The 144,179-nt window shown below is 39.1% G+C and overlaps 1 protein-coding gene across 1 annotated transcript; it reads left to right on the top strand.

The window, feature by feature from the left end:
- Positions 1–25,219: 25,219 nt before the first annotated feature.
- MEI4 (meiotic double-stranded break formation protein 4) lies at positions 25,220–105,976 on the top strand. The gene is made up of 6 exons (XM_086631975.1): positions 25,220–25,694; positions 26,438–26,569; positions 30,466–30,714; positions 45,613–46,172; positions 66,243–66,374; positions 105,725–105,976. The coding sequence occupies exons 1-6, from the start codon at positions 25,220–25,222 to the stop codon at positions 105,974–105,976; spliced, it is 1,800 nt and encodes a 599-aa protein (XP_086488101.1).
- Positions 105,977–144,179: the final 38,203 nt, after the last annotated feature.

Raw genomic sequence — 144,179 nt, 5'->3', positions numbered from 1 at the left:
AAAACGTACTTTACAATGAGATACTACTGTATTGGGTCTGACTGAGATGGAGTTAATTTTCCCCATAGCAGCCCTCATAGCTCTGTGTATTGGTAGCTAGAAGGGTGTCGATAACACACCAGCATTTTGGCTACTGCTGAGCACTGCTCGAACAACATCAAGGCTATCTCTCCAACATTCCCCCACCTCACTCAGTAGAGTGGGGTTGGGCAAGAGCTTGGGAAGGGACACAGCCAGGACAGCTGACCCAAACTGACCAAAGAGATATTCTGTACCATATGATGCCTGCTTAGCAACAAAAGCTAGGAGAAGGGAGGGGGGCAGGGGGGAGGAATTAGTTATTATGATGTTTGTCTTCTGGAGCAACCACCACAGTTACTGAAGCCTTGCTTCCCGGGAAGTGGCTGGACATCGCATGCTGGTGGGAAATAGAGAATAAATCTTTTGGTTTTCCTTTGCTTCTGTGCATGGCCTTTGCTTTTGCTTTGTTAAATGGCCTTTATCTTGACACACAAGTTTTTTTTCCATCTTATATTCTCTCCCCCTCATCCTGCTGAGGAGGGGAGCAATACAGTGGCTTGGTGGGCACCTGGCGTCCAGTCAAGGTCAACCAACCCATCACAGCCACCAAATATTTTTAACATCTTTCAGAATCAAAGGTGCATTTACCTTTATAATTTTTGTAACAACATAGCTTTTGTGTTATTTACAACTGGGGTATTGGAGCGTCAGCTACTAAGCAGAGAACTGCTCAACTTTTTTCTCTCTTAGAAACTGTTAGGGGATCATTCAATATATTCTGACCAAAAAGTAACATCTAATCACCATGCACTTTAGCTTCTAAGTGATCCTAGAAATTAAAAACCGACACTACTTTTATCGTATGGAGAACAATAATGAAGAAGATGGAGAAATTTCCAATGCACAAGTTTTCTCTGTGAGTTTTGTGGAGACTCAAAACTATTTTAAGATCTTCTTACTTCATTGTTTTAAACTAAAAATACAAATCCACATTTTTGTCATTTTTTCTATTTAGTTTGAGCTGTTTTAGTCACCTAACAATCCATTGTTCACGATTTTCTGATATTAATAACCCAATATTTCTTTTCAAGGATTTGCTTTGAAAACTTGCTGTCTAAGCCCTTGTAAAAGTCTGGTTTGAGGTGCATTAATGATTTTATAGTGAAAGACCTGTCAGATTTTCAATTATAAAGTTTTATTTTCAAGGACATTTACATCATCTTTGAATTCCTTCAGGGACATTTGAATGATCCTTTTAAGGTTTCCTATATTTGACAGGATTTTGCAAGGTTTCTGTGAGCTACTTAGATTTTCACAGGAGCTTTCTTAGCCCTGTGGTGCAAGCTTACTGCATACAACTCATGAAACTGTAATTTAGGCATAGCAAATCAGTATGGGATGACATTTGACACAGTACTCAGTTGCAATTTTTTAAAGTTACAAATAGTGTGGTATCTTTGTTTGGGATTTCTCTTAGAAAAACATAAATAGTCTGTAAATACTCTGTCCTGCAAATGTGCAGAGAATTTAGGATAATGGAACAGTGGTTGGGACACATGTTAAAACCCATTCTATTTAATTTATAATCATAGAATCATAGAATCATAGAATGGTTAGGGCTGGAAGGGACCTTCAAAGGTCATCTAGTCCAACCCCCCTGCAACAAACAGGGATATCTCCAACTAGATCAGGTTGCTCAGGGCCTCGTCCAACCTGGCCTTGAATGTCTCCAGGGATGGAGCATCCACCACCTCTCTGGGCAACCTGTTCCAGTGTTCTACCACTCTCATGGTAAAAATTTTTTTCCTAATATCCAATCTGAATCTACCTCCCTCTATTTTAAAACCATTACCCCTTGTCCTATCACAACAGGCCCTCCTGAACAGCCTCTCCCCATCTTTCTTGTAGGCCCCCTTGAGGTACTGGAAGACCGCTATAAGGTCACCCCGGAGCCTCCTCTTCTCCAGGCTGAACAGCCGCAACTCTTTCAGCCTGTCCTCATAGGAAAGGTGCTCCAGCCCTGTTATCATCTTCGTGGCCCTCCTCTGGACCCTCTCCAGCTGGTCCATGTCCTTCTTGTGTTGGGGGCTCCAGAACTGGACGCAGTACTCCAGGTGAGGTCTCATGAGGGCAGAGTAGAGGGGGAGAATCACCTCTCTCGACCTGCTGGCCACGCTCCTCTTGATGCAGCCCAAGATGCGGTTGGCCTTCTGGGCCGCAAGAGCACACTGCCGGCTCATATTGAGCTTCTCGTCCACCAGTACTCCCAAGTCCTTCTCCTCAGGGCTGCTCTCGATCCATTCACCACCCAGTCTGTATTTGTGCCTGGGATTGCCACGACCCAGATGTAGGACCTTGCACTTGGCCTGGTTGAACTTCATGAGGTTGGCACGGGCCCACCTCTCCGGCCTGTCGAGGTCCCTCTGGATGGCATCCCTCCCTTCCAGCGTGTCGACGGCACCACACAGCTTGGTGTCATCAGCGAACTTGCTGAGGGTGCACTCCATGCCACTGTCCACGTCACCGACAAAGATGTTAAAGAGGGCCGGGCCCAACACGGACCCCTGAGGGACGCCACTCAATTTATGCAAGCACCTAGTTTTTGAAAACTGAGTTAACATCTCTGTTGCATCGGTTGTCTTTGGAAAATATAACTAGTGATGTTCTATATGGCCACAGAATGACTTACAGCTGTTATTTCACCAAAGGAGAACAAACCACTGTGTAATTTCAACCCATTGAAATAAGTCCTTCAGGAAAAGAGTGAAGTAAGGCCCTGTAAAATTTAGACTAAAGCTAATGAGCTTTGAGGGAAACATAACTGGAAAAGAGCCACTTTTGAGACAGAAAGGCAATTTAGTGGACCAGCTTCCTATTGATGCCTCCAAATTCTTTGTTGCTTCAAGTTCTCTGTCAGCTTTGCTAAACTCCTCCCTTATGCTTTATTGAAGACCATTTCTTCATCTTAGTACCTAAATTTAAAGGGGTTTGCTATTTTCTCCTATTGACCTATTTCAACTGCTAATAGAGTGTCTAACAGCTAACAGGTGACCTACTTCTTACGGAAGATTAGCTGAAGTCATCTTGAATATGATCACTAACACTCACTGAAAGGAGGTCTGGTTAAAAACCATTACCTAGAATAGTAAATACTATCTGTATAATTTGCATTTTTGCTTTGAACGTAACAGATAAGAAAACCTAATGGACAATCTTGGAAACAAACAAATATGCATTGAAGAAGGCTAAACAAATGAACAATTATGAAAGCAGTTAGGTTAAACAGAGTTGGCAAGACTTCTAAGTTAGTTGCTGTCATGGGTTAGGCTGAGTCCGGCAACCAAACCCACGCAGCTCTCCCAGTCCAGTAAAATGGAGAGGAGAGAAAAATGTAATAAAAGAGCTGAGGATCGAGACAGGAACAGAGGAACACCCACCAACCACGGTCCCGGGCAAAAGAGGCTTTTTCTTAATGCAAAACTATTTATTAACAGCTACCTACAAAAAGAGAAAAGCACACAAAAACGGTTACTTGAGAGAATAACAAGAAAACAAGGCCAGGTCTTAAAAACAACACCACTCCCCCCCCCCTTTGCTTCTTCTTCCCGGCTCTACCTCCTCCCCCCAGCGGCGCAGGGGGCAGGGAATGGGGGAGTGCAGGTCAGTTCATTCCAAGTTGTTACTGCCGCTTCTCTTAAAGGAAAAGGAGTCCTTACACCATTGTCCCTTGCTCCAGTGGATCCCCTACTCACGGCGAAAGCGTGAATCCTACCCGCTGGGGGGCAAATCCTTACCCCATCGGATTTGCCCCAAGTGCGGGCTTTACCAGTCCTGGACCTTTAAGGAGCCGTAGCCACTCGCTCTGGCGTGGGTCATCAACAAACTTTAAATGTGCTCCAGCGTGGGTCGTCATACCGACCTTAAATGCGTCTCCGTACAGACTTTAAATGCATAAATGTGTAAATGTGAAATGCGTAAATGTGTCTCTACCTGTGCCCATGATTCACAATAGTCTCAGGCTCAGGCATCTCTTCCTGACGTGGGTCATCCACTGGTTGCGAGTGGGTCTCTGCTTGCTCCACCGAGGACTGTTTGCAAAGGGGCTGCTGGCAAGGGGGACTCAGCCGCGGCACACGTTGTTCCGTTCCATCTTCACTGACCTCTTATCTGTGTGGCCGTTTCTCTTAGATTTCAGTCCTTTCTGGGTGAACTCGGTCCGGTGGGCACCCCGGCAGCGGGGCTCTCCCCGAGTTCCCCAAGCGGCTCCGCCGCCGCCATCCTCGACGGAGCGGGCCCGGCCCGGCCCGGCCCAGGCCGCCGGCCCGGCCGGGAGCCGGGAGCGGGGGCCGTGCCCCCCTCTCGTCTCCTTGCTCCTGGGCACCGGCACCCCTTTCCGGTTCCTTTGTCCGACGTAAATAGGGCAATTCGCAGAGGCGCCGATTGGCTCAAGCCCCGAGGGGGACGGGAGTCCGGTGTGATGGGCAGCTTCTGCCACCCGGACCTCCCCCCCCCACTTCAAACCATAACAGTTGCTAATTAATGTCTTTGTTAACCACATAGGTCAAATAGGATAACTGACTTTATTAGATAGGGTGCTAGTAAATAGGACAAGAGACAAAATTTTAATTTCTCATTTTGTGGTTGATTCCCTGTGTCACTCGGTTCAATAAAATTTAAGCAATGGCACTTTCTTACCACAAAGATGCTGAGGAAAATAGACGGATGCTCAGCTATGGCAGTACTGAAGTCTATGAGCTGAAACAACACACAGTGGAGAAAACAGATGCCAGCAAACAATGTCTAAATAATACTCTAACAGCCTTCCCCACTGCTGCTGTAGGAGAGACAAAGTGGGCTAGATGGACCCTTGGTTTCACCCACTGCGGCATTTCTTATGTTTTCAACCGATGTGTGCTTCCATCCTTGGTGTTACTTGCTTCTGGACTTGCCAGATAGGGAGACCCAGGTGAAATCATATTGACTGACAGTCTAAGGAGCTGTCTGTGGGACATTGGGATCATCTCTTTGGCTCAGTATCGACTTTAAACTGAACTAAACTCCCACAACATTCAGATAGTCTATCTGGTCTGTTTTCCACAAATAAAATAAAAGTAGTGAGGACAAGCTGGCCTTCATGAATATTGGCAGAACAATTTCTAGCCCTGAAAACAAGTGTAGAAGTAATTACTTCTGAGGAAGAGAGGGATTCTTAGCACATGAAGAAACATCTGTGGTAACACAGGTTTCTTTGAACTTTGACAGTACTTCAAAAACTCTGAGCAGTCTGAAGCAGTTAATGTATTATTCCTCAAAGACTTTTAATAGCAAGGAATAGTGTTCTGAGTGCTATCTAAACAAACATTTCAAATGAGGAAACAAAGAGGAAAACATCTTTTTTTACTTTTTATAGCATCTCACTTGCAATGGCCATAATTATGATTGAGAAGTTATTTCTATTATGACATTTAGAGGTTTAAGAACATGATCTGTTGTGCTAATATTGCTCATGTTTGCTCACTACCCAAATATGAATTATTATGAAAGTGTAGTAAAAATCCAGTTTTGGCTGGTTCTCAGTTATGGAATTTGAGCACACAGACTTCTGCATAATTTGAAAAACGTTTAGGTTGCCCTTTTACACTCCAATTCACGTAACTTTTAGCTTGACATATACCTGCCTTTGGCATGTTTGAAGAAATCTGTTTTTGAAATAATCAAGTTATGCATCTTAAAATGCCTAACTCAATCACAACTGTGCCACATTGCATATTTATTAAAGGCCACATTTTCCCTTGAGAGAAATACGTGTATATCTGCATGACTCTCAATGAAGTCATGCACATACCTGTTTGTGGAATATGGCAATAAAGCATAAATAAAATAGTAGATTTGGAGAAGGAATGAAAATTATAAAAGCTATTGGACATTAACTCCCCTCCAAATGCAAGGTGCACAAGAATACAAGAGGATTATCTCCATAAATACATTTCCTGGTTCAATTTCACCTTAGGTACTCACAGATGAGTGCAGAGCAAAACTTCTGATTAAACTTCAGTTTAACTTTCTTACAGGCCTTAAGGAAATTATATATATAGCACATATATCAAGTATCACATGCACTCCACAGAACTCACATTTCTTTATGCTCAGATATGAATTATCCAAGTAACCTACATAAGAATTTTACTCTGCTGACTTGCTGCTTTTTCTTTCATTGTTCCTCAAATTCTCAAGACCTTGAGTTACACAACCAATCAAGTTTATAGTAAAGAGCAACCAAATGTTACAGGTGAAATGAAAAACTGTGCCTTGATTTTACACATTAAAACTGAAAAATCAAATAGTGAATTATTTCAACAAAAGTCTAGAATTTAGTCAGAGCTAAAGTAAATATAATTTAGTTAGTTAGAACTGAATTTAGTTCATTTTATGAACGATACTTAAACAGTAGTTTTCATGGATTTAAATGAAGCGTACTTCCCACTAATGAGGGTTTTAGTGATGTTGTAAGTCATGACAATTCGGTCTAGTTCCAAAATTACACATATCATAAAATTCAGGTTCACCTTCATTGCAGCCAATTGTTTTCTTAACAATTACACAGTTGGCAATCTTGTTAGTTTTTTTTAAATTTTCTTCCTATGCTTTCTACTCATTCAGCAGAAACATGATTAAAGACAGCACACACATTTTGGCAGATGGGTGATTGCCTCTTAAATCCTCCTATGGAATGGATATTTGTGGAGACTTATGGGCATGTGCAATTTTCTCCCCTTAAAATATGCACAGCCCAGCCTTTGTGGTTCTAATCCATGGCCTGAGACCCACGTACGGGCCTTCAGATTTCTGGACAGCGGCATCAGGAAATAACTTGTACAGATTTTATTTGAATTTGAAATTGTGTCACTTGAGTCACGTCATGCGAGTTTTAAATGGCATCTTCAGTTCTACCTACTGATGCTCACATTCGTATATCACCGCTATTTTATTTCAGGCATAGGAACCACGGTAATGTGACCCTCTCATGCTGTAAGCAGATGCTCTTCTTTGCAGCAACAGCCCAGCTGCTGGAAGAAAGGATTTAGGTCAGGTCCACTGCCTTTCCCTGATGGGCTCCAGGAGCCCCAGGAAGCACAGGATAAGGGTTTCAAAGCAGATATAGTATTGATTGCAGCTCCCTTGATCTATTAAAATTATGTTCAACCTTTCAGCCGTAAAGCTCAGTAACCACTGAACTAGGACATATGATGGGATTTTTTCTGAGGGAAGGATAGTTGCCTGTGGAGGAGACAAAGTGTTTTGTCTTTGGAAGCCAATTGCTATAGTTGAAACATATTAATCAGATAACAAAAAATTACTTTCTCTGCCTCTTTACCACAACCTGTTTCATTTCCTCATTTGTATCTAGCTATGTGTCTGTCTGTCTGTCTACCTATTTATCCGTGTAAATGTGTATATATGTATTTATGTGTGTATACCTCTATACATGGCCTATTCTATTTACACTACATATTGCACTAGAAATTCATTTTATTAGACTGAAATACTCAAGGTTTTCTGAGGAGTGTTTTTTCTTTCTCCGATCTCCTTTCTGTAGTTGCTAGATACAAGAAATTCTAGGCTTCAAGAATCTACATTTTTAATAATTAAACCTGAAGCCTACATTTCACACCAGGAAAAATGAATGAATTAATGGTTTAAGCTTGTTAGACAAGTGGGACACATTTACAATTAGAGCAAACTGACAAAACTCCTTTTAAGTGAATGAAACGATGACAATTTACATGGCTGAGCAGATGGTCCTCCCTCGCCCACCTACAAGAGCAGTACAGTACAGTTCTTTCGAAGGGAGAAGTTACTCTAATTTTGAAGACTAAACCGGACTTAGTCCATAAGCACAGGTCTGTTAATCACTAGTTATGTGTGTGCCCGTGTGCAAGTGGGTGTGCGCAAACAACAGAGGCTTCCACAACATGAGAAAATGTCTATATTGTCCTTTGTGGACAGAAGGAGGAAGAGTACTTTGGTGCCTGTTCAGTCGGTGTGGATTTCCTAACACACAGGGCTCCCTTGTGCTTGACACCAGCTGTGTGGCTCAGCTGGACTGATATAGCAGTAGGAGACTTCTCAGCACTACTATCAAGGATCCTGAGAAGAATGAAACTGACAACGGCAGGCGCCAAGCGAGGAGCTTCCGGAGAGAGTCAAAATTCTTACCCATGTGTAAGACTGCCAGACTGTATGCAGTTTCCTTCAGTGTAGATCAGAGCATTTATGCCCACATACAGGTCACAGCCTCCAAAACCTCTCCTGATTTTAGGTCTGGAACAGTCAAATTTTTACAAAATACAGATAGTAGCTACATTAACCAGTTTCTGCCCAGTAACTCAGTGGCCAGAGCGCTCACCTGCAATGTGGCACATACTCTACTCACTTCTGGGTTGGTGTTCAAGTCCACCTCTCTCACCTTGCAGCCCTATTCACCAGATTATAGGCTATCTTCAGGTGGTCAGGGAGATGGTAGGGACAGAGCCCTCTGTTTTGCTTTTGGCTTGGTTTAGTTCAGTCTGAAGGAACTTCCGGAGCTTGTCTAGTCAGTCCTATGTCCCACTTCAAGTAGGACTATCACCAAGACTGACATTGCTATTACAGCTCTTCCATCAAAGGAATGAATCCTTGGCCAATACGGCACATTACATGGTATTATATATGATCCCCCACATAAAGGTAATTTGCTTTCTCACCTGAAAATAGAGTGAATTCCAGTTCTCACTGCAGAAAAATACACATTACCTGGAGCAGTGATCAAAACTGGAGCCCTCATCTTCCTGCCAGGTAATTGCTCTTTCACCACATTAAAGCTCCCCGTAGCCTAAAGAATATTTAATTCTATCCAAAGCAGAGCATTTCTGGCAAAAGGATTTGAGACAAATCTCTTGTAGACCACCACTGTGATTGCTGAGTGCCATGCTCCTGCAGGAAAGAAGGTGCAAATTCCCCCCAGAAGAAAGGAATTGACTCTGAATCCTTCAAGCTCTGAACAGTAAGTTAGTTACTGGCTAGACAGTGAGAGGCTAGGAGCACTAGCATAACCACTGCGTCTTGAGCAGGTCAGCATCCGGCATATTTTTGTGTGAAGTATGATGAAGTGATTACGTTCTAAGGGGTGAAACTCCTTTCGTCAAAACTTATGCCAGATCCATTCGAGTCAACAGAAAGAGATGGAAATTGTAACCCATGATTCGGCTGACACCCAACGTTTGCACAGGGGAATGTCAATCAAAATGCCTCAGGATTAAATCAGAGTAATGTGGACATTTTAAAGCACTCCATTTTTTATATTATGAGGCAGTTAAGGAGGACCGCTCAGACGTTCTTTGATTCTAGCCCCATGTGTAGAAGTGTAATCTGAATTTTGTAAATCCTAAGCTATTTGATAGCAATTACCTCTTACTCTCTAGCTTTTTTATAAACTTCAAAAGGAAAACTTTGTGGAATTACAATTAAAGTATTAAATTAAATGAAAACTCTTTTCATATCTCCTTACTTTAATTTTTCTTTCTTCCCATGTCTGTTGTCCTATATAGGAAAAATGGACAAAAAGCTCTCACAACAGCATTTTGTTAGTCTTAGATCAATGATGAAATGTAAATGCAGAAAATTGCCTGCTATATTGTCACATTCATTTTTAAACATCTCTACACAGAAGTATGACCATCATTCTGATTACTTGCTAATGGGCTTTTACCCTTTTTTTTTGGTGGTGTGGGAATCTTTTAGTATTGATTTCCAGATGGTGAAATTCTTTGAGGGAAAGGTTTTCTCTTTCTTTAGTATATACTGTACAGAAAAGAATGGAACCTGCTGTCATTACCTTTATGTAAGTGATAACATTTAAATAAAGCACTGTAAAGCACCTATTCATAAGAGAGCATACTGACATAACTGATGGTACGTTGCCTCTTAATGGTAGCAAGTTTCGTTTGTTTCCCTGTTCTCCTCATATTATGTCTAACTTTTTATATTGCTTTTGTAGAACGAGGTTTTCATTGTATCAGATGCTGAAGTGTTATCTTTTTTTTCCTGATGGTAATGCTTTATTTCTGAACAGTAAGAAAGAAGTCATTGCATAACTCCCTGAAAATCCTAAATCAGATGATTTGTTTAGAATTGCAGATTATGGTAAAAGGGACTACTTGAGCCATATTTCTGTCATCAGAATTACATATAAAAGAGAGCCATCTCAAACACATTATAATCCAGATTGAAAAGAGCATGATGTTGAGTAATGAAGAATCATGACGCCAAAATTTGTATTTTTAATTAAATATAGCATTGTAACGCTCAAATGAAGGCTCAAATGAGAAGACACTGATGTTCCTGCTCATGATTTTCACACGCTCTTCTCAAGATGGTGTATCTATCTCTTCCCCACATCAGCTAAACAAAATTTCAAACTACAACAGTTGAGACAGCATATTCACATGTGTCTTTGGACACTTCCAGCTCCCAGGTAAATTGAGATGCGTTAAAATACAAAGATGTCTGATGAATCCTGACAGATTGTAGCTCTCCAAATGAAAAGCTATTCTTTCATGTTTGCTCAAATTGTTGTTGATACTGTAGACATTCAGTAAGAGCAGGGCCTGCATGTCTGACAGTAATGTAATCCATTTACTTTTAACAACTGATTGAAGCCTGCGTTTTTGGAGTTTGTTCTCAGTTGACCACTGACTTATCTGTAATTATTCAGCATGCAGATTGGTTAAATACTGAGAATTCATGACCTCTAATGTGATTAAACAACTGCACTGCTTTTATGTTTAATTATTAATAAAAGCAGCTAATTATTTTGTATGACCTTTTGCCACAAATATATCTTTTGACAGTTCTTCAGATCAAAAGGCATCTTCAGAAACAGAGAGCAAAAGAATTTATCTGCAACTAGTAGAATCAGCTTCCTTGATGATCTACAAACTGCTTATTTCAAACCAAAGATTGATTTTACTGTTGGTTCACTTGAGATTACATACAGTGCTAATCATCCCACATTTGAATATCAAAATGGGAAATGTATCTTATTTTTTATTTATTGACTATAACATTTATTTGCATATGTGCACGAATGCATGTGCACACACACACATTGTTCATTTATGAAAAAGTAATGTCAGATTATGTAATCACTAGGAATATTGAGTGTATAAAGTTAATAAAAGTTCCATACGTTATTTTTAAGTGTTCTTCAACAGAACAGCATCACACATCTCAGTGAATCTGTGTTCATTGTGTCCAGATTTGTCTGCTTTTGGATGAACAAAAAAGTCCTTAGAGATGCTCTGTTAATGGAGGCGGAGGGGAAATAATCTTTTATTCCACCCTGAAAATACTGAGATGCTTCAATCCACTTTAAAGGCAAATCTGAAAACTAAAAAGGCGTACCTTGGCTAGTATTCTGAAAGCTGCATACAATAAGCATGTAAGTTTAAGACACGTTCTTTTTAAGTACTACTAGGTCCAAATCATAAAAAGAGGGGGCTGTGCATCTAAAACTAAATTTATGCAGCTTATAGATGTTTACGTATAAAACAATCAGTGAAAAACATCCCGCCAGGCAGCTGTTGAGTGGTAGAAGGTCTCAGGACTGTTAGGTGCCTCTTAGTAAGCCCACAATTGCGAGTAGGACTGGTACTCTCACAAAAAGCAGAGCCACTTTCTTTTTTAGAACAGTAATAGTTGCCTCTGCCTAATTCTGCTTTTTAGAATTTTCAGCTCTCTGTATATAAATCCCAAGTTTGCAGGTGAAAGCATGGATGTATCTGAATCTTTTCAGTTGAAAAGATTATGTTCCGATCTGCATAATGACTGTCCACTTTGCAAAGCATCTGCATCACTTACATGCATAAAAGATACACAGAAAATGATAAACAAAGTGTAGATGCTGATATGTCACGGTAATAAAAGGCTGGAGAATGTTTTGCTATTTTTTCCCTTGGGTTTTACTGAAAAATAAGTAGTGCTGTCAGCATGAAAATAGTCTCTAAATTATTCAGTCTAATTTACTTTTATAATTTGAAGTCTAAAATGAAAGTTGCAATGTGTTAACAGTTTTCTGTAGTTGGGATGGTAAATTTATTTTTCAAATTAAAAAAAAATAAGTACATTAGCTCAGAAGTCTACCACTATGTATATTGATAAAAAAGGTGGGTTTTTTTTTAATAGATTAATTGAATGTATTAAAAGTAAAGCTGTTTAGATTATCCAAGAACAAGAAATGGGGATGAGAATTTTAAAAGTATATTTTGTTCATCACATCTGAATACTTCTGTGTTTAGAAAGATCAATCCCCCTCTACTTAAGAACTCGATGCATTGTGATAAGCCTAACTGCACCTAATGCATTTGACTTCATTACCAATATTTTACCTCTCGTCTTGTCCTCCCTCCTCACTGGGCTCAACTGAGGAGATTCCATTTCTGGCTAAGAAGTCTTAACACAGCCTTTTCAGCACAGTTTGTGTAAAGAATATAATTTTACATACAAAAATAATTTCTTAACTGGTGAGCTTTGATCACTGTTTCAGCTAAAAGGCAGCTTCTTTTTCCAGTGTACTGTTAAAGACATACTAAAGTTTCACGATCTCATTGCTCTCACTTGAACACAAGAAAGGTTAAAAGAGACCTAGATTAACCAACAAAATAGCTCAAGAGACCTTCACACAACTTATAGCCGTGAAAACACTGCGGATTTGAGACCGTACATAGATCAGCGTGGAAGCATGGGAGGGTCCTTTCAGGTGACTGAGGCGATGGTGAGCTCCGTCACCCTGACCCTCAGCAGGCTGCATGGACAGCAAGTCAGCACAGGGGCCTTCAGACACCTCTTACAGGGCTCCTCTGCTTCTCCTTCCCTCACCTTCCCGGCTAAGGTGGCCTTTGCCTTTGCAGCACGGCAGCCTTCGTCCTTCCCTCTCATCCCTCAACCTGTCCAAGCCCCACGAGTGGGAGGAAAGGCCCACGGCATGAGCCAGCAGTCTCTGGCGAGACCCGCAGGGAACACCTGTATGTGGCCGGGATAACCACGGGCAGGACGAACAGGCTGGTGCCGAAGGACACCCACCCAAGTGCCCGGCGGCGGAGGGACTGGCAGGGCCCCGCCGCGGCGCTCAGCCCGCGTCCCGCCCACCCGGCCAGACCCTTCTCTCCCGGCCGCCGCCCGCTACCCCTCGCCATGGAGCCGGGGAGCGGCCCCCGCGGCGGGGCTGCCGCTGCAGGTGGGTGGCGGCCCGAGGCCGTCAGCGCTTCGCGGGGGCCTGGGCTTCCCCGCGGCCGGGGAGGCGGTAAGGGAGGCCGGGTGAGGGCTCCGGGCGGCGGGCAGCGGCCTGAGGAGGTGCCCCTGCCCCGCCGCCATCGCGGCGGCCTCCGCCGGCCGCGGCTGCCGCTCCGTTTGGGCGCGTCCTTCTGGGTGAACCCCGCGTCGTGGGGCGGCGGCGCGGGGGTTGCCTGGGTCGGCGGAGGTGGATCCGGTGAGGGAAGCGAGCGCTTTCCCGGGGCCGCCTCCCTGGGCCCGGCCGCCGCGGAGGAGTCTCCTGGGGGCAGCGGGAGGGAGGCCTCGGGCGGGCAGTGTCCGGTGCGTCGGGAGTGGTTTCACAGAATCACAGAATGTTAGGGATTGGAAGGGACCTCAAAGGATCATCTAGTCCAATCCCCCTGCCGGAGCAAGACCACCTAGATCAGATCACACAAGAACGCGTCCAGGCAGGTTTTGAACATCTCCAGAGAAGGAGACTTCACAACCTCTCTGGGCAGCCAGTGTTCTGTTACCCTTACTGGGAAGAAGTTCTTCCTCATGTTTAAGCGGAACCTCCTATGTTCCAGCTTATATCCATTTCCCCTTGTCCTATCATTAGATGCCAGTGAGAAGAGCTTGGCTCCATCCTCATGACAGTCACCCTTTACATATTTATAAACATTAATGAGGTCCCCCCTCAGTCTCCTCCAAGCTAAAGAGCCCCAGCTCTCAGCCTTTCCTCATAAGTGAGATGCTCCACTCCCTTAATCATCTTTGTGACCCTGCACTGGACTCTCTCAAGCAGTTCCTTGTCCTTCTTGAACTGAGGGACCCAGAACTGGACACAATATTCCAGATGCGGCCTCACCAGAGCAGAGTAGAGGGGGAGAAGGAGAAATTTCCTGAATAAAGGCTCGGTGTAATTGATTTATCTGGAAGGAAATGTCAGCCTTTGTATGAAAGTTGCACCTCTTACTTTTTATTGTTAGTGAAGAAGATGATAAGCTATGAATGACTTTTGTCGACATGTATTCAGAGTCTTGATCTTCTTTTCTAATATGCTACAAATCTGAAGTTTTTTTCTTGCTTATTTCATCCAGGTCACGACTAAAAATGCTGTGTTGTTGCTAAGTTGTATTGGATGGATGCTGAAATGCAATTAGTGTTGTCAGTGCTCTGCTTGATAAAACAAAGTTCCGTTAAATATGCCGATACAATACAAAAGAATTATCAAGGAATTATCGATATTTTTACCTGAAACTGATTATTACTAATGTCAATGAATTTAAATGATTGTTTCTGATCACCCCGTCCTTAGGAGTTTAGAAATCATAGTGCTCAGTCTCCTAGGCTTTTGTCAGTGACCAAGTAGCAGTTAATTTCTTTTATTTCCCGTTTGTTTTCTTCATTTGAATAAACTAGTCATTGAGCTGGATTAAAGTGTAAAAAATACTTTTCAATGGACTTGGCTGCCAATGCTTGACAAGTCACTTTCATAGTCCATTGCCTTTTACAGCTTTCAGTGCTTCATAGACTAATATTCAGGCACTACGTATTTAATTGTGGTTATAGTTATGTTAGTATCTATAGTGTGTGTGTATATATATATATATGAAAGACTTTGTTTTTCATTGCGTACTGTATAGAGTACTAGATTCCTAGTGTTTCTGCTATTCTCTCTTTTCCTTGTCTTGTGTTACAAACATTTACTTTCTTTTGAACAATCTTATCTTTCACTCTGCCAGTATAAAATTTGTGTAAGAAAACAAAGAACAAGGTTTCTAAAATACAGCAGATGCTTTCTGATAACTTACCTGAAGGAAACCTGTGCCCTGAAAGATACTGATCTTGTAGATCATAAAACTTATGGAAATAGAACTATTCAGGTGAAGGCTGAAAATGTGAGATTAAAAAGGAAAAGTATGGTGGTATTTGAGTTGATGTATTTTAACATGAGAAGAGATGCAAAATAATCCCTGTATAATCCTCCAACTGTTCATGATTGCCTTTTTTTGAACTCTGCTTTGAAATTCTGCATTCAAGAAGTAATGCAGTCATTGCAGTAGGTAAAACTTAGGAGATACGGCTGCTTTCTTTTTGTAACTTGGTGGGTTATTTTCCGCAGTCCAACTGTAAATTTATACTTTATGTAATTAAATATTATTAGCACATGTGAAACTTTGTAAATGACTAAGGGTCTTACTTTCATGGTCTATCTCATAAAGCTGTAATGAAAAGTATATCCTTAATTTCTAAACCAAATGGATTTACACCCAGCCGATAAAGTGACTGCAGTTTTGTTTTGGTAGGGGAAGAAATCTGTACCAACATAAGAATAGATAAATTTACACCATTGATTTATGTTTTAATTTCTGAACAGCAGGCATTATAGAATAAATTCCCTTTTGTGCAAATATGTGCAAGTCTAGTACTGAGAATAGTAAAGGAAAACATGGTAGTGGTAACAGTACTGTGTGCCAGATTCATTAGATATTGTTAAATGACATAGCAAAAAAAACCTCAGCTATTGGAGAAAAAAGTGCGAAAGGAAGAATTCACAGCTTGTAGGAGAACATAAACATAATTTTAAATGATCAGAGATATCAGACTTACATTAGAGTGTTTTACTTGGTGTATTCTAATGGGAATAGAGCAGAAGTGAATCCTTTTATCTCTTTAAGGCTCCTATGGTGCATAAGCTTCCCTTGCTGTCAGTACTTTGTAACATTTCTGTAAGAAGATTGACAGAGTTGAACTCTTGAGTGACTTGGGGTTCTTGTATGTTAAATCTGATATGGTATTTCTCTTCTAGACATGTCACTACAACAGCATGTTAGAAAAAAGACAGTTAAAAAAACCTGTCAAGTGACTCTTCAGAAAGCGAAATGCCAGAAAAGTCCAAATCTGGAAAGAGTTAATCTAAGCATATAGTTACGGGAGTACTGATATAATTATTGTATCTTAAATTGGGAGTTTATACATTTTCAAATGGGAGAAAATAATTTCCTCATGTGATCTTGCTGAAAAGTGAGGCAGAGTAACTTTGTGAGGTGCCAAATTGATTGTTTTCTGCTAATTTAATTATGGGTATACTCGATGCTTCCCATGTGTTTTACTTCGTACCTGTATGCTATTATGTTTGTGCTTGGACAACGTTTAAGTGTTCACAAGGTTATGCTCACAAAATTTTTCCATGATTTTTGGATTTTCTTCTAGAAAGCTTGGTGTTTTTTTTTTTTTTCAGAGATACTCAAAAGATCTAGGATTCTAAACTTCTTTTAAAAGGTGCTTATTTTAGCCTTGCAAAATTTCTCGTCTTAGTTCAGCGCTTAGGTAGTTTTTTGAAGGTCTCAGCTTCAGCTGCTTGTGGTTCACCAACTCATCTCACCGAAGTTGGCTGTCCACAATACATATATGTGCATCTGATCTGGTCATCTTAACTCTCTTCGTAGTCTGGGGAGGGAAACAAGTGTTTCTGGGTCATGACTTAACTTCATCACAAAGCAGATGTACAAATCACTTGGCTTATTTTTAACATTAGAAATCTCCATTTCTGCCTATTGATCCTAAAGGAAGTCAGCTAGCTCAACTGTAGCCTTCTAAACTGAAGATTTCTGTAATTAAGAGCATATAAATCCTACCTTTATAATGTTACTGAAATCCTGAGAGATTCTGCTTGTGTATGTTCTTCAGTGCTAGAATTGGGGAATGTTAAAAAGCTCTAAAATATTTTTTCAATTCATTCATGTTACTTGGTTTTGGAGAATTTATATGACTTGATATTAGAAGCTAAAATTATTTAAAAGTTAAATTGTTTGAAGAAATCAATCACATTACATTTTAATCAAGTTTCTTTGTGCTTTTGACATAATGTATTTTAAGTCTTTATTATTTTCAGTATCCTTTTAGCATCTTGAGTCCGTTAAAAAAAATACTGGAGGTATTGTTTAGGCTTGTGGTAGTAAACCCAAGTTTTTCCATCAGTGAGTATGTCCACATTACATATCTTTGTGTATTATGAGTGTAGGTTGTTTAAACATGACACCGTGGAGTAGCCTTGGTTTAATATACATTTTTTACAATACAAGCTGCTTAATTGGAACACAAGGTGTGCTTTAGTTCGTCTTCATTATGCAGCAGTCCCATTATCATTATTTATTATATACACGAAAGACAGTGTTATGTTAGGCATACCAATTAAATCAAGTTTATTTTATTGTTGCTTAATGTTATGGCCTTATGTGTCTGCAGCTCAGCCCAGTTCTGCTAGAGCACTCGCAGCGCTTTGTGCTCTGTTTTGTGCTCTGTTATAGTGAGTCAATTACCTTGGTTGCTATTGTATAATGCACGATGAGGTTACAAAGAGGTGGGTAATTTTTTCACTGGTGTGTAACTGACAGACTTGTTAAAGTAAAAATCATGGCAACAAAATCGTTTTTCCTATTATGTTTATGCCTTTAAAGACAAACCGTACACTCAAATCTAGAAAGAAAACATTTTTTTGGACATTTGTTACATACTATTATTTAGGACTGTCTGAAGATTTTAGCCGTGTAGTGGTGGTGAATGGCAATTTGTTTCTGTCCTGACAAATCCTTTTGTATGTCCCATCAATTTCAAAAGTTAAGAAGACTAAGCCCTTGAATGGCCTTGAATGGAGGTTAAATTGAGTTACAGTCTATTTTGTGTCTTACTCTATTAATTTTTAAAATGTTCAATCTTAGATGATAATGATCTGAATAGCAAATAAATGTCCTTTTGTAACCAATAAAGTTTTGTCTATGACATTTGCAGAAGTTTCTTCCGTTATTAGCCATGAATCTCATGGGCAAACTTAGAGATCATGCCTAAAGTGTGCAAGCCTGTGACATAAATATTACTCAAATGTTGAATTATTTCAGACAAGTTTAGGTTTTGGTTTTATTTTGAGGTGCCTTATAATTTTAAATTGCAGTATAACTTAGCCTCCTTCCCTCCATCACTCTGTGACTTCCCCTTTTTCAAGGTCAGTTAGAAAACTGTATGTAGCACTCAGAAAGGTAAATTATCAAAAATTACTCGCCTCCCTTATCCATAAACACCCCTGAAATACTTCTTAAAAGCTCTAGAGTGGAGGCTTCACCTGTGCAAAATTCATCCCTTGATGGCTGGGTGCGGCACACGCTACTGTCCCTCTGGGTGGAGGAACCCAGAGCTGGGTGAGAGAGACGGACGGACGGACACGGGCCCAGGAGCTGGGGGAGGCTTGTCTCAAGATCTCTGTTTTTTTTCCTCAGGGAGCAGTCCATTTTGGTCTGACTGCAGTCTTAACTCTACCCCTTTCCAGGTTAATCCTGTTTGGGAGGCTGATTCCTCTAGTTCATGTGTACTACTGCAAAGAATAATAAAGAGATCATCCCTGCACTTCTGTTAAAGACAGAAAATTATTTTTATCCCTGTCAGCCTCTTGTTGACACTAATGCAATTCTGGCATGAGGTAGAAAAACCCACATAGCATCCAGGAGTATTTCTTTTTCCTCTTGAGGTATGTGCAGCAGTGAAGGCAGCTGCTGTGCATTCAGGGGCTGGGCTGTTCAGTTGTGTGTAGTTAACAGTGGAAAAAGAAACAGTGAAGAGGTTAGAGGCGGAACAGCATCTTCTGACAGCTAAGAGAGTGCTAGGGGAGGAAGAGATGCTTTTGTGCCAGTAGTGGGCTCGGGGAATTGTCTTTGTTGAAGATGTCACATGTTGGACCTCAGCTTCCAGACTTTGACAAAATACTATCAGTATGAAAGTGGGGACCACTAAGTAGAAACTGCATAAACAGCACTTTTATGGGCTTGTGGGTTTTTTGGAAATAGATTTTATAACTTGTTAAAATGACTTCAATGAATGGTTCAAGTTTAGATACAAGTTTTATGGCTTTAATGTATGTTTTTAGTTTTTTAATATCAATGAATGATTTGAATTGTTCAGTTTTTTTAAACAATAATGTGAAACCTTTGACCTTTGGAGTGGAGTTAAATATAAGAAGTTTCCAAGTGAGAAGAGAACGAACTAAAAAGGTGATAATATGAAAATAGTGTGGTTTTTTTTTTCTAATTATTGGGAATTATTTCCTCTCCACGTGTTGCAGACAGTGTCAAAACCAAGGTGAGACTTACCAGAAAGGTATCTTGTTGTAGTTGATGGTGTAATATGAGCTGCTGCATCAAATGCAGTTGCAAACCAGCTGGACTGGCAGGTTGGTGGAGTAGGGCAGTGTTTATGAATCAGATTTACTCTGGTTCTTTCTGTTTATGTCTAAAGTCCTCAAAGGATCTTACACCACCTCTTAGTTCCCCTTGGTTATCTAACACAGAGCTGTACAGGACACTTGATGACTTCTTTTGTAGTTTTTTCAACAACTGAATGATTATTCAGCAGCCTCCCACAGCTAGGACCTCGGCAGAACTGTGAGTCCTCAGTACCCTCTCCCTGCATGAGAGTTGGAAGGCTGGAGAGAGTCAGGGGGTCTCTCTTTCTTGTGTTGGAAATCTGGAGAGCCAGTCCTGTTTGACAGCGATTTTAGCCGATCCTGTCCTCTGAGCACACTTCCAGTGTCAGACTATGGATTGAGGGGTCTGCGTAGGAAATTTGTCACCGGACAGTGTCTGTTGTTAGGGTGCTGCACTCTGCTTCTAGCAGACCTTGCGAGGGGTTACTGATTCCCTTAACACTGAGTAAACGCACAAATGGAGCTTTGTTAGCAAGTAGTTATTCTTGCTGAGTAGCTTGGGTGCCAGATGTGTTTTGGTGGATAATTTTTCATCCTTCCAGTTGGTGTCAGACATAGTTTTGGCATTAGCCGCTAGGGTTAGACTGGTGACTTCTTGCTGCTCTTGTCCTGGTACTCTTCCCAATCAAGGAAAATTTCTGGTTTAGTTCTAAACCTTTTTTCTACCTAACCATCGGTGTCATTTGTGTGCTGATATGAGCAAAAATATTATTGATAAAACTCTTGTAGCTGCCAATATGCTTTTAGTGGGATGCATTCGCATTTGGTGGTCTTCAGTGCAGCACTTCCTGGGAGCAACAGATTGCTGTGCAATTTTTGCTAATGCACAGTTGGCCAGCATCCCGTATTTCTAACAATGTCATCCAGTGTCTTATTTTCTAGGAGATTTTTTACAGTGGTTTCTGAGAGAGTAGTTGTCCCTTTAGGGAAGTGTGAAAAGCTTGAATCAACTCTTACAACTCATTCTTTTTGTTCCACAAACTTCTCTTCTCATGATCATAAAAGAAGAAAAGAGAAGAGAGATGGTGGTAGTGACAGTAACAGAAAGGAGGTGAGAGGGCTGTATATTCTCTATAAAATCTTTATGAAATCCACTGTTCCTGTGCATACATGCAGTTATATCACCATTAATTATGTGGTTTTAAACAGGAGATTTTCAGATTTCGACAGAATTTCTTCTCCAAAAACTGCTTTGTGTCTTGTTCCTAAGAACCGACTTGGTGATCTGTGCTGCTTTTTTTTTTTTTTTTTTTTTTAAACAGCATCTCTACAAGTAATTATTCCAGAAAAGGAGTGATTCTTTTTCTGCAGAGTAAGAGCACCTCATTAAACTCATTCACTGTAAGGCACTACTACTGTAGAAGTGAGTCTGTACAAGATGTTAAAGAGAAAAAAGCCTCCCTCAAAATCCACATTTCATTACTTAACTGTATGTCCTAGGTGTTAAGGTGGAATGCTATTTAAGGTTTTTACTGATTGTGAATTAAGGGAAAATTAGGTAAGATACCATGGTTTATGTGATTTATTAGAGATACATCTCCTTTAGGAAACAGCATTTTGGCATGTTGAGGGTGAAAGTACCTTTTGCTTATCTGTGTTGTATTATTAGCACGTGCAGTAAGGTTTTTGCTCTGCTTAAAATGTGTTAGTCCCCTTTAAAACAAAACAGGAAAGTAACTCTCTTTGGTAATAAGTGGTGAAAAAATACTGCTACAGTAGCATTTCACATTTCTAAATTTCCTTGAGCTGCAGAAATTCAGTCTGAACTATTCCTATTTCAGTTCCTTGTAATACTTGTCTACTTACCAGTTTATTTTTATTGGGGATTTTTTTTACTCTAAATCACTTGATTTAGAGTTGTGGGCTGAGATGTGTAAAGTGCATAGTGGTAAAGTATCAGTGGTCAAACAATTAACTTTGACTTTTCTTAGTAATACTATGTCATGTGAGTAGAAATAAACAGAACATGATAGAAAAGAAGGTATCGATGGCGACTCTCTAATGCTAAAAACACCTGAACATTCGTAAAAAGGTGAAATTAGATACCATCTCCTGACCCATTCTGAAATGTTGGTCCTTCTGCAACTTCTGTCAATGTAATTTAAAGGAAAATGCTAGTACTGACAAAGCATGTTAAAAAGCACAAAGCAAATCTTTAGTTGTCCTTTTTGAGGAGGTGAATCAGAAAACTTTTGCAAAGTAGTCTCTGGAGATATCAAAACGATCAACCAGCAGTGAAAGCCATTTGTGGGAAAATGACTGAAATCGATGGGGAATGGGAGAACATTGTTCCTTAGAATTCAGCTAATATTAGAGCAGCTCTGACATGAAACACAGCTGCTACTCCCAGGAACGAACAAGGCCTCAATATCCTTGAGATGGGGAGGAGAGTGATACGAAGGTATCATGGCTCATCCCTGTTATCGGGGACAAGAAACAACAAACAAGGCCCACGCAATACCCTTGAAATGGGGAGTAGAGTGACACGGAGGTATCACGGCTCATCCCTGTTATCAGGGATGAGAGGCGCCTGGTAAAGATAACCATAAAAATGCCATCGAGGAAGTGAACCACAACCGCTGTCTCAGCAGTGATGGCGAAATTGCGCCCTTCAGCTACTAAATCACACCCCCACCCGTCTCTGAGCTGCGACCACCCCTTAAACGAGCAATTTACACCATTTCTAATTAGTGAACACCCCTCAGGAGAGAAATTTACACCAATCCTAATAAAAGTTGTGTATGACTAGAGTCACTCGAGCTCCACCTAAAAGATACGAAAAGGTATAAAAATGGCAGCAAACAAAGGGGATGTTAGGGAGAAGCCCCCCCATCGGAACGTCTGGGATCAGTCGACGGGCTGAACCTCTCTTCTCCCCCCCATAGGGACGCCTATTGGGTAAGAACTCTGAGTTATGCGCACTTACTTAATTACTTACTGACATCTTGCTAGCTATTTAGTATTATCACTGATCAGTAATCGTTTTGTATTATCACTGCAGTATTTCAATTAAAGTTGTTTTTGTAGTCAGTCACTATCACCGGCTATCCTCGAACCTGTATTCTGTCACAAATAAAATATATATGCATGTTTCCGGAAACTTTTGAATTATTATAAGGAGCTGGCCCATAGTACTACTAGTGACGATCCCTAATAAGTGGGCGAATCACCCTCCCATTCACTGAGCTGCCAAGGGAAGGCAAGGGAAGTCGGACCCAAGGGTCTCGCCTGACTTGGGAGCTGATAGACTGGTCTTTTGACCTCAAAACGTGACAGTAAAATTGGCGTCATGGACAGGATAGCCATGGATAAACTGCTACAAAAACATAAATGCGCCCCTTCCCCAGCTGGGAAAGAGTGGGCTCAGAAACATTGGAGAGATGAGGAGAAAATAATAGAACGCATTGAACAATGCCAGGCTGAACAGCGATTTAAAATAGGGAAAGGAAAAAGTGGAAAGGGAGTCATCTGTGCTGTGCTTGGAGCCTGTTTGTCTTGCGCACAACAGGAAGCTAAAGATTCTTCGGCCCCCTCTAAACAGATTGCCAATGTAGAATACGATACCATGAAATCAGAAAACGAGGTACTAAAATCATCATTGGCTTTCGAGAGGGAGACGAAAGAAAAACTGGAAAACCAAATTGGTGAACTTAAAACCGAATTGGACTATACTAAAACTCTGATGAGAGTAGAAAATGATCACTTTAGATCAGAAGTGGACCACCTTAAATCAGAAGTGGACCACCTCAAAACTCTGCTCGCTGAAGCACAGCGCAGAGAGAGAGAGTTGCTGGATAAACAGTCCTCTGTTTCGGTCAGACACATCAGTAAATCAGCACAGTATACAGATGCTGAGAATTGGGACGGGGACATCTGGAGTGATAGCGAGGATGACGAATTCACGGAGACCCCCGATCCCAACTCTCAACCACTTCCTTTAAAACCAATAATTAAGACCGAAACTTACGTTGACAACAATGAAACTCACACTAAAATGCGAACAGCACCCTGGTCCCCTACTGAGTTAACGAAATTACAAGAGAAATACTCTAGACGCCCGGGTGAGTCAGAAACTGAATATGTGTGTCGAGTCTCCCTTACCGGGGGAGATCGAATTTTATTAAGTGAGGGGGAGGCAGAAGGATACTGGGGCTCTGGCGTATTTCTAACCACTACACCTGGAGATCATGTCTACTCTTTAACTGCACGAGCGGCACACTGGGCAGGAGGTATAGATCCTCGAGAGAGAGGCGATCCGCTAACAATTACCACTAAAGGGTTCTCAGATTTGGCCTCGTCGGTGCAAAAGGCAGCATGTATACAAGCAATATATAACAGAGATCTGGCAATGAAATCCCCAATGTCGGCTCCCATTGATCCAATACGATTGGGACCCCTAATTCGCGGTCTCCCTGATGGCCTGAAAGCATATGTAGTGGCCATACAGGACCGTTTACAAGTCAGCACTGAAAGAAATGCAAATTCACGGCGCAGACAACAGCCAACTCCTGTAATGACCTGGAATGAAATTGTACAGGATGTAATCAATTATGGGCGCCGAATAGGCTGGGTCAATACGACCCCAGAGAAACCTGCAGATCGTGTGCGAGGAGTCCACCAACTTACTACCCCAAATGCTAAATTTGAGAAAAAATTCCAAAATAATAGAGACCGATTTCATTTGTGGAGCCAAGCTCGGAAGTTAGGAGTGCCTCAGCATTTACTGCGAGGCATGAGCATGGAGGATCTCCGCAAATTAGTTCAATCTCTAACTGCGGCAAGAAATAGTGATAGCAGCAAAAGACAACCGCACGATAAGCCTCCACCCCAAAATATACGCGCTCCTTCTGCACCGCAACAAGACCTAATTGATCTATCAGAATCCCAGCCAAAAAACATGTATCCCCGGGGAGGACAATGAGCCACCCTCTCCGGCAGATACTAGTTACACAATGGCTCAATAACAATCTCTCTGACCCAATCATATCTATTCCAATTGGACTGAGAAAAATTTATGCAGATTTCCTCGTTGATACAGGCGCTCAAATGTCTGTAATAACTGAGGAAACAGCCGAGGATTTAAACATAAAGCCCAGCCGCCGCAAAGTTAAAGTTGTAGGAATTGGAGGAGTTGTAAACGAGTGGCCGACAGCCAACGTAACTTTATGGCTGCCGGGGGAGGAGAAATTAACCCATGCTAAGGTACTAGTCGGGGCTGCCAACATTAACATTTTAGGCTTTGATCTCTTATATGGAAGGACATGGAAATTACCTGATGGCTCGTTGTGGAGCTTTGCAGGACGAAGTGACAAGAATCAGGCGCAGGTCAGCTCTGACTTTGTAAGCCTGAAACTGTTAGAAGTGTCTATTCCCCTGCCTCCATCCCGAGTCACAAACACAAAACAATACCCTTTGCCAGCTGCAGTGCAGGCAGGGATTGACGGGGTGGTAAAAGATCTAGAGGAGCGAGGTATAATTACACGCACTCACTCACCCTATAATTCTCCAGTTTGGCCAGTTAAAAAGCCAAACGGGCAGTGGAGACTCACTATTGATTACAGGCAGTTAAATGCTAACACTGCACCTTTAACAGCAGCTGTACCAAACATTGCAGAATTAGTAACCCAAATTCAAGGGGCAGCTCATGCCTGAATGGCAGCTTTAGATGTAAAAGACATGTTTTTCATGATCCCTCTGGAAGAAAGAGATAAAGCCCAATTTGCTTTCACTTGGAAGGGAACACAGTATACTTTTAACAGACTGCCTCAAGGATATAAACATTCTCCTACTATTGCACATAATGCATTAGCAAAAGTTTTAACAAAGATTCCTATCCCTCCAAGCGTCACTGTTTATCAGTACATTGATGATATACTGATTGGAGGTGAGGACCCAGAAGCAGTCAAGCGGACAATGGATGTCATAAAAGAAAAGTTAACAGCTTTGGGCCTGGAAACACCCCCATCTAAATGTCAGGGGCCAGCCCAAGAGGCCAAATTCCTGGGAGTCTGGTGGATCAAAGGAGCTGCCTCTGTTCCCACAGACACCCTGGAAAAAATAGAGCATGGACAAAACCCTTCCAACAAAAAGGAGTTACAACAAGTCCTAGGAACTTTAAGTTACTGGCGTAAACGCATCCCCAAGTTTTCCATTGTTGCTCGTCCCTTGTATGATTTGCTCAAAAAAGGCAGATCATGGGACTGGACCAACCAGCATGGAGATGCATTAGAGGTCCTGATAAAAGGACTGAGATTATTTCAACAACTCGGTCTCATCCACCTGATGGATCCTATCTGTGTAGAATGAGAGTTCAGTGAACATGGTTCCCATTGCCACAAAGACCCGTTGTCTCTAGTGCAAGCAGAGAAGTGGGTAGCCACAAAGGCACACCACTACCTGCTGGCATTGCTCAGAACATTTTAACTACATTTGCCGGTTGTATTAGCAACCGAGCGCGTGTTTTTCTTTTTCTTTTACAGGTACTTTGAATGATCTGCACGTGAACAAGTAGATACACCTACACAAACATTGACTGTATACAAGGCATCTAAATATCATAGATTCTGAAGTATTGATGAACAAACTAGTCACCACAATCAGTGACTTGAATAAATTGGAGCATCCTTTATGATTTTCCCTATTGGCTTTGGGAACTAATCAATAGTTTTATAAGGGAAGGTGAAGAAGGTACCTTACCCACTGAAATTAGAAAAGTGATTTGGGACAATGCAATTGACTTTGAAAGAAAATTTCAATCTTGGTGGTACTTAGTAAATTTCACTTATGACTCCACCACCAACACAGCCACAGCTTTCGTACTGACTATATACAATGCTTCAGTATTCACAGTACACCCCATCATTGCATTAGGATTGAATCACAACGGAACCATACTCTATGCTCTAGAGCATAGAGCATGGGCCCGGAAAAATGGAAACAAATGGCAAACAATTGATATTGACACATGTATTGTGCGAGAACAACAAGGATTCATTTGTGAAGGTAATACCATCCAGGCCCAAGACACCTGTCTTGACACAGAACAGAATATCTGTCATTTTGAAATCCGTCCCAATGAAAGCACCGAGACAATACTCATATATATCAGCAAGGGCTGTGTGTGCCTTAGATCTTTGTGTAATTCCGTATCAGTCGACAATGTTGTTGTAGATATGAAAAACTACTCAAATCTTTGTGTGTGTAATTTTGTTGAAATTGTAGGATGCGATTTTACCTACTCAGCACCAGTCATATCTTCTTAATTGCTGCAAGCAAATCTCGCCCTAATTCGGGAACTGTCACCAGTGCCTATTGGAATGAATCTTACCTTGATGAGAAAGCTACTACAACACCAGGATCTAAAGGAACTGCTGACGCGAGTCCAGGACAATGGTAAAAGAACTCTAATTACCATACATCATGACACCGATGCAATACACCGTGTCCTGGAACGGGTTAAAAGAGATGCAGAACACCGATGGTGGGATACCCTCTTTGGATGGTCACCCACTGCTACAGGAGTTCTCGACAGAATGCTGCACCCTGTTGTTGTTCTTTTAGTCCTGATTATGTTTTGTTTTGTTCTACTGGCAGTGGTGTACGTGAGAATTTGGACAATGATGAAGAGCTTAACCTATTTAGAATCCATATCTAGTGCGCATAACACAGTTAATGTCCCACACACTATGGGCATCCCCAAACCTATTTAGGCATTGTGAAACTCGAGTGACTATAGTCACGGGGTGGATTATGTGGGAAAATGACTGAAATCGATGGGGAATGGGAGAACATTGTTCCTTAGAATTCAGCTAATATTAGAGCAGCTCTGACATGAAACACAGCTGCTACTCCGAGGAACGAACAAGGCCTCAATATCCTTGAGATGGGGAGGAGAGTGATACGAAGGTATCATGGCTCATCCCTGTTATCGGGGACAAGAAACAACAAACAAGGCCCACGCAATACCCTTGAAATGGGGAGTAGAGTGGTACGGAGGTATCACGGCTCATCCCTGTTATCAGGGATGAGAGGCGCCTGGTAAAGATAACCATAAAAATGCCATTGAGGGAAGTGAATCACAACCGCTGTCTCAGCAGTGATGGCGAAATTGTGCCCTTCAGCTACTAAATCACACCCCCACCCATCTCTGAGCTGCGACCACCCATCAAACGAGCAATTTACACCAATCCTAATTAGTGAACACCCCTCACGAGAGAAATTTACACCAATCCTAATAAAAGTTGTGTATGACTAGAGTCACTCGAGCTCCACCTAAAAGATACAAAAAGGTATAAAAATGGCAGCAAACAAAGGGGATGTTAGGGAGAAGCCCCCCCATCGGAACGTCTGGGATCAGTCGACGGGCTGAACCTCTCTTCTCCCCCCATAGGGACGCCTATTGGGTAAGAACACTGAGTTATGCGCACTTACTTAATTACTTACTGACATCTTGCTAGCTATTTAATATTATCACTGATCAGTAATCGTTTTATATTATCACTGCAGTATTTCAATTAAAGTTGTTTTTGTAGTCAGTCACCATCACCGGCTATCCTCGAACCTGTATTCTGTCACAAATAAAATATATATATGCATGTTTCTGGAAACTTTTGAATTATTATAAGGAGCTGGCCCATAGTACTACTAGTGACGACCCCTAATAAGTGGGCGAATCACCCTCCCATTCACTGAGCTGCCAAGGGAAGGCAGGGGGAGTCGGACCCAAGGGTCTCGCCTGACATGGGAGCTGGTATACTGGCCAAATTACCTCCTGTTCGCCTATTAGTGACGGATCCCACGATAAGCCAGACGAATCACCCTCCAACTCACTGAGCTGCCAAGAGAGGGCAGGGGGAGTCGGACCCAAGGGTCTCACCTGACTTAGGAGCTGATAGACTGGTCTTTTGACCTCAAAACGTGACACCATTTGTAAGACATTATTCTGCCTGCTTTAATTTGTGGCTTTGCTCTGCAAAGGAGCTTTGTAAGAATGACGCTTGGCAGACACTGTTTGAGCAGTATCTGGATGAAACTTCTTATTAAGAAGACGAGATAATCTGGGGAGCACCTTTCAGGTTCAAAGCCAATGATTTTGGATACCTTACTGTTACTACTTACTCTTTTTTCAGTGTGGTTCCATGTGTTTCATCTTATTCACAGCTTTGAAGGCAGTTCAATTACTTGCATGGTTCTGTATTTGTAAAACATTTCCTTTGATGTATAAGGCAAACAAGAGCCTTACATTAGTTTGTCATCCCGCAGAGATGCAGATCTTTTGAGGCTGAGAGAATTAACTTCCGCTTTTTCACTAGAATTCTTAGATATGAATGGAAAAGTTGTGTGTAATAGATTTTTACAAGTAAGAAATTTTGCAAAAAGTATCGTTTATGTAGTGCCTAACTACTTTAAGCAGTGGGTATAGAAGGTATAGTTCGGTTTCTAAGGTCTTACTCACTCATTAGCTTTAAGAATGCTTTGGTGGCTTAGACTAGGTGGTTTTGCCTTGAGATAGGGCAGGAATGTAGTGCTTTAAGTGGAGAACAGTAGCATAAAACATCGCTGCAGGTAGATAGGTGCCAAGGAATTTTTGCAATCTTATCCCTTGTGCTCTGTGCATTTCAAAGTGTAACTGACTGGTGTGTCTGACTGGACAGCATGCAAGGAATGAACAGGAATTGTTTGTGCATTTCAGAAGTCTTTGAAAGGTGAAAGAAATATTTAAAAGTCAGCTCTTTCTGTGAGTACCCCTGATGGATAAATAGCTATGTGATGATTTGTGACTTACTGTCCAAAATTGAGGAGAACCAAAAGAAGAAATCAGCTTAGTGATAGCAGGTGATCTGAGGAAAGGATGGGATGACATAAAATACCTTATTAAAGCCTGTGCTGTGACTGTTTCAGAGATACAACTTATAGTTTTTACCTTGCAGTTTTCTTGGATAACGAGAAAAATAGCATTATGAGCAATTTTTAGATGTCAAGGCCAAGATGAAAATGTAGGAAGTGATTTTTTTTTTTTTTTTTAATTATTCTGGAAATAATGTGTTTTCAAGTGAAAAAAATATAGTGAACTATGGAATTAAGAAAAAAATAACTTTGCTAATTAGATAGGCTGGATATTATTAATTTTTAATTTCATTTTTTCTTTTTCTGTTCCTAGGTCCTGTGCTGTTGCCCATGATATATTCCTCTAGATAAAACTTTTATTTTTCTGATGCTTATAATGCCTTTTGCCCCGTCCTCATTGTTTGTAACAGAGCTGATAAAAACTTGTTTTCTTCACTTATCTTACTAGCCACTTGCATGGCTTTGAAGCTGTCTGCATAGACCTTTATGCAGGCTTGAGGCTTAATGTAGTCTTAGAACTGCAGGTGTAGCAATACCAGATGTCCAAAACAGACACTAACAACAAACTCAGTAGTTTTATCTATTCTTCACTGGGAGTTTTTGGTATACTCTCAAGAAAGTGTATATATTGTGTTTAAGCTAAGTGTAAATAACGCCATATGCTTTCTTCAGTCATGAGTGTAGGAATTTTTTTTTGATGGGGAGGTTGTGTGTCAGTTTTCATCTTTGTTTTAGTGACGATAACATTTGCATTTAAAATTTTGATAGAATAATCCTATTTGAAGTGCTTGCTAGTTCCACAATTATTTCCAAACACTGCCTGAATTTTATCGTTATAGCTGGAGTGCAGCTCATGTATGTTTTGTTCTCACACTGTGCACAGATGCTTATATTTCTACTCTTTTTCTTGATGATTTAGGAATACACTAGAAATAAAATAATTGGTCTCAGTGTTGAAGAGTTTTCAAAGCCAGGAAAATACTGTTCATAATTTGTTTAGTTAGAGTCATAGTGAAGTTATTTTTTTGTTTTCTGTTTTTCTAATGTAATAGAAATCCAACGTGGAAGAGAAAATCAAGCTTGGTATTTGAAAATATCAAAACTAGCATTGGCTTTTGCAATTATCCACTCAAAACCATCAGGGAAGAGTTGCAAAGAATATACTGAGCACCTTGCCAAAACTGTATCTGAAAAAGATTTTAGATGGAAATCGAAAGTTGAAGCGCTGGAAGCTGAAGTTCTTAGATTACGTCAGGAACTACTTTTGAACAAGATCTGTCCAAGATTCTGCTTGGAAAATGGTAAGTTTCTGAAATAATTTCTGACTATGTTGCAGTAGCAAGGAAACAAACAGCTTTCATGTTGCCTGCACCATTTCTTGTACGTAGATACGAGAGTTTTCAGTGTACAGCTTTCTATTTTTCACAAAGCCCTGAAGTAGTAGAACACAATTCATTTGTAATGTGTTGGAGCTTGAGAATTTGATGCTTGCTCAGAACTTATATTTTTAACCTTCAGAATCAATATGTATCATACAGAATAATTCCAGCCAAATTGTCAATACAAAGTGTTACTCTCTAACCTCAGAGTTAGTAAAACCTTACTAGTTTGTAAGACTATTGATGTACCCTTTTTACATTTGGAACACGTCTTAAAAACATATTGTGTATTTTTTTACCACTTTAAAGATGCTTAAGATCAGAAGCTAAGCCTAATGTGTTGAAAGCATGAACCCCTAATATGTATACTGGGAAGGTTGGTCAGGCAAAGGACTATATGTCTGCCATCTCTGTTAATGTATTTAGACTGTGAATACTGTGAATGTTTATTATGACCTTTGATGAGATATTTTGAGTCTGATATTGTAGGATTCAGGAAAGCTGTTAGTTAAAGAATATGAAGAGGGTGGGGGGGTTGGCAGGGAAGCTCCAACAGCACTATTTCCCGGACTTGTGCGTGTGGAGTGAGGCATTCTCACTCTGAGAGATTAATGGCACAGAATGAGCCTGGAAATCAGGCAGTGGAGGATGTCTTCAGACTCTGGCGAGATATTCCCCCGGGAGATGGAGGTCAAAATGCTCTGCGCTGAAGGAGTGAGACAGTTCACTGTTGAGGGAATCTCTAAAATCAAAATGTCTAGCTAGTTGCTTTATGACTTGATATTTTTAGAAGGTTCTCTGATAGAAAACTTGATGAGACTTTACTGGAATGCTTTTGTACTGAAACGGTAGCTTCTTTATTGCTGTGTGAAAATATTTCTAGATTCTAACTTTGAGAGCAGGCATGTATTAGACTTTAGCTTGGAGCTCTAATTATTTTTTATTATTATTATAGACTTTTCTCTCTAGAAATGTGATTTAATGACTGTTCATACATAGTTATCGTTTATGTGTCTGTTCTCTGCTACCTATTCCAAACACAAAGTTAATTTAGAAGTAAAAGTAACTTTCAAGCTGCAGTTTGCAACAGGTGTCTTAATGTTTTAAAGAACTGATTGCATACGATGCATATGATCAGGAGAGATTTATTGACATCTGATATTTGGAGAGAGTATTCTAATTGTGGATTAAGCAGAACGTATCGAACACTAGAAATGAAATCAATTAATCTTCAACTTCTGTGTTCCAAGTCTAACTTTTTAAAGATTCTTTACTCCAAGCTATTGGACTGAACAATACTTACATCTCACTTGCCAAAGTAAGGTCTTCTAGTTGCAAGACAGGCAGAGGAAAGCACCTGTACTTGGCAAATAACGTCTCTTCCAAAGGATGTGAAGTTTGTTCACAGACCTAAAATGTGTTAAATCTTGAATAATTTTAGATGTCTACAGCTGCACTAAATTTTCTGTGCTTTCTTCATTATCTGTACAGGGAAATAGCATGCTTGCTCTACAGTTTATGGTTTACTTGACCTGTTGTGGTATTGACTAATATGGATGTAGTGAATTGTCTGCAAAAGACATCCCTCTCCCTTCTGCTAGCAATAGGCTGACTGAGTTAGAAGAAGTCCCATGATTCCTAAATCACTTCAGTAAGCTGCAATTCATAGTCAGCAGCCTGTTCAAACATACCTTGGGTAGCTGACCAAGTCTCAGTTTTCAGTGAAGCCAAATGTTAACTTCAGTCTATGTTTAGCTAATGGAATCATAAGTAGTAGAGATGAGTATGTGGTATCTGTAATCCTTCTATATTCTTTCAGTTTCTCAGAGGTACAAAATCAACACCCTACTAATTGGGAGGATTAATGTGTAGCTGCTTTTCCCTTCAAATGTTTGTTTATGATTTGACTGTTGATAAACTTGTTGGCCAGAAAACCTTTTGACTTTTGAAATATCTGTGGGAGTTCACATCAGTTCCACCTGCATCACATGCTGTCCAAGAGGAGTAGGACATAGTCTTCCCCTTCAGTTTCTCTGAACCCCTTGAGTGTAAGAGAGCAGAAATATGTGGAAAATCTGAACGGTATCATAATTTCTAATTCTTCAAACAGGTTTTCCTTAACATTGAAAGGATGCTTTCAAGCTTTTGGAGTCTAACTTTGAGACAGCCATTTTTTTGTGATATTTCTCTCTTTTGACTGTATCTGGAGTTTTGGGTTTGTCAAATACTCAGTCTCTTGCTTTTGAGCAAATAAAGTTTGTGTCGTGGCTGATCCAGCAACTAAAACTCACACAGTCTCTCCTTCTCCAGTAAAGTGGAGAGGAGAAAAATATAATAAAGGGACTGAGAGCTGAGACAAGAACAGAAGGAGCACCCACCAACCATGGTTCCGGGCAAAACAGACTTGGCTTTCTTAAAAGCAAAACAATTTATTAATGGTTACTTAAAAGGACAAAGGGAAACAAAACCGCTTACTTGAGAGGATAAAAAGAAACAAAGCCAGATCTTAAAACCGACACCTTCCTTCCCCCCCCCCCCCCCTTTCCTTTTCCTCCTGGCTCTGCCCCCTCCCCCCAGCGGCGCAGGGGGCAGGGACTGGGGGAGTGCAGGTCAGTTCATTCCGTGCTGTTACTGCTGCTTCTTTCTTAAAGGAGGAGGAGTCCTTACACCCTTTTCTTCTGCTCCAGTGGATCCCCTACTCACGAGGAAAAATCCACAAACTTCTCCAGCGTGAGTCCAGCCCACAGGAAACAATCCTTCCCCATGGATTGCCCCAGTGTGGGCTTTACCACAGTCTCAGATTCTTAGGGAGTTGTAGCCACTCGCTCTGGTGTGGGTTGTCACACAGACTCCAGATGCCTCTCTACCTTGTCGTGCGTCCCAACACGGCAGGCTCAGGCATCTTCTCTCCACGGGCTGAGAGTGGGTCTCTACTCCACCGAGGCCGTCCTGGTTGCAGGGGGGCCGCCTGCCATCTCGCCACCAGCTGCAGGGGAAACTCAGCTCTGGCATACCTCCAACCGCTCCATCCTCACTGACCTGGTGTCGATGCGGCTGTTTCTCTCAGATCTCAGTCCTCTCCGGGTGAACTCAGCCCAGTGGGCACCCCGGGAGTGGGGTGCTCCCCGAGTTCCCCAGCTAGCTTTGCTGCCGCCATCCTCAGTGGGCGGCGCTGGCCCGATGCAGGCAGCTGCCCGGCCAGGAGCCAGGGAGTGGGGGCAGTGCCCTCCTCCCTTCTCTCCTTGCTCCTGGGCAAAGCACCTTTTCCGGTTCCTTTGTCTCGAGTTAAATAGGGCAATTTGCAAAGGCACTGATTGGCTCAACCCCGAGGGGAATGGGAGTCCGATCTGGTGGCCAGAACCAAGTCTAACCTGGTTCCAAAACCAGGGAGGTCACAGGGAGCAAAGCCCCTCTCCTGCCACCAGAACCCCCACCCCCATAAAACCATGACAGTTTGTTACTGATACCTGACAGGATATCCGTTGGTGAGACCTGTGCACTCTTCTGGTGATCCAATTGATGATGTATATTAATAGCAGAACACCTGTGGTTGACATTTAAAGGAAGACAGTAGAGGCAAAGGCTACCTGAAATAGGGGCCACTCTACAATTGACATGATCTGCTTTGGGAGAAAAAATTTCCTCTCTCATATATTGTACCAGTTTTGAAATTTTTCAAGCCCATGGGGATTAGAAGGTAAAGATTGGCTACTGCTGAGATAGAAGGGCTCAAGGAGCTCGAATCTAAGTTGAGAGGAAAAGTGGTATAAGTGGTGTTTCATCCTGTTCACCTGAAGGCTATTATAGATCCATCACGCCATTGTTATGGTTTGTTGTTGATGGTATGTTACCTAAGTTTGCTACCTATTGTCACACCAAAGTTCTCTTTAGGGCCAGGGATGACTGGGCTTGTTCTTAGGGCCAAGTAATATACAGATATCATGGATCCTTTTCCTCTTCCTCTCATTTCTTCAGCCTTGTTTCTGAAGTTGATGTTCTGCCTAAAACAATGCAATCTCTTAAAAGAATTCAAACTCTCAGCTTTTCTTTAACTTTCTTGTGTTCCACTTAAAATTCTATAGATGCAAGAATACCAGGATGTCACAAAATCCAGCACCAGAAAACCTCATGCAGTAAGGATCAGACACTCCGTTTGTGTCTGCTGCTGCCTATTGGGAGCTGAAGAGTTCGAGTCCTTCTACCAAGGTTCACTTTGCAGCTGTATCTTCCCTGCTCTGCTTTCTGAGTGTGAGAGCTTTCCTCTCCCACCTGCTGTTTGTAATAATAATAGTAGGTCTTTCAGAGGCTTCAGGAATGATTAGAGACTGCCCATGGAGTTTTATTTCCCTGATGTGAGAAATTTGTGAGCTCTTTGAAGCTATGATGCCCGTTTTCCTAATCCATGTCAAGTTGCACACAGTATGGATGCACAAGCGTATGAAGGAAAAAGAACAAAGTATCCATTTTTAAAGATATGCTATCCAAATTATTTTTGTCCCACTTGACTAGTTCTTTGTCCTCAAAGACCCTAAAAAAGTTGAGGGTTCCTTGCTGAGGAGAAGCACAGGTAAACTGTTTGGTAGTATGGATTGTTACTGTTTAATGTGCTGTTTATAAAGTTGCTGTCGTCTATATTCACTGATGATGCTGTATCTGGAAGTTCCTTATTTGACTTAATGTCCAGCTGTCTTTCTAATACAAGGACACTGGTGTTCCTTTTACATGGTGGTGCTTTTGGCTGTACATCAGCCATCTGAGGAGGAGGAGGAGAAGCATATCTTTTTGTAACTGCCTGTTCATTATTTTTCACCTTGCCAATATTGTCCTGACAACTATGCCCCTGAGTAGAAAAAAAATCAAATTTCATATTAATCAAAGTTTCTTGCCTTTCTTTGATTCAGAATGAGATTTCACAGAGAGGAAGAGAGAAACTCATTGGTGTTATTCCAAGACTAAGAATAGAAGATATTTGAGCATTCTGTCACTTTGCTTTGGAGCTATATGAAAAGACAAAGCATTTTACAAAGCATTGATGAATTGACAGATTCATAGATTGAAGCACCTGTCCTCTAAGACAAATTCCTTAGCTGTTATCAGCTCATCAAATCAACAATCATATTGTTTCTTGGCAGCCTCTGTTAAAGAGATCTAAAAAGCCTGCAGCTGTTACTCCAACCTAAGAAGGCATAAATGCAATACTCTACTCTTTTTTGCCAGGCATGTATTTTAGGAATGACAATTTAGAGGATGGATGTTTATTGCCTCGGTTGCTTTAGACTGATACTCTTGAAGGGTTCCAAATCAGTTATCCAGAGTACATTTTTAGCAAAACTTGTATTGAGTATGTATTCTCTCTTCCTTAGCATCACCTTCAATCTTGGTTCATCTTATTCCTTTCTTACACAGTGGATAGGAATTTACCGAACTGTTTGCTTCTCTAATTAAAAAAAAAATAAAATCAGATTCTTTACCCCCCCTTTTTTAGAATTAGTTTATTCTTCCTTTTATAGGTCATTTACAATAAAACTTCATCTGCCATGCCCTGAAGTTGCCTCCTGTGTTCTTATCCTCCGCAGTAGCATATGGCTGCCAGCCCACCCTACCGTAATGTGTCTGTGTGTTTAGGGAAATGCTGAACTCTGAGTCAGAATGTGATTAACATGAATGTCTGTTTTTTTTTAACTGTGTCCTGAGGCTGTGATTGACTTTTTAGGATACTGTCCCCTAAATTCTGCTTCCTGTGTCAAGACACTTGAAGCAGCTTATATCTCTTTAGGGAATAAGAGCCAGCAACAAAAAGAATTTTGTATCTCCTGCTTCGCTCCTTAATTTAGTGCATTTCTTGAGGCATTTAGTTGTATATGTGAAAAAAGGAAGCGATTTCCTTTGTAGATTAGTATGCATGAAGATACTTCAGTCTCCTTTCTTCTTGCTGGAAGCTTAAACTTGCTGCTAAAGCAGAAACATATAGAATTGGAACCAAGCATCTCATCAGCTGAAGTAAAACTGATTATGAACAATACACAACTCTGATTTACCAGCAGCCTTGTTTTGGGCCACAAAATTCAGCCACCTCTTCCCTTTCCACTTCCCTGTAAGTCATGGCTTGGGTGTTTCTTGTTCAGTAGGGAAAGGAAGAAACTCTGTGTGCTCAGCTTAAAGCCCCAGCATTTCCTTGGTAGGCAAAAGAGGAATCAGATAAGTCCTGCTTTGATGAGAGCAGGAAGAGTGATAGCCAGTCAAAATATTTTCTGAATAATTTGATTTCAAACCTCTGAAAGGGCAAAACTTTCCACTGTGACTTAAATCGTGATGTTTCCTCTGCCTGCTTACGTTAAAAAGAGCGGTGGGAGAAGATAATTGATAATAGATTATGTTTTTCTAAGCTCATTTTCAAAGAGACACCATTCAGATACATTCAGAAAGATCAGACCAAAACATATGCAGATTTCTCAGTGAATATGTTATCTGGAGTCTTATAAAGGAATCTTCCTCCTTATTGGAGGGAGCAGCAGTCCAAATCAGACTGAATAATAACATTAAGAACATATTAGTCTATTAGGAGAAATTACTTCCCTCCCTAGAAGGTGTGAAATGTTTACAGCTGCCGTGAATAGGACTTAGCAAAGATTTTAGTTCCTATGGCATGGTAGTAAGGTAGAGGAATGTAGACTAGACTTTGCAAGTTATCATGCTATGTTTATGTAAAAGCTGTTTCTTCAGGTCAGTATGTTTAAATGAGCTGCTGTTACAGATTGCTGTGTCCTGTCACCACTTTTTCCCCTTTGGTATTTGGCATGAAGCAAAGAATGCAAAAGAACAACAGTTTCAGAGGAATTGTTAGTCTCTGTGGGGTATCTTTGGCTGCTTTCTTTTTCTAGCTTCATTTTTCCAAGGTGAGAGGATTCCCCATTGGGCAGCAGTCAACACTTAGTTTGATGTTGCCATGGAAAACAGATCTGATTATTTTTGTCTGATGCTTCGAGATGCGATGTTTCTGCAGGAAGAGATTCTTTCTCCCTCTCTCTTCTCCCCCTGCCCACAAAAAAGTGGCCTTCTCTCCATACAGATCTGTAAATACAGCCCAGTCTAAGTGTCATCTCAACTTTTTCTCTAAGGCATGACAGTGTCAGACAGACAGTACTTCAAAAATGAACTGTCGTTTGACATCTTAAGTGTACTGGTGTACTTCCATGCTTCCACCAGTGGTACTAATGCAAGTAGGCAGCATTGCAAGTAATTTCTCACAGCCTAAAAAGTGTTTTATTTTTGAGAATTGAGAACAGATATGTGAGATGACAAAAAATGGAGTTAAAATGTATTTAGCACAGATTTATGGGAATATGGCTCTTGGAATATGATGATGAGATAAATCTGTTCCCCGTAATTGTAGTGACACAATGGGGAACTTTATGAAAGCTGAGGCCTTTCCATGATAATTAAATAAGTTAATTTGCAATCTGGAAAAAGCACCAGCTGGAGTGTAATGATTCATTGACATCTCAGAGTACTGCGCCTTCCATTTATAACAGGTCTGTTTTGGTTGTGGAAACTTTCTCCCTTTGAAAGCCAATGCTGTCCGTATTGTTAGATGGCATTGCTACAGCTGTTCTAAGCACATACTTGGGTCAAAGGGACCCAAGAAGCATCCTTTTCTTTCCAGTTTTCAGTCTAAGGAACCCTTCAGAGGCAAAAACAACCTAATTGTCCCAGCAAGAGAAAGGGTTTGTTATTATTTTAATTTCCTGTATAGTTCCTGTATAGTTCCTGGTTGACTACCAGCTTGATATGAGCCAGCAGTGTGCCCAGGTGGCCAAAAAGGCCAATGGGATACTGGCGTGTATCAAGAATAGTGTGACCAGCAGGAGCAGGGAAGTGATCCTGCCCCTGTACTCGGCACTGGTGAGGCCGCACCTGGAATATTGTGTCCAGTTTTGGGCCCCTCGCTTTAAGAGAGATATTGAGCTCCTGGAACGAGTCCAAAGAAGGGCAACTAAACTGGTCAAGGGGCTGGAAAATAAAACTTATGAGGAGCAGCTGAGGGAGTTGGGGCTGTTTCATAGAATCATAGAATCATAGAATCGTTAGGGCTGGAAGGGACCTTCAAAGGTCATCTAGTCCAACCCCCCTGCAAGGAACAGGGATATCTCCAACTAGATCAGGTTGCTCAGGGCCTCATCCAACCGGGCCTTGAACGTCTCCAGGGATGGAGCATCCACCACCTCTCTGGGCAACCTGTTCCAGTGTTCTACAACTCTCATGGTAAAAAATTTTTTCCTAATATCCAACCTGAATCTACCTCCCTCTATTTTAAAACCATTACCCCTTGTCCTATCACAACTGGCCCTCCTGAACAGCCTCTCCCCATCTTTCTTGTAGGCCCCCTTGAGGTACTGGAAGACCGCTATAAGGTCACCCCGGAGCCTCCTCTTCTCCAGGCTGAACAGCCCCAACTCTTTCAGCCTGTCCTCATAGGAAAGGTGCTCCAGCCCTCTTATCATCTTCGTGGCTCTCCTCTGGACCCTCTCCAACTGGTCCATGTCCTTCTTATGTTGGGGACTCCAGAACTGGACGCAATACTCCAAGTGAGGTCTCACGAGGGCAGAGTAGAGGGGGAGAATCACCTCCCTTGACCTGCTGGCCACGCTCCTCTTAATGCAGCCCAGGATGCGGTTGGCCTTCTGGGCCACAGAGCACATTGCCGGCTCATATTGAGCTTCTCGTCCACCAGTACTCCCAAGTCCTTCTCCTCAGGGCTGCTCACAATCCATTCTCCGCCCAGTCTGTATTTGTGCCTGGGATTGCCATGACCCAGATGTAGGACCTTGCACTTGGCCTGGTTAAACTTCATGAGGTTGGTACGGGCCCACCTCTCCAGCCTGTCAAGGTCCTGTTTAGCCTGGAGAAGAGGAGGCTGAGGGGAGACCTGATTACAGCCTGCAAATACTTGAGAAAAGACGGTGGGGAGGTGGGTAAGGGCTCTTTACATTAGTGTTGGGTGATAGAACAAGAGGAAATGGGTATAAGCTTAGTCAGGGGAGATTCAGGTTGGATGTTAGGGAGTATTTCTTCTCTGAAAGGGTTGTCAGCCACTGGAATAGGCTGCCCAGGGAGCAGCCTATGGATGTGTTTAAGAATAGGGTGGATGATCTACTTGAGGATATGGTTTAATGGGGATTAGGGATGGTTGGACTCGATGATCTCTAAGGTCTTTTCCAACCTAGAAATCTATGAATCTATGAATCTATGATAAGATGCATAGTGATTTTTTAGGAATAAGGTTCATAAAAGCAAGTGGGATTCATAGTTTAGTGTAGATTCACTTCCTTTCTTCTGCATAACAGAATGATAGCATTGGGAGGAACTGAATATGTATGGTAAAAACTATTTAAGAAGTGTGGCCATGGCAATTAGGATCCTCTTGCCTGTAAGTCTACTGTGGGAAGCTAAGGACCAGTCAAATTTTTCTCTGGAAATACAGAATCACAGAATGGTTGAGGTTGGAAGGGACCACTGGAGATCATCTTGTCCAGCCCCCTTGTCAAGCAGGGCCACCTAGAGCCAGTTGTGCAAGACCATGTCCAGACAGCTTCTGTGTATCTCTAAGAATGGAGATTCCACAACCTCTTTGGGCAACCTTAACCTAATTCAAACTTAGATTTCAGTTTCTTAAGCAGATCTTTGTGGGCTTCTGGGTGTATAAACATGAAAGCCAAACATTTGTACCATGTTGTATTCAAGGAAAGAGACGTTTTTAGCAATGCACACCCTAGCTGATTTGTGAGGGAGTCGAGCTCATTTTAGTCTTCAACTCATTACAATTGCACTCAGATCATTGCTGTCAGCATTGACTGATACTTCTTGTCCCTTAGCAAAGCTCAGTTTGGTTGAAGATGCAAAGCATTTTTAATAAAACATAGTACTTCCAGTTCAGTACTACCAGTTCAGGCAAGGAGTCTTCATAGGTAACATTAATTCACTTAATATCTTGAAATATCCCCTATCTAGCTTTAAACTCAAATTTCAGTCATCTCATTGATATGGTCCATATTGTAAAGCATATGTTAGATCTTTTGTCATGAAAACTGCTTGATGAGCATTAACTGACCCAAGTCTGTGTGTTCATCACCTGATCATCAATCCTGCTGTATCTTTGCTGCAAGTATTCTTTGACTTGAACTGCAAAAGATTTGTGCTGTCTTCTACAGAAATCCCCTAAAAATGAAAGTTTATGTCCTCAAAGTCCTTCTTAGTTCTTACTGAATTCTGAATATTTAGATGTTTTATATAAACAAAATCCCTAATAAATTGAAGTGTATGCTTCTAAGCCTTACAAGAAACATTTAAATCCTGGTGTTGCACAATTAATTTGAGAATTTTAGATACTCAGTCCTATATTCATTTCTGTGATATTATTCCGAAATGAGACAAAGTATGTCAGCATGAAATGCCTTAGCTTTAAACAAGAAAATTTTCCTTTTCCAAGCTGGTTATAAAAAACATGGAAATGCAGAAGCACAGTGTGGGATACACAGCTTCTAAAATTTCTTCATTTGGAGAATCCTGAAAGCTTTTTGTTTGGTTGTTTGTTTTTTTTTTTTTGGTTATTATTTCAAAATGTTTGAATATGTGAGGTAATATTTCTTTGCATTGATATATACAGAAGTTTGGCTTGGCTCCAGATCAGGGCAACAATGGTGGGCTAAACACATAGAAGTTTATGAGGGAGGAGAGACATATTTTTTCTCAACCAGCCAGCTTGGTTAGTAATGAAAACAGCAGAATAGAGATGGGTGAGGAAAAGATAAAGGAAGCAGTTAATATGTGTGAGGAGATTTGACTTTTTTTTTTTTTTTTTTTAAGAAGAGAATAAATTTGATTCATCGTTCATGGAAATTGCACTTGTAACACACCAATCAATGAAGATCAAATGAAGAATAACGAAGTGTCCTGAAAAATGTAGAAGTGAAGTGAACGCAATAGGGAAAAAATATTAATAATTTCACATATAGTTTTATTTCCTTTTAGAAATTATTGACTGAACATCTACTTGGAAAGCAGAGTGCAGTATCATCAAAGACGTTTCTAAGATTGTCTCATTTTTAATTGTCCTTTTTTTTTTTTTTCAGAGGGGGAACTGATCCAGTCAATTGTAACTGAGTTTTAAGAGAGCTTTACATGTCTAACATCATTGTTTTTGATTTTCAAGTGATAATCCGTGCATGTGCTCACAAAGTGAGAGAATATAAACAATGCCTAATGCTTGAAACTGAAGTAATTCTTTCTTTGCAGAATTCTATTCATCTCTGTTTCTTACATGTGCCCATTTTCTGTTCTACAATCCCTTTTGATGATGTAACTGCAGGTATATTAATTTTTTCAAAATACTTGAAGGCCATTTTATGATTCCACAGCAATTTCATCAATTGAGGACTCTTCTTCAGTTTTTAAATTTTGAACTACATACAGTACGTAGCCTTCCTCAGACTGTATGATCTGGACAGTCAGTAGCTCAGATACCTGAGAAAGCATCTTCCACCACCCCTGCTCCCTCTATATGGATGTCACAAATGCTGCCTCTCTCCAATGCTCCGCGTTGGGTAGGACCAGGGGCTGGGTCATTCTCTTGTCTCTTCATAGCTCTGAGAATCCTAATGACCATACTGCTGGCAACAGGCACTCAGGAGACAAAAAGTGTGTATCTGTCCTGATAATGCAGCTGGCTCCTTCTTCTCCCTTTTTTTTTGTCCCTGAACTGCGTTTTGGTGTCTGTATTAAGCTGGCTATTCAGAAGTGACAGAATTCACCTGGGAGATGGGGTGGACTTCGGTGTTTGCCAGACTGCTTCCTCAGAACTAGCTGAAGACACCACACTCTCTAATCGTAAGACTTACTGGCATCTGAGTCCCCTGATAAAAGCCTCTTGTGTTCTATGGTCCCACAGCAGTGCGTGCATTTGACTTCTCATGCTACACAGAAGTGCCTGGAAACCTTCCTTATATACGATACACAGTATGCAAGTCACTGCCTTGTCCCTTGAACAGCTGCTGGTTTTGAGCCTGGACACTTTCTGCAGTCAGTGGTGGATACATGTAGAGGGATGTCAGTTCTTCAGCCTTTGCACCCCAAGGCTGTTCTCGTCACCTTATCTTGCTTTGTTTGGAGAGCACACAATTCTGATTTTCAGCTCAAGATCTTAATGTAGTAAGGAGCTAAAGTCCTAAATAGAAATTAAGAGTTTAAATATTTCCTGAATCTGATGTGACATATTTAAGGAGGCTGTAAAATTCCTCATGACCAGCTATTTCATTAGCTATATAATGGCATTGTAAAATCTTGTGGTTAGTTTATCATGCACACTAAATTTTCATAGTTCTTGTTCCAGTATATTTATAGTCAAATGTTCTTGAAATTACTGTTTAAAGATTATTGTTAGTGTGAGGCAGGCTCAATGCTGTGTCCTTTTTTTTTCTTTTTTTTTTTTTTTGTACCTGATAAACACATGGTGTGAACATCAAGACTGCTTTCTCATTTATATAGTAGGTAAGTACAAAGTGATTAGTTTACCTTCTTTCAAGAAGTAAATGATAAACTGTTTCAAGACATTTTGAGGGAAATAATGAGTATTTCCCGGTGGGTGATTAATTTTTTTTAAAGATAACTTTCACCTCCTCCCCAAATGACTAGAACATATAAATAACTGAACATTTTTAAAGCATTTTGTACTAGTCATTGAACTGGAAATATGCTGCTATTGGGGACTTACTATAACAGGGCTTTCTGCAAGCTAATCATGGAACAGGAGTTTGATATCTCAGTGAGTAGGAACCAAAGTGTAAATGGGGCATTGTCTCCTACTGGTATGAGTGTTTCATTGAATATGTTCTCTCTTGTATTTGAGGACAGTCTTGAATTTGGTTCCTATGGATATTTCTGTATTACTCTCTTCTCTTTTTCTTCTCTTCTCCTTTCTTTCACCTCTGCTATTTTTTTTCTTTCAACAAGCGAATCAGCAAACATATCTATATTTTTTTTGCACATAGTTGTGGCTTCACTTCTTTTGACTCCTAACACTACGTCTTCATGAGCAATTTTCATTTTGCCCCGTGAGATTAAGAACAGGTACAAAATACCCACATAGTGAAACTTACAGTAGGTGGATTCCCTAGAAGGGCTTATTTGCCTTAAACAACACCAAAAACAACTTTTTTTTTTTCTTCTGCATTGTCTTTTGCTCAAAACCCTAGGGAGAGAAGACATGAAAGACTGATGTCTGTTTTTGTTCATCATACTGTGGGAAGTGCGCTTTGCTTCTGTGCTTGCTTTCCAACTTTGGGTACGCAGGGCATTTGGGAACAGTGTTAATATATACAATGCTAGGCTGGCCTTACAAACCTTGATTTTTCTACCTCCTGGAGATGTCGGTTGATTTCCCTACAGTTAGCCCTTTCATTGTGAGTCAGTTGGTACCAATCCTGTTCACTTTTGAGTACATCTGAATGTTAAAAGCATGAAACTTGATAATAAATAAATAAACCACATTTCCAGTTTTGATCTCAGTAGTAGTACCCTCATTGGATGATCTGGTACATTTTCAGAGACTGAAGTAATGATCACAATTCAATTTGAAACTGTATATGTAATTCAATTTGTGTAAACTTTTTTGAGTAGTGTTTTGTTAGTAGGCAAGATACTGTAGAGTGCTGCCTAGTGATGTTTTCTGTGCTAAAAATGCTGGTTTTAACTTGCCATGAAATATAACATTTATTTCTCGTCAGGCCAAACCATCTATAAAATCTCTTTATTCCTTTAAGAATACAAACACAGAGGGGTATGGTATTGCTTTGGATCCTTGTGGAAAATATGAACAGTATATGCATGTTTTTTAAGAGTGAGCAGAGAAGCAGTTTGTGGGTTCTAGCCTTGCCTTGTGGCACTGGGATGTTTACGTGTATTGGTCTTCCACTTCACTGCTCTAATGTCTCTTGCTTGTTTTGACTGTAATCTTTTGGTGTAGGTAGTGTGTAGCTTAGAGGGAGTCTGTTGTCACCTAGTACTGAGTTTGTGCCCAGAGGCACTGACTTAAGTGTGCCTAATGTGTGAAATAGGATGAAAGAGATTCTACAATGGTGTACGAAAATAATGTAGTAGTGTGAATGCAGTGCATACATTCTGTAATGTAGTTTATGTGTCTTTAAAGAAGACGGTGTGAGATAGGTGGTGACTGGAGAAATTTTTGATTCTGAATGTTTTTCTTTGTTAAATAATAAAAAACTCAAGTGTAATGTTTGGTTCAACTTTGGCTCTGTTAGAACTCCTTACCTGACCTGAGGAGAAAGCGTACATGTAAAGGAGATCTTATTTGATGTAGTGATAGTAACAGACCTTCACTGTCTTTTAAAAGCAGTCTGAGGTATTGAGAATGTTTGGGGGGCCAGAAATCTACATACATTTCCTTCCCTGGGAATCAATGGGAGTAAAATGTCCACTTAAATTGTTCATGTGATGTCCACTTAAATTACATAGGTGAAAACTTAAAACCATCAGGAATTTTAAACTCAAAATTACTGTTTATATTACTATAAGCATAAAACATCTTGTTGGCAAATAAACACTACCTTCTGAAAGTGATGATAATTTAAAAAATGTCACCTTTTTCCACAACTGAATTCCAGCCATGGGAAGTTCTTGGGGAGCAAACATACATATGTATTATGTGATTTTTGCGTGGAAATAAAAGGAGAAAGGATATACGACACTTTTCATAAGCATGATTTAAGTATTACTTACACAAACGTAACTTTCACATTTGTGTTTCAGGAAAACCAGATGCCTCTACTGAGACTCTTCTGGATCAGGAATGTGTAAACCCCATGAGTTTCTCAAGCCAGCTAGAAGACTCTGGATGTGATGTCTCTAATGACTATGCATTCGATTCTTTAGGCATAGCTTCTGATTTTCACCTATCTGAGCGTAATGCCAACACTTCTAAATGTTGGTTGGAAAGAGCTCCTCCATTGAATCTTTGCTGTTCTAGCAAGGAGGAACCTCTGACAGCTCCAGTGCAGTTTTTGCAAAATCTGCTTGAAATAAGAAAACTGTCAGAAGGAGGAATTCTTCAAGCAGACTTCACAGAGCTTGAGAATGATTCTTTCACTGTGTGCAATTCAGTGTCTCAGTTGCTCGATGGACTGACTGTTTTTTACAAGAGTCCTAAATTTCCAGTTTCGAATTTTCTTACTGAAGCGGTTTGTGTTTTGATCAGTTTAATAACTGATACTAAATTATCTAATCATGTTTTGAAGAAGTGTTTCAAGAAGCTGGAAGAGTTTAAGAAAAATCTTATTCAGATTATTTTAAGAAACAGCAGCGTGAATAGGGTAAGTTTAAAACATCTTTCATCTTTCCCGCACTATTTCAGTATACTGTAATATTCTCCTGTTTTGATACACTTTTAAAAATATTAGTTTGTCTTATTATATTTTGAAGAGTACTTCTCAGAGATTTTTGTGATAATTTTTTTTTATGTGTGTGATGTGGACAAAAAATGCTCTAAAGTATTTGAAAAAGTTCTTGCCTATGCATACAAGTTCTTCTAGTCCATTCCAGAGTATAGGTCTTCTAAAAACTGTTAAAAGGGAGATTAAAACAACTTTATAGAAAATATGAGAGAAACACATTGTTTCTCTTGCTATATGAAGGTGTAGTGTAGATATTCACAAAGTAATGACTATACAATTTTTTTAATTCTTTCTTGTGCACCTAGATTAAATACATTGGTTTGCTTCAGATCTCTCTTACTCTCCAAACATTTGCAAATTCGTGTCTTAAAAATAAATCAGCAAATGAGTAAAGAATTTAGAAATAGCATGTCCCTGGCACAAACAGCAAATAGTTCTGAGCTGCGTTTTGTCTGTATTCATCATTTTGCATTGTTCTATGCATCATCTTGTTAGTTTCCTCATTCAACTGAAATATCCCTAGTCTGTCTTTACAAGACTTCCCATAAGTAATGAATTCTATTGTCTGTTTTAGGATTTTTAGTTTTCATTCTGTCTCTTGGAGTAACTTGGGAGAGACATGATGGTGGAATTGTTTGAGGCTTAGACATATCAGTTTAGTGTCCACATGTATATGACTATACTACCGTTATAGTAAGTGAAGGTCGTATCCCTGTAATCCACGGAGCCTAAAGAATGCTGACCAGGTACTAGGTCTCTGTTTTAGAATGATCTTTAAGACATCTGCTACACCTGTAGACAGATGCACCCATTTGTTTTAATTTAAAATGAATCCTGTTTACTGTGTATTAAGTATTTACCCCAGAATGTAAATATCAAACAAATATTATTATCAAGCTGATATGCCCGTATTTTGGTTAGAAAGCATTCAGAAGGAAATATTCATATACTGAAGCTTTCCCAGGACTAGAGCCTTGTGTCTCTAATACCAGAGTGCTTTCTATTTCAAGTTCGCCATGGTGTGATACTTAGTTTTTAATTAGAGGTGTCCCTGGTCAGTGTTTTGAAAGGATATGAGCTTAGATAGTATTTATATGGTATCAGGAATAGAGTCATGAAAGTATGACTCATTTTATTTTATTTTATTTTATTTTATTTTATTTTATTTTATTTTATTTTATTTTATTTTATTTTATTATTATTATTATTTATTTTATTTTATTTATTTTATTTTATTTTATTTTATTTTATTTTATTTTGTATGTGATTACGGGATACGGAACAAAGAACTTGAGCAGGCATTCATTAAGGACTTCTTCATAGTTGATGATGTCCAGTGTTTCCACCTGTTCCTCTCCTCTACCTGAATGGGAAGTTAATAATTAATTAAAATAATGCTAATTACAGGAGAGCAACCAAGAGGTTATCCAGAGAGAGATTACTGTTGATTGGAGGAACCTGGCAAAGCTTAAGTAAGAGGTGTCACATCTTAAATGAGAGAAAATATCCTGATAGATCAGGGATGTTTCAAGTCTGCAAACTGCTTTTATAATTCATTTGAGAAGGGTGAAGTATGTCCACATAATTTGCAAGGCACATCTTTTCTCTGAGTAACTCCACTGAAACAGATGGCTTTTTATGAGATGTTTTATATCTTGCTTCCACCAAAATTTTGACTTAACTGTCATTCCTATCGGCAACCATTCAATCAGACCGATTCGAAGAGTTCAAAAATTGTATAAACCAATTATTAAGGGATAATTGTGGTAGTTTCCAGATTTCTAGGGAAAAAATGTAGTAATTGCAATGTTTATAAAGATTTATTGAAAAATCCTTTTTAGAGGTTTGGTTTTCTTTAAAATGAGTTGAATATGAAAATGAATATGTAGAATTCAGAATTAGTAGTTGAAGTTGTATAACTAATTCTTAATGTGCTGTGTACTAGATATCTCCCCGGGACACTTTATGCTTCAGTTTAATCATCACTGTTTACTCAAGTAGTGATTGAAATATCAAGATTATAGGTTTAAAATAAAATTACCATTAATTACAAGGCTGTCATCCAAAAAGAGTGACGAACTGCATGCATTTTGGTTCCAGGAGGATGCTTAAATCCCTCCAGTATAAAAACATTAGGAATTTTGTTGTATCTAACCTTACTAACTGTCAAAAAGCATTTCTACAGACTGCCACCAATGCAGCTCTAGTATTTGACACAACTTTCCCTTTGCCATCCTCACCTATAAAACTGTCAGGAGCTGTCAAGGAAGACAAAGGGCTTTGAGAAATACCTTCAAAAAGTGAACAAAGAGAGAAATGGCTGTGGATTGCACTTAATGCCTCATCTTCAAAAGCAATCACAGCGTTTTGCAGAGCAAATGAAATAACTTAAAAAAGCTTTGAGAATTGGAAAAGAGATCATTATCTCTGCATTACAGGTAAAGGAAGAAAAACAGCAGCAGAATTACTTGCTGTAACTGTTGAGTCCTATTGTTTGAGATGTTTCTAATTATAAAGCACTGGAAGCTATAGGAACCAGCAAAGACATGCACTCAGAGCTTTTCTCTCTGGATTCAGTTGCCTAAAGCTGTGCTGTTTGGATAGAATTTTTGACCTGAAACTCCAAATTGAATGAGTATCAAAAGGAAAAAAAAAAATCTATCATTTAAGAGATGAGGTAAAATAAAAGGAAATATTACTTAAAATATAAAATCATTTAAATCAAAGAACTACAGATAAAAGTAACCTCTTGAATTTCCTTTTTAAATTTTTCTCCTCTCCCTCTATGTTTGGAGACCAGCTTGTAAGTCTGCACATAGCTGTCAGACTCACAATCTTTTGGAAGTAGCCTTCTGAAAATATTTGGAAGGAGCCTCAAGTCACAGCTGCTAAGGGTGAAGCATGAATGCTCTGAGGTTAAAGCATCTGCTCAAAGGCCTGGCTCTGCACCTTCTTCTACTGGCATGGTGTTGCATCCCTGTATGGCTGCCACAGAAAAGCTTCTGAGGATCCTGTGTCTAATTCTGGTACAGATGAGCTGTTGCTCTCAGGTAGCAAAATCTGTGATAGTCGCTGCTGATCTATGGAGCAAGCACTTTGCTTCTCACCAATTTTTGAGTCCTCAGCACTGAGACTTTCGGAGGTTTGTATGGGTGTGTTGCTGTTGGTGCATTGCCCTCTGGTGTGCAAATTGCTCTTTCCTGTTGAGTCACTCTGCTGTCCGCAGAGCCACTGTCCTATTTATGCAGGTTCTTTGCAGGTCCTGCTTTCAAGCAGACAGAATTGTATTATAAGAAAACTCTGCTTCAGTTTGTGGGGCTGCTGGCTCTACTTTTGAAATGGACTGTTCTCTATTACCTGGCAAAATATGGGAAAACATTTCCATGGAAAACTTCCATGGGAGCTATGGCATGTAATTACAGCTCCGGTGGAGTAGAAACTTTGTCTCTTCTTCAGAAAGGAAGCACAGGATTTTTTTCCTTAATCCTTTGGGGTTTGACAACAGCTGTCTCCATCCTCCTCCACAGGGCCGTAGTGAATGTGCATCTCTCCTGCTCCTAGATGCAACACTTGCTCACTGGCTCTGAGATGTACCTGTTCTGTTGAGGGTTGTCTCTGTTGTCCCTGTGTTGGAACAAGGGACTGTTTCTTCTGTATCAGGAGAATGCAACAGTTGGGAGGCACTGGGGATTCTCAACTCTGTGCTGTTCAGAATAGCATGTGTGTTTTTTAAGTTTCTGGTGAAAGTTTTGCACACCTCGTTGCAGTAGGGCACTTCAGAGAGGACGCTAAATTCTTTTTACATGGGCAGCATCCTGGAGCCTGCCTCAAAGCCTTCTGTAGTGAGCTTGGGCTGGCAGTAGTTTCATACTATGTAGGTATAAGTATGTCCTTCCTTACAGATATATGGAAGAAATTTTTTACAATGAGGGTGGTGAAACACTGGAACATGTTGCCCAGAGAAGTTGTGGCTGCCCCATCCCTGGAGGTGTTCAATGACAGATTGGATGAGACTTTGAGCAACCTGATCTAGTGGAAGGTGTCCCTGTCCATGACAGGGAGGTTGGAACTAGATGATCTTTGAGGTCCCTTCCAACCTGAACCATTCTATGTTTTTATAATTCATAGTATTCAGGATTAGCTTTAGAAGTCAAATCCCTGTAACAGAAATTAAGTTACTTCATACATGTCTTATTTACATCTCTTGTATGTACAGCTGTGTAAAACTTTAAAACAATTATTGTTAAGGAATTCAGAGTCTTATTTGTTACTTTGGAGACAGAAGAACACCACTTTTACATCTGGCTTCTTTCAGTGCAGCTCAGCTGTATTCAAAGCTGTCATGACCAAACACAGTCACAGGGTGCTCCATTACCTAGGATTTATGTGATGTGATCCCTAGTGCTGTCACACTAGTTTATCAACGTTGTTGACAGAAGTTCAGTGCACTGGTTGTATTTCTTTTAGGTGCAGCTGATGCTGTAATTTGGAGCATGGCTAATGCATCCACTATGTGCCAGAAGATCCTGGCCTTCACCCTGGGTTCTATATAGAGACCTGCATCTGTTTCTTGGACCTCTTGTTTAAAGGAGTTAATCAAACCACTAAAATAGAAGACAATGGTACATTGCCCTCAGGATTCTACCGTAAAGTTAAGCTGTGTAGGGTTCTCAGAAGAGACTGCTTTCTGGTGCCTTGTTCCTATTCAACAGGTTATGTGCTGTTTCCTTCTTATATTTGTAACTCTTGTCCCCTTTGGAAGTTGGCTACCTCATCTTTAGGGTAGTTGTTTTGAAGTTGTTTTGTGGTTACAGTATCTGAATGGATACTGAGATAAGAACATAGTCTCTAGGAACTTTTCTTATCCTATTTGAGACTTTACTGCCTGTTTTCATTTTTCTCTCTCATGTTCCATCTAAAAGTATGTAGAATTTTGCAAGTGCTCAAATATTACTGTTGATATATTTTGCAGAAAAGCAAATGCAAGAATTCTGAGTAGTAGTTTAATGCCTTTACCAGATGTTTGTGTGAGAAAGGGTTCACAAATTTTTCATGAAAATAACAAGTTGAAGTAGGGTACAGTGAAAAGCAGAAAGAGAAGTGTTTGAATCTCATTGGAAATTATATAGTGAAATGTATGGAATTGTGCTTGTGCAATTGAAAAAGTACACGTTAATCAGAACTATGGTTTTGAATCTTATCTAGGATACAATTTTTATGATTCATTAATGACTGAAATTGCCTGGAAGAGAGGAATCATAAATTTATTCTGATGGTTTTAATACATGCAACAATATGTATTTAATACATGCTCCAACTGGTTGTGGGTGACAATAAATTCTCCCAGCTGTGTATAGTTTGCGATATCTTTTGTCAGCAACTGCCAGGACACTACTTAACTCATCAGTTTAAAAGACTTTTGCCTGTTCAGAAGCAGATAAGATTTAAAAATAGTTATTCATGTCACTGGTGGTTCCCAAGTATAAAACTAGTGGGCTTCAGTCTTCCTAAATTAATTGAGTCCCAAAGGGAACGTCATGGCTCTTGAGACATGGTGCATTTTCATCAGCCAAAGAATTTTGCTTGTCTAGCAGAAGAGCAGTTCATTCATATGAATACTAAAATGTGTTGCCAGGATTATATGGTCTAGTAAGAGTCAATGTTTGAATCTCTTGATTGTTGAATTAAATTTTCTCAGCAATCTGTTGTCCTATGTAGAGAGCTATTTAAGTCAAATGGTAATCAAAATCCATTGTCCTGTAAATCACTACAGTCTAAAGCAATCACCAAACTGACTGACTCTCATTTACTTCAGTAAAGTGTATCATAGGAGTAACTAGACAGGAATGAATGAAAGAAAATTTTGTCTGCCTCTTAGACTTTTGTTCGCCTTCCCTCCTCAGCCAGCCTCAGCTGATACACATCATGCACTAAAGCTGCAATTATTGAAGAGTTACAGGATGAAATTAGCAGGATTTTTATTTTTTTTTTACCATTAGGGCAAAAAAATTTTTTTTTCATGGTTTCCAACCTGCCTGTAATGCTGTTTTGTCAGGACCATCTCTTTTCCTAGTAGCTAATACTGTCATTGCCTGTTTTTATCCAAGTAATTAACTAGTATTCAGGGTATTACAGATTATTTCCACTAGGAGGAGAAAAAAGGGATGAAATAGGCCTTTTCTGTTCTCTTGATTTACAAATAGAATGTATAGGGGCCCTTAACACAATACAGAAAGTTCTTGGTTTTGTTGAATGTGGTAGGAAATACATATCAAAAGCTGTTTGTTTCTGTCCTCTGCCCCCAGTCTCTCTCCAGTGAATGCTTTCTGTCAAAGCTCTCTTAACTTCCTGTAGCATCGCATTAGCAGTCTCATTTTGCTTCTTTGTCATCTCTGTTATTTGCTGCTGAGACTGTGTGGAACAGTAACATCAAAGCCCATCCCTCACTCCTTCACTTATCATGCCTGTGTAAAAGCATTTGGATTCTATCTAGGCTGCCTTTTCTGTTACTCTAGCCATGTTATTGAAGAAAAGGACCTAAAATTGATGTATTTTTTTTTTTGTCTCAGGTGTACCGTAGCAGGTGGTCAATCAAAAGGATGATATGACCACCATAGCTCCATCACATCATTACTTATCCCAGCTCTTTAGTTCCATTCTGGTCACAGAGGGAGGACTGGGGCTGTTCGTGCTATAAGGATTGTCTGTCTCTTCACAGAAAAATTCAGTTTGTTGCTTTAAATAGAGATGGTGGCTTGTTTTTTTTTTTCTCTTGAAGGAAAATTACCTCTTACATCCTGTAGTTTTTGAAGGTGCCTGTATATCCCAAGGGGATTTTGGTAGTAGTCCTCAACTATTGCTTAAAATGTGCATGCATACTTTAATAATGAGAATCTCGGGATTTCTCTTTCTTTTTTGCCTGTTTAACTTTTCTCATAGCTTAAATTTGTCATGCTTCTCTAGGAAATATTTTTGTGTGTCCAAATAGGGTGTCTGTTTGTGTTAGAGCGATAGGATAGAAATGAAAAGTAAGCTCTGTAGACCCTGTTATCTACAGCCAGTTACAAAGACAGTTGAGTATTCCATGCCTAACTTCTTAGTGCTCAACTCCTGCAGTGAAATCCACAATGCTAAACAAGGTACCTCTGTTCTTCCTAGGTGTGCATGCCAGATACTTGACATCTTTAAGTGGTATTCAAAGTAGCTGACACATTGTAGGCAGAGGAAAGAAGAGTGAAGGATTGGGAAATAAATGTCTGAAATCCATTTTCGTTTGCAGGGACTGTCTGTAATTGTAGACAGTTAAATGAGACATTGATTTACATTCCTGAATTTCTTTAAGGATTACCAGCTCACTCTTTAGTTTAAAAACCTAAAAGCTAAAGAATACTTGTTTTCTGTAATTTATCCAGTGACTTTTTCTAAGCAGTCCTCAGATTAACATTTTGAATCCATAACTCTTCTGCTCTGACTGAGCTCACACTTGTTGCTTAGTGTCTTCTGCATTGTCGTGGTTTAGGCCGCTCCGGCAACTAAACTCCACGCAGCTGGTCTCCCACTCCAGTAAAATGGAGAGGAGAAAAATATAATAAAAGGACTGAGGGTTGAGACAAGAACAGAGGGAGCACCCACCAACCATGGTCCTGGGCAAAATAGACTCAGCTCTCTTAAAGCAAAACTATTTATTAACAGTTACTTAAAGAATAAAGACAAGCAAACCCAGTTACTTAAAAGGATAAAAAGAAAACAAGGCCAGATCTTAAAATCAACACCTCTCCACCCCCCCTTCCTTTTCTTCCCGGCTCTACCTCCTCCCCTCAGCGGCGCACGGGGGCAGGGAATGGGGGAGTGCAGGTCAGTTCATTCCATGCTGTTGCTGCTGCTTCTCCTAAAGGAGAAGGAGTCCTTACACCATTGTCCCTTGCTCCAGTGGATCCCCTACTCACAAGGAAAAATCCAAACACTTCTCCAGCGTGAGTCCTACCCACAGAATGCAATCCTTCCCCATCAGATTGCTCCGGTGCGGGCTTTACCACAGTCTCGGATTCTTAGGGAGTTGTTGCCACTTGCTCTGGTCTGGGTTGTCATACAGACTTTAGATGCGTAAATGCGCCTCAACCTGTGCCCATGATTCACAATAGTCTCAGGCTCAGGCATCTCCTCTGAACAAAACACCTCCCCATCGACGGGGATTGTCCCACGGACTCTAGATGCGTACCGTACTCAGGCTCTGGCATCTCTTCCCGATGTGGGTTTTCCACGGGCTGCGAGTGGGTCTCTGCTCCCCCGAGGACCGCCTTTAACTGCGAGGGGGAGCACTCACCATCTCATCGCTGGTTGCAAGGGGAAACTTAGCTCTGGGGCACCTCATCCCGTTCCATCTTCACTGACCTGGTGTCGGTGTGACTGTTTCTCTCAGATCTCAGTCCTCTCTGGGTGAACTCGGCCCGGTGGGCACCCTGGGAGCGGGGCTTTCCCCGAGTTCCCCAAGCGGCTCCGCCGTGGCCATCCTCAGCGGGTGGCACCGGCCCAGCCCGGGCCGCTGCCTGGCCGGGCGCTGGGAGCGGGGGCAGCGCCCCCCTCCCTTCTCCTCGCTCCTGGGCAAAGGCACACCTTTCCGGTTCCTTTGTCCCAACGTAAATAGGGCAATTCGCAGAGGTGCTGATTGGCTCAAGCCCTGAGGGGGATGGGAGTCCGGTTCTGATGGGCAGCTCCTGCCACCAGAACCTCCCCCCCCCATCAAACCATGACATGCATCCATTAAGATGGCTTGGCAACTCAGCATCAGCAGGCAGATGGGCAGTTCTGCACTCTAGGCTTCTGATCAGGACTGGTTAAGGAGGAATGAAGACTAATACAAATTTTAATCTCTCAGACAGGGAGGACTTTGTATCTAGAGCTGCTTCATCATAGGTAATAGAATACTTACAGTAGGTATTTAAAAAATGGGCAGCAGTAACATCAGAGTTGTCTGAGTGGCAGCTGTTGTGAATGCTGTTTAACTCAATTGATACGGTCTTCCTGTTGACAATATTTACTGAATCCAGCCTCTTGAATGAATTGGATATTTAGATGGCTAATTCATGAATCCCAAGAAGATGCAGACGTTCTTGATCTCTGCCAAGATAGCATTGCTTAAAGGAAATTTATTAGTGAAAATCTTGATGCCAGCAGGATCCCAAGTGTCTTCGCTAGTTAGCTGGATTTCTTTGTACATCACTTTCTTGTACTTAGTCTTCAGATGAACTGACTGACTTGGGTGTTTGCATGCCCTCAAGGAAAGCGTTACCTTTTCTGTAAAGGTGACTGAGGTGACGTGATATAAGCAAGATACCTGGTTGTAGTGTATGGAAATGGATATTGCCATTTTGAGGTAGACACTAAATTAAACATGACAGTGATTTGCAGCCCTGAATTCCTCCAAGGACATCCAGGTTGTGCTTAAGTTTTGGGTTGGAGATTTTTGTTTGTTTGTTGTTTGTGTTTGTTTTTTAAAAAAAAAAAACGACCACAGAAACACAACAGGGTCTGTTATATGTATTTTATCCAATCAACTAGGTGTTGTTGTTTTATATATATTATCCAACTCAAGGGAATGTAAGGTGCTCAAAATAGGAACGACAAGATAAGTCTTTATCTTATGAAACTGAGATAAAAAGTGAAATAAGTTTAAAATGACTTAGAAATTGTATTATTGTAACAGTATAATATCTAATATAGCATGAACTATGTTTGAAAGTGAAGGTTAAGAGAAAGTTACCAGGGTAGCAGTTTGTCTTGATAACATACAAAGCTTTATAACAAAGTTAAAAGAAAAGAATAATTAAAGATTTAGAGATAAATTATATAAAATGAAACATGAGTTTACCAGAGGTAAATTGTGGCAGAGCAACGTCAGAGCATTCTTTGGAAAATAAACCATGTTTACAGATGGGAGATTTGGTAGCTTTTATCTGTCTGGTGTTCAATACAGGCTCTTTAGGAAGGATAGGCAGAGAAGAGGAGGAGAGGTTGCCCTCTATGTCAAAGACCAGCTGGAGTGCATGGAGCTGCGCCTGGGGACAGATGAGGAGCCAACTGAGAGCTTATGGGTCAGGATTAAAAGGAGGGCAGGGACGGGGGACATAGTAGTGAGCATCTGCTACAGACCACCTGACCAGGAGGACCAAGTGGATGAGGCCCTCTACAGACAGATAGGAGCAGCCTGACCTTCACGAGCCCTTGTCCTCATGGGGGACTTCAACCACCCCGATATCTGTTGGAAGGACAACACAGCAGGGCATAGACAATCCAGGAGGTTCCTGGAACGTATGGATGATAACTTCCTTCTCCAAGTGGTAGAGGAACCAATGAGGAGAGGTGCTTTGCTGGACCTCGTTCTCATCAACAAAGAAGGGCTGGTGGGGAACATGACGCTCAAGGGCAGCCTTGGCTGCAGTGATCGTGAAGTGGTGGAATTCAACATTCTTAGGGAAGCAAGGAGGGTGCACAGCAGGCTCACTACCCTGGATTTCAGGAGAGCAGACGTCGGCCTCTTCAGGGATCTCCTTGGTAGAGTACAATGGGATGAAGCCCTGGGGGGAAGAGGGGCCCAAGAAAGCTGGTTAATATTCAAGGATCACCTCCTCCAAGCTCAGGAGCGGTGCATCCCAACAAAGAGAAAGTCAGGAGGCCTGCATGGATAAACAAGGAGCTCCTGGACCAACACAGACAGAAAAAGAAGGCCTACAGAGGTGGAAACAAGGACAGGTAGCTTGGGAAAAATACAGAGCAATTGTCCAAACAACCAGAGATAGGTTAGGAAAGCTAAAGCCCTGATAGAGTTAAATCTGGCCAGGGACATCAAGGGCAACAAGAAAAACTTCTATAGATATGTCACTGATAGAAAGAAATCTAGGGAAAATGTAGGCCCTCTCCGGAAGGAAACGAGGGACTTGACCACCCAGGATATGGAGAAGGCTGAGATTCTCAATGACTTCTTTGCCTCAGTCTTCACTGGTGAGAGCTCCAGCTGCACAGTCCAAGTCACAGAAGGCAAAGGCAGGGACTGGGAGAATGAAGAACCGCCCACTGTAGGAGAAGATCAGGTTTGAGACCATCTAAAGAACCTGAAGGTGGACAAGTCCATGGGATCTGATGAGGTGCATCCGCGGGTCCTGAGGGAACTGGCAGATGAAGTTGCAAAGCCACTATCCATCATATTTCAGAAGTCGTGGCAATCTGGTGAAGTTCCCACCAACTGGAAAAGGGGAAATATAGCCCCCATCTTTAAAAAGGGAAAAAAGGAAGACTCAGGGAACTACAGGCCAGTCAGTCTCACCTCCGTGCCTGGCAAGATCATGGAGCAGATCCTCCTGGCGACTATGCTAAGGCACATGGAAGATTAGGAGATGATTGGTGACAGCCAGCATGGCTTTACTAAGGGCAAATCCTGCCTAATTTGGTGACCTATGATGAGGTGACAGCATTGATGGATAAGGGAAGAGCAACTGACATCATCTACCTGGACTTGTCCAAAGCATTTGATGCTGTCCTGTCGCTCACCAGCCTGGGCTGCAGCACCAGGGACGCTGTTGCATCCTCCGCAGCCAGGAGGAAATGGCCTGCCTCTTGTGAGCAGGATAGGTACCTTGAGTTGAGTAGTAATTAGTAGTAGTTCATTATCTCAACTCAGTCCAGCTGGATAAGAATGATTAGTGCCATAATTCCCCCTTTTTGTTTTACCGTTTTTTGTTTTCACAAAGGCTTTATGGGTGAGCAGAGACCCGGCCCATTCATCCAACTTCAGCACGCTTCCCTCCGGCGAATACCACGTCGGGGCTTGCGGCTTTACCTTCTTCTCCGAAGGACTCTTGCTCGAGCTCCCGGCTCCGGCGCTGGCTCCGGCTCTTTTGGCTCGGGCTCCTTAGGCTCAGGCTCTCGGCTCGGCGAGGGAGTCGGGGCTTCCCAGGGCTTTCCAGGGTCTCATCGATGTATCACGTTGGGGTCACCAGTTGTCGCTCACCAGCCTGGGCTGCGGCACCAGGGACGCTGTTGCATCCTCCGCAGCCAGGAGGAAATGGCCTGCCTCTTGTGGGTAGGATAGGTACCTTGAGTTGAGTAGTAATTAGTAGTAGTTCATTATCTCAACTCAGTCCAGCTGGATAAGAATGATTAGTGCCATACTGTCCCACATGACATCCTTGTCTCTAAACTGGAAAGACATGGTTTTGATGGATGGACCACTCGGTGGATAAGGAATTGGCTGGATGGTCGCACTCAAAGAATTGTGGTCAATGGTTCAATGTCCAAGTGGAGGCCAGTGACGAGTGGTGTTCCTCAGAGGTCAGTACTGGGGCCAGTGCTATTTAACATCTTTGTTGGAGACATGGACAGTGGGATAGAGTGCACCCTCAGCAAGTTTGCAGATGACACCAAGTTGTGTGATGTTGTGGACAGGCTGGAGGGAAGGGATGCCATCCAGAGGGACCTTGATAGGCTTGAGAGGTGGGCCTGTGAGAACCTCATGAAGTTCAACAAACCCAGGTGCAAGGTCCTGCACCTGCGTTGGGGCAATCCCAAGCATAAGTACAGGCTGGACCGAGAATGGATTGAGAGCAGCCCTGAGGAAAACGATTTGGGAGTGCTGGTTGATGAGAAACTCAACATGAGCCGGCAATGTGCGCTTGCAGCCCAGAAAGCCAACTGTATCCTGGGCTGCATCCAAAGGAGCATGGCCAGCAGGTCAAGGGAGGTGATTTCTGCCCCTCTGCTCTCGTGACACCCCACCTGGAATACTGCATTCAGCTCTGGAGTCCCCAACACAAGAAGGACATGGAGCTGCTGGAACGAGTCCAGAGGAAGGTGTGAAGATGATCTGAGGGCTGGAGCACAACTCCTCTGAAGACAGGCTGAGAGAGTTGGGGCTGTTCAGCCTGAAGAAGAGAAGGCTCCAGGGTGATGTTATTGCAGCCTTCCAGTACTTAAAGGGGGCCTACAGGAAAGCTGGAGAGGGACTATTTCCAAGGGAATGTACTGACAGGACAAGGGGCAATGGCTTTAAACTGAAAGAGGGGAGATTTAGATTAGATCTAAGGAAGAAATTTTTCACTCAGGGGGTGGTGAGGCACTGGAACAGGTTGCCCAGAGAAGTTGTAGATGCCCCATCCCTGGAAGTGTTGAAGGCCAGGTTGGATGAGGCTTTGGGCAACCTGGTGTAGTGGAAGGTGTCCCTGCCCATGGCAGGGGAATTGGAACTAGATGATCTTTGAGATCCCTTCCAACCCTAACCATTCTATGATTCTATGATTCTGGAACTTATACTAGAAAAATAATAATGAAACTGAAAAAGATGTTCTTTAATGCTTTAACCTTTTGTAACTGGATAAGAAAACAGCTAGAGAAGTGGCGGCAAGTTGTGCTGTGTACTGGGTGTTTATACTTGACCGGAAGAGGGGAAAGGTTTGTGTATGTCAGTCGATCGGAGGACATACTATATAAGGGTAGTCCAGTCTCTGCAGATGCACTGGGTCTGGTCTGAGTCTGTCCTCCTTACTTCAGCAGTAACAGCATTCCCTTTGCAGGAAAGAAGAGGGTAGACACCTAGGAGATAGTCTGGAAAGTTTGCTTCTGCCAGAGAGCTTCGTGGTGTTAAGAAGCAGTAAGGGAGGCGGGGAATAGGAAGGTGGCTGCAAGTACATCTCTCCTTCACAGTGGTTTGTGTGGTCTCTCATCTCTCCCTCTCCTTGCTGATGTGACAGCAGCAGCCAACTTGGCTTAGTTTAGCCTGTGGACAGGAGCAAGCAGATGCACTAATTCCTGCCTGTTTCACTAGGGAACTGGTATTGGGTTGGATAAAAACATATATGGAGCCAGAGGCACCCTACTGATCAGTGAATCAAAGAGTGCCTCAGGCAGCTGTGAAGAAATAAACCTAAGAAAGATATTTTCAATCCATGAGTGGAAAAAATTGCGCCTTCACACTCCCAGTCTTCCAACCCTAACCATTCTGTGATTCCATGACATGGAAGCTTCATGATGAGCCAGGATGACTGGGAGGAGTTCATGTGGTGTACTTCTTTGGAGATCTTTCCTCCTCACTCCGCAAATTCAACGAAGTTTGTCTTAAGCCAGTAGGTTGCACATTTCTTTCAGTGAGTACCATGATACCTACTGCTGGCATTTCTGACTTTTCCAGCATCATTCACCAAAGTGTTCTTGTTTTCCAAATACTTAGTAGACTGACTGCAGGTTATTTGTTTTTCCTTCTCCATCCTCTTCATAGCATGCAGGTGCTATATTACAGTAATTCTTTCCCAGATATTGAAATATCTTGGTTAAATTTCTTTTTTTTTCTTTTTCTGAATATTTTCTTTAAAAAAAATGAAAAATTGTTCATCCCTTTTTCCATTTTACTTTTGTTTTTCTAAATAGTTTTGGAGCAGACAGTCGAACATGTTGCAAATAGACCTGCCTTTGTTATGTCACACTGTCAGAATGTTTTTCAGCTATAGCTCTACAAAAAAGTACCGAAATACTGTAATATAAAAGGCAGCTTGCAGCAGTGAAGCTAACTGATGGTCCTAGCAGAGAACATCAGGTTTAGAAGAGTGGAGAGAAGCATGAGCAAAATTATGAAGGGGTAAAGGTAGAGCAAGGGCTTGAGATGAGACTTGCAGAGCAAAGAATTGGAATAATATGAATCAAATCCCAAGATTTGAAGATAAGAGAAATAGTGCAGCATAAACAGGAGGAGAGATAAATGACAACCATTGAATTAACAAAGGAAAGAAAATAACAGTAGGATAAGAAAAGGGTACCAAGGCTCTCGGTATTAAAGTGAAACTTTTTTATTGAGTTGACATTGAGTTAGGAGTGGAAGTCAGGTTGGACTTAATGGGCAAAGGTGATGTGAATTCAAAGGTAAAAATACTGTTTTGTTTTTAACACCTCACAGTTTGAAGATACCTGTAGTAATTATTTGCCTTAGTCCTGTATTGCCAAGTATGCCAGTCGCTTGGGAAAGAGAGCTGTTACTTGGCATGAAAGCTGTTAACGGCTGAAACAGAAACTAAGGTGCAGTTTTTATAGTTACAGGGTGTAGTCAGTCACACAACTCATAAAGGAATTAAACTCACAGGTTTTGGATAACCGTTATTAACAAAAAGCATAACATATTCTGATAAATGAACTCTAAACAAATAATTCATAAGTAAAGATTTTTATCCTGGTTTCCTGGGGAAACAAGGCTCATAAGAGTGTGCTGTTTGTTTTGTTCATCAGTCTTTTCCTCTAGTAGTAAATTTGGAAACTGATTACCAGTTTGAAATCACTTGAAAGGAAGCGGAAGGTCAAAAATACCTTCCAATAGACTTTAAAATCAGTGGCTGGGTGGAGGAGAGACCAAATTGGTATGCTTGAGGCAATCGGCAAGCAGAACATTGACATTATATATTCATTTTGGTGTCAGCCAGATTGACAATCCGTACATCCTTCCCAGCTACTGGCACAACATTGCTCCCTCTTGCTCTGCATCCTGAGGAACACGGGAAGAGAGCAGAAACCAGGGTGTGGAGGAGGGTTGGGGACAGGTGATGCAGCTCCTGAGCAGTGAACCAGGCTCTGTTATTTTCTTGTTTCCGATCGTAAGTTTTTTACAATCTAATTGCATTGGGTTTGTGTGGTGGGTTTTTGGTAGCAAAATAGGGGCTACAGGGATGGCTCCCGTGAGAAGACGCTAGACACTTCCCTAGCTCCAAGTCAGACCCACCTCTGGCCAGGGCCAAGCTGATCTGTGCCTCTGTGAACGACATATTTGTGACGGGACAAAGAAACCTGCGCCGTGCGGGACCTGCGGTGGAGAGAGGGGGAAGGCACGGCCAGCTGTTTGCAATGGGCCGCTCCCCCCTCCCCTGCCTGGCGGGGGGGTGGCAGCCATGGCTTGGAGTGGCTGGGAGTGCTGCGAAGCTTCCCACTCCTGGAGCGCCCACTGGGTGGAATTCATCCTGCCGGGACCACTAGAGTCCATTGGGTCTGACACGGCTGCAGCAGAGAGAGGAGTGAGATGTGAGAGAAACAATGCTGCAGTTGCCAAGGTCAGGGAAGAGGGAAGGGGAGAAGGCACTCTAGGTGCCAGAGCTGAGATTCCGTGGGAAGCCCGTGCTGGAGCAGTCTGGTGAAGGAGGCTTTGAGCAACCTGATCTAGTGGAAGATGTCCCTGCCCATGGCAGAGGGTTGGAACTAGATGATCTTCAAGGTCCTTTCCAGCCCAAACCATTCTATGATTCTATAACTACACTCTGCGGAGAGATCTATGCTGCAGCAGTTTGTGAAGAATTGCAGCCTATGGGAAGGACTCACGTCGGAGAACTTTGTGGAGAGCTGTCTCCCATGGGAAGGGTCCCCACACTCAAGCAGAGAAAGAGTGTGAGGACTCCTCCCCCTGAGGAGGTAGGAGTGGCAGAAACAACGTGTGATGAACTGACCGCAATCCCCCTCCATTCCCATTTTTCCTGTGCTGCTGGCAGGTAGGAGGTGAGAAAATCGGGAGTGAAGTTAAGCCTGAGAAGAAGGGTGGGAGTGGGGGAAGGTGTTTTTAAGATTTGAGTTTTTTTCTCATGATCCGACTCTGATTTGATTGGTAACGCATTAAATTGATTTTTCCCCAAGTCGAGTCTGTTTTGCCTATGACAGTAATTGGTGAATGATCCCTCCCTGTCCTTGTCTCTTGAGCCTTTTGTTATATCTTCTCCCCATCCCACTGGGAGGGATAGTTGCCAGCTGGGCTAAACCATGACACTGATTTTTCTGACTGCTTTTACCTGAAAATCCCTGAAGAGCATAGGTTTATTTCATCTATACCATTAGGCAAGCCCAAGGGATTAAAAGATTTCTGTTCCTTTTTTTGTGTTTGATAGATTTGAGAGCTGAAGGTTTGCTTTTATCTTTAATGAAACTGCATGCTATTTGAACTATTATCAGTTTGAATGTTTCCAGAGTTTAATTAGCAATGCATGAGCATTGCTCTGAAGGTCTTCTGTTCACTATTTACAGATTTTTTGCGTATATGCTATAAATTTGTTCTGTATGCATTAAAGTTTTTGAGTGTTATTTTAACCTTAATTCTTTGTTGTCTCCTTATTTTCTTAAAATGTACTGAGAGATCCACCAAAGTAACAATACTAAATCCATACTCTAAATCCACCTCTAAATCAGTTAGCAGGTGAAATTATTCAGTGGCATCAGTACCTACATCTCAAGTACCATCATTGCAAAATCCCTGTTTATTTCCCTTAGTAGAGTCTCAGGCTTTAAATCTGAAGATCTCCTGTTATGTAGTCCTACAAAATTCCAACTAGAAAGTGGTAACTCTTGCCAAAACAGAAGAGGTACAGAAATTTTGTGAAAGATTCTATTTTAATTAAAACTCAGCTGCCAGCATTAATAATTATAAAAAAATAATATTTTTCATTGTTTCACTATCTGCCTAAAAATCTTGTAATCAAATAGAAGAGGGCTTAAAAAAACAACAATCATAATTGTCTGTAAATATATACATTTAGTGTGTTCTTTGGGAGAGGTAGCATTGAAAAACTACTCTGGATTGTCTAGTTCACTTGCTTGCCAAAGGCAAATTATCAAGTATACTCAGTGTTACCCTCTGAAAATACAGAACTATAAAATATGTATCCATCCTTAATTTATCAAAAGAAGTAAAAATGACTGGTGACTTTAATGAAAAATGTGCTATTTTTTAGCATTATTTAAACCTCGGGTAATTATTTGAAGCAGTTGTTGTACCCTTCTTTTGGAACATGGGTGCTGTCAAGGCAGAAGTGTCCAGATGTTGCAAATTTTGTTTCTGTCGTACGGTTTTAGTAGATACTGTAGAAAATCTTTCAAAACTGTAAATGTCTAAATTATTTTTAGGAAGAAGAGTCATTGTTTTTGTTTGGAAGGGAGTACATTTCTAGTATATGGGAGTCTGATTTGAATTCATATATCCTCAAAGCACATGTAGTTGCTTGCATTACATTAACCTTTCATATAATTTTAATTGTTCAAAAACCTGTTTTTTATCTCAGTTTCATTCACATTTCATCTTTATACTTTTATGAATGACTTTAATCTCACAGATTTGGAAAGCTATATGTCTACAATTTATGAATTCTCTTTAATGTAAGGAGTTTACTTTGTATCTCTGACTGCAGATTTGATTCTGAACATAAGACTTGTCTGTCTTTCATAGTTTTCTTTTTATAATTGTTTTGGGATTACATGCTAAAGTGAGATGATTAACAGCAAAGATTTATTAAAGTTTGATTGTTATGACTGTGAATAGGAGAGTGTCTCATTATGGGCAGATGAGAACCAAGCTGATCAGACTCCTCAGCTGTAAGGGGCTGGTAAACAGGCGTTGCATCAACTGTCAGCTCAGTTTGACCATCTGATCAGGCAGACAAGCAGTAACTGTAAATAGGAAGCTGCCTAATTAACGGTTTTTACAGCGAAAGTTTTCAGTCCACCTCGCTGTCCACCTACCTCACCCTCACCCAAAATTGTGTCAGTAACTATTTTACAGGAGAGTGTTGAAAACCACGGTAAAGTCAAGGTAGATGATACTCAGCTGCTTTCCCCTCATCCACTCAGCCAATCATCTCACTGTAGGTGGCTATCAGGGTTCAGTTCAGTTTCCTTTTAATAAATCCATGCTGACTACTACTGGATTGCCTTCCTGACTATTGTGTTTGGAAATGATTTCAGGGAGGATTCATCCTATGCAAACATGTAAATGCTGGGCAAGTATTTTTATCCATATATAGAATCATAGAATGGTTTGGGTTGGAAGGGACCTCAAAGATCATCTAGTTCCAGCTCCCCTGCCATGGGCAGGGACACCCTCCACTACACCAGATTGCTCAAAGTCTCATCCAACCTGGCCTTGAACACTTCCAGGGATGGGGCATCCACAGCTTCTCTGGGCAACCTGTTCCAGTGCCTCAACACCCTCAGAGGGAAGAATTTCTCCCTTAGATCTAACCTCTTTCAGTTTAAAGCCATTGCCCTTTGTCCTATCACTAAACGCCCTTGCAAAAAGTCCTTCTCCAGCTTTCTTGTAGGCCCCCTTCAGGTACTGGAAGGCTGCAATAAGATCTCCCTGGAGCCTTCTCCAGGCTGAACAGCCCCAACTCTCTCAGCCTTAATATGTATTACTTTTTTATTTGAAAGAACTCCAATACATTTATATATATAGAAATAGTAATTTCTTCTAGTAGCGTTTTACAAAATAATGTCGTGTTTGCTTTGTAGAGTAGTATGTATCTTTACAGAATATCTGTACACGTCCATTTCAGGGAACGAAGAAAACAATTTTTATTTTTAATAGAAATGACTATGAATAAACAAAAATAAAAATTACTAATGTAATTCTTATGTAAGTTCACATCACTCCTCTTGTGGTTCAGGAGAAGTGCCTTGACTACAGCAATATGAAAGTGGATTGTTTGAATTTGAAAAAAGTAGTGTATCGTCTACCAGTTAGCATTTAATCAAGTTTATTTCTGGTAACTCTATTGACAGAAAACTCCAGTATAGCTCTTAGCTTGCACATGTGTTTGAATTTCAAAGAATTCTTTTGTTCATTTGTCTACCTGTGACAAACAGAATTACTGTATGTGCAGGGTAGTCACCAACTTTCTATGACAGCAGATGGGCGTGATGACAACTAGTGCTGAAAAGCTGCCTCCTGGGGAATTCACGCTTTTGGAGGAGTTTGTTCATATGACAGTTTCCTGTAGTGCTAACCTTTGGAGAAAGGAGAGTTTCTAGGTAATGGATGTGGATTTCTCATAGGTCTCATATGTATGTAGAGTTTTAAACTCTCTAAAACTTTGACTTTTTTTTCTTTAAAATTGTAGTATGTAAATCTTGTTTCTATTTAAGGTAGTTGTTTGGGGTAAAAAGACAAGAGATGTATTTTGAAAGGTTACAATTACTGTTACTTCTCTTTAGTTTCAGGCACAGCATGCTGTATCACACACGCTGGTTTTGCTAGGAAGGAACAACATACTAAGAAAGACTTTAATATCTCTTCTACTATCAGAAGTACGTCAGTTTGCTGAACAGCTGTTGCAAGCTCACCAGGTACTATCATCTTGTGTTTTTGGAGAAGGGCCGAAGCGTGGTGTTGGGGAATGTTTTGTCTGCATCTGTTTGCTTCATAAAATGTAATAAACGAATCGTTCTGTAGAATATGCAGGTTTAAGATCCTGGAAGATGCTAGCACCTAACAGTAAATTCAAAAAAAGAGATAGAAAGTAAAAGAAAATTTCCTTATGGACAAAATTAAAATTACCAGGCTATATAATAAATAGACTGTATAGCTTTTAAGATCATGCTATATAATTTGGAAAATACTTGAAATAACTAGTTGAAACATTTATTGCAATGTGTAAATCGTTGACTATGCAGGCAATACAACCTAGGTATCCAGGCTAGACCCACAAAGAATTATGTCTATCTCTAGCTTGTGTAAAACTGAAAAGAAAGTTGCATTATTTTATTTCAGAATTAGATTTTGTGTTTCACATTATACTATTAATTTTCATGATGCAAAAGTTACCCAACACTTAAAATTTTAATTAGTTTGTTGCAATGAGTAGGAGATGAAGAATAGAATAGAATGGGGATAATGTTTTTGGTAAAATTTGTTCTTAGGTTAAATTTTTTTCCAGTGAACTATAGCGTTTAAAAAAAAGAGAGAGAGACAGTAATGGATGTTCCTTTAACATTTGGAGAATAGACGTATGAAATAAATTCAGTTTTCATAGATTTTTCATGTATTTGTGTGTGGTGGTATTTATTTAATGCAAACTGTTCAGTTTCACTTGGGATTATGACTTGATTGTATGCTCTTCTAGAAGGCTCAATAATAACGAGAAAACATGACGCTTTTTGTTTGGTGGCAAATAGAGTTATTGATATATATACATGTAGAATATCATAGATATATCTCATGGTGGTCCAGTTTAAGTGTTGCTCAAGCAGTCTTAACTTTATTCGTTTTCTCTCTAGGATATTATATGGAGTAAGCTCTGACTTCCGAAGAGGGAACTTGTAATTTCCAACCCAAATTTCTAGTATACTTGAATTATATTCTGAAAAGGCTTTGGAAAGGCCAGCTTTGAAAGAATTAAACAGTGAGCTGTGTCTTATTTCAAGTCACTAGTAGCATACCAGAGTTATTGATGGCAGCCAAAAGCAAATGAACTTTAAACAAATGTAAGGACAGGGAAGTGTGTAATGAAAAAAAAAAAAAGTATTGGTTTTCAAGTTTAGACAAGTTGTGCATTTTTAACATTATTAAATCTCACCTGATTAACAGAAGTAGTCATCCCACCTTTCAGCAGAGTTTTAGCCAGTGGCAACACAGAACTCTCCAGTGCTCCACACTGGTGGAAAGCTTACATTGAGCATTGCACTTTGCTGAGTTAGTTACTGTGGTACTTCTTAACCCTGCCCATACTGTAGTTATTTTAAGTATTGCTTTCATATTTGGTACATAGAATTTATTTCTAAGAGTTTCTAAAAGAAACTCCTCTTTGGCTTTTTCTGTTGGAAAAAAGCATATGTTTGATTTTGAAATCTTGTAGTTGAGAAAATGAATTTAAGTTAGTATCTTGTTCTTTTAAATGTAAAAGATTCTCTTCAGCTACACAAGTGATTCTGATTTTTCTAATGGCAAATTATTTTATTACTGGCAGTGTAATTTCTTTATTTATAGGAATATAGTGGAAGATTTGATTTATATATAAATATAGAGAAGTTGGTAATGTAATACCTGAGCAATTCTTATATTGTAGCTGGTATAATAAATTGCTTAAATGCCAGTCTCATGAGAGTGGCTTGATACCCCTACCCCTAGTTGATGGTGCAGCAGTTTTCCTTTTTTTTTTTTTTTTTTTAAAAATCTGTGAAAGCCATCACCTTGCTTGATTCCTCTCTGCCCCCGCTTTCCCCAACCCACCCTGTGCCCTCTCCTCCATCATGAAACTGAAACCTTTTAATTGTACTTCCTGGAGCAACTGAAGAAAGTTGTATTAGCACTGAAGGGAAGGTGCCTGGGGAGAGGGAGACATTTTCATAGAATCATAGAATGGTTAGGGCTGGAAGGGACCTCAAAGATCATCTAGTTCCAACCCCCCTGCCATGAGCAGGGAACCCTCCACTACACCACGTTCTTCAAAGCCTCATCCAGCCTGGCCTTGAACACTTCCAGGGATGGGGCATCTACAACTTCTCTGGGTAACCTGTTCCAGTGCCTCACCACCCCCTGAGTGAAAAATTTCTTTCTTATATCCAATCTAAATCTGCCCTCTTTCAGTTTAAATCCATTGCCCCTTGTCCTATCACTACATGTCCTTGTAAAAAGTCCCTCTCCAGCTTTCCTGTAGGCCCCCTTTAAGTACTGGAAGGCTGCAATAAGATCACCCCGGAGCCTTCTCTTCTCCAGGCTGATCAGCCCCAACTCTCTCAGCCTGTCTTCATAGCAGAGGTGCTCCAGCCCTCAGATCATCTTTGTGGCCCTCCTCTGGACTCGCTTCAGCAGCTCCATGTCCTTCTTGTGTTGGGACAGACATTTCCAGGACATTAGACATTTCCGTTCCATTTCCATTGGACATTTCCAGGGGGACAGAGACATGTACTTATTTATTGAAAAACAAAAATAAAGCGGATTTTGATCTTGTAAATTTATTCTCCTTCTTCATACTTAGTATATGTGGATTGAAATTAAAGACAGTAAAATGCATTTGTTTCTTGACCTTTTCAGCTTCAGGACCAAATCCTTTTTCAGGTGATGTCTTTGCTACCTGCAGCCTTCCGTCTGTCTCATTTTAATTACCTTGCTTTTGTGCTTGCTAGAAATCTTAGCCATTATCAGTCCGCAATACCAATTTTCAGACTTTCTACTATTAGAGCCTTGAAATGCCTCTCACCTTTACAAGTGTGGAAATGTATGATGATTATTGTACAACAGGAAACATAGAAAGATTTTCTGACAAAACACTTAATAAGAATCCCTTTCATCCTTTCTTTTTTAAACAATCCTTTCTGTTCACCTAGAGAAATAATTTAAATCTCTCATATTCAAGAATTTAGAGTCATGTTTACATAAGGAGAATTCTGTGCTCTGCTTCTGCTTCCTCCCACTAAATTGTCAGTCTGCCTTCTGCTACTGAAATGTGGTAGACTTATTTTTTTTTTTTTAAACTGATACAGTAATTTATTTATTTATATTTTACTCATCCAGCATTATAAGTGTTTCTTGGAAGATTAATGCATCTTGATCAAACAACAAACTGTGGCCTGGAATAGGAGTTTCATATAATCTTACCAAAGTTATGGGGCTGTCTTTTGGGTCCTTTTAAAACACTTTGCATTTAAGTGACCATCAGGAGAATGAGTGAGCTTCAGGCACTTAGGTTGAGACTCCAGTGAATAATTTTATGATGACAAAGTAGTTTTGAAACGTTGACCCCTCAACACAGTTTTGGAATTTTTCTGGCAATAGCAGAAGGTTCAAGATGGCTGAATTTGAAGCTGCAGGAGCTGTGTGTCTATCTGTAGCTGGCAATTTGTAGAACTATAAAACTTTGAAAAGCTGAAGTTCATGTAGGGAAAGTAACTAAAGTTCTGATTAGCTTTGCTTGCTGTGTGAAGTCAATGTTTTAAAGTTTATGCATTCTCGCGTTTACTCCAAATAGATCTTTTGTGTTCATTTGTTCATATGTGCGCTTGCTGCCCAGAAAGCCAACCGTATCCTGGGCTGCATCCAAAGAAGCGTGGCCAGCAGGTCGAGGGAGGTGATTTCTGCCTCTCTACTCTGCTCTCATGAGACCCCACCTGGAATACTGCATTCAGCTCTGGAGTCCCCAGCACAAGGACATGGAGCTGCTGAAGCGAGTCCAGAGGAGGGCCACGAAGATGATCCGAGGGCTGGAGCACCTCTGCTATGAAGACAGGCTGAGAGAGTTGGGGCTGTTCAGCCTGGAGAAGAGAAGGCTCCAGGGTGATGTTATTGCAGCCTTCCAGTACTTAAAGGGGGCCTACAGAAAAGCTGGAGAGGGACATTTTACAAAGGCATAGAATCATAGAATCATAGAATCGTTAGGGCTGGAAGGGACCTTCAAAGGTCATCTAGTCCAAGATCTAGTCCATCCTATCACTAGCATGTAGTGATAAGACAAGGATTATGGCTTTAAACTGAAAGAGGGGAGATTTAGATTAGATATAAGGAAGAAATTCTTCCCTCTGAGGGTGGTGAGGCACTGGAACAGGTTACCCAGAGAAGTTGTGGCTGCCCTATCCCTGAAAGTGTTCAAGGCCAGGTTGGATGAGGCTTTGAGGAACGTGGTGTAGTGGAGAGTTTCTTTGCCCATGGCAGGGGAGTTGGAACTAGATGATCTTTGAGGTCCCTTCCAGCCCTAACCATTCTATGATTTACAAACCCTTATATGTTCTGTATGTGATAATTATTTCTGGAAATACTGCTTAACAAAAACGCTTCTACTTATCGCAATAGGTCACTAAACTGTAGTATTTCTGACAGCCGGATTTACAGAGCTGCTTGTGAATGCTTCCGACTTTGTGTAGCATCGGTTTTGGTAGGCATGATTCTAAAAAGGGTTAAAATATTTTTTTCTTGTTTTATAATCAAAACTAACAATACACTTATCAGTTTGAAATATACCGATTGATAGCTTGAAAAAAAACCTTCTTCTTAAATGCTGAAATTAGGATTTGCAGAAGGATAATACTTTACATAATCAAACTTCATTAGCTGACAAGTATGCTAATCCTGTTTTGTTACTTAAGCAAAACTGCTGTTAATTACAAAGGCGTTTCATGTCTTCTACTTAAGACAATCAAATTAGGAACTCTGGATTTCAGTTATGATTGAAAGTGTGCAAATACCTGTTTTGTTGTTTGTTTCTTTTTTTGTTGCTATTGGCAGATAGGAGAAATAAAGAAATCCTCTGAGGCATGTATTCAGGTTAGCTTGCAATTAACTTTTAAACATTTTGTGAAAAACAGAAATTGAAAAAATAGCTTATTCGTCCAAGCAAATTTCTGTGCTTTATTTTTGTATAATTATGATTTATTTGTTTTAAGTTGAAGATGTTTTCCGACACTGACTTGGATTGAAAACAAAATTCCTTTTAATTTTTCTTAATGAATCATCTAGATATCTCAACATTTTTATTTTAACTTCCTTATTAAGATGTGAGCTAAGCTACAAATAATTTGTAAAATGATTGCATTCCAGAATATACAGGTTTATATTCAATCATTTCCTCAATAGGAAGTGTGCTCAGCTCAGATTATGTAAGTTTGTGGATATGTTCTTTGATAAATATTGAAAAATTTTCACTTTAAATTCTAACTGGTTTTAGTGAGTTTCTATCTGTATTCTCGTGGAACAAGCTTATGAGTCTATGACCCACAGTTTTGAAGAGCTATCTATGCCCCTAGCATTACAAATTAAAAAAATAGGTTGACTGTAGGAGAGTGTATCTAATAAACTACACCAGAAAAGTACAGAGATTACTCTGCATATTATTTTATTGTTACCTAATTGGCTAAATCCATTAATCTTAGAATATGACAAATTAATGTGAAGTATATGAATAATAGAAATTTTTTAATATTTTTGACCAATTTTCCCACATGTTAACAGAAAATAGAAGTAACTAAGGAGCATATAAAGCGGTGTAGTTATCCTGAGTTTTCCCCCAGTTAAAGTGAATTTTATGGTAGTAAACTCTCAAACAAAGTAGTAGTTTGTTTTAACTCATTTAAGTATTTCATCATGGGCTTAAAGTGAAGCTCCTACTTCAGTGCTTTGCTGATATCAGGGCACTGACTTCTAGGCAAAAGCATATTAATATAAACTCAATTCTATCCCTTAATTTTTCTTTATGTTGGATATGTAGTTTTCATTTTTAGCTGTAATAGGAACCTTTCATGCTTCATAAATATGGTTTATAAGAATACAGTAACTGAGCCTTATCTTCCTATGGAATAGAAATCTTCTGATCCCCAATTGGATTCCTACTGCAGAGGAGATACAATTTTAAGATACTAAGATTTCAGAATGATACTGTGGAAGATGGATTATTTTTCAAATGTTGAGCTCCTCACCATGGTAGCGGATCTTCCTTTATGATAACTGTTTCAAAGACAGAGGACAAGAAATGGTTCGCTGCCCATTTCCAGCCCCCTAGGTGTTAATTCCAAGAACTCTGAAAATTAAAAACCAGAAAATAGATTTAAAATTGAAAAAGGAAGACATACTGTGATGTTTTGGAAAGCCCTGTTAGTTGATAATTGCTGATACAGGGCTTGTCTAGCATTGCATTTTTATATCACATAATTTTCTGTACGCTATTTTTCCATTTTTAAAACTTTAAAATATTTATATCACAAAAACTGTGCACTGAATAGTTTGGGTTTTTTTAAAATCAAAACACCAAGTTATATGTAATTCTTCTTGTTATATGTAAGCATGAAGTCCAAGTCCAAATATGGGTGCTAACTTTTCTCCTGAAATGAATGGTGCAGTTAGACTTTGACACAGGATACAGGGTGGGATTCATCCTGTTTAATTTAGGTGTATATAGTAGACACTGCTGTCTGCTTCTCATAGAAGTCAACCAAGCAGCTAAGGTTAACTAAAAAAATTGCCAGTGTGAAGATAGATGGTCGTGCAGGGCTTTGTTGAATGTTACGTAAATCGTTGAGAATTGGGCTCATTACAAGAGACTAGCTTTGACTCAAATGAGCCAGAGGAGTTAGGCATACAATGGGATTTGTCTCACTAACTTCAGATTTCCATGATATTTCCATCTGATTTGCTTACTTAAGTTTTCCTTCATAGCCAAGGAGGGAAAGAGGCATTTCTTGTCCAACCTATTTTGGATGTACCTAATTATGGTAATTGGCTCTAGCATTGTCTGCTTCTCTTTTCTGGCTATGAGGAAGGAAATGTAAGTTAATCAGCTGAAATGTAGATATTTATGTTGTCTCTAAAGTTAAGGGAGGAAAATCCCATCATACCTCTCTGAAGATCTCTTTTGGATGACCTGGACCAGAGCTGTTATGCAAGGAAAAGCCTGATCCTAAAGAACTGTTGTAACAGGTAGTCATGCGAAGTGTACTTCTGTCTGAAGTAAACTTATTAGATGTTTGAACAAGTTATATTTCAATTAGGATGATTAATAAGTTAACTTAGTTCCCAGGTATTCAAATTCTTCAAGTGTACACATCATTGGAAGAGATTGATGATGAACTAGGGTGCAGGATACGTATAGCAGAGCTTGTAAGATGCATTCAACTATGTGTTTGGTGTATATGCCCCTAAATAGGAAGCTCTGTTAAACTAACAGTCTATGCAGACAATGTATTTAGGAAGAAGAACAAGGAGGAGCAAGGAGACAGTGTGATTTTGAGCATTTTCTGAGATTTTTGTTGCCATTCAGCACTGCGTAGCAAACAGTCATGTCACTGAAATGCCATGCTAATGACAGCAGATCTATGTGGAAGTGAATGAAGGGCTGAAATATTCCTGTGACTGGAAAGCTGTTTTTTTCTAGTAGGCCTGCAAATTAGAGTCATTGTGAATGTCAAGATGGACTAGCTCAGTTGGTAATCAATCCATCGGGGAAAATGGAGTTTGCCTGGAGCTGTGTTCAGCTAGATAACGGAATGGTTTGAAGTGCTAAGAACTGAGCTATTAATGTCAGGGCTTGTCTTCATAAGCCTTTCTTCATGCAGCTATTCTATATCCAGTAGATTCTCTGGGCAGGTATCGTACCCACCACATGCTTTATTGTGAATGCCAGTGTGTCTGATGTGATGTAGAGAATTCTTCATCAGAAAAGCTCCTTTTTCCAAGAAGTCTACTTCATTTATGCAATATGCCGAATCTCTTCAGCCATAAGTTTATATACGTTGTAATAGAGCTTTTATATGGGTTAGAAAAAAAGCTATACTATTTTTCCCAAAGATGGTAGAAAATAGCTAATATGATTAGTTAGAAAAAAATAGCTGAGAATATTATGCAACTAGAAAAACAAAATGCTTTTTGCATTTAGCAAGTCCGTTGTTGTTCGAGGTACTAAAATGGCTATCCAGCATATTTGAGTTTTTGACTTTTACTAATGCATCAGATTACTAACGCTTCACCCAGGTAAAAGAAAAGAGATTGATGTTGTGTAGACCTGGTGGAAATAATTGAACTCGCATCTGGACATCTGTTCATCCTTTTTAAGATGTCATTTCTTTCCTTATGCTGGTAAACACAGATTGTAACATATTTCAAAATGTGAGTGGTTAAAGATGCTGCAAAATAGTGCTCTGGGTAAATGTAGGATTACTTTTTATTTCACGTGACTGCTGATGCTACTGATAACAAAGGAAGTAACAGCTGGATAGAATAATCAGTGGATCTGCATCTTGTTTCATAGATGTATACCTAGTTTGGAGATAGAGACTCGTGAGATCATAAATCTCTCCCCTGAAAGACAGGAGTGAAAGAGTCAGTCGAGACTCAGTGTATGTTGGAAGAGTGCCATGCAGCTTTGAGCTATATACCTGCTTTTGCTGCATATGTCGTCCTCTATTACAGATTAGATTTTAAGATGCATATGTGTCAGACAGAATGGAAAATGACAAATGGTTCATGCGATTTCTCTCTTCCCTCTCATACTACCATCAAATGGTAGCGCTAAGGAGAAAGAAATTTAGAAGAATTCTTAAAGAGCTAGGAGGTAGCAGGGCTTTGACTGCACTTAGGTGCTTGGCAAAATTGAGGATGATGTGTAATCAGAAAACCTCAGGTGTGTTTGGGAATAGAAGCAGCAAATATCGATTACTTGAGGAGAGCTCTGTATTATTGTCGACTAGACAATATTACTCTTAATGTTGGTGAATCATCTCATTCATAGAAACATAATACCAGAAAAGGAAAAATGATTAATTACAGAGATCGGAATATATCATACCTCAATAAGTAAATAATTACTATTCCTGGAAATCTCAAATTGTACACAAAATCCAGACTTTAAAAACAAACAAACAAAAAAATAACATGATTATAAATTAAAATTACCTATTTGATACAGTAAAAAAAAAAGTGCAATGAAAGCTTATCTGGTTGATGCTGCTTTTGCTTCCTTCTCCTCAGTGTTTATTCTGTCCTTTTCCTATTCCTTTCTTTACTGCTCAATTAATCCTTTTGCATGCTTGAAAGCAGAATATGAATAAGAAAGAAGCACCTCACTTTTGTGGCATAAGTGATGTATCCGCTAGTCTGGAAGACCATTTGATTATTACTTAGTCTGTGTCTCCAAACAGGAGTTTTAATGCTGCTGTTAACCTCCTTTCCTCATGGAGCATTCTTGCTTACTGACAGTGATTTGCAAAATGGAATGATGTTACAGAAAATTAAGCACCGCTTCCTTAAGGCTTTTGGATATTGGAATTGTCTATGTGAATTAGCGTATACACCATATGTGCTCTTAAAAGTTCTATTTACAGGCAAGGTAACATTTTGTTACAGATTTACCTTCTGACTTTATTTTTTCTTTTGGAGAATTGTTTAAAGTCTTCATTACAATGTACTTTTAACACAGCTTCCCTAGATTTTTTTCGGGATACAATATGAATGCACAGCTCTTGTGTCAGTGGCTTTGCAGTTTATTTGCTGTGTTAGTATTTTGTATTGCCATGAAATGGGAAAGGGAAGCATTGTAGCCCTAGAATTTTTAACTAGAAATTACTGATATAATGGATTTTTGTTTGGAAGAGTAATTACATTGATAATTAAAACTGTCTTTAAATTAAAGAGCCTATAGTATATACTATATATATAGTAATATAGATTTGGGATTATAAACTATGGAATGATAGTGGATACTACTGAATTCATCGCTTCATCTTTCTTTTACAGGACACATTAATATCTTTGGATTTCTTAGCTTTGTGCACACTTGCCTCTCTCTAAACATGTGAGACAGTCCTGTACATAATGACTTAGAACATCAGCTTGCCCCTTTGGGACCTCATTTATTGGTTTGGGGTTTTTTGCTAAAAATACCTTTGAAGCTGTGTTTATCTACTATAGAGCTTATGCATAACCATGACTACTTTAAATCACAATACCAGGAAGATTAACTGATGTTTGTTCAGTGCTTTCTGAAATGTTAAAGTGCTTTTAAAAACTCATTATGCGGCTCACTGTGAGATGTTATAACCAGTAAGCACGTGCACAGTGGCATGTCTTCTGCAGTATGCTGTGGTATGCCATCAAGCATAGAAAAACTGCTTCTGTTCTTTGCATGGGTTTTTTTGATGAGCAACGGTTTTGGTTTACGTTCTGCTTGTGCTTGGATTGAACTCTGGGTTTTCAAGGGACCATATGGTTTAGCTTAGGTTGTTATTTGGGAGGGATGGCTGTAGTGTGTCTAGAGTTAGGTTTAGGCTTAGAACAGGATTTAGGTTCAGGATGGCAAAATAAGATCCTCACCACAGAGGGAAACGCCTTGAAAAGTCTTGCTTTGTGTAAGATTTGACAAAATGTACGAATTGAGAAGTGAACTTATTAATGCCTTTGGGACTCGTAGGGGCTTTGGAGATACAGGAATGGGATGTTGGGCTGGGTTTGTGCAAAGGGAGAAAGGGAGCAACAGCTGAGTGTGTTTTAGATCTGAGTGTTCGTGACATTAGTTGCTTGATTGATGTTAAGATAGAGAGCAAGGCTTAGATGGCCAAGATTTGTGCAGCAGAGGATGCTTTGCTCAAGTTGGAGGTATTTCGGAGAGAGAAGTTGAAATATGCTTGGGCAGGATATGATTTATATGGCTTGATTAGATTTGGGATTAAGATATTGTTGGTGGCAGTCTTGGACTTGGATGAAATACATGTTGGGCTGAACTGCAGTTGTTAACACAGTGTGCTCACACACATACAGTCACAGAATAATTTGTAGCAGCACAATCTGTATTGCATATCTTCTAGAATGATTTCTTTCCTGATGAAGTATACATTTGAAATGCATGTAGCACTAACAGTACAGAATTAAAGCTAGTTTTAGGAAACAGCGGTCTTGGATCCACTCCAGTTTAACTTCCTATTATATAAGAATGGTTTATTTTCACTTGATTACAGTAACAAGGAGAGAAATAAATGGAGTCAAATACATAGAGCAAGAAAATGAGGAAGATAGGAGAAAAAAATTATGTGTTTGCATTTGTCTTTTTTTTTGTAAATGATTGCATCCCAGGCTGCATGACTACAGTGCAGCCTTTGAAGATTTAGCTTGCATGTTTTGAATTTCCTGGCATCTGTCAGTCCCTGAATTGAGTTTACAAAGCACAATTAAACGTCTAGGTGTATTATCTTGAAACAAGATAGTGTTGGCTCTATTTCATCCTTATAATTAATTCTTTCATTAAAAGTTACTCCTAGTCTCGGAGTTTTCAGCATATTAAACTTCTAGCTGAAGCTGCTGTTTTAAAGAGCTCTGTTTCGTGTAGTGTTATCATTTAATCAAAGCTATTTTACTAAGCCTAGCTACTACATTTAATACAGAATACTACAGGGAATTGTGTATGATAAATATGAGAGGCAATGTGGTAATAGAGATAAAAATCTGAGTAGTAGTTCTTCCTATAGGAATACATTATAAACAGAGCTTAGTTTAGGTTAAGTTTTTCAGTTACTCATTTTGAGTTCTTCCTACACAATTTGATTATGTGAACTATAATTCAATCCTGTTGACTAACTGAAACAGAATGAATTCACTGAATGATCGTAGAATTACAGAATGGATAAGGTTGGAAACAACCTCTGGAGATGATCTAGTACAACCACCCTGCTCAAAGTAGGCTCAGCTAGAGCAGGTTGTTCAAGGCTGTGTCTAACCAAGTTTTGAATTTTTCCAGGCCTCTCTGGGCAGCCTGTTCCAGTGTTCATCACTTTATCACAGAAAAAAATTGTTTCTTATGTTTAAATGGAATTTCCTGTATTTCAGTTTTTGCCCATTGACTACTGTCCTGTCACTGAATACCAGTGAGAAGAGTCTGACTCTGTGTTCCTTATGCCCCACCCCACCAGGTATTTATACACATTGATGAGAACCCCGTTAAGCCTTCTTTTCTCCAGGTGGAACAGTTCCAGCTCTTTCTGTCTCTCCTTGTATGTTTTTGTCCCTTCATCATCTTTGTAACTCTTCACTGGTCCCACTCCAGTATATCCTGGTCCCCTTTGTGCTGAGGAGCCCAGAACTGGACACAGCACTCCAGGTGTGTCTCAACAGTGCTGATCAGATGAGAGGGATCACTTCCCTCACCTTGCTGGCAACACTTCCCCTCATGCAGCCCAGGACACAGTTGGCCACCTTTGCCACAAGGACACAGTGTTGGCTCACGTTCAACTTCTTGGCTGCCAGGGCCCCCAGGTTTTTGGGGGCCAGCTTCTCCAGCCTGTCCAGGTCCCTCTGAATGATAGCACAACTCTCTAGTGCGTCCATCACTCCTCCTGCTTTTGTGTCTTCTCCGAACTTCCTGAGATACAAAAGTCCCGCTGTCCTGGTCATTCATGAAGATGTTCAACAGTACTGGTGCCAGTGTCAACATCTGGGGTGCACCACTAGTGAATGTCTTCTAGAAAACCTTTGTGTCTACCTAAGAAGGTGAAACAGAGGCTGGGATCTGTTCTGGAGGACAGCACATTACCCACTAAGTTAGTCCTGAGTCTTCCAGGGCTAAAAGATATTTCAGAGGGACCTTAAATAACAGCTAGAACAAAGTATATTCAAGTATATTCCATATCTTTACTGTTGTTTTTTTTATTATTATTATTTTAATGAAGGAAACAGAGAAGCTAATGTGTTGCTTTCCTAAAAACTATTTGTTATAATTTAGAACTTGTCTGATTTTAAGAAGAGTCTTGAATAACTTGAGTGAGCAAGAGAGCAAAATTATTTCTCTATAAGCCTTAGCACTTGGATCTTTTAGGAGCTGTTTTGTTTTTCATTAGGATATGTAGATTAGTTGAGAAGCTAGCAGCTTAAATTGTAAGCTTGACAAACCTTCTTTGTGTCCACTCGTGTCAGACAGCGTACATTTTTTTTCTGCTTCTAGTGAAGGTATACTCCTGCTGTTTTAGCAATGCACAAGAAATGGGGAAACCACCAAGGATTACTGGGAACTCGTATTACATCTAGAGCAGTGCTTGCCACTAGCAAGTGTCATCAACATGGTGGTTCCTTCACTGTGATTAATTCTGTGTCCATCCAGATATCTTGAATTCTCATTGGTCATTTCTGTCTTGTACCATTGTATTACTGCTCAGTCATTGATGTTATCACACCTTCTTTCCAGTCACCTAAACCCCATCACAGTTATCTTCCTTTTTCTTCTGTCAGCCCTGGTTGCACACCAATCCTTGTCTGTCTTCCATAGACTCTTGGCTCCAAAGTAGTCAGGAGGAGGTAGCACTAGAGGTCTGGGGCTAAAGAGAAAAAGGAGCTTTTAAGCTTGAAAAGGCTTTCTTATTAAAATAAGAAGTAATTCTAGATATTGACTAAGGTTTTTCTCAAAAGTAAATGGTATAGGATTCTATTTGGTATTTACAAAATGGATAGCAGAATCAGAGTAGTAAGTCAGATAAATGCTGTATGCTAGAAAGATGTTATTGTACCATCTGCTGAAAACAGAATAAATTTTCAGGTATAACATGTGAAAAGAATACTTTTCTCTCTCAGTAACAAGACAAAAGAAACAACTCACACTACAAAATTTACCCACACTGTAGATTAGGTTAATGATAGTGTTTTCTATCAGAAGAGCTTGTTTTCATTTTGTAAATTTTTGGCAAATGTTAACCATTCAGACTGAAACTTTTTTCTATAGATGTCTGTCTCAGGCCATTTTTGTATGTGCTTTTTACTTTGTTTCTGTTTCTGTGAGTGCATGCTACAAGTTTAAAGAGGAAAGCATAAGTGTCCACAGCTTTCGCAGAAGCCAGTATGCACTTTGCTTTGAACTCATGCACTACAGCGTAATGGCAGGCACTGTAAAATCGGTCCTAGTCAGCCAAGATTGGCGTTAGCAGCTACTTGAGTATTTAAAAGATTCTTTCCTAAAAGTACAAAAGCATTACCTCTCTAGAAGCAGTTGTGAAGTTAAAGTAATATTTGTGGTATGTGTGCAATTCTAGCAATGATTGTCATTTAAAAAAAAAAAGAGTTAATTTTATATTCAGAGCAGAGACTGAATGCTACACATTTTATGCCTATGCATATAACAAGGACAGAAAAAGTACTGAATAGTATTTCTTCTAATTGAGCATCATCCATCCTCTGTAGTAACAGAGGCAAGTATCATTGTAAAAAAAGAAAAAAACCACACAAAACCAAACCACAAGCAAACAGCCAAACAGTTAGTGATCATGTAATTAAAACTGTAGGCATAAGAGAGTGAAATTAGGCTCACAGTGTCATTATATTGGTTTAAAATTGCCATTCGTAATAAAAAACAGGTAGCTAGTAGTACATTAAGAAACTATATAAAATAAATGAGAGAATTAATATGCAACATTAAAGAACATAGTCTGAATCATAGACCTTAACTTCCTCAATGTTTCATGATTCTGCTAATGAGTTCTTTGACCAGCCTTTGAAATAGGTCCTGCTAGTTCATTCTACACGGAGATTGCTCAAGAATCACTCATCTCTACCTAACTTAAAGGAAGGTATGCCTTGATTAGTGTCTGAGTTTAATAAATTAGTAGTTTATACCTATGTTTTCTATCTTTAACATAGGAGCATTGAGTTTGTGGGTTTTTTATGATAGTTTTCCATGATCACAGAGTCTTAAAATTAATTAATTATCATGTGAAAGACAGCTCCTTCTAAACTATGCCTGTCTGTGTTTTTTGAGTGTAGATACCATTGCAGAAAAAGTAGAGGAAGTTAACTTCCAGGGAAAGTGCAAACCTACTGAGGCTTTCTTTATGCATGAATTAATTCTAAGGAAAAGGGAGAGAGTTTCTGCTCACATAGTGGTTTTAGAAGAGGCACATGGAGATTAGTCTGCTTCCATAATTCTCTTTTTTTATGTAATATTATTGTGTTATTTGGTCTATGGTATTACTAGTCACCCTTTAAAGTGTAACTTTTGAAATTATGGAAGACTGACTAATATTTTTCTCAAAATTAATCTACTTTCCATACAGTGTTGTTAAATAGGCCAAACCGTAAAAGGTGCTTTATGATGAGGAGTGTAGAATGTTGCCCAACATTCATTACAATTGTGTTAGTATATAACTAGGCAAGTTATGATCCAAAGAACCAGTTGATTAAAATGTCAAATATGAGTTTCCATAAAATAATATAGAAAAGAGAGGTCTGAGGGGAAAGAGCGGTTGTAATACTCATCAAGAACGTGAAAAGTTGCTACACAAGGAGTAGTCCTTTTAACTTCTGGAGTGAACAAGAAGAAACGTACTTGGTGATTAAGATTAGATATCAAGCTTCTTTTACTGAAGGTCTTCAAGTATGTTCATGATCAGCATCTTTTGGGAGTGACCTAAGTATATTCGAACATGTCTCAGGGTGAAGATTGGGACTAGAACACTTGAGGACCCTTTCAACCATAAATTTGGACTCTGCACTCCTATTTGTCTGTTATCACTGTTAATTATGGCCAAAATTTGAATCAGCTGGAAGGGAGGGGGAAGGAGGCAAAACTCCACTGCGGATTTCCTCTGCTCCTAAATTTTAGGAGAAATTGAAGTACTATTCTAATTAAATGTGCAGCTCCTAGTTTTGAGGAGGGTTAGTATAATGAAGATTTAATAATTAATGCTATTGGGTCAGGAAAGAGGTTTTACAGAAAATTTGCAAAATTTGACTCACTTTAGAAAATTACTAACATGTCCCACAATTAGGATTTCAAAGTGCGGGAGGTTAAAACTCTCTTCTTCAGGCAGTAATAAAAATTCAGGATGTAGATTAGATGTATCCTGGCAGGGATTTTAAACACGTGATTTTTGTGCAGAAGTGACTGATTTGCGTCAGAGGAAGCCTCTTGGGGTTTTCGTGTTTGGAGTCCTGTGAATTCTGTATTTCTCAGGCAGATTACTTCTGATGTTCCTGCTCATATTCAGTATTCACTGTAACACCTGTGTAAATATATTTTATCTATAGAGATGGAGAAAATGCTAATTTTAAGAGAGGTCTTGGAAACTGGGAGAAAAATGTAGCTGAAGACTGGACTGCAGCCTTGACTGAGACCTTACAGAGTTGTCCTCAGTTACAGTGATGCTATATGTACGTATAAGGATCTGAATAATGAGTAGCTTACAGCTGTGTTCACTTGAATAGCGTTTCAAATAATATGTACTGTTCTGGGTTGGTTTATGCTAATGACAAAATTAATAATATTCAAGAGCCTTTTTGCTCATTTTAAAATATTTCTATTTATCATAAGAGCTGTTCTTCAAAATGTATTTTAGCATACATTTCAATTTCAGAACATATGTCTTAACTTCCTTGCAAACAATTTTAAATGCATTTGAAAGTTAAATTATATTATTGATTAATGGATTCTGAGGTCAGAGGGAGTAATTTAGTCCAATCTCCTTTCTATACTGGCAATAGATTTTTCCAGAAGCTGAATTTAAGAATGTGTTATTAGTACATCTAATCTGAAAGCTGCTATTGATTCTTTTCATTGCTTACAATTATTATTCTCCTTATTCTGTAATAATAACTTATGAGTTTTGGCTTTCTCTGTAAGAATTTTATTCCCTTGAATTAAGTAATAGTTAAAAAACCCAACAAAATACACAACAAAAACCCCCACTCTGATTAAGATTGATAGAATATGCTGAAATAGTATTACATCCGCATGAAGTTATATAGTACTATATATATAAAGCTATATAGTAAGCTAGATAAATTATGAATGAAGTATAAGCAGTTGTCTAAACAATTAGTTTTATGTTGAATGAACTTGAGTCAATAGTATTACCTAAATACCGATTTGTTTTGTTACTTATTATGTATTAAAATATTTATTTGAGGAAGAAATCCAGTTGGAGGAAACAAAATTTTTATTAGAACTAATTTGAAAGAAGCATTACAAATGCTTAGAATATTTTAGCGTTTTCAGTATCAGTTAAAATAGTTGGGAATGATCCAGTCCTGGCTATGTTGTATTTTAATCACATTCTGTATGCTGCTAGTCCTGTTAATTCAAAAGTTAAAGACCAGATCCAGAGCCTGTTGAAATCACTCGAGGAATCCATTTTTCGGTCAAATTGCATCAAACATTCGGAATTATAATATAATAGCATTATACAGTTGCTGAGTTCAGGTACTTTTAAAATAAAAGAATAATTGTTTAAAACAAAAGTTGAGAATTTGTTTATGTAAGTATAATTGAGTTTCCTTTTATCTAGGAATTTATAATTTTTTCTTCTACTTCACATAACCCTTACTTTGAATCAGTAATTTTTATTGTGACCCTACAAAAGGCATGATTTAATCATTTTTTGTTGTTTATGAAACATAAACTCTTAAATAATGCAACCTGCACTAACCAGTGATGCTTACCTTGATTGTCTCTCCTAACTGATGCTCTGTAACAGGATTCTCTAGATCTGTCTCCTTATTCACAGGGTGTACCATGTTTAGCAAACCTGAAGTACTGTATTTGCATTTTCAAACTTCTTACCAGTCACTTCTGTTATGATTCCTGTAAGAACAAAACAGTTGCAGTAATACATATTCAGTAACAAATGGAAATGTCTAGCTTAAAGAGAGAAGAACAAACCTCAATAGTGTAAGCTGTGTGTACTAGTTTCTGATTGTTTTCATGTCATCCACATTTTCTTTCTCTTCTTCCTCTTATTTGCACAGTTTTAAGTGGCAGCGTTAAGATATTCAAAGAAGAAACTGAGTGGAGATTTTGAGGCAATATCAGGGTACAGAAAATAAGGCATTTGAGATTGCTCTAGCATTTCGGTCTTATTTCTTAACAGAGTCGAAACGGGGAAGAAATATTATGTGTTTAACGCAAACCCCCAAAAGATATAGCCCAAATGAGCTGTATTAAACATAGCAAAGATGAAAAACACGTAGCATAGTTGCCATGGCAAAGCTTTTCTTCTTTCTGGTGACAGGCAAAGCATCTGGGAAGGCTCTTGCTTTTCCATATGACTTTGGTACCCCTTCAGCCTCAGGTCCTGTGGGGTAGCACCCCAGACAGCGTGCCGCCAAGCCTGCAAGTAGCAGTTCTCCCTTTAGAGCCAAAGGACAACTTGCTGACTCAGCACTTCTGCACATTTTTTGGTCACCCTGAGGTGCTTGCTGATTGATTCTTCTCCTGAAAAGTGAGGGCAGAGGAACCAAAGGAGGGCATTTTAAACACCCTTGCTGACAGCCTGAAAGACACTTTACTGTAACTGTTGCAGGTATGAGAAATTCTATGAGAATAGCAGATAGCGTACAACATTGCTTTTAGCTCTGCGTACAACACCACCACCAGCCCTCCACCCAGAAGATCTCAATTTTTCATTTGTTGCATCGTCTTTAAAGATGCATTCCTCATGCTTGTTTCTTTCTTCTAATAAGCAGTGCAGTATTAGGAAAGAAGATGACTGGATAGTGTGGTTTTTTTTCCTCCTCAGTCAGTACCAGTATACAGATCTGAATTCACTGTGAGTAGCTGAGGGTGGTTTATGTGTGCAGAAGTGATGGCTCCCAATGAATTTCTGCACACGCAGGAACTGGTATAACGTCAACATGGCAAATTTTATTGTAACCTGTGCACAAGGCACTGATACTTCTTTTTATTGCATTTGACATGGCAGAAGACAGTTTTCTAGAATTTTGCTCACAAAGGTGAGATGCCTGATAATTGATCAGTAATATCTTTTTTATAAATATCAGTCTGTGCTAAGTTCAAATTCCAAAGAAGATTTAAAAAAAAAATAATACAAAGCTAGAAGTCTAAAAGACCAACTTATTTCTAAGGAAGCTGTTTCCTTCAGTAAAGTCTAAGGAGAGTTGAGATTTGCAGTCAAATGCATCATGTGAAAGTTAACAAGATTTTCAAGAATTTTTAGCTATCCATGTAGTTATAAAACTAGGTTGACAGTGCAGTCTATGGATTTTTTTTATAATTATGTTGAAATTGAGGCATATTGATTTAATTGCCCTTGAGGTACACTAAGGGTCTGCAGGAGTAGTACAGGAGCAATGAACAGTTCTCTTACCAGATTATAACTGTTTCTATCATTGGCAAATGAAAAACCTTTTTCTTTTTTTCTTTTTTTTATTTTCAGAAGCCTGAATAATTTTCAGATTTGCAACTGAAAAACAAACTCAAATATAGGCATCCAGTTGCAATTGACGTATTTCTAACAAGACCTTCAGGGCTTTGTTGCAGTAGGGAAATACTAGCAATTAATGTGAAATCTAGTAAGTGCACGTCTGTCTGCTAAGTTAATAAATAAAACATAGATAGGTTTTATTAGCTGCCAATTGTATCCAGGAACACAAGCAATGAACCGTGATACTTAAAATAAATTAGCATCTTACAAATATTATTTGAGAAATAATTATAGTCCCTGAAATGATTAGCCATAATAATAAGTTTTACTTTTCTACTTCTTCATACTATTTTAAAATTAATTAACTATATAAAAGTAAGCTATGATTTTGTGATTTAATCAAATATCTGCTAGTGCCAAGATCTTGCTGGGGTAGAAGAAAGGTCACTTTGATGCTCCTTATTTGCAGTGCAAACCACAAAATACTATGTTTGTATTGAACATAACACTTTTTGCACAGAAAACTTTGAATTTTTGTAATATCCAGTGTCAACACAGGGAACAGAACAGTTAATTCATAACTGTACTAAGACAGACCCCACTGCCTTTTTGGCAAATGCAATATCCTGTTGAAATAGATCTTCCAAGCAGTGATACACATACATATTTGATGTTCTAATGTGTGACTTGACAAAAATTCATTGTGAGAAATACTACAAAGGGGCTCTGGAAAGAACTTGAGAGTGTCTCTTAATAAAGTGGTAGGCTGCTGCAGATGATGTTTCATATCCCTTCTTTTCCAGTTCTGTCCACCATATCATACGGAATAGAAATGTCCTTTTCTTCTTCCACTTCAGAATTGGAGGAGAAACCACTCTTGACTATTTCTGGTGGTTTTTGGGTTTTTTTGGTATAACTACTTAAAATTTTCTGACTTACATTTAATGGGGTCACTTTTTAGGGTTTTTTCTGTGGTTTTGTTTTTATTCCTAACACGCTTTATAGTTCTTACTTCTGGGTTTGGTTTTGGGTTGGGTTTTTTATTTTGTTTAGGTGTTTTTGTTTTTTTTTTAACTGTACTTCATATTGATATTGTGTGATCCTTTTAGCTTCTCTCATCAGTTACTTGCATTATAAATTTTTACTTTACCTTCAGTGCTAATCATTAATTGCCTCCTCTTTTATTTCCTACATATAGATTATTTAATGTTTTATCAGTGCTTTCACATTTTCTTTTAATGGGTTCATTTTTATGTCAGCATACTTTGTAATGTTGATACTTGGAAAATTCAGCTGAAATACTGGCAGCTTGAAAGGAAAAATAGTAAATTCCACAGTTTATCATCTTTAAGATAAAGCTATATGTCTCTTTGAAAGATGATTGAATTCGTTCTGGGAAAAACGATGTGATGTTTTCCTTGAACTTTCAGATCAAGCAGTGTGGTCTTTGTGGTCCCTTCTAGATTTAAAATTGAAGGCTAGGAGAAAACATCATACTACTTTATTAAATATTTTCCAATACATGATCACCAAGAACTATTTTCAAAAAGAGGCAGAATTACTACTCTGCTTTTGTCTATGTTTCTTTGCTGTAAGAACTTTAAGTCAAAATATTTGTTCTGAAAAATACGAGCTTGTTTATTTAGTTTGTTTTTACATGCTCTTCCCCTCCCTTCAAGGGCAGTTGTGCTGTAGATATGCCACTGAATTATCCATTAATTTCATAAATTTGAAATTAGGAAGGGTAAAGTAACCATGTCATGAGATGCGAGAACAACAGCGGCAAAGAGAAAAACCTTTGAGAATTGATTTCTGAGCAAAGCAGCAGCGAAGGAGGACTTTTTTGGATTGTTTTTATGGACTGTGTAGAATTTCAGCCTTCTGCGGTCTATTACACACACAGAAAAGACAAATAATAATGCCTGTCACAAACTTGAGGAAATGCTACACGTAATATACAAAAAGGACTATCTAGTTATAAATTCTAACATAACTGATTTCTTATCATCTTACTGTTGCTCCTGATTCTTAATTTGTGTGCCTGCATGTAGTTAATATTTGAGACTGAGTGATAGAAGTGATTTTCTAGTTAGGGTGTACTTCTCAGAGTGGGCTAGTCACTGTCACTGTGCTTTTGGCTTTTTGCTGTCAGCCAAGTTTTGCTGCCTTTCTCACAGCTTTTTGCAACTTAGTCAGCTTTGCATTTTTAATGATTGTTGCCTGTCATTTCGCTGCACAATTTGCTCTAAGGCTGTTGATCTTCCTAGTTTCATGACGTGTCAGTTTTATTTGACTACATTTAATGCTAAACTGCTATTGGTCTTATTTTTATTAAATATTTATATTTTTATCTTGTGTGTTTCTTGACTTCAATAAACAACAGAAATTCTTTTTACTGTAAGACAGTGCTATATCACAGAGGGACATAACTGAAAAAACACCACAGTGCTTAAACTTGTATGTGCCTAGTTCCCAGTGTGAAATTTTTGGTAAGCTCCTGGTATAGTGCTGGGAGAGAGGGGAATATTTCAGAATAGCCTTGACAGCAGTAGATGCAATGAGTGGGAGACAGCTATTCTAAGAATTAGGAAAGTTAAAGAAATTGATGTTTCTTAATTTTTTTTTCTCTGTGCTGCTCACCTGTAGGGTTGCAGTTTAATAAACCCAAAGTTTTTCTTAGTTGATGCACCTGAATCTTTTATTTCAAGTCAGAAATGAGAAGGAAGAGATTTGCGTATGTCCTTTTAAATGAAGTCAATATGTACCGATGCTTCTGATGTCCTGTTTTCTTAGAGAATTATTTTCTTAGGAAATGATAGAAATATGCAGCTTAATCAGTGATTTAGACTAACAGATTGTGCTGCTCTTCACAGCTTACTAAATTCTCTACCATACTACTTGAAATACCAGTTATATAATACTCACATTTGATTAACAAGCACAGCAAAACGCATCTGGGACTAAACAGAGAATGTAAAATTCAGAGAAAACACTTGTTTCTTGCGTCACTTGCCACAACACTTGGACAACATACAAGTAAAGCAGCACAGGACAACTCTTGTCTGACACATTACATTTTTCAGTCTTGCTAACTCACGATTTCACATCAAAACTACTATTACTTATTACCTTTATGCTAATCTTCTTGTAGATCATTCATATTTGTATTGCATTTACATCTCTTTCCTTTTATTTACTTACATAGGCTGTTAACATTCAGAGTTCCTTCTGAAAGTGGGCTATCAAATTTGCATTAGTCTTGCAGGCATCTGTGTCAGTATGTTCGAATGGTGTTACTATCCTGCTGCATCTTCCTAAAGCAATTCAGAACCCTGTTGTCTGTCTGTGTAGTGAATACTGCAGCTACTGGCATAATCGCTGTACTTGAATTAGTTAACTTTTTCAAAAGCAAAGACAAAAGAAATACTTTCACACTTGCGCAAAGTCAAAATGAACCTAAAAACGTACCTGTGTTCCTGCAAAATTATTCCCACTAGTCAGTGACTGTCTTCTCAAAGGCTTGCAATATAAATGCAAGGGGAGCATTCCAAAAGAACAAGTAATTGACTGCTATTCAAAACTGCTTACAAACATGAATATTATAAAAACCAGTAGAATGGCAATTACAGTCTGTGTAGAATATTAATGTGCTACTTTGCATGAAGTGGGCCTTTGTTATGAGTTCATTTTATAGGTGAGCCAGTGTAGATTGTTTTCAATATGAAATACAGTATCATAGAATGTGACATGCAGTGGTATTAATAAAATCTTGTTGCACATATTGCCATCTCTTAATATGCAATTAAGCACAGTTTTAAATCCTAAGATAAATCATACTGCATGCAAGAACAGCAAATTAAAAACCGCTCCGAGTATTTTGTCATTACTCTTTCATCAGTTACTGTAGCAAGGTGGTGGTTGCTATTGTAGATCTAAATTTTGAAGATTGCAGTTAGTGTAATTTTTACTCATAACTGTAATGAATGATTATTTTATTTAACCCTTCAGAGTGAGTTCTTTAATTTCATATCATGTACCAAGTACAGAAAATTGGTTCTTAGCTTTTATTTCCATGCAGAGCAACTGTTCTAAAATATTACTAGGATTATGAGATAAACTGGTAGAGATATAGATGCTGAATTGTAGCAAACTTGGTCATGTGATAATGTCTTCTCAGAAAATATGTAACAGAATGCAAGGGGTTTGGATAAAACCAACAGATTTAGAGACTTGAAAAGTCATCTATTCTGAGAGAAAAAAAGATTATGATTTAAAGACGAAACAAATGAGGATTACAAGAGAAGAGTATAAACCAGTGTATAATATAAAGAAGATAAACTGAATATTTTTCTGTTCTTTTTCATTATGAAAGAACTAGATGGCATTGAAATTTGGAGGTAAAAAAAAAACTTTAATCTGAGAAAGAGACACCTTTGTTCAAAGGTCATATGTAGTATATTTTCTTTCCCAATCTTCAGATCCTACATGAGAACTTTATAGCTGCTTTCGCTATGTGAATATTCCATGAAAATTCTTCTCATATGAGCTAATTCTCTGTAATCTTTTTTTTCTTCTCTGCTTTACCTTTTATTTTTGGACTATTGTTATGTTTCTAAGGCAGTAATTTTCAGCCAATACTTCATGCTTCTCTGAGGATCCACATCTAACGGATCCTAAAGGGTGAGTAAGAAGAGTAGATTCAAGAAGCATTGTGCTTCTAACCTTTATCTTATTCTTGGAAAATGTTGTTAGAACATGCTGCAATTTATACAAGAAGTCCTAAGCATGCTAAAGAATTCAAAACTCGAAATTGCTCCTTGAAAACCCCCACTTAGTGTTTCTGAATGTTTCCAAAGTTGTTTGTATTTTTCAGAAGGAAAATGGGTGCCTGTTGGCAAGGATGGGAAGACCAGATATGAGTGGAATAACTATTTCCTTGTCATAGTAGTCTCCCACCTTCAAATGCATGGTTACTTTTAGGAACAATGCATGTGGATTACTTCCATAAAAATATTTTAAGTGCTGCCCACCTGATCTGTTAAGCTTTTTTTCTGGTACAAATGTAAGAAGCAGCATTGGTTCAGGAAGAATGTTCTATTCTCCTTATTATTACAATCCTGCTAATAGTTGAATACATTTCATCTTTTTTGCTGCTGTACACTTTTACTTGACAATAAGGTTGTATCTTAAGTCAGGCAGTATGAACAAATAGAGCTATGAAATTAAAAAGGTTTTTGCCAAACTATGACAATTTCCAACTTAATTCTTCAGGATAAAGGAAGTCAAAGTCTTTCAATTCTTATTGACCGGAGGATTGAGAACCGAAAAAAACATTAAATGAACCATAGTTCCACATGGTGATAATCCCATCTTCTCCATCTCCAGTAGGGAATATAAAATTCACAGTATTAAGGAAGAGAGATCGACCTCTGACAAAACTAAATGAGAAATTTTTAAGAGTTAACAGACTGGAAAGCTTAGAAGCTTTTCTAAATCAATGGCTGTGTGTTGGTATAGTATAGGAGAACCTGAATTTGATTTAAATGAGTTAAGTTTGGTAGCAGAAACAGTCACAGCACGAGTTCCTTGTTGGCTAATTTGCTGTCATCAGGGAAACTTGAAGGAATGTATTGCATGGCTACCTTAAAGCCATTAAAATGTAGCAGTAGTCTCTTTCTGATTTGTTCACAGTCTGCAGATTGCTGTATTGTTGCAGAAGTTTTCCCTCTGCTATAGCATACATATTCTCGACAAGAATTCTGATAGCGTTGGAATGTACAAAAGCTCAGATTCAGGATAGTGACTTTCTTCTAATAAAGTAAGCTTGAGCATGAAAATAGGAGGTTTTCTTTATATTGCAGCTGGTGTCTTTTACTGGTTAGTAATATTATGATTACTGTGCCAGGTAGGCTAGACCTTCTAATGACTAGAAATTTGATAGGAATCAGTTACAGCATAACAAAGATGATCTGTGCACCTTAATTTTGATATGATTTGATTTTGTTTCTTCTCTCTTCTTTTAATGAGTCAATCCTTAATGATTTCCTGTCCTATTTTTGTTAATATATTCCCTGTAGTCATCTGAAATCATTTTGAAGAGCTAGGTGGCCTGTGTATTTAGTATGATTTGTTAATGTGATCTTTTAATCTCTTTCACAGTGGTTTTAATCCTGCCTAATAAATTAAGCAATTATTTTAAATTGCATTAAATTTACAGAGTTATATTTATTTGAAGCAGCAAAGAGGAAAGAAGAATGCTATTGTGTTACTAAAGGCACTTAAAGAAGCATGACTACGTCCTTGTATGGATTGCCTACTGGTGATTATTAAATAGAGTTAGTTGATTGTAAATAGCTTTGTGTGTAAAGTGAAGTAGCAGACATTTTGAATTATTATATCTGGTCCACCGTTAGGAAGACGCTTTATTTCTTGTTCCAGACCATTAAATTTTTAAAAAATCTATCTCAAACTGAAGCCTAGTTATCCTTTTGAAAGGCTAGTCATCCTCTGAAATATTGGAATTTTTCTAGTCTTTTCAGGACAAATTTTTAATAAATACCATGCTATAGCTAATGTTGCTTACTGATTGCTCAGTAAATCTGACATTAACATTGCATTTCGCCTACTGTGTGCTCATTTAGTAATTGGCAAGTACTGTGGCACCTGCAAGAAGGAACAAAATCGTCTCTGAGAATCTGCTTTGAATGCCAGTTACCTACGGCGCTGCTGCTTGTTTTACACAAAAGGTCATGTGCTATCTTAATGGTGGTGAGGATTAGGGACTGTTTTCTGTAACCTTCTTGAAACTGTATTAAGCTCTGAAATTGTTTAGGTGAGTACCATATTCTGATTGCATTTTTAAACTGTTCTTTCTATAGAAGCAGCATGCAGTGTTTTAAATAGTGCTAATTATTCTAGTAGTCCAATCTCCTTCAAAACAACCATAGTTTTGAAGTGAATGTAAAGAGATTTGTATCTTTTTCTTCAGATTTCATTATTTTCTACTCTTTTTTAATTTTTTCCCCCAACACTGTGTTCTTGTGGGAAGTTCAATCAAATAAAAAAAAATAATTCTTTGTTCTGATTCAGAATTCATAGACATTAAGAGCAAAAGAGTTTGTGGTGATTGATGAAATACAGCCTCCTGTGTATTTCAGATTCATGTGGTTCCACTTATGGCCCAGAACATGGTCATGCCCGTGGGACACTTTTTCTTACCTTCTCTTTTGCTGAGATGAGGAAGGGAAAAAATAGAGGAGAGACAAAAGGATGGAGATGTGGATACAGCAGGGAAGGGAATGGCAGGACAGGTTGTAGTTGCTAAAGAAGACTGGGGAGAGGTTTTCAGATGTAATTCGCCTGATATTGTGGCTGGTTCAGGCCATTAGAGGACATCATGACCTTGGCTGAAAGGTAGACTTGAACTCTTTTTCTACAAAATTCAGTTCACCAGGTGCAAGTGTGTTCTTGACTTCCAGTGGTGTCACAGACTGAGACACCATTCTATTGCTGCAGTTACTTATGTTATTCTCTGGCTGTTTTTTTGTTTGGTTGGTTTTTTTTTTTGATACCATGACATTTCTTTTATGCAGCTGTCATACCATGTTCAAATGAATGACAATCTGTTTCTGGAAACTTTAGCTTACTAACTGTTATCAGCATCCCATATGGGCCCCTACAGGTACATTTATGTCTCCGTTCTGTAACAGGTCCACTAGAAACCTCAGTCATTTGCCTAAAACACTATCTTTTCGGTTTCTCAATGCAAATGCTGTTTAATTGGGCTTTGTTCAGGTCTTTTGTGACTTTGAACATGCTTTGAGCTCCAGTTGGGCTGCTGTTCCTATTCTTGAATTGGTGCTTCTACTTCCAGCCCTAACCATTCTATGATTCTATGATTCTATGACTGCTTTAAACTTAAATGCTTTAAGCTTCTGTGATATCTTCATGGTTTGGATGCACTAGCCTCTTTTTGGGGGACTCAGTGCAACAGAGCGCACTTCTGGTCATTTTTAGCTTTATTCTTCTTAGGTCTTTGACTTTAGCACAGCCAATTGACAAAATGATCTGTACTTTTGCTGAAGTGCTCAGCTCTTAGATAATCCAATTCAACGGCGGAACATTATCCTTCAAACAGATTCTATGAAGGTTAAATAAGTCTATACCTCTCCATTACTTGTCAATTCTGTGTAGTCTTACTGAGCTATGTTGAAGCTTTGGCATAAGAAATGATACCAAAGAGTGAAAAATCACATGCTTCTCTTGCCATATGTAAATCTTCCTAAATTTTCTTAAGCTTTCTTCCAGGTCATTTCAAATCCTGGCATTCCCAGATTCATAATTCCTTGATGGCATCCTGCTAGCACAAGTAATGTGCTAGTAAATGATTGTGTGCCTGCTGAAAATGGTGGTGCTATACATTCAAATTTTGGCTTAACTTTGCACTCTCCAGAATCTTTTCCATTACTTAAGGCCAGTTGTGCCATTGCCAACTGACACATTTAAGATTTTCAGAACAATCTGTATGACAGGTTCAGCCATGCACATGCTGTGACTTGCATAGCAGAGAACTTTCCCCAAACTACCTTGAATGGAGTCAAGCTATTCTAGATTTAGATATAGGAAGCCCTTGAAGTTGAGTTGGCTTGATATGACCTCATCTATTTCACTGAATAATAATTATAATTATAATAATAATAATCAGACTACAGCAGTTTCTTCAATAATTTTTCCATTATTTGTTTCAGATGATCTCATAACTTTTAGAATTATAAGCATTTTCCTGTACATAATCCTTCCTGTATATTTTTTACATTCTTTTCTGCTTCAAAAATGGAAAGAAAAACTAGTTGGCTTCTGATGGTCAGTTTACAGTTTAATCCCTTTTGAATTTGCTTTGCTTTCTTGTGTTCTGTCAGGATTCTGCAATTTTCACACAAGCTGTAGAATATTTCGGTTTCAAAAGGATCTTTCTAAATGTAACTGTCTCAAGAGTTACTCCTGGCATGCTGAATTTTGGAAGGCCAATCTTGAACTGCCTATCACTGCTTTCCAGCACTGGTTACACTGTGACATTCACAAGTTATAAACTGGTGCTCTGAAGCTCTTAAAAACCTGTCGTTTTGCACTACTATGCTGCTCTAGCATTTGAAAAAAAAAAAACAACAAACAAACAAATTAAAAATATGAACATGTCTAGAAAACTACTGGTGAGATTTTCCAGAACAGTATAATGGAAAATTAAAGGAAAAGTAAAATTTGAAAGAGAAACCATATTTGCTTACAATCATACCCATTCATTTTCTGTAAAGACTAAAAAGATTGTAGGACACAATCTGTTCCATTTTCTGTTTTGTCATGTTTCAGTCAAAGGAGTAATTGCCTCTAAAATTAATCTTTATAGCATATATATAAACTTTCAGATACACTGTGGTGTACTCGTGATTTAATGATATTTTCTATTTTGCATGCTTTTCAATTAAATATTTTGCTTCTGTAATTTCTCACATATTTAAGCTGAATAAGCAAAATTATTTTTATATTGTTAAATTCTATAAATCCATTCAAGATTTATTCTGCATACACATTCCACACACTTTTAAATACATTAAATAAGAAAGTAGCACTGCTTGTCTATTACAATAATTAGATAGATCCTGCCATGCCTCTTGAGTCTTCCTGTTAAAATTTGGAAGACTGATGGTATTCTCTGAAAGTTGGGAGGAGATTATGGGATTTGGTGATATAATTGTAGTGGAAAGCTGGTGTTTAGGCAGATGCTAGAATCATTGAAACACCATATATTGTTGTCTTGTTTTCATAGTCATATCTAAGGGAAATATTCATCCATTTTAGGCAACTAATTTGTAAAAACGTTGTATTTGTATGAAATGCAAATATTTTCCTAAAGATTTTTTTTTTTGGTACAGTAAAATGTAAGATTTTTTCCAAAACAAGGGGAAGGATAAGTAGATAAATAAAACACCTCTTCCTAAATCAAAGACTAAGGTTGGTTTAGTTGACAATTGCCTTGAACAGACATCTAGTATTCAGCCTCTAACTATGGAAGAGGAAAAATAATGGCATAATTAGAAGGAAACGTATCTTCTTCAGCATTTTTTATTCATGAAAATTATACAGATACTTTGATTCATTGGATGAAAGTGATTCAGAAAGCAGATGTCACTTTTTTCTTACAAATGTTAGGCTTGTATTCCAACCAGCTCCGTCCTTTTCCTCACATAGGGCAGTGCCTAGAATCACTCTTCTTGCTCTTTGTTAGATGTTTTCTTTTTTCTTGTTTTTCATGGCTTTTCTATTTTCTTTCGCAGCAGATAAATACAAGCTTTGAGTACATATTGCATTTTCAGTTAGTCCAAAACCCCCTGGATTTACTTCTGTTCAGGCTTTTTTTCTGTGTGATTTTGAACCTGGAGCTGTGGATTCTCTCTCTGGCTTTGGAGGAAGGACTGAACTCTCTGAAACTGAAGTAGTTTGTGGTGCGTATAGAGCCATGGATTGCAGGCTTCCTGGGCTGAAAACAGGCTTTACTTTGCCTGAAAAGGAGAAGGGGATTTTCTTCTCTGAAGAAGAGAAGCTAACTACTCTTAATGCTGGTAGCGAGTAGGGCAGCAAAGTAGACTGGGAGATAGGTGAACACAGGAATGGCCATGCTGTCAGACCAGAGGTCAAATATTCTGCGTCTGACAGTGGTTATAGTAGACATCAGGGAAGAGTTTGGAGATGTTTCCAGAAACATTCCACCAGTGTCGAGCAATTTGGGCTATGTAAGGTGGAGGGTGACTGTTTTTACATGTGTATCAGTGGATTTCACTATCATACAGCTGTTTACTTTCCTTTTACCCCATGCAAGCTTTTGGCATTCACAGTATCCTGTGGCAAGCAATTTAAATGCACGTTGTGTGATAACCTACTGCTTTGATTTGTTTTCGGACCAGCCATCTGCCACTTGCTGGTTTCGTTTGATACTTTCCATCCCTAGTATTGGAAGAGATGATTTTAGTAAGCAAGGTGAATGTGAGGCAAGGTTATCATGCTTTTAGAAAATCAAAAAAAAGCCTTATGAGGTGAAAAGCATGTTTCAAAAGCAGTTTCAAAAATGAATGAATTATGATTAAGTAGTAATAAACATGTGTCTTGCATTACTGTTAGGACTGTGTTTGTTAGAACCATTAAAGCAATGTGATTGGTGTTTATTTTCAGTACTTTTGTGTGTTTTCTAAAGATACGTAAACTTCTGTCAATAAATCTTTTGAAACTAACATAGCTATACTTTTCAGCATCCATTGTTTTCTGATGTGATTTTAATTAATAGAGGACTTTTTATTGCTGTTGTTATTAAAAACTTAATTTTATTACCTTAGTGTCATTCTTCACCTATAAAAATGTTATATGTATGATGTTTACTTTCAAGGCTTGCTTAGATTACTAGCATTACTGTATACTTTATGACATTTCCTATAGGATGAGAATATAATTTCTTATGTCAACAAACAATGTCTATTATTTTAATGATACGGTTATTGCCTATGGTACTGCTACAGTTGCTTGTGGTAAATGAAAGAAATGCACATCAGACAATGAAGTGACGTTATGAACGTGTTACCTCTCGCCTTTTTGCTAGAAACAGAAGCTCGATATGTATAAGGCTGACCCAGGGAACTGAGTGGCAGTCTTGAAGGACAGACAAGTGTGCCCGTGAACAGAACCCAGTTCTGTCTGGGGAGGCCTATTCAGACATCAGCTGCAACCAAAGCGCCATAGGGTTTCTGGTCAGGAGGAGCTTTCTTAAGTTAGGCTTACCTCAGCCTCCAACACAGACAGTTCTCCTGTCACTCTGGACACACACAGGGATTCGTCCCCTTTATAATCTGATGGTATTGGAGTACACTGTCCACCGGTGTCCTCTAGAGCTTCATACTCCCATGGGGCTGATGTGCCAGGCTTCCTTACTGTCTAATTCCTGACTACTGGCCCCAATATCCCAGCATCAGAGTAACCAGATGAGAATTAGCTCACCTGGTTGATGGCTAAAATCTTCTTGCATATCTTGCAGCTCACTTAGGGATAGGGATCAGGTGGTTAATGTCTCATTTATGATTTCAGTCTCTTCCTCCTCCTGTTCTTGTGACTGCTCTGCTGCAGAACAGGTTGCCTCTTCTAATTCTTTCTCCTGCTCCCTCTTAGAAGAAGCTTCTTCATCTCTTACTAAACAAGCTGACTTCCACTTCCATTGTTTCTTTTTAGTTATGGGGCTCACTAATATAGTGTCTAGTTTAGCCATAGTATCTGTTGGTATGTTTTCCCACTCTTCTCCCTGAGAGTGCTGCTTAATACCAAGCAGTATTTGGTAGATGCTGGCCAGGGCTCAGCACAGTGCAATTAAGTTGTGCCTCTTTGTAGTAGCCATGTTAAATTATTTAATTATTTTTGTTAGTTTCTTTCTCCTTTTTCCCTGATAGCGACTTTGCATGCAACTGTCTGGTCTAGAACTTTAGTTGTTTTGTTGGTTTTTTTTTAATTAGAAATATGCTTAAGTAGCTTGTTTGATTTGGAAGGACCCATACTATGATAGATACTGTCATAATCTTTATTTTAGATTCTTTTCTGAAAAAAAATAATAAAAAACCTACATATTTCGTATTTCAACTTGTGAAGAATTGGATGTTTTTATTCTAGAATAGATTTCAAAAATAACATGATAGAAGTGACAGTTTATGCTTTGTAGATTGGAGTGAAATAGGTTTATAAATTCCCATTATCCCAAGAAGGTTTATACATTCGTTTTTTGGTTCTCTCTAAATGAGATTTCTTAGTGGCTCATATTTTAGCTTTCTTTAACAAGATAATAGGGATTGGAATTTACTTTTTTAAAGCTTTCTGTGTCTTTTTTATGTTACATTCAAGGCAATTGTTACAACTCTTATTCCAAAATGGAAGCTTGAATGCTCTACTGCTAGTATATTTAATTTCTTACACTATGTTGTGGAAATCATATTACTAGATAAGAATAATATTGCTTAAGCTGGCTTGGGAATTTCTTGTTATTCAGTGTGTCATATTAAGGGCTAGTAACAGATGACCCTGCCCAATGATATGTGGAGGAGGCACGATGCATAGATGTCTCAGGGATAAGCACCTTCCCCTTGGGTGACAGAATTTAAAGTGCTTGTTCCCTCTGCTATCAAAAGTATTTTCCAGGGTATGCCAAATTATTGTGTCTGGGCAGACATAATTTTCGCAAGATTCTTTCTGTTGCTCCCAAAACCTCTCTAGTGTGAGGCTGGCTGAGGCGTCTGAAGTGTTGTTGGCAAAATGTTGCTCAGGACTGTAGTCACTACACACATGGTAGCTGCAGATTCGTTTGCTCTGAGAGTTTAGCCGATGGTCTCTACTCTGGAATTTAACTTTCACAAATGTCAGTAATTCCTTGACCCCTTTCTGCAGGCACATTTAGTCTTGATCTATAAGCAGAATTGTTGAATCTTAGGGAGCTACTTGAGAAGAAAGTAATAGCATGAATAAAGGTGGCACAACTAGAATTTCAGATCCCATTGAATAAAAGATGAAAATACTTTGAAAGTTTGAGGGGGGGGTTGTATAAATTTACATAAGGAATTGCAGGTGTTCTGAATTTTGCTTTAGATACTGAAAGAAGGTGTAAATCTGTGTGAACTTTCTTGGCAGGTGAATATTGACCTGGTTAACGAGGATTATAATTACTGGGAGGGATGTTAGGGAAATATGCATTTCAAAATCACAAAACAAAAAGCAATTAGTGAGAAATGCTAATCAGCTAAAAACTGAATCCTGAGTCATGGCAATTTGTAAGGTAATTTCCTTTAAACCAAATATAATAGTATTAAAATCAGAACAAAAAGATTTCTGGTAAAGTCTTTCATGCGTACCTGCCTTAAACGTTTTAGAGATGCTTGTCAGTATGTTATTTAAACATTAAACAGCAATTAGAGATAACCTCTTTTATCTACTGTGTGCTTTCTTATACGATGGATATTGCTGGTTTTGTAAATTTTAATGATCCACATAGAGAATACTTACATACTTGTGGAACATCCAGTTAAAAGACTTTCCTTGTTTTGAAGTAAAATGCCTGTTATCAAAACGTACCTGCTGCCCTCCAAAAAATGTTTATCTTTTGTTTACGACTTGAACACACCAATGAGTAGCGTCGATAGGGATTTCTCAAAGGAAAAAGGAAGGGTCAAGAACAGAATTCCCTGAATTCTTTGTTCATAAAGTGAGAATGTGTTGCCACTTGAGGAAAAAATTCAGTCATTCTTGACATGTATCTCCATTAACCTCTGACTCAGACTGGGCAAGTAGAGTAAAATGGTGTCGATTTTACTGAAAACTTAGGTCTGTCAGCATTACCTTAGCAAACACAAAGTTTACTAAATGCTGATCACTTGTTGATAGCATTTCCAGCCAGTCATTTCTTCCTTATTTTTCATTATCGTGATTTAGAAACTTTTTTTCTAAAAAGTGATGTTGTCAGTATCTCTCCATTTAGGGACTTGTTTTTATAATTATATACTTTTTAGGACAACTGTAGTGTTAAAATACTGAAAACGGTTTCAGAGAAGCATACCTCCTATATGCAGGCATAGTAAGCAGAGAAATAATTTATTCATATCTGTACACATCAATAGCTGTATATAGTTTGTCACTGCCTTGTTGTCCCAGATCCACCTTCCTCTTAGTTCTAGGTGGAGCAGCTGCTTCTACTTCCAGAAAGCCAAAGCAGCAAATAAAATATGTGGGGTTTTTTTTTAAAAAAAAAAAAAAAGAAAAAGAGTTGGGATAATTGACCATAAAAGAGCATACCCAGGATTGTACGTCTCTAGAAACGTGCAAATCAAGTTTCAACATTTTCTAGCAGGCATGATCCACTTCAAACAGTTTGAAGTAGTTTGGGTAAGTCCATGTTCTGTTACATGGCACATCAGCTTACGCTCGCTCTGTGGCCTCCTAGCCCATGAATCTTAGTTTTCTTGCCAAGAATTCAGTCCACATATGTACCTGCCTGTACCAGCAACCTTCTGCAAGGAAGCAAGGGGAACTGGGACTGTTTGCTGAGATGATGACTTGCTTGGTGATAGACTATTTCAAGGTAGACATATACTCTATGCCTGCTTCTACCCGCTCTAGAGAATTTCTAGGAGCTTTGGCTCCTTTTGCTTCCCTAGGGAGGGGATGGGCCATAAGGGATTTTTGCTGGAAATTGCTAGATGGCAGATTTGGTTCTATTCTGTCCTCTATCCTCCGTAACTATAGTGATCATAGCCCAGCAGCTGGTGGTGCTGCAGTTCCTACTGCCCTTGCTTCCATGGAAAGGCAACATTAGCCAGGCTTTAGAAGTTCCTGTTGTTTATTTTGGTCTTCCCTTTATGCTTCTCTGAAAAACACGCATGTAAAAGAATAGAAATACTAACTTTTGACGCTTGATATTTCAGTGAGATTTGAAATGTAATTTATTGGGACATAGAAAAGACACCTTGCTAGCATAAAAGTTAAATCCCTGCTGAATAGTAAATGCTAAGAAATGGAAGTGGTAAAAGTTGGAAGAAAAAATTTGCAAGGAGCAAAACTGTTAGAATATGATGGATTGAGGAGATGTGGGCAGAATATTTTTCTGCTAAAATAGAAATAGACCTCTTCTAGAAGTGTCAATTTTATCACTTTCTAAATAGCAGAGGTGTATAAACACTCGTCTTTCCAGTTTGATTCAAATTTGTATCAGTATGTCAGTATTTTATATAGCATTATGTTGTGTATAATTATTTGTTGCAATATACGTTTAAACTTAATATCTTCAGAGGATTAAAAAAGCCTGAAAAGGTGTTAACTAAATTAAAGGGATAGAAAAGGAGGAAAGCTTTTGTCATTAATCAAACATAATGGTGCTTCTAGATGAATTCTAATTGTAATTTCTGACAAAATTAAAACAGCATTTCAATGTTCCATTCTAAACCAAAAAGAAGATTTCCTGAGTTAGAGCTGATTTTGGCTTATTCCAGAAAGCATGCAGGTATTGCTGATGCTTTGTCCTTAGCCTGCATAAGTATCTGAGTTGCATGGAAGCAAATGCTAGTTGCCATGAACATATCTTTCTTTTCATCTAATTCGTATTTGCACTGGTAAAGTATTGTCTCCATTCTTTAGGTCCTTTGAGACATAAAAGAAATAAAAGTTGTTTGCCTATAATCAGAAGGTAGCGTCAGTCTTCTGCATGTGAAAATTCCAGCCTCAACAGACTGTATCACTACAAATGAATTGCGGCTGGTAAATGGCTTAAGAATTGTAGAGAATTTATTCAAAGCTAATATTTATTCTTTTGTTCTTGTTTTATATTGCTGCTATTGAGAGCTTTTGAATAAATGATATAAATGTGCATGAACCATTAAGACATAAAAATATTCTAAGTGAAAAATTGCATGTAGAATATCACTTGGGATTTTGTCTGAATCTGGTTGAATAACCTTCAGCAATTATATCCACCATTCTCTGATACTCTGAAGGTTACTTCAATTAATTCTGTGCTTTCAGATCCCTGCTTCTTGCCCAAAATTTTGCCCAAAGACCCCAACTCCAAATCTGTCTAATAAGAGAGCAGTGGCTTGGAATTTGATCACGGGCCACCTAATCTGTTGCTTTGCAAAGAGGAAGCATAGTAAAGGCCCAGGGACATGGAATAGAGATGGCTTTTTAGCATTCCGACTGTATGCTGCTGCATACGTTTTTGAGCAGTTTCCTCTAACGTATTAGAACTGGTTTTTATGATGGCATTGTGAAGAAGAAAGGTTAGAGAACTTCTTCCCTGCTTTCAGATTAAGTAGTAAATGTGTGTGCTATTTCAGGTAGTCACCCTGTAGTATAGGAGAAGCTTGGAGAATTAATTCCAGCCAAAAGCTTTGATGCTTCCTGCATTCTGAACTTGGTGATGTAAATATATGAATTCTGATTAGCAGATCATCAAATCCAGCCAGGAGGTCCTTGTACCCCTTGTTTCCATTTTATGTAAAGTTCAATCTTATATAATTGATTTTTTTTTAAAAAAAATTCAAGTTTAAAAAGTCTGTTTGGATTGGGAAATCATAATAAAATAATTTCAAAACTTAAATTCAGAACTGAGGTGCATGCAAAATGCATCTTACTGCTCAGAAACATATTCGCAAATACCCTGTGAGGAAAAATTGAAAAGGACTGATCTCACCAAAAAATAGTGCCCAAAACCCGTATTGCACACCCATCTGATCTGTAAAAAGAGTGATTATCTTAAAATTCTTTCTGAAACACAGAGTTAGTATTAAAGTTACTTAAAGTTGTTATTCATAGATTCTGGAATTATAGCCTATATGTAAGATTTGCTTTACAGATATACCTTCTGAACTTTCTTGTGTATAGGTGTGTACCCATACATATGCGGCTACATGCTCACACACACTGGTGAGCAAGATTAATAGGTCTGTTATCTGACTGCACCATTAGGTAACAGTAAAGATATTCCTCTACAAATTCTGTGGCACAAATTTGTGTTGGTAGTAATTGCATCAATTAGTGCTGCAAAAGACTTCTAACAAAAGAAATGGAGACAGGTTTTGTTCAGATTATTAAATGGGCTGGAAAGGTTAATAAGCCTTGAGACAGAAAATGTTCTAGACTGATTTTCCTTTTTCCTGGTTTTATAAACAGTATTTCAAGGTGCATTTGTCCCCTGAAAAGCAATTACCTCAGAAAAATACTTCCTCCTTGCCATCAGACTTACCCTTTCTGTTCAAAGTCAATTCTGTGTGGCTAAATCCATTTTCCTTTAGTGCAGTAGTATTTGCAGAGGAAAGGGAATTAGTTAGCTTGTGGTTTCTATTATCCATAATCAATTGGATAGTTTACTAAGTTGCAATTAGCTGCACTTTTCAAGACCCACTGCAAGTAACACAATTGCTTACCTGCTTGGAAGAGCCCGAGGTTACTGAGATAAGTGAAGTGACATAATTAGCCTTTCTAAAACATTTTCTATTGATTCCTCATGCAAAAGGAAGATCTGAGTAAATTTACAAGGCTAACACTTGAGAATCGAACAAAAGTTTTTGCTTGGAACATTGAACTTCTAATATCCAAATTACAGGAACTAAAAGCATAGAACTTCAATTTATGTTTCTACATCATTTTTCTGGGCACAGTCATATTTTGTCACTATAAAAAGTTTCAGGACATGGTACATCTGAGGATCTAGTTTAGAATGGAATGAATTACATCCTGAAAGACTCAGTTGCCAAACTCAGACATCTGACACCGCACCGAATACCCTAAGGTGGTACTGTGGTACTCCTGGCTTATAGCTGCTGACTCTTACGTAAAGCTCTACTCATGCACATGCCTCGGATGCCCTTGGAGATCCAATATGGCAATAGATACCTACATTCAGGCAACTGAGTCCCCCCCCTGCTTCTCTCTGTTGACTAAAACAGGAACCAAGGATAACTATCTCAGCTTGTTGATAGCTGTGTTTGGTCAGATGACTCCTACACAGAAAGTCTTTAGAGAAAACTTTATAGGCCTTTAGTGTAATCTCTTCCCTAGAAATTCATGATATCATTAATACTGGTTATTTTCTCAATTTAGCTTTAATTTAGTTGAATAAGCAAAATAAATACATTTATCTCACCTTTATTAGTTAATAGTCAAAACAATCAGTGTATACGTATTGTTGTCCCAGAGTCAGATGTCTGGTATTCGAAGAAACAGATTGTCTTGTTACGTCTTTTTAGAGGAGGTTTTCCCTAATTATACAATTTGCTTTAATTGGACTTTACAAGTATTTGATTACTTAATATTGTGCTTTTATATTTTTTGCTGTTTGTTGTGATAAGAATGTCAATGTCGAATTCTTGATAGCAGCTTTTGAACTGCAGATTTTTCTTACCAGGTTCCAGGAAGACAGAACTGGAGCATGCAAGGCTAGGCATAATAATTCTCAGCAATTAGCCTGATCTTCAAAATGTCTAGAAAACTCAGCATAATTACTTTGCTACATTGAGGCTTTGCAATAGGATGGCTATCATGTCTTAGTGTTGTCTCTGAGGTGGGAGGTTACCTGAAAGACATTACTCTAAGGAGCTTCAAACAGATTTTAGGTTTAAAAACTCAGAAAGACAAAGCGAGAAATCCCTGAGCCACCATCTACTGCAGAGGTAGATTGTAGCAGCCTTACCTGAGGAAGATAAAGTGCTGTCTTTTTGTTAGATTCTAGTGGAATCAAAAATGACTTTCATTTTTTGTAAAAACAACTGGTGTGTAATAAATTTCACACTTTGAAAAGACACAGTATTTCATTCCAGAGATACAACTCCCCAAGGTTGAAGTTTGGATCTTACCAGTTATTCCCTAGGTACAGCAGAGATTCTGAAAGCTTCAGTTTGAAATGGGAGTTTCCAAACACAGGACAGCTAAATTTATATTAAAGCTGTAAGGCTTTTAATGAATTTGTAATTTGGTCAGTGAGCTTATTTGACAAATTGAAACTTTCACTTTGTAACTGACTCAGATGTGTAGTACTGGCTTGTGTATTTTCTGTTGAGATTGAGAAATTGGACTTTATATTTCCTTTCTAGACATGTCACTTGAATAGATGATTGTCTATGTTTGAGAGTAAAATAATTTCTTTTTTTACTTGTTATTTTATTTCTCAGAAAACAGAAATCCACCGATTTTAATTATATACCTAAACCAAATCAAGCTGCTGCTGCTGTTGTTTATCTGTAGATTGTTGTATCACAGCCTATGGATAATTAGGTAGAGAAAACTCTCTTTGACTCATGAATAGGAGGTTATGTTCACTTTTCATTTGATAGGATGATGGAGAGTTTGTTGTTTGTCTGTTATCTCAAAAAGGAAAACGTTTCTTAGAAGTAATCATACTGAGCATATAGCTGTTCTGATTATATAAATACTACTGCAAATTTTGACATTATTCCTTAAACTATCAACTGAGATGGTGGGCTGCAGAAGCATTTTCACTCTGTGCTTATGTATCAATTTTTCTTTATTTCCAGATCCAGGCCATGTATGACATTACCCAGTATGAGAATATTTTTCCTTTGTGCATGATTCTGGAACAGCTTCTTGAAAATGGAACAGGAGAAAGTAACATTTCAAGCTCAGACTATGATGGAGAAGAAAAAATCAAATTTATGAAGAACCTTGATCAAATTATTCTTCACCTCTCAGATGAATTCCCTCTGTTTTCTTTATATTTATGGAGAGTGAGTGTTCTTTTGAACTCAGCTCAAATGCAAATTGATTAAAACAAGCAGCGTACTTTTTAGTAGTGCATTTGTTGTAGAATTGCATTGGAAAATTTTTGAGCCAGATAGGAAAATTGTTGTTATTGGAAAACATTTACTTTAAACCACTATGCTATCCAGCAGTTTCAGAGATAATACATTTTATTTCCAGTTTTAAAGACAGAAAAAAATGTAATAATCCAGGTGTCATTTTGAATAAATGCCGTTTCTTGTAACAGAAAACAGTATGTTGTTGTTTGCATACACAGTGAAAATGGCAACAAAGAGCCTTGTTTCAGGTGATGTTTAAAGTAAGTGCTATGAATTGTAAAGTCAAGACATAACATATGTGTAGAGCTTCCAAGTTAGGAAACTAATGCCTGTCTTTTAAGAGTTGTATAGCTTCTGTGTGCTTTAGAGACAATGGCTGGTTGGCAGAAATCAAAATGTTTATTTTTAAACTTGGTAACTTACCACTACAAATTCTCATAGGACAGGCTTAGTTTCTGATTTAATCAAAAGAGTCATTACCTGAGCAAAATAAAATCTGGTGCTCAGTTTTACAACTTTCTTACATTCATTGTGTACTGCTTGGCTTTTATTTATGTACTCCTAATTTATTCCAAGTTGACTAATGATTTCAAAAATTTATTCTGAATAAATTTAGCTCCTTTAATGATTGCTTTAAACCTTGTTCAAAATTAATGAATATTGATAAAATCCCCTTATGTATTACTTGATTTTTAAATTTTTATTTCTGTGTGATGGAATCATATTCATAGTACTAATTAAAGTAACATACCTTAACAGAAATAATCTTAAACATAAAAAGGCTTTTAAAATATGAGTTGAACAATGCCTTAACTGATCCAGAGTCTTTGGTGAATTTAGAGAGTAAACTGTTATGATGAATGGCATTTTTTTTCTAATACATAAACAACATTTTACTTTTATTATCTCTCCTAGTAATGTGTATTCTCCATAAATATAAAACATTTTTAGCATTACTCCTTATCCTTCCACTTGTACTTATTTCATCAGATCCGTTTTATGTCAGAAAAATTATCTGAAACACTACTTTTTTTAATACTGAAAATAATTTATCTTGTTCATTTGAGTGCATTTATTTCAGATTTACAAAACAAATTACTTTGACATTGAATCCACTCCTCAAAGAGATTCTTGTGTTTGTTTAAACACTGGCTTCTGTTCTGTTTCTTATTTTTAGCAAACTTTCTTTCAACAGAAATGTTTGGTTTGCAAAACAAGTGTTCCTGAATATTCACATTAGAAAAACAGATAAGTTTAACCAAATTAAAGAAAATAAAGTTAAATAAGTATGTAAGTTTGGTAGCCACTCAGGAACTATGGTACTCTTTTTGTTACTGCTTTACTTATTTGTTTGTTTATTTTGTTAAGGTAGAGAATCGGTTCTTCCACCTTCCTCGATAGCACTGAAAGTGTGATTACAAAAAGAGCAAGGAAAGGAATAAAAAAGAATTGGTATATAATTGATATAATAATTTTCATTTTCGTGTTTTAAAAAAGCTTAATTCAGAAGTGTTTTGTAGACAAAAGACACACAACACAGCAGGATACTGGTATCTGTATATAGCAAAATGTGTATTGTTTCAAGACTCCTGTTCTAAAGAACAGGATTCAACACTAGATTGCATGTTTGCTGATCTATTGGCAAAAAATATTTTTGTTGCAACAAAAAGCAACTCGGGCACAAAGGGACATATATTTTCTTCTTTGCAGATGGTAGCATTTCCTCACCAGCAAGCTCTCTCTAGGCCACTGGAAGAGCAATGGATATTTTGGGAAACATATGCATCCTTGATAAGTTTTGAAGTAACTGCTGACTTGAGACTTGATTTTTCAAATCTTTTTCACAGCATACAGAGAAAGCGGGTTTTGTGTCCAGAGATGGAATAACTATATGGCACTTACAGTCCAACAAAGATTTGAAACAGTTTGTTGTGCAGCTTTGAAAGTACTGGAACAGTGAAGGTTCCCCTTGTAATGCCATTGTAGCAACTTGGACACCTGCTGGTCTCTCTACAGAAGTGCTATTAACTGGTCACCTGGGCTCTCCTTATCTGTTTCAATGCAAAATTAATTAAACTCACCATGTTAGTGAGCATATCTCAGCTTTGGTGGGAGTAATAACCTCTTCATCCAGAATACATATTAGACAGAATTTTGTCTCATATTTCTTGAGGAAGTTTTTCACCAAGATGGGACTCGCCTCAAGATGAAGGTGCACAAAGGTAGACGTGCATTTAGATGTCTATATGTGGTTGAGATGTCTAAGCTATCAACACTTACAAAGTACCATAGTGTTTGGGCTGAGTCTCCAGCTGCTACCTGAAAGGATTGCAGATCTTCTGTAAGTCCTGTGTCACATTTTCTCTCTCTATGTAGATGCCTCTGATAGCCTGGAGCATCTTCAGTGGCACTGTTGCTAGATGTGTCTTAGGCAGTTGAATTGAGCAGTGATGACAGCATGAACTTATATATGTAGCTCACTGACACGAACTTGCATTTAAGTGTCTTCATGTGAGAACTAAATCACACTCGTGGTATCTGGTTTTAGGAGTAGGAAATCCTAGGCTTAAGTCTGTGCTCTTCAGACAATTTCTGCTCTTGTCCAGAGCAGAATTAAGATATAACTTGAGTAAACATCACTGTCTTTAGTTTTGAAATAGAACAGGATGAGGATTTGTGACCCGGTTGGAAGAAACCTTCCTGCAGCTTGAACTTTAACTAAGTCTTAAAGTATTTACTAGGTAGGTATGTCGACATCTGATTTTTACATATCTGGCCTCCAAAGAGGAACCCAAAATACAGAGAAGGTGCCTATGGTCTTTGCTGAGTGGAGCCTATTAGAAGTCTCAAAAGAATAATCTCAAAGTCCCATGTGCTGAGCATAACATGTCGTAGACCTGAAGAATATGAAACACGAGAAAAAGAACTTGGTCTGACCTGTCATCACTCCCTGGGGTGTTCCACCTGAGTTACCCTTACAGTTTTAGAATTCACAGTTTCAGGGTATTTCTTTTGTCTTGCTGATTGCCTTTTTTAAATATAGGTACTTTAGAATTTGGCAAAATGCTAATGTTCTGCAAGTGCAAATTGTTCAGGCTTTTATATAGGTAGATATATATATGTATACACACACATACACAATTAAATTATATATTTATATGGTTGAAGTAGCAGGTCTTATTCATTAGTAGCCTAATAGCAGTTTATGATTTTGTAATTTGTTACTTTGCCACATTCTTAGCTTCCCAGATGACAATGTTTTTTACCTGTCTGTATCTGTTTTAAAAAGAATTTTATGGTAGAGTGTCTCTTTTTATAAGAGTGAAAAAATTATGAGGAAAGGAAAATAATAAATTTTTTTTGTAGTGCTGCTCCGTTGACTGTTCTCTTCACTAAAGAATTTTACATGCCTAGTAATGACAGCAGTGGGTGGGATTTTGAAGTGAACTCTCTCATGATACTTTTGTACACTTAATTTGTAACCTTTTTATAATCTGTTTGTGATTTATTGATTTTTTGAGGTAGCTATTGCTTGTATATATTGGTAATAGTGCAAATGAAATGGTACCTTAATTTCATCCTGTAATGATCTTTTAATTTTTGTCTTTCAGTTATCTATGCATTACTAGCTGATACAGAGTAACACTTTGTAGTTTACTGTAGTGCAACATTCAGCTGACATTCACATGGTCATAGGAGAATTTGGGTTGGAGGGAACCTCAAGAGGTCTCCAGTCCAACCTCCTACTCGAAGCAAGGTTAGCTGTGGAGGTCAAGCCAAGTTATCTGTTGCTGGTTCAGTATTCAGTCAGATACTGAAAACCTTCAAGAACAGACACTGCACAACTTCTCTGGGTAACCTACCCTTCTGCTTGATCATCTTCATAGTGAAATTTTTCTTCCTTATATAGAGTCTGTTGTTTCATTTTATGCTCAATGTCCCTAGCTTTCTCACCACTCAGAGCCTGGCTCTGTCCCCTTGATACCTTCCCCATAGGCACCAGAGGCTCCTGTTAGGTTCCCCTGAAACCACCTTTTTCCCAGGCTGAACAAGCCCAGCTCCCTTAACACAGCTCACAGCATAGATGCTCCAACCCAATCCGTCTCGGTGGCCCTCCATTGAACACATTTCAGTTTATCAACATCTTTTTACTGGGCGGCCAAAATGGGCAGCAGTAGCCTAGATGCAGAATAAAAAGGACTGGTGTCCCTGCCCATGGTGGGGGCGTTGGAACTGGATGATCTTTAAGATGCTTTCCAACTCAAACCATTCTATGATTCTAGGAGTAGAGGGGAGTAATCCCTTCCCTAAATCTGTGCTCCTGCTGACACAGCCCAGGATGCTGTTGGCCCTCATTGCTGCCAGGGCTACTGCAGGCTCACATTGAGCTCACTGCCTATCAGGTCCCTCAAGGGCTTTGCCTGCAGAGCCACTCCCCAGCCAGGCTCTCCCAGCTTGTACCACGGCAAGAAGGTCTTCCTTCCCAGATTGGACGCTTTACTTATCCTTCCTGAATTTCACAGTCTCTCTCAGCCCATTCTTCCAGCCTGCATTTGTCCTATAATGACAGCCTTGCCCTCAAGCATATCAACCAGGACCCCTACTTTGGTGTCATCTGCGAATTTGATACGGGTGCACTCCATGACATCCTCCAGGTCACTGATAAGGACATGAAACAAGACACATCCCAGGACAGCTCCCTGTGATACTCCACTTGTGACAGGTATCCAGGTAAAGTACAGACCATTAACCACTATGATGTGTGCTTGACCAGCACATCATTTTTTTTATGCCCCTGTTTTTTCACGCATCCAGACACATTCTATCCTTGCCTTGCAAGGATATTGGCCAGTTCTGTCAGCACCCATGGACATGACCACCTGATTCCATGGACATATATGGGCTGAAACCTTGCAAAGAAAAACTCATAACTTGATCTTCAGCTGCTTCTAATAGTTTCTCTCCTTGAACACTTTCACTAAGCAGAAAGGCCTAGGAGACTTTGCTGAAGACTGAAGAAAAGAAAGCGTCAAGTTCCTCAGCCTTATTCGTGTCTGCCATCACTAAAAGCTTCATCCTTTGTAAATTGTTAATTTGATTGAAAGCCATCTGTGAAATACCATGATATAAATCACTTTGAAAATCATCAGAAATGTAATTAAGTTTATCTTTGCAATTCCAAAGGATCTAGCTTTGAAATTTTAGAATTAACATTAGATTTGTATAAAATTATTTAATCTTAAATTCAGTTCAGCTTAGCCTTTTTTAAAAAGCCACGGGTTTGGAGTGATTAATACATGTTCATATTTTATTGATCTAGACAAGGGAATTTAGTCTTTAGATCTCTTGCTGGTCTGGGAACAGAGAACTCAGAACAACCGTTTCATCAAGCCAAAAAAATCTTAAAGCTTCTGCTTTTTTATTAGTTCCAGAACCCATGAGCATGTGTGGCCTGCAGGGACAATTAAGCGGACTAAATCAAAGTTTACTTCTCAAAGGTGGAAAGCCCTACTCATAACTTGTTTTACACCTCAGAAGTCCAGGGCATTCTCCAAAAGTCCTGACTGCAAGGGAAGGCTGCAGTGCTCCTTGTCTGCAATGTGAAATAGTAGTGACTTCTGAGTAAGGGTATTAAATGCACAGCATTTACGTACAGAACATTTTTGTAGCTCTTGCACAGTAGCAATTCCTTTAGCTATCTGCAGCATCCTGCAACATGAGGAGAAGCAGCTCAACCTAAAAAATAGACTGGGGAGAAGAGTGAGGAGGTGCAGATGAGCAGGAACCTTTGACACCGTTGGGGCTGTTAGGTGAGATCAGGAGTATGGGAATATCGGATGGCTGGGTGACAAAATGAGACACTGCAGAGAGATCAGTACGGTAAAAAAAAGGTCATTTAACCTATTCACAGAGGAGGGGGAAAAGACAAAGGCAAAATTAGACTTTTTAAGCTAAAGCATTGTCATCTCACTCCCTCACAGACACAAATCCGACTTCAATTTCAGCTGCTTCAATTCTTGACCCTTAAAAACCTCTCTTCTGTACCTTAGTGACCCTGCACAATTTCGGTGATCACCTTTAGAGAGAAGTAAAGAACTACAGTCAGCTAATAACCAAAAGACTACATTAATATTAGCATCTTACTCTGCTTCAGCTTAATAGTGAAAAAAGGTCAAGTTTTAAAATATTTTTAATTATTCATAATACTAAGCACAAAACCAGGAAAAGCACAAAGTTTTAGAGGTTTTTCTTCAGTGTTTGTTTTCATTCTCTGAGCAGGTGTCTGTAGATGTATGTTTCCCATTAAAGCTCAGAGAAGTTTTGCCCAGCTGCATGCTTATAGCTTTCCTGGTTTGTGCTTTTTCTTCTGTCATTTGCCAGAAAGGGTCTTTTTCTGTTCTCCAGTTCTTAATTGCCTTGATTTGAGTTTCTGCAACTTCATCCAAACGGTGTACCTCACTTAGACCATCTTTAAATCGCCTCCCCCTTATATAAATTGTTTTACCCTCCTTAATTGTGTTTCCCTTTAGTTTTCCTTTTGTTCTTAGAAGTATATTTACTTAGCCTACTTACACCTGCTTCTTTAACTGAACAAGCAAAGTTAGTGAAGCCATTCCTTCAACATGGTTTCTTCTAAACTTGCTGATTTCAAATTTATCCCAAATTCTTTGGGCTTATGCCCACCATTAACATAGTTACACTAAAGAGAGGATCATCCTTGAGAAGAGCACTGTTTATCACCTGCTTACCAGGCTTGAGTTCATGTTTGAGACAGCTCTTTCAAATTATACTTGATGACACCAAGTTGTGTGGTGGTGTGGACACGCTGGAGGGAAGGGATGCCATCCAGAGGGTCCTTGACACACTGGAGAGGTGGGCCTGTGCGAACCTAATGAAGTTCAACAAGGCCAAGTGCAAGGTCCTGCACGTGAGTTGGGGCAATCCCAAGCACAAGTACAGGCTGGGCTGAGAATGGGTTGAGAGCAGCCCTGAGGAAAAGGACTTGGGAGTGCTGGTGGATGAGAAGCTCAACATGAGCCGGCAATGTGCGCTGGCAGCCCAGAAAGCCAACCGTATCCTGGGCTGTGCCAAAAGAAGTGTGGCCAGCAGGTCGAGGGAGGTGATTCTGCCCCTCTACTCTGCTCTCGTGAGACCCCACCTGGAATACTGTGTTCAGCTCTGGAGTCCCCAACACAAGAAGGACATGGACCTGCTGGAGCAAGTCCAGAGGAGGGCCATGAAAATGATCCGAGGGCTGAAGCACCTCTGCTATGAAGACAGGCTGAGAGAGTTGGGGCTGTTCAGCCTGGAGAAGAGAAGGCTCCGGGGTGATGTTATAGCAGCCTTCCAGTACTTAAAGGGGGCCTACAGAGAAGTTGTGGCTGCACCATCCCTGGAAGTGTTCAAGGCCAGGTTGGATGAGGTTTTGAGCAAGCTGGTGTAGTGGAGGGTGTTGCTGCCCATGGCAGGGGAGTTGGAACTAGATGATCTTTGAGGTCCCTTCCAACCCAAACCATTCTATGATTCTATTGTTCTATGAAATAGTCTCTGCCAGCCAGGAAAATCCTCCAGTAAATAAGAGATAGTTTAAAACCAAGATCTGTCTTCAGGGTTGTTCAAAAGGGCAGTTGTCTTTCTTTTCTATTTTTGCCAGAGATTCTCAAGACTTGGTCAAGGCCAATCCTGGCACCTTACAGAATACAGCTCTTCAGTATGTGAGGCTTGAAAGGCAGTGTGTGTGCATTCATCAGCATCTTCTTCATCACAGCAGCATGAGAAACTGTACACTGCAGATTTTTGCATTGATGTTGGTTATTCCTCCAAGAAGTTTTGGTGATTTCTTGCCTCCTCCTGTTAGCTGCTGTTTCTGGTCTCTCTTCTGACAAAACACAGCTTTTTGCAGTTACCATTACTGAGTTTAGTTGAAGACCTTCTTTCCAGCCTATGAAATTCAACTCTGTCCTCCCCTGACCTCGGCATGATGACACCTACAAATTTCATAAGTATGCTCTCTGATACATTCAGCCAAGTTTGTATAGCCAGAGGAATATTATGAAATAAAAACTCTGGATAAACCAGCAGAAATTGAAACTCCTTTAAATGACTATTATATACTGAAAGAAGATAAAACATTGAAAGCAAAGGTATTTTTACAAGGGAAATACAGAGCGTAATCTGTTTTCATTTAACATAAATGAGCTCCATTGATTTAGTGAAGCATTTACTTCATGTTTCTGCTGAATGCAAGTAAATCTCCATCAGCCTAATTCTCTATTATTTTTTCGACACATACAACTAACAAGAAGGGTTTACATCCACGAAAGGCTTTGAACACGCTTATATACTACTCCCTTTGTTACCTGAGGAAGATACTTGAGGCATCTCTGACCTTCACAGCCCTTCACTGTGTCTTCCTCTGGAAAGTTGTTACTTTTGTCTATTGGGTATTCTGGGCTTCATCTTTTGTACCAGCAATGAGGAAATATGTCTTGAACCAGAAAAAGAAAGAATGAAAGATTAATCTTGTAGCCTACTTTCTTGTATCTTTCTTAGTGACTGACTACTTTGAATGCTTTTTTTGGCGGGGGAGGGGAGGAGAAGGAAAATAACTCCTTCTACAGGGGGACTCTCAGTACCTGTTTTTGGGCTCTGAGTTTTATAGGAAATCAGGATGCCCCACTGGTACCTCACTGGTACTCGTTTCTCATCTGGTAATGAGCCCTGTCAAGATCAAGGTTCCTCAGGCCTTACAAATAATGGAGAGCCTTTCAGCTAAACTTTAGATTTATTTTAGTTTCCATTCATAAAAATGGTTCCAATTCCACATTGACCTTACTCTGAGGCTGTCTTGTCCTCACAATACAAGGAAAAGAAAGACAGATGAGAAAATCAAAGAAAGAAAAAAACCAAACCCTGATGAGACCTTCCTGAAAGAGCCTTCGGCAGCGTGTCATCCTTTTAAGAGTCCAAGCAGCATGACCAAATCAACTAATGAAGCCTTGCAGGTTCCCTGCCATTAGGCTAGAGCTAGGACAGGCAGTGGGAAAAATGTTCCCGTAACCTAGTGCAGTGTCCTCAGCACTGTGTACCTCTGGGATCTGCAGGACTAACTGGTTTGGATTGCCAGGGCATGCACCTGGACACTTAGCATGGCAGTTCACTACTGGTTTTAAAAGAACTAAGCATAGTCTGCTTCCTAAATACAGAGCCAGTTGCAGTTTTTCGTATGTTTTTGTAAAAAAAATTAAAGGAACCCCTCCTAATGGGGCAATGAAGATTGCTAAAATCCCGTTTGATTTTAATTTTTCCTGTTAATTATCACTTACTTTATAAGACAAAAAACCAAACCCTTTATTTCAGACGACCTTGCTTTTCTGTTTTTGTGTTTGTACAAAAGGCTCTTTTGAGTACAGAGAATTTATAAGAAATTACGCAACGCTTTGAATGTTAGTCTGCCACCATTAGAATATAATGGAACAGATTCTTTTGCAGGTTTTTGGTGTAACAACTTGTTCTATTATTCAAAAAACAGATTGTGTGATTTGACCCTTTAAAAATCTACTGATATATTAGCAGCTAATAGAAGCGCAAAGGGAGCCTGATATCCACATGGATACCACTTGACTCCAGATTCCTTGTTGCACTAAGGTATCGTTTGTAATCTCTGTAATATTAGCATATGCTCTTGAGCAGCATACTCTACTCTGCTTTTTTTCTTCCTAATGATTATATAAACCAACATTGACGTCCAAAACTGAAAGAAGTAAACTGACTATGAACTTTAGGATTCTATTTGGCATTTCTAGTTTTTTGCTCCAAATGAGAAAGAGAATCTGCTTAATATAATTTATGCTGTAGTATGAAAATCACTTAAGGCAATAATTGAAACAAATAAGTTAAAGAAACACATACCAGCCATGTCTATCACTGGAATGATTTTTGTCGCTTTCTGTTTTTTCACTCATTAGTTTCTAGTAAAGTTGAAAAGGGTACTAGAGGCGGGTTACACTCAAGTCATTTCACTGCTAAGTTAATGATCTTGTACTACACAAAGTGCCCTTCTGGTTATTTTGAAATAAACTAAGGGTTTTCATTTTTAGCAGGGGAAAACATTGACGCCTGAAAGGCTTTGTTGCATTCTGTGACTAGATGGCACACAGATACCACATCTACCCTTACTGTTAACACCTTCCCTCGTATCTTCAGCTTTGGTTAGGCAGACCACACAGTGAGAGTTTATCTGCACCTGTTTGGCAATTAGCGAGAAGGGTGAAGTACTGAAATTGTGTGATCACCTTTAAAATGAAACATTCCTGAGGTTTGCTTATCTATTTTATTTTTGCAGGATGTTTCACCTTTATTTTGGTTACTGCAAGCACACAGACGTAATTGAGGATTAGTTTTTACTTTCCTTACTCAAGGTAACAGGGCGGGTATTTTTGTTCCTATTTCTGGTTTATTAAAATTTATTTTAACTTTGAGATGCACACGTGATGCCAGAATTAATAGAAAAGCAGAGGCATGTGTTCTAAACTCCCATACCGCTCCTGCCCTAACAAGCAGAAAAGATAAAAAACTTATAGATGACACTGATGAAGAAGCCTTTGTAGTTTTCCTTTTTTTTTTTCTATATTTCTTCTGGATGGATTATTTTCAAAAACATTTTGAAGAAAAGTGCTTACCATAACCAAACCATCAAATTCACTTCTAGACTCAGCCACAAAATTCATATCAGCAGCACTTTAAAGGAAGATTAGAAATTATAAGTAAGAGAACAAATATCTTACTAATTTCCAGACTGATGAACAACAGATCATTTTACATGTTGTCTTAGTAATGTGCTACCAAGTGTTGATAAACTGGTATCCATTTAATATTCCTTGTCCCTGGTCAGATCTTATATTCTTTTGCTTTCATTTAACTCTCTTGACTGTCCCCTATGATTCAGTCTTTCCATGCAACATTATTTGTGTCGATATCCTGGGAGGTGATTTGATAATAACTTTCTGATAACATTATTATGCTTGGAAAGTAGTAATTCTAGCTGTGACTGTACCTGTTCTGCTTTGTATGATTGCAGCCTTCCTTGTGCATGTTGCAGCTGCTTGTACAAAAACACTGTACGTTGTGCTGGATACATTAGGCACTTAAGTCCACTAGCTCTACTGGGGGTTTTTGCACGTTAAGATTTAGACAACCATCCTTTTTTTTTTTTTCTAGTGAAAGAAGTGACTAATCTCTTCTAGCCAGTCTCTGATCACACTGAAATAGGTGTTCCAGCTAAAATGAGTCAGTCTGGCACAAATTACAGGAAGGCTGGGGAGGGACTTTTTACAAGAGTGTCCACCAATAGGACAAGGGGAAATGGGTTTAAGTTGAAGGAGAACAGATTTAGATTAGATTTTAGGAAGAAATTCTTCAGTACGAGGGTGGTGAGACTTTGGAATAGATTGCCCAGAGAAGTTGTGGATGCCCCCTCTCTGGAGGTGTTCAAGGCCAGGTTGGACGGAGCCTTGAGTAGCCTGGTCTAGTTGAGAGGCATCCCTGCCCATGACAGGGAGGTTGGATTAGATGATCTCTAAGGTCCCTTCCAGCCTATGCCATTCTATGATTCTATGATTCTAAATATGCTTTTTATAGTAGCTCATTTCAACTGAGATGGGGTTTGGGTGTGTGCAAGAGCAGTTCAGTAGGCTATCACGATCTCAGGAAATGGTAGTCATGAGCAGCTGGAAATACTTTTGAGAAGCGACCTTTTCAGTCAGTTCAGCTACAATCAGGGAAAAAAAAAAAAGTGTACCTGCAGCCTCACTGTTTCCTGAGTTCTCCTTTCCTGTTTGTGCACTTGATTCCACTCTCTCTTCCCCTTTTCCCCTTCCTCGTCTTCTTCTTGTGGTAGATACCTGTATTATTTGCTCTACTTACCACATGGATGCAAAGAATTATCCTAAGGCAATACGATCTGTAGGGCTTCTCGCAAAATGCATTTGTGGGTACCTTGTTTCAAAAGACGGCCGCAGAAGGCAGTAGCAAGGACGTTCATTCTTTCTTCTTATGCAGTATCCAGGTGGGTCACTCACCCAAGTGTGGAAAATCAGTGATCCCTACTCAATCTTTCAAAGATAGGCTTCTGGACAACTATTTTCAGAAAAAAATATAATCTGTGGCTCCCAAGTACTTTCCTATCGTTTTGCGTAAAGGGTTACATTTAAGACACATCCGCCTCCTTACTCTCCCAGTGACTAACCCTGGGCAGGACCTTGCCGCATGATCAGTGCCAAAAGGGTACCAAGGACCGTTCTGGAATTTCAGCGACAGGTGATTTAACTTCTCTGTCCTGATACTCTCTAATTCACTGGTGCAAGCAAAGTCCTCAAAGACCTTCTAAGGTCATGCAGAGGTTGAAACAGGTTTTTGCACAGACACTCCTGTTGCCAGGAAGTTGTGTATGTGTCAGGCTTTGCCTAACATCTAGTTATCTGTGTGTTTGTGAATTCCATCACAAGGTTTGTGCCCCTGTCTTTAAATGTCATCCTACCCAGAAGGAAATGTCACCAGAGGTTATCAGAAGATGTGGAGAGGGTGTCAGGGAAAGTCCTAGAGGAAGCAGGGGAGCAGAGCTTTAGATGAGTGACAAGCCACAGGGCCTGAGCTCCCAGGAAAGAGAGTAAAGGGAACTCAGAGTAAAAGGATTCATGAAAAGTAGAGCTTGTGCTTGTGCTTCCAAAGAACATAGCCTGTGAAAGCTAGACCACAAATCAGCAGCTGGAGGCAGGAGATCATTCCAGTCTGAAACCTCAAGTATATTCAAGATTCTTTTCTTCCTGGAGGTATTAATTTTACTTTTTTTGTTGTTGTTAACTGAAAAATTCTCTGGTTTATTTATTCCTCTGTTTAATCTTTGCTGTTGATTTATTTGCCTTGTTTATGATTTCTAAGTTCTCTCCCTATGCCCTTCATATGTTTGAGAGTGTCACTAATACAATCTTTATTCCTTCTTACAGATCACTTATGACAGTATCAAACATGGTCAGTCTTAACACCATCTTCTGCAAAACACACCAGAATAGCTGTCTGCAGTCAATTCACCAACATTTATCATTACTTTTTGCTAACGCTGCTTTTGTCAGTTTTTAATTTACTCAAGTTGTAGCAGATATGAGCCCAGGGGAAACTTAAATGACAGTCAGCATAAGGTCCCCAAGGCAGAGGAGAATAAGCCAGGCTTGGAGAAGGGATCATCAAAGCTAGAGGTCCTGCTATACCTTCAGATTTCATCTCCAGCACCTGTTTAAATCTTTGATAGCACCAATGATCTTATCCTTACATCAATTCTGGTGTTTATCATCCTGAAGGAAATAGTAACTGTAAATGGGAGCAGCTGACACTAGAGGAATTAAGACTCAGGGGAAGGGAAATCACTCAGAAAAAAGGAGAGAATCTTGTTTTGACCTTCAAAACGACAGCTTTAGTGGGAATAAGACCTCACAGTATACTACAGGAAAAAGAAACTTTTATAAACATCTGTGATAATTTTAAGAGTTACATAGAAGATACTTATTTTTCAATAAAGACTGTCTCCTGAAATAGCTGCAGCTGAAACACTAAAGAAGGGAAAAGCTGAAAGTGAAGATTGATTCACTCAGTAGTGTGCAAGAAATCCAGAAGGTAAATAAAAATAATACCCCCCCAAAAATAGTATGTAAGTACTAAGTAATATAAGTAGTAAGTAATATTGACTTCTTCAGCTTTAATGAGCTGATTAGCAATTATGTTGAAACTGTGGTTATTGTGAGTTTTATGTTATTGGAGATTTCTGTTTACAGCACTTTAAAAATTAACATTTACAGTGCTGATATCTTAGCATGAAATGAGGAGAGGGAAATTCTCATTTATAGATGTTGAGAGAAAGGTTGGTACAATAGTGTTAGTCTATAGTTTTTGTAATTAAGCTATTTTTTTCTTTAGCTACTTTTATTAGCACTTCTTTATCAGTCATTCAATTTCTATTTTTATCTGTTTTTTATAAGATTTTTTCTTCTCAAAACCCACTAATTTCTTAAGATTTTTAACACTAAGAAGCAAGCAGATTTGGAAACTCATGTTTTAATTTCTAAAAATTCAGGCCAGCTGTACCCAGTATCAACTTTTACACATTAAAGGCTTCAGATTGCCTAGAAGTTTAGGGACAAACCTCCTCTAGCACTGAAACTCTGTAACTTATAAAGGCAAAAAGCATCAACACACAAACTTAACTTGTGAATAATTTCAAAGAAAATAGGTAAAGATTAATATGGAGTGAATTGAAAGTGCTGGCATATCAAAATTTGCTTTAATTCAGAGCTGTAATGAAATTCTGATAATACTTATTTTGCATGAAATATAATCTCTGCAATTTTGTATTTTCTCTTTTTCCCCCATTGGAATTTTACCTCAGAATTTCACTTTTATATAGCATATTTGCTTTATTTCTATTTTTAAATAGATATGCATATATATTAATATATATACTTTATATTTTCATTTATGTCTTACTTGTATATTTACTTTTATTTTAGACATTTCTTTTACATGCCATAATTTGCTAGATAAATTATGTAAATATACTTTGCTATTGATATGTCACAGCAACTGAAACTTCTATTATTTGGATTGTTACTTTATTTTAAATCTTACAAGCAGCTGTTGTTCAGTTCTGCTTAAAATGTGTTGTCGCTTTGTCTTTGGTGCATCTGGTTTGAAATCTAGGGGGTTTCTCAAATCACTTTCTCCTAAGTGGTGTCTGTGATACAGAACAGCAAAAATGTGTCTGTCTCCAAGTTTGATTTTTGAGTAGTACTTACTACTGATCTTATGTCCATGGATCTTTATTCTCACATATAGTTTATACTCACAAAGTTTGCATAAGTACTTGAATTACTAGGCTTCCTGTTATCTGTTATCTCTTAGGTCTGTTTGGTTTTAGCATTTCTGTGTGTTTCTAACTTAAACTCTGCAGGTGTTTTTTACATCCCAGTCAACTTGTCTCATTCAGAAAATGATTATATCCAACATAAATACAGATCAAGATTGTTTCAGTACTTTATATTTAAAAAAGCTTCAGACTAAAGAGGTTCAATAAAGTTCTAATAATTAAGAATTTCATTCAGCAGATCAGATTCCATTAAGTACAGCTCAAAGTTGCTTAAACATGTCAACAGTTAATTCTATAGAAACAAATGTTATTCATTAATGAGCTGGAACTCATTAATATATGACTCTCTGAATAAATAAGCTGTAATTATATCAGAATATAATCCTCTGATGGAACAGCTACAAAATTTGTCTCTTTCTACAAGCTTTTCCTAATGCCTCACTGATTTCTATTTCCTACTCGATAAATTATGGCCTAATTAGTGTAGAGCTTTGTAGAGAAACAGCTTTCACTTTCTATAATGTTAATCTTTTCATATTTCTACTTGCAGCAGTAATCTGTCTAAAAATGATACTGTTCTACATCTAAGTTGCCACTTCATTTACTGTTACAAAATGCTGAGGTGATGAGGGGTGTGGAAATTGCTGTACTTATGCAAGTGTATGTTTATTGTCTCACAGCTGCCTAAATATTACTTAAAGATAGGGCTCATCAGCAAACAAAAATTACATTGACTGAATTTTTGAAAATCTTTTACTTTAAATTCCTTCCAATACAGTAGAAAAGATAAAGCTTCAATCAGGATAGATCTCTCACCTAGACCCAAGTTGAAGCTTTCTACTCTTTTGCAATCTGGATGAGGCAAGATCTTGAACCTTTTTCTATCACCTTGACAGCCTTAGGTAACTCAGGTATTCTTGCTGTGATTAAGATCTAATTAACTTGGTATTTTAAATCTGATTAAAATACCTCTCTGGGCAGCACGCTTTGCTGTTTGGTTGGCCTTGTGGTGAAAACATTTCTGCTTATCCAGTCTTAATCTCTTTTGTTTCCACTTATGCCTCCTGTCTCTTTTCTTCTTTCTATGCGTCACTGTGAAAAGCCTGTCTCTGTCTGTTTAGGTCCTTCTGAACAAATTTAAGAAATCTTTCCCAGCAAAAATGATTTCTTTAGTTAAAACTTCCCTGAAAAAAGACTTGTCTTTCAGGTGGATATTTTTCTACAAAGAAAAAAAAAAAATTCTCTTGAAAGTTCCCAGTCAGCTCTATTTAGCTGCTGGAGGAGAACAGTTTGCTGCTATAAATCATGGAGAGCATTTACAGATAATTTGTGGAGCAATTAAAATAGCTACTGAGATTTTATGATGTGCAATTATGTTTCTTCCATCAGAACATCATTAGGAGGAAACTTGTTTACGCTTGCAAGTAGAGCTTGTTAAACGTAAAGAAAAATGCAACTGGCAAGCAATAAATGGCAGATTAAGGGACAAATAAGATGTCCAAGGAGTTCTTTATGAGCGTGTTTTGTGTGCCCAGCTTTTGTTTTTCTAGCTTTCCTTGGAATAAGAGCTCAGAATACCTATTGAAGCCCATGTAGTTGGCTGACAGTTTTGTATGCAACTTCATGCACGAATAGTAAATATAGTAGGTTATAGTTAAGTAAAAGAGCAGTGCATGCTGAACTTGTGTACTCAACACTGTGTTGTGAGATTCCTCTGTTTTTTTCAGAGTTTTAGTCAATCTCCAAAAAGCGCCTGTGTGGTTTTTAGAACTGTAGGAAAAATCAGGTCGGGAAGGACCTCAAAAGGTCTAGTCCAACCACCTGCTCAAAGCAGCATCAACTGGAAGGACAAACCAGGTTGCTCAGTGATGTGTCTAGTTGAGTTTTGAAAACTTCCAAGGACAGAGATTGCATGACCTCTCTGGGCAGCACGCTCTGCTGTTTGGTTGGCCTTGTGGTGAAAACGTTTCTGCTTACCCAGTCTTAATCTCTTTTGTTTCCATTTATGCCTCCTGTCTCTTTTCTTCTTTCCATGCGTCACTGTGAAAAGCCTGTCTCTCTGTTTAGGTCCTTCTGAACAGTTGACTATTCACATGATCAACTCTAACATTTCTTATATGTTTTATTTCTTAAATGAAATTTTGTTTTGTCATGTGCATCAGGGAGCTGCCTGAATAAAGCATACAAATACATGCATAGCTGAAAGCGTATATGCCTGAGTAATTCTACCCCAATTCAGCAGTAATCCTTATTTAAACAATGTTTAATAAGTATACTCAGAGTAGTGTATGTGCTAAATAAAAACTGAATTCGTTGGGAGTTTGTGCACTTTTTCAGAAAAATGAGTGGGACATAACACTACACTGCTGCTGAGCTGATAAACATCAGACTGGAATGCATAAGAGGAGCGAGCGTTCAAAACATGAAATCATCCTTCTCTACTTCCTGATACTGATAAAGCCACAAGAAGAATAAGGACTAACAGCAGAGAATAGGTGGTGGGTTTTTTTGAACTTCTTCATGATTACACATCTAACCATGACTTTTGGGGGAACACTGGAAAATTAGAATTAGAATCATAGAATCATAGAATGGTTAGGGTTGGAAGGGACCTTAAAGATCATCTAGTTCCAACCCCCTGCCATGGGCAGGGAAATCCTCCACTACACCAGGTTGCCCAAAGCCTCATCCAACCTGGCCTTGAACACCTCCAGGGATGGGGCATCCACAACTTCTCTGGTCAACCTGTTCCAGTGCCTCACCACCCTCTGAGTAAAAAATTTCTTCCTTATATCTAATCGAAATCTACCCTCTTTCAGTTTAAAGCCATTGCCCCTTGTCCTATCACTACACGCCCTTGTAAAAAGTCCCTCTCCAGCTTTCCTGTAGGCCCCCTTTAGGTACTGGAAAGCTGCTATAAGATTACCCCAGAGCCTTCTCTTCTCCAGACTGAACAGCCCCAACTCTCTCAGCCTATCTTCATAGCAGAGGTGCTTCAGCCCTCGGATCATCTTTGTGGCCCTCCTCTGGACCCGTTCCAGTAGCTCCATGTCCTTCTTATGTTGGGGACTCCAGAGCTGAACACAGTATTCCAGGTGGGGTCTCATGAGAGCTGAGTAGAGGGGCAGAATCACCTCCCTCGACCTGCTGGCCACGCTTCTTTTGGCACAGCCCAGGATACGGTTGGCTTTCTGGGCTGCAAGCACACATTGCCAACTCATGTTGAGCTTCTCATCCACCAGCACTCCCAAGTCCTTTTCCTCAGGGCTGCTCTCAACCCATTCTCCGCCCAGCCTGTACTTGTGCTTGGGATTGCCCCAACCCATGTGCAGGACCTTGCACTTGGCCTTGTTGAACTTCATGAGGTTCTCGCAGGCCCACCTCTCCAGCCTGTCAAGGTCCCTCTGGATGGCATCCCTTCCCTCCAGCGTGTCCACACCACCACACAACTTGGTGTCATCTGCTATTGAAGGGAAGACTTAGGGGAGCCATTAATAGTGGTTTTCAAGTTCACAAAACGTGTATTTAAATATTGTATTTGATTCTGAATTTCTGATTCGTATGCAACACTGCAGTTTGAGCTGAACCACTGCTCAAAAAGAATTGATTTAAAGTACAGGGAGAACTAAGTCATGCTGTGCTCTCAGTCAGAAACTTGAGCTTTCAGCTGAAATAAAAAACAAGAAATCACAAATAAGTTTGAAGTATTCATTCTATTTAACCCACTGGTGTGAGAACAGATGAAAATTGAATAAGGTCTGTTTAGCAAAGAGGAAATGTCCAAACCACTTATTCACATAAACCATCTTCATGTTTTAGGGAGAAAGTGAAGGAAGGAAGTGGAAGCCTCTTTGTTTACTTGATAGGCTGTTAAAAAGTGGTAGTATTTGTGTCTTTTTTTTTTTTTCTTGCTAGCACTCCAGGAAGGAAACAGAAGTAATTCATCTCTGCAGTAGCGTACCTGGATTCCCAGGTATCCATGTTGAAGGTGTACTTAATTTCTCATTTCAGACTTAAACTGAAAAGTTTACTATTTTGGCTGATACTGCTTTCCTTTTGGGGTGAAACCTTCCTGCTTTAAGCTCTGCAGACAGAATAGAAGTAGAATAGGAAAAAGCAGAGCAGTAAATACTTAATAACTTGAGTCATAGAGTGCTACGCAACTTTACTTGTAATGCCCATTCATTCTTCTCAATTGTATCGTTATCTCTAACTAGACTGCATTACAGGTGAACATGGAATTTACAGAATAATAAAAAGTTAAGTTTCTGCCATAAATAATTCTGAATTTAAATGAAATTTAACACAGCAGTAAGCCAGAGTTAGAAAAGCAGTTATAACAGCAGCTGTCAGAATAACAAAATATTTTTTTGTTGCAGATTTTTAAACTTAAAAATGCTTTGAGTTTAGGAGTTAATGTCCAGAGGGCAAATATGATGGATTAATCCATGTTCAGAATAAAAAAAAATAAATATAAGTTTTCTGATATTAAAATTATATGGAGTTTTTTGATATTAATATTATATAAAGTGGCATTTTAAGTTCTGCAAAGTGGACCTTCCACACTCATTGATTTGCGGGATATGCATATGCCAAACAGTTCCAGACTGAATCATGGAATCATAGAATGGTTAGGGTTGGAAGGGACCTTAAAGATCATCTAGTTCCAACCCCCCTGCCATGGGCAGAGAAATCGTCCACTACACCAGGTTGCCCAAAGCCTCATCCAACCTGGCCTTGAACACTTCCAGGGATGGGGCATCCACAACTTCTCTGGGCAACCTGTTCCACTGCCTCAATGTAAAAATTTCTTCCTTATATCTAATCGAAATCTGCCCTCTTTCAGTTTGAATCCATTACTCCTTGTCCTATCACTACACGCCCTTGTAAAAAGTCCCTCTCCAGCTTTCCTGTAGGCCCCCTTTAGGTACTGGAAAGCTGCTATAAGATCACCCTGGAGCCTTCTTTTCTCCAGGCTGAACAGCCCCAACTCTCTCAGCCTGTCTTCATAGCAGAGGTGTTCCAGTCCTCGGATCATCTTTGTGGCCCTCTTCTGGACCCGTTCCAGCAGCTCCATGTCCTTCTTATGTTGGGGACTCCAGAGCTGAACACAGTATTCCAGGTGGGGTCTCATGAGAGCTGAGTAGAGGGGCAGAATCACCTCCCTCGACCTGCTGGCCACACTTCTTTTGGCACAGCCCAGGATACGGTTGGCTTTCTGGGCTGCAAGCACACATTGCCAACTCATGTTGAGCTTCTCATCCACCAGCACTCCCAAGTCCTTTTCCTCAGGGCTACTCTTGATCCATTCTCCGCCCAGCCTGTTCTTGTGCTTGAAAAGCTTATTCGCATTTGTGGTATTTATAGTTTTTCTCAAATATTCCTGTCTTTAATGCTCTGTGGAAGACCATCATGCAGAAATGTACGGTGATTCTCATTTCCTTTTGTCGGCAGTAGCTCAAGATAGATGCAACGTTTTATATCTATCTAGCACGTCTGTTCTTGTCGGTATAGCTTCCCTTTCATCACTTGCTGGTTTGCTTTAGCCGTGAAAGTCTCATTGATTGTCTTCTTTTTTTTTGTGCATCTTTTTGTCATCAGCCATCAGTCTCCATCTATAGTAGCTGAACATAGTCACCATATTATGTGTCTGTTTTGCCAAAGACCATCTCAGGAAAGTGAGACTAAAGTCAAAAATATTGCTGCACAAGTAGATCCTGGAGTTGTTCTCTGACTGAAAATTGCTAGTGGCTGGAAGTCTTCAGCTCCTTGTCTGGAATGTGTCATACCTTTGGGTACCAGCGAAGTTCCAAGTCCTGAAAGCCCCTGAGAGGTCATTTCTTTAATGACCTTGCATCAGGAGGTCCCAGCACATTCGATTTCTCTGGGTAGCCCAGTAGTAAGAGCTTTTTCTACATGCTCCCATGAATTCATAAATCCCATGGCCTCGAGCTGCATTATGTATGTTTTGGTTTTGCTGTCTCACAGCCTGCTCCTTTCTGGGGATTTTTCTCAAGACATAAGGTGGTGTGAGAGTCCATTTTTCAAGCCCTTGGCAATGTCAACATTGCATCTGGTTTTTAAGTGTCTTTTCTGCTTTTGACAGGATCACCAGGAAAGGAGGAAAGACTCGATTTCTATCATTTGTACTCTGCAAAGACACAGTATGTGTAGGTTCCCTGCAGTTTCTGAGATTTATCTAATTCAGACAACTAGTCTACCTGTGTTCTACCAAGAACTTCATATCCTGAAAGTGGACGCATTCTTCAGTACTTCCTTTGTCAAAAAGGTATTGCCTTTCACCTCAAGAAACAGTCACCAAGGTTGTTTCCACTGCTGACTGGGAAAGCTAAATGTACGATTATTTGCTGCTAGAGACTCCTGAACTGGATAAATTTGTGTCAAGGTCCAGTACGAGACTACCAGGATGGAGACTGTCCTCATCACTCTGTGGAATTCAGTACAAGCTCTGTCTCCATCAAGAGATGGCTATGGGTGATAATGATACAGGAGGCATCTGTAGTGTTTCCATTACTGACACGTATCAAGCTACTGCCTACACCCAAATGTAATTTATCAAGCGTTATAGTATCTCAGTGCCTTCGGTAACCAATAAGCGCTGGCTAGTTTCTGCCTGTACTTTCTGGTTTGACTCTGAGCCCTATATGTCAGGGACAAGTTTTGAGTCATCCAGTGTGTGTGTGCCTACAGACAATGACTCAAAGGTATAACAAAAAAGTTATTCAGCACATTCATGCTCATATACACTTTGGTGCTTTTCCTTATAGACACTTTAAAATTAAAAACTGAATTGCACTTGAGTGAGCATTAGTGCACTCACAGTGGGGCCACAGGCACATGCATCTTTATAGGCTGCTCCCCTAGTAACATATTTCTTGAGTGTGATTTAAGGGAGCAACGATTTTGATGGACTAATAGAAGACAGTCCAAGAGAGGTTATATTTTGCATTGCCAACCCCTAAGCAGTAATCACAGTAAATTGCTCAGGAAATTTACTACCCACATCTGTGAAGCTGTGTGATGCTATTTTAGATGGTGTATCCCTGGGTCCTGTTCCAGCACTCATGTCTCTTTTTTGGCCCAGCCTCTTTCTCAGTAGCATATAGACTAGTAGAAAGTCGGCCAATCCTCATCTCAGCTTCTGAATCTTCTCTTGTCTTGGTCTTTAAGCCTTCTTCTCTCACTGTCTTGGCTTTGTCTTGTGCTTGACCATGCAGCTCCTGTGTTCGCAGCCTCTTCTGACTCCGCTTCTGTCTTGGCCTCAAAGTCTTCCTCCCATTTGTGCCTAAAAAACCCCATCGAGAACAACGCTGTTCAAGCAGAATCTCAGACCTTAAATATCTGCTTGTCCTTAACTACTCCCCTCTCTTTAAAATAAAAAAAAAAAAAGTAGACAATTATCTGAAAAATTTTAGTTAAGATGAAAGAAATGTCGCTGGAGTTGTTAATTTTTCAATAGTTACCTCTATTTTCAAGTCATCTGTTGATTTCTGTGAGAGAAGAGGAGGAAAATCTCATTTTAGCCACAGCGAGATTTTAGAATTTGAATGAAGGGAAATTATTTTCGTCTCATTGTTTCTCTGCAATTAGCAAAATTTATCTCACTGCCCTTTTGGGTGAACTTCCTGAGTCAAAGATTTACATTAAAAATGGACATTCATATTTTTGAGTTGTTAAATCAAGGCCATAGTGGCAGACAAGGCATTAGTTATTGAGTAGAAAGGAGATGGATGGATAGTTTTTTGACTTTTGTGTTTTTTGAAGTAACGGATGTAATACATCTTCCAGCAGTATCTCTATGCATGAGTTGTTAGGGTTGTGTTTGTTTATTTTTTAAAAAAGGTATTTTTTCCTTATGTCAGTCTCATGATTTATTCTCCATATTAATTCAGTGACTTGATAATTTCAAAATTCAGGAGCAAATTATTGTTGATTCATTGGTTGATTCACTCAGTCTTTGATTTGATATATTCATTGTTTATTTTTAATTAGCTGAACAATTTACAGTAATTTAGCCCCTGTCATTGTTATTCACTTCTTCCTTTAATCATAACCCTTGCACAGAGAATTGATCTTTCAAATTACATCATTAACTCCAAGGTTGTCAATAACTTAGCAAATAACTTCAGTTATTTAAGCCATTTTTCTCAATTTAATACTTTTGTCCCTCCAAAGTGAACTGTAAAGTCAGTATTGAAAAGCAAATAAGAAAGAGCCCTGTGTTTTGAGGAGTAGATGTAGCATGGTTAAATACAAAGTAGAGTGAACATGGCTCGGTGTCAATCAGGGTCCACTAGTGCCTTCTGAGTGGCATGGGATAATGTGTGGGGTCTCTTGAGGAAGCTGTGGAAGTAACATGCTCAACATTTGGACTGTCCTCCAAATTTAGCATGAAAGCCATCACCTATGAATGTCCTGGGCTTAACCTATCTAAACATCATCCTAAGCCTCTGAGCAACCCCACAACTTAGCTTGGGCAGCAAGGAGCTCTCTGTGTGCCAGAAACAGGGCTTTCTCAGAGGTTAATTCAAGATCAAGTCACTCAGTAGAGCTAGTGACCATCGGAAAACATCACTACCCTTTGATGCAGATGCAAAATGTGCCTTTTTTTTTTGGTGATACCTTGAGATGATGTGGTGTGTGCCTTTTTTTTTTTTGTGATACCTTGAGATGTGATATCCTTGAGATACCTAGGAGAGCATAAATGTTGAGCTGTTGCAGGAAAGCTCTCTCCCTTCCTGTCACTGTAACAGCCTATATTTTTACTTATGTATCTGGAGCTCATCTTTCTTGAACTTATATAGTCTGATATGTACATAGGACTCCAAATATGGTTTCATCAGATTCTTCTTGGAAATGTATATTGCTATATTCTATTAGCAATACTTTCCCCTCATACATGTTTGCTTTTTCACAACAGCCTCCCATTAGTGGTTCATTTATCCTGTGATGGATTCAAACTCCTTTAACATACTGATCCTCTGTGGTTTTCAGCTGGTTAGCTGCATTTTAACACAGTGTTCCAAAATGGATAGCATCCTTTGTTCTACTTATTTTGTACGTTCTGTTTTGACAATGCTTCCCAACTTTCTGTCTGTTGTCCACTTATTGCATTATCATCTTCCATTATCTATGGAAAATAACTTATATTCTTAAATAAGATTGGTCCAGAAAGCAAGCTTCAGTGGAAATCTTCCTCTGTCCTTTTAGTCCAACCTGCTATAATTTTCTTCTACCCTGCTGTTGATGGCTTATTTGGATTGGACATAACTATACTTCTTTTACTACATATGATTCAAAAAGATAACACTGCTCCTAATTATCCTTTTTGCAACAGTTTTAATTTGCAAAATTGTCAGTAGATGTGGTTTTACTTTAAAGAAATGTCATGGGAGCCCAAATTGATTAATACACAAACTACATTTTTCTTATTATTATGCAAGCACAATTGCTTGTGCATACTTTTTTAGAAATCCTGAATTATATATATTTTTTCCTCTGAGAAAACAAATAAATCTGGAGACCTGGCCTGACACAATATCAAGCATAGAAACTATTCTGTGACATTCTCCAGGCATATTATTCCTGACTTTATATGACAAGTTCATTGGAAACTTTCAGGTAAAATGTTCTGATTTATTGCCTTTCCATGGTAGATTTACTGAATGCATAAAAATGCAGTGAAGTTAAATAAGATTTTCATGAAATTATACATGCAATAGAGTTTTGGTATGAGCAAGAGATCACAATTTTAATTTAATTTTAATGTGTTCTTTGATCCTTCAGTCTTGTATCAATTGTATATTTTTTTCCAGCCCTGGTATTTTCTTGTTAATATTTCAATCATGCTCCAATGTATTTATGAAAAAATGTGAGAATTTAAAGTACTGGGACTTTTTGTGGGTGTTACATTTGCTGGGTCGTAATAGGAGGGCACGCAATTAAAAATGTATTAACAATGTATTTCATGTTCTATAGGAAATAAGAAATGAGAGATACATCTTGTCTCCTTTTAATTTCATCTCGTGATGATGTATTTTAAGCAGAGCTCTGATCATTAGCGTTAAGAAGGGACAACCCTGCCTTTCTCACTGCCGGTCAGCTGGATGTGCATACAGAGGAAACTGCAACTCCTCAAAGGCCTCAGAAAATACAAAAAAAAAAAAAAAAAAAAAAAAAAAAAAAGTAAAGACCATAAATGCCCATTTGATTGAAGACAAAGATCTGCAGTAGGCTGATCATGCCCTGAGAAAGGAAGGAGTGTTCTGGTATAAGATGTTCTGGAAGAATAAGTATGGTTATTTACTTGAAGGGAATAATTAAGTGTTGCCTGGAGACATTGTAAGGCCTTAAGTTTCTCTAATAGTGTGATAGTTGAGGGATTTGGAATAATTCTTACATAAACATACAATATTGCTTCAAAAGCTTGCAATAGATTATGTGGTTTAAACTGTATTTAAGTTGCATAAATTTTCTCCTACTAGACTGTGTTTGAAATAACTTTATGTGGTTGAACTCACAAACCAAAGATAATTTAAATTTTCCCTTCAGGTCGCAAAACTAACATCTGAATTTAAAAATAGGATCTAAATGTAATTTTTAAAGATTATTGATGTAGCAGTGGTAATCAACCCATGCGCCCATTTCTAAATTCCAAATCTGTCCTCTTGTCATTGCTGGGGAACAGATCGTGCACTAGATAAGCAGTGGTGTTTTTTTCTTCATAATATTGAAATAGGTTCAGAAAATTTGCTCTAAAGTAAGAGAAATTTCTTTCTCTTAGAAACTTTTTTTCCTAGTCTTAGAAAAATACACCTACCAATAACATCTTGCTTCTCAATCTTTTTTCTGTAAACCTAGGGAAAGTAGTAATCTTCAAAAGGTTTGGGTAATTTTTTGGTTCCAAACGTTTCCAGCCTGTGCCACCTGGGATGTTTTGTGATTGTTGGAGCATAACTCATTTGCATTGAAAGACTGACATATTTTATTTGGCCAACTTTGATGGGGACAAGTTTAATGGCAGAAATCACAAAAGCTTAACTAATTTGCCTTCTTTCTGCAGTAAAAAGGTTTTGTAGTAGAACAAATAGGCTTTTCTAATTGTTCTATACAATGTTATGCATGAAGTGCTTTAGAATGGTGTCCAAACTGGTGTTAGCATTTACAGGGAAACCATTCTGTTAGTGAATGCATTGAAATAAGAGACAAAAAACCCCAAACCCTTAAATTACACTTCATGTAAATGTGAATGGTAGGAAACATTGCAAAACAAAACTATTGACAAAGCTTTTATTCAGGTCCCCTGCAAGAGCCACATGGATTTTTTTGACTGAGATTGTAAACTGCAGTAACCCAGGAGTTAAGAATTGGACAGACTCATATCAGACGAGTAGCTTAATAAGTTTTATCACTTCAGAAATGAATTCTCAACTAATGACAATACCATCTGCGCTCTTATAGTGTGCACCTACTACAGCTGTCACCTGGAAAACTGTCTTGCTGTTGAGTAAATACGTTGAATACTATGGGAAGAGGGCTAGGTATTAAAAACAAACAACAAAAATACAATCAAAAAACCCAAACTCCAAACCTTTCCATACAATGCAGAATCTCAACATTACTCCTGTATATCCCTGCCTTTATTACATTCCAACCGTGTGCTATAATTGAAAAAATCCATGTACTTCATTATTTCCGTTAAGTTAATCATGGGATATTCAATAAGGAAACTAATTTATTCATTTAATTTCATTTACCCTTTCTGCCTCATCACAGGAAACTGTATCATTTTGCTTTTTTGGTATAAGATATCTAATATAAAATTACAAAGATAAAATATGATCAGCCTTACAAAGGCAAACAAATAAGCATTATGTCTTTGTTTCAAAACTTTTAGTAGGATTCTTTAAGAATTCATAATTATTGAAACCTTAATTTAATAGTCTTAGTTTTCTAGTGACTGTATTGTCAAATTTTAGATACTACCATTTAGCTAAGTCTGTGTTTTGTCTGTGACTTAGTGCCACGTGTCAGTATGTGCTTCCTTTTCTATTTCTCTGCTACCATTAATGCCTCTGTGGAAGCTGTGGTTTAAAAATTAAGGTGAAAAGACAATTTTGGAAGTAGTGGAGACGGCAGTGCTGGAACAAATTTGTAGGGGAAAAAAAAATAATGGAGATTGTTATGGCCTATAGTGAACTTGAATTGGCAGCAGCTCTAGCATCTGACTACAAACTCCTCTTCCACACCTTGTCAAGCACCAGAAACCACAACAAATCATTACAGCTAGTAACCATCTTCTGAATCAGGAAGAAGATGTAAAGAACCAGCTGTTTATCAATGGTGGAGAAAAAGAGGTCACAGGCTACTGTGCACTAATGTGATGGACCCTGCATGCACCCTTCTGCTGCCCCTGCTATGAGCTGAGTTGCCTCTGGCAGAGGAGGACAGTGGGCAGCTCAGCCTGCCAGCTTTGTCTTGAACCCCTGCTGCTGAGTCAGCAAGAGCTGGTCTGCCAGTGCCCCTTGAATTCTGCCAAGAAGGGTGATGTCCATTTTTCTAATCTGTGATTACACAGGCTTTGCAACAGATTGGGATGTTCCAGACTGCTCTGGAAAGCAACTCCAAAGCCCACTAGTTAGCCACAGGAGGTAGTTCAGTTGTATGTTGCCTAAATGAGTCCAATGTTTCTTTGAGCCGGGGCATTTTGTCCCTACATGACACACTAGTGAATCGACTCCAGAGACAGAAATGCAATCAGATAATAATTTCACAAAAGCAGAGCTATTGGTCAGTAATTCTCTCTCACAATTTCTATTTTGTCCTTAAAACAAAATCAAAGAAGAAACAAAAAAAAAAGAACTTTCCTTTCCCACAGCATAAACAATTGTATTTTTAAAAATGTTGCTAAAATCTAATTGTCCTTTTAAAACACAGATCTTAAAACTGGAATATTTTCCCCACCAGGATTATTTTACAACTCATTTTCCTTGGATAGTATTTTCTTTGCTTTTTATTCTAATTGCGTCTGCACAGAAGTCAATAAATATATAAACGAGGCTTATTTGTTACTCTAAATCATAAAAAGTCATACTTTAATAGCAGAAATATTGTCCTATGTGGTAATGAAAATTCTGAAATTCAATAATGAAGCATGCATGCAAGGTACAATGACATGTACATGCACAAGAGCTCACCTAATTATGTTTAGGAGTTTACTGTCAGATTTTTAAGGTCCCAAATCACTGTGCCGTAAAATACCCACTTTCTGTTTATTGCATATCCACTAAAACTCTCAGTAAAAGGGGAAATGGGTTAAGAAATAACCATTGGACCCAAAGGACTTTTGCATTGGCTCTCTAGTGAGTCTTTAAATAATATTGGGAACACCATGTAACGTATCATGGAAGTCTAATAAAATAAACAGAGCTTGCATTTCTGTAAAATTGAAGGGTTGCTGCAGAGAAATACATTTTTCTGGTCTGAAAATACTGCAGGGTTTGCTGGTTTTTTTTTTTTCTGCAGAAATATCATAGAATCATAGAATGGTTAGGGTTGGAAGGGACCTCAAAGATCATCTAGTTCCAACCCCCCTGCCATGGGCAGGGACACCTTCCACTACACCAGGTTGCTCAAAGCCTCATCCAACCTGGCCTTGAACACTTCCAGGGATGGGGCAGCCACAACTTCTCTGGGCAACCTGTTCCAGTGTCTCACCACCCCCAGAGGGAAGAATTTCTTCCTTATATCCAATCTAAATCTCCCCTCTTCTAGTTTAAAGCCATTACCCCTTGTCTTATCACTACACGCCTTTGTAAAAAGTCCCTCTCCAGCTTTCCTGTAGGCCCCCTTTAAGTACTGGAAAGCTGCAATAAGATCACCCCGGAGCCTTCTCTTCTCCAGGCTGAACAGTCCCAACTCTCTCAGCCTGTCTTCATAGCAGAGGTGCTCCAGCCCTCGCATCATCTTCATTGCCCTCCTCTGGACCCGCTCCAGCAGCTCCACATCCTTTTTGTGTTGGGGACTCAAGAGTTGAACGCAGTATTCCAGGTGGGTTCTTATGAGAGCAGAGTAGAGGGGCAGAATCACGCTTCTTTTAAAATTGAGGCAGGTTTGCTGTGAAGTCACCAAGAGTTGGAAGAGAGAGCGGCTGCATAAAATGAGCAGGGAAATGGTGCAGATAAAAAGCCCAGCCCTCCAGGCTCTTTTATCGCTTTGGGACCCACAGTTTGAACACTGTCTTGAACCTATATTCCTATTTTTTCAAGAACTGAGAACGGACCCCTCAGGTGTATGACAGCTGTTCTGCACCAGCGATTGCAAGACACCAGGCAGCCTTTTGCCATACCAGGTAACTGTCTCAACTGGTTGTGGAGTTTGAAGGTTCCTTTTTCTTCTCTCTGAGTTTTCATGCAGAAAAACTGGAGCAGAACAGGAATCCAGATTTTCCCCCAGGATGTTTATTTTGTTCTACCCCTTTTACCACCACTCTCCAGTGTACTAGTCACTAAGAGTTTTTGCAGCCTCAGCAACACTAGTAATTTGTATTATCTTTTGCCTTTGCACGTTAGAATGATTGCTTCACATCTGGAGTAGGTGCTAAATGCAAAGGCACACAGTTATCACAGCTGTTTCTTCATTCCTGAACATCTGAGATGAGATGACAAAAGGATCTAGGAATTAGACAGCTATTTAGCAAAAATTTGGAGATGACTGGAATAAAATGGAACAGCTGCTCTCTGTAGAAGCCGAGCGCATTATACCAGAAGTAGAATCAGCTCCCTTTAAGCCAGATGTCTCTAAATTAGGAACAGACACCATAAAAAATATTGATATACTGTATCGAGATACTGTAATGCTTTAATTTGGATTTTGTTCCTGAAGGAACCCAAAGCACAGTTAGGTACACAATTGTAATAATCATCGTGTGAGGACTGCCTGGCATGTCAGAATGAGATCCAAATGGCTAAAGCACTAAGCAAGAGGTTGTTTAAAACTGACTATCCAGAAAGGCTGTGAAGAGGGCTGTCTGTTGAAGTCTTGACTTAATGTCCCAGAGCAGGCTCCAAATACCTATGCAGAGGCCCTTCTTTCTGGTCTGGTTTCTCTGTGTGTAGCCATCTCCTCAGGGCATGTGTCCATGATTGTCCATTAACAGCAGGGCAAGGTTAAGCCTTTTCTTTTAAAGGATAGCAATTTGGTGGTATTACCTACTTCTTATGTACATTCAAAAAGTTGAATATTCAAAGAAAGAAGTCTTGGGTTCAATATTCCTCTTAGCCCCTATATTCCTAGCTGTAGTCCTTCAAAAGATTATCTTAACCACCAATTTAGAGGTTACAGTAGACAGGTCCGAGGGACACCTTTTAAACTTTTTAAAACTGAAAGGAGTAGGAAATTCATTGCCTGGCACCACAATGGTTACCATGGTGGCCAAAGTAGTCATCCTTTTCTGGGAGCAGCACCATTCTGCAGGATCCATCAGGTGCAATCGCAGCAGAGCAGCTCTGCTGACCCAAACCTCCTTTGCTGGGAATGTACTATATTAAAAAATTAAGTCTAAATGGTGAAAACAGGTTGATGACAACAAGGTAATTTATGAGATGCTAATTGGCATATGGTGTATGTTAAAAAAAAAAAAAAAAAAGCATTACAGAATAGGAGGGATACCAGCTGTGTGTTAATACTGATGGTACCAAACAAGCAGCATCTGACCATCTAACAGCCACAGCTGGGTAACCCTAAAGGAGCACCTGCACTGTGCTGCTACAAGGAGTCCGGGCAAATGAAATACAATTCATGTTTCCTATACTGAGTATGATCAGTTGTCATTGGTTATTTACTTTAGTAGAGATGGATTGATAGAAGAAAGTTATTATATTATTTGTAAAAGACTTTCTATAAAAAATAAGATCAGCTAACAGGCAAGTCAATATTTACATGGTAGGAATGGACGCTATCAAAAAGATTAATTTGCTTGATGAATTCAGAATGATCATGTTGTGAATACTATATAAGTGTTACATGGTGCTAATTAAAAATGCAAGTGCTTCAATTTTTTGGGACATAAGTCTTTGCTTTTGAAATGGAGTAGGCACCTCCTTGATTAAAGTGATCAAACACCAGCTATACCCTGTTTCTGACAGTTCAGTCTAACATACAAATTGGCATTTTCAAACACAGTATAATCAAGCTAGAATAATATCAGCAGTTAAAATCTTTTAAAAGAGGAATGAAAGAATATTTAATAAAAAGGAGACACGTGGTAGAGGTGGGAACTTCTGGGCAGCAGAGCTATAGATCATTTTCCCTCTAGCATATATATTATCAAGAGGAAAAAGAGAATAAAATAAAATAGCAGCAAGGAATGTGTTTAATATTGGGTGTCAACCTTTGTCATAGATACATACAAAAGTATTAGAAGTGCTTTCTCATTGTTAGAGTTTTCAGCTGGAGTGACCTAGTAAAAAAGAATGCTGCTTATTAAAAATAGTACATTAAAAAGTCAGTTGTGTACACTTTTTACACATGCACTGTTTGTTTATATTGTTGTAGAGATTTGTACATTATATTCTAGGTCTTGTTATCCGTGGGCCAGATGGTACTGTGACTTGTACCAGGTGATAGGCCTATTCAATATCCTTTTAAGTAACGCAATCAATGTAATATTGAAATGCAACATTTGGTGGTGTTTCTCATCCAAATTCATCAAAGGACCTATGGTACAAAGAGCAGATAGTTCTGACTGTCTGTTTGTAAGGAAGAAGATGAGCATATATTGCATGGCAGCAGGTTGACTCCAGTTTCTGCTAGTGCTGATGTTATCAGGACTGTTAAAGCTTATACAAAGTATATACAAGCTACAAAGGATTCTGTGGACCAAAAATCATCTAAGAAGACTTGAAAAACATGAGGCTTACACACATATTTAGTGTTCTGACATGAAGAGGAATGAAGTAATGATTAGGGAGATGTTAGGATAATTGGCCTTACACATGGCAGAGAGCATCCCAGAGGGTCTTGACCAAACCAGCTAGTGTTTATGTGAAGGACTGTCACTGAGATATGTTTCCACTTTCCCTCCCTCATAATCTTTTTCTGTCAGTTTGGTTAGCCTATTTATTGTTTTATTAATGATTATCAGTTACTCATCCTTATCTCAATTTTCTTACATAAGAAATTACAGGTGAGGTGTTTTATTCTGACTTTGATCAAAAGGGACAATTGGAGTCTTTCACTTAAGTCCCTGTCAACTGATTATTTGGGAACTATTTTAAAGCATGTTACTGTTAATTTGACACATGCAACAGGAAATAAATGGCAACAAAGAGTTGTTTTCATGTTGCAAGTTGTGCTCAACTATTGCAAGATCATACAGTGGACACATCTTTTCTAGCTGTATCTAAACATGAAGATTATTTATATTTGTCACCAGAGTAGTGACTAGTGCATCAGATTTAACATTGTTCATCAAGAAGCTCTAAATAAAATTTTAAAAATCATGACCTAAGGCTTGTGATTCTGAACCATCTTGGATCGTAGAAGATTTGCAAGACATCTGGTGTCCCTGCTGAAATATGTAGCCAATGTGTTATTTTAAAGTGTATCTTTTTCCTCCAGTAAGAGTGCACACATCTAAAAATAGAAATCAGGATTGGAGTTCTTGGTTTCGGTTATCTAGTGTCCAAGATCAAAGCTCTGATTCCTGAACAAGGAGAAGCTAACTAAAGGTTAATTCGTAATTCATCTAATTGAAACTTGCATTATAGATGTGATCGGGATGTGGACCAGAAGTAGTACTGATGTATGGGATTTTTGACCTGAAGACCTGAGATGAGGTTAAGAAGATCTGGCAGGGATCCGGGGAAATGCACTAAAGTAGTCTGAGTCCTTAGAAGGATGCATCCACAAAGTAGTGGTGAACTAAAGCACAACTGAAAAGAAACATAGTGTGACCAGCTGTGTACAAAAAAGAACTGCAAGACTGCACTCTACATTTAAATTATGAAGGTTGTAGTACTTCCTAGAAAATCTGTGGGATTTGTTTGCTTTTCTTTTTTTTTTCCCTCTTGCTTACTGACATATTTAAGGAATTTATACCATCTCAATCATTCTACTATTTCTGGAAGGAAAAACAAAATAATTTTACTAATTTAAGTGTCTCTTTATGCTGTTAGTCCAATTCTACTTTTTTAATAGACCATGTTTCTTGGTCTCATTCTCTTGTAATATTCTGGTCTACGTTGCTTTAATACAGTCTGATTGATCATAGTCATCTTACTACATCCTTTGTAAGGGCTAGAAGAATTTCTTGCAATTTGCCAAATTCTGAAGTACATTCATAAAAAAGATGTAGCATTGAAAGGATTCCCCAAGAGTCATCTGATCCCACTGGTGCAAGCTCAGCAGATACCTCATGTTGAGCATTTCTCTAACGGGTTCCTAAACTCTTCTGAGCTTTACTATGTGGACCTATTCTTTCTTAAAAAAAAATAAATAATGTGCGAAAAAACCTACGTTCAATTAATGAGATTTTTTTTCACTATAAATTTTTTAGTAGCCATTTCAGCTTCAAAAACATGTTTAAGTCCTTTCACTCTAGCTTATTAGATAAAAGTTGTATTCTGTCATCTTTGTTCACTCTAAACAAGTGCTTACTTCTGTATAATGAATTAATAAATCAAATGGATGAAATCCCTGGGTAAAAAAAAAAAAAAAAAGAATTTTTAGCAGATATTTAGGAAATTATTTGATCTTGTTGGTAATGAATGTCTTCCTAGATGACAGCAACTACTTTGAGCTGAAGAACTTACAACTATTCTCTATCCTTGAGAAAAAGTAATATAAATCAGTGTTTGCTCAGAGTTGTAGCACTCAAAAAGTACCTGTGTCTTACTGAAGTCGTTTCACTGCACATGACAGGCAGGCTTAACAATCCCATTTTAGTCTGTACAACAGCTGAACCCCTCTGGGACAGCACACCTGTACCACTAAGCTTCAGGTGTCTGCGAGGTCCTTTGGATGCAGATGTGCCCCAGGCTAAATTCTGTTTGCAGGGATCTCATAAGCATAGCTCGAGGTGGGACATGTGATGGGCTTCTTGGCTGGAAAGAAATTGCCTGATATTTCCTGAAATTGCTCTACATTACAACTGTTGGGTTTTATAACCAACTGGTCTTGTAGCTGAGCTTCTACATCAGAGGCACGGTTGTGTTAGATGGCCAACATAATTTGTATATTGGCTTAGAACTGCAGCAGTTTGGTATTCTTATTGTTCAAAACGCTTTACAGTTTTGTTTTAGACTTTGGCTTCTGATTTCAGTGTGCATTGCCTGTAGCAACCAGGGAAATTCCTTTCCTGCTATTTTTATGGTGATACCAGTGGATTTTTTCACGTTTTGTTAAAAAATAAGTAACAATCTGGAAGTACTCAATGTTTTTAATAGGAAGCAAGAGATGAGGAGAGAATGTGATTTCTGCAAAACAGAGCAAAAGAAACAAACCTTATAACTTCTGACGGAAACTTAATCCCAAACTTTAGGACATTTTTCGTCTACTCTGAATACCGGTTAAAACATTCACTCTAAAGCAAGTATTGTAAACATCTTGCTGATGTCATCTAGACACAGAAGTGGCACTTGCTCAAATTCAAAATTTAATAGCAGGGTCTGTTCCTGTAAAATAATGTGTGTGTAAAGCTTAAGGATTTACTTTGAGGCTTTAAAAAAATAATTTTTTTCTTATCCTTTCTTTGCAAATTTTGTATCTTAGGTGCCATTAAAACCATACCAATAATTTCGATATAAGTGTGTGGTATCTTTCCCCTGGGCTAATTTATTTATTTTGAATGTAATTTGATCTGTGTGAAAGCCCAGCTCTCAAATGGTAAATTTATAATAAATTAATGTGCTTAATATCAAAAGAGTGTATGAGAAGAATGTGTTAGCACTGCATATTAAGAATTTTTTATTTTCAGTGGGTTCTTTTTGGTGTGGACCACGTTACTAGCTTTGTTTCTAAATTACAGCCCACCGATGAGTGAAATGATCCTTCATCTCTGTAGTTACACTCTAATCAAACAGCACTGATCTTGTTACTGCTTGTCAGCCTTCTGCAGAGGGAAATAATGGCCAAGGCAAGCCGGGAGTCAGGAGAGGCGGAAGGAAACTGCAGAGTCTGGGATCACGAGTACTGTAACAGCAGGTGCTGAAGCTGCTGTACGACTGGAGGATTACTTTGTGTAGTATTTTGAGAGGCATCCCTGGGATCGAGCATCATTTGTCTTTCGTGTGTTAATTCTGGTGATGGGATGTAGCTTAGCTGTCAGTGGGTTCTGGACGTGAAGTGCATACAATTGTTAGTGCTTACCAGTGTTTAGGTCACAGTGGAAAAGCCTATGTCTCCTTGCAGGACAGTAAATAGCTGTCATTCAAGGCTCAGTCTGAAGAATATTTTGGCTCTCTAAGGCTATGTGGTGCGTAGAAGCAATTGCTCCTAAACTTCTGCCCTCACCAGCCTGGAGGGAGCTGGAAGCACACTGACTTCAGAGGCTGGCTTACTTCAGAGGATGATCTTCCTTATCTTGTCCAGACCTTTTTGAAGATTAGGAGGAGGAATGAGCTGGTTAAAAGTGTCTTCTCCCTGCTGAACATCTTGTCTCCTGTGTCAGAAAGGGAGTATCGGTGAGAAAAGTCCCCTCCACATTTCTGATGGAGCTCAGTACGACCATCGTGCTGCCCTGGAGAGGTGACTGCTGTCTCTTGGTATGAGCAATGCCCTAGGCAGACTTCTTGGGACTCTCAGCTACTCTGTCCCTGCTCTGTCTCATAAAGGTGTCTCAATAAGTGACATTTCTTGTCTTTTGGCACAAATTCATTGTCTTCAGGGGATGCTTTTTTTTAATGTCTGTTGCTTGACAAGCATATAAACATACTCTTGTGAAACCCCACCTGGAGTACTTCATTCAGCTCTGAGGAGCTTCAGAGGAGCTTCCTTCAACATAAGGAGGACATGGAGCTATGGGAGCGGTTCTAGAGGAGGGCCATGAAGATGATCAGAGAGCTGTATCCCCTGTCCTGGAGGGGCTGGAGAAGAGAAGGCTTCAGGAAGACCTTCTAGCAGCCTTCCAGTATCTAAAGGGGGCCTACAAGAAAGCTGGAGAGGGACTTTTTGCAAGGATGTGTTGTGATAGGACAAGGGGTAACGACTTCAAACTAGAAGAGGGTAGATTTCAATTGGAGATAAGGAAGAAATTTTTCACAATGAGAGTGGTGAAACACTGGAACAGGTTGCCTAGTGGAGCTTTGGATGCCCCATCCCTGGAAGTGTCCAAGGCCGGGTTGGATGAGGCTTTGAGCAACCTGATCTATTGGAAGGTGTCCCTCTCTGTGGCAGGGGCGTTGGAATAGATGACCTTTAAGGTGTCTTCCAACCCAAATCAGTCTATGATTCTATGTACAGACAGCAAGCTGTAAGCAAGGGAATGTGCTTGCTTCTGTGCAACAGTGAAGGCCCAATTTTGCCATTCATCTGCAAAAAAATAACATCACTGAGCGCTGATAGCTCTAGAATAGATCTCTGATTGTCTGAAATAACCTTAATTTCCATTGCAGTCCCACATATCCTCCAAGATCCTAACCACAGAGGATGTTGAAACTCTTTCCCTTTGCAGCTCAGCTCTCACAAATACAAAGATGAAATGCAGTCTCAAGTACACAATAAATAGAGACAAGATCTCCTTAATTGAGAGTGCACTGCTCAGTGGTTGTCTTCTCGTTCATGGTTGAGATTCATAGCTTGAGACAACAACATTTAGCTTTCTGGTCAACTTGGGATTTCTAGATGACTAGGTAACGAGCACCGCTAAAGGGCGATTTGTCTGGTGTGTTTTAAGTGTGTTTTCACTTGTTATTTCTTTCCACTGACTGCAAAGGATGGAACTGCTGGCATAGTCTTATATAACTGTTAATTTAAATGTCTAAATCAGGTAAAATGGATTCCACCTGAGATCCTTGCCTGGTTTCTGTTATTTATAAGGGATTTATGCCTGTGTGGATGGGAACCCAGGCTATCCTTTATTTGTCGGTAGATTTCTGGCACATCGCAATGGCCTTGTGATAACTGAACATTCACTTCTCATAAAAATTTGATGTGGCAAGATTCACTGTTAGTATCTCAGAGCTATAACTCTTGCAAATAAGGTTTTTGTGGCAGGTTTCTTTTTGCTGAAATAACTTGCATATTTGAGTTCTTAATTCACTAAGAAAAAAATGACACATTTTTATTTGAAAATAGATTTTAGAAGAGCAACGAAGAGAGTAATAAGTGGAAAATGGCATGTATTTACTTGTGAAGGGCAGAAGAAAGTAAATATTAGTCATGCTGCCAAACAGTTTTCTCAAAGTATTGAAGGCTGCCAGAGCTCTCATGCTGGAACAGTAGCAGACTCCTCGAATTTGTTTCTCAGATAAGCAGGGAAAATCAAAATAGTTCCTTCTGCACATAACTTTTTGATTCTATGCCACTGAAAATTTTCATTCCAATACTTCACTTTGTTTAGTGTTCAGGCTCTTCCACCATCCTAAATTTTTGCATACTAACTATCACCTACCGTTGGAAATCGTTCCTCTTGCTCCACAAAGAATCCATCTCTGCAACTGCTATGTCAGTGCTGACAGACCCTCATGTGTCTCTGGGTCCTCCCACTTCCCAAACCAGCTCTGCCCTTGCTCTCCATGTGCTCTTGTGTGCCTTTCATAGCCCGAGCCCCTGCCCTGGCTGCCACTATCTTAGTCAGTCAATCCCAAGTTGACCAGAAAGCTAAATGTTGTTGTCTCAAGCTATGAATCTCAACCATGAACGAGAAGACAACCACTGAGCAGTGCACTCTCAGTCATATTAGGCCTGAGAATGGCTGAAAAAAGAGTGAATGAGAGCAGAGGAGAGGTGCTGTTGTCAATGGACAGGCTGTGAATGGAGGAAACTAAGCCTGAGATCTGGGGCTGATCCTGCACCTCTGGTTCTTGCTTCCTCCTCAGTGAACGGTGCCAGGTTTCTGGGAAGAGAGAGGAAATTACACATCCTCCTTGCTGTAAGCTCTTCTCTTGGCTCTTAGCATAGGGAGGCCACTGTGGGACTGGAGACGACCAGGCTGAGCATAGAAAGAGCTCTGTGGCACCATCTATTGCTGAACAGCAGATATTACAAGGATTATTTAATTTTTTTTTCCTACCAATCATT

The sequence above is a fragment of the Tauraco erythrolophus genome, chromosome 2 (genome assembly GCF_009769465.1).
Source record: "Tauraco erythrolophus isolate bTauEry1 chromosome 2, bTauEry1.pri, whole genome shotgun sequence".
NCBI classification, from domain to species: Eukaryota; Metazoa; Chordata; class Aves; order Musophagiformes; family Musophagidae; genus Tauraco; species Tauraco erythrolophus.
The sequence above is the reverse complement of the archived record's forward strand: the minus strand, read 5'-3'. Positions and strand labels throughout refer to the sequence as shown.

Bases quoted from the DNA above. Each gene is read 5' to 3' on its own strand.
- MEI4 (XM_086631975.1), top strand. From the start codon at position 25,220: ATGGCAGCTTTAGATGTAAAAGACATGTTTTTCATGATCCCTCTGGAA. The intron at 46,173-66,242 runs GTAAGTTTAAAA...ACTTCTCTTTAG, and splicing joins GAAACAGCAGCGTGAATAGG to TTTCAGGCACAGCATGCTGT. The intron at 66,375-105,724 runs GTACTATCATCT...CTTTATTTCCAG, and splicing joins AGCTGTTGCAAGCTCACCAG to ATCCAGGCCATGTATGACAT.